The 144,179-nt window shown below is 39.5% G+C and overlaps 4 protein-coding genes and 1 long non-coding RNA gene across 8 annotated transcripts in view; 2 read left to right on the plus strand and 3 right to left on the minus strand.

Moving 5' to 3' along the window:
- Positions 1–25,340: 25,340 nt before the first annotated feature.
- On the minus strand, positions 25,341–63,872 carry LOC135195707 (solute carrier family 28 member 3-like). Its single transcript, XM_064222109.1, has 14 exons — positions 63,791–63,872; positions 43,368–43,474; positions 35,802–35,990; positions 34,690–34,794; positions 32,087–32,167; positions 31,561–31,646; positions 30,097–30,250; positions 29,419–29,616; positions 28,895–29,056; positions 28,441–28,694; positions 27,931–28,105; positions 27,230–27,388; positions 26,761–26,941; positions 25,341–26,271 (listed from the first exon to the last, which is right to left on the minus strand). Exons 2-14 carry the CDS (start codon positions 43,455–43,457, stop codon positions 26,204–26,206), a joined length of 1,902 nt encoding a protein of 633 aa, XP_064078179.1. The 5' UTR covers positions 43,458–43,474; positions 63,791–63,872; the 3' UTR covers positions 25,341–26,203.
- A 7,705-nt stretch (positions 63,873–71,577) lies between these two features.
- On the plus strand, positions 71,578–81,444 carry LOC135195709 (uncharacterized). Its single transcript, XR_010310221.1, has 2 exons — positions 71,578–71,740; positions 78,376–81,444. It is a non-coding gene; the product is annotated as an uncharacterized LOC135195709 (long non-coding RNA).
- Positions 78,148–92,985, minus strand: LOC135195708 (protein N-lysine methyltransferase METTL21D-like). Its single transcript, XM_064222110.1, has 4 exons — positions 92,720–92,985; positions 89,326–89,413; positions 81,167–81,356; positions 78,148–78,474 (listed from the first exon to the last, which is right to left on the minus strand). Exons 1-4 carry the CDS (start codon positions 92,853–92,855, stop codon positions 78,253–78,255), a joined length of 636 nt encoding a protein of 211 aa, XP_064078180.1. The 5' UTR covers positions 92,856–92,985; the 3' UTR covers positions 78,148–78,252.
- A 16,358-nt stretch (positions 92,986–109,343) lies between these two features.
- LOC135195711 (uncharacterized) lies at positions 109,344–142,447 on the plus strand. Of its 2 annotated transcripts, XM_064222116.1 has the most exons (8): positions 109,352–109,489; positions 119,285–119,334; positions 128,647–128,776; positions 135,743–135,890; positions 136,021–136,167; positions 136,367–136,588; positions 137,648–137,839; positions 138,895–142,447. In XM_064222116.1, exons 2-8 carry the CDS (start codon positions 119,324–119,326, stop codon positions 139,089–139,091), a joined length of 1,047 nt encoding a protein of 348 aa, XP_064078186.1. In that variant the 5' UTR covers positions 109,352–109,489; positions 119,285–119,323; the 3' UTR covers positions 139,092–142,447. The 2 variants fall into 2 exon arrangements, with proteins under 2 accessions (XP_064078185.1, XP_064078186.1); XM_064222115.1 differs by lacking the exon at positions 119,285–119,334 and having other exon boundaries at positions 109,344–109,489.
- An 865-nt stretch (positions 142,448–143,312) lies between these two features.
- The window catches only part of LOC135195710 (uncharacterized protein C8orf76 homolog), a 2,335-nt gene continuing 1,468 nt past the window's right edge, over positions 143,313–144,179 (minus strand). For all 3 annotated transcript variants that reach the window (XM_064222112.1, XM_064222114.1, XM_064222113.1), the window contains exon 2: positions 143,313–144,179. This exon is cut by the window's right edge and continues 540 nt beyond it. In XM_064222112.1, coding sequence (XP_064078182.1) covers positions 143,501–144,179 — 679 coding nt within the window. In that variant the 3' untranslated portion in view covers positions 143,313–143,500.

Below are 144,179 nucleotides of genomic sequence, written 5' to 3' on the forward strand. Positions count from 1 at the left end.
TCTACTGCTGATGCTGGCATTACGTTAGACTTCAGTTCAGCAGACTGTCTGTCTTCGAAACCTGAATCAATGACAGAAACTTCCAACACTGCTGCCTCAGAATCCCTATAATCGTCTTTCATTAACTGATCTTCCACATTTTTTGGCATTGTAAAGTTCTCATCAAATGGTTGTGACTGTATTTCATCTTTCAACATCTCAGGAACCTCTGCAGGCCCTCCTGTTTCATCTGCAGATATTTTTGTCTTCATATTCTCACTATTTGCTGAGGTATTCTTTGCTGTGAATTCACTTAATTTTTTCACCTCACATGTATCAAGTCTTGCAGACACTGATCTTGCAGGACTAATATTCCTAACTTTTTCCTTATTCAGCTCTTTTACCAGTCTGGTAAAGCTAGATGCGATTCTCCTTACATAACCAATTCCTTCAGACTGAGATTCTGACTTCAACGTGCCTTTGGCATCAGGTGCATGACTGTGAGATTCTGATTTTCTTATTTCATCTTTCATCGAAGTGTCTTCTTTTCTCGTTAATGCTGTGCTCTCTTTTGGCTGGACATTGTCAGAAATAACTTGTGGTTCCGACTTATCAGTCACTGAATCAGCTGCTTCTTTACCAGCATCACTTGAATCAACAGAATTTGCCTGATCTGGACCCACTTCAGATTGCTCAGACACATTCACCTCAGCGTTGGGTAACTTCTGCATTTCTGAATCCAATTTAAATGATCCACCAGCCTGTAATTCATTAGACATTGATGTAAGGCTCACTGAACTTGTTCCTTCTCTATCCTCAGATGTAACTGCAACCTTCTCTAAATCTGTATTGTGGATTTCAGACCATTGCAGGCTATGTTCTGAGTCCATTGGAGCTGGAATACCAAGAGAAAAAATAGTATGAGAGCCATCACTAGATTTCAATTCTAAATCAGAATTTACGATATCTGGAATCTCTGGTTCAGGCATTATTTTCTTAGTGCCCTCTGATATGAGAGCATTCATTTCACTATAACCTTGTTTTGAAACTGATATATTTTCTACTGGGTGAATCTCATCTGCAACATCAGCAACACTGCCATTTCCAGTTGACGATTCCATCTCAAAAATGTCTGCATCATCCAAATCATTATTTGGTGGTTTTTGATCATCAGACACCTCTATTGTGGAAGAACCAGTGTCCTGTTCTTTTGAGCCTGAAAGAAAATTTTCACTGAATTCATCTTTAACAGATATCGCTCTCTCATGCTCTGCCAAATCTTTCTCAGTCAATACTGCCAGTTTGGAAGAAATTTCATTTACAGATCTTATAACTGGGACAGGAATGTCCCCTGAATTTATATCTTCTGATCCTTGCAAATATTTGTCACTCAAATTTTTCGGCGGTGAAGATTTTTTGCTGTCAGTTTCAGTCACTACCATTCCCACATCAAAATCATTCACTTCAGAAGGACCTATGATAGCTTCTAACCCAAGGAAATGATTGCCATCAACAGTAAGTCCTCCTGTAAGGATTTCATCAGTTACTATTTCAGACGAGCTGATTTCGTCAGATTCTTTTACTATTGGTTCCTGTAATAGTGTATCTTGATGAACCTGAGTTGTCTGGTCAATGGATTCTCCATCATCAGATTTTTCAGGCCAGTCCTCTTCCTCAGAGACCTTTGTGTCTTGATAAGTTACATGACTGACATTCAAGTTTTGCTTATGTTCATCAACTGGTTTTGCCTCTGCATTTGTCCCGTCTGAATTTGCCCTTAGTGAGTCTTCTGTATCTGAGTCTTGTAACTCAGAACTGGAATTTATTGTTGACCCAAAATCTGAATCAATCTCACTTGGTTCGTCCTCTTCAATGTAGGGCTTATCATGATTGTCACTGCCCTCTAGATCCAGTTCAGAAAGCGCCATCCCAGTAGGCTCAATATCTTGTAAATGTGTTTCAAGCATTTCAGTGGACTTTGTGGATTTAGAAGCACTTTCTAGGTCAGACTTTTGTATTACTATATCAGTTACCTGTGATTCAGTAACAAGAGAATCTACCTGGACTTTATGGACGAGTATATCTTCAGGATTTGAATCTGTTTTTTCCAAAGCAAGCTTTATTTCTGCATCTGGTTCTGACACATTATGTTTACTTAATGTGTTTGACTCAGAATATATTTCATTTGAGTTTAACTGATCTGTTACACCTGATTCAAGAAAATGTACATCGCCCTCTGCCTTAGTTAAATTTTGTTCATAGAGAATTTTGGAACGTACAATTGACTCCTCAGGGGATTCTGTCAACAGCATATCCCGAGTACCTGGCATCTCTGTCTCCAGGGTAGCCGAAACATCGTTCAACAATGCAATGGACTGAGCTGGATAGGTCTCCTCCTGTTTTAACGCGTGTAAATCTTTGTCATCAGACAAGTCCATTTCAGATGATGTTGTCTCAGCTGGTGAATCATGTAAAACAACTGATTCAAAATTAAAAGCTTTGTCTGTGCCTGAGTGGTCTTGGTCTTCTTCATCTGAAAACTGCGACTCCAAGGAATCTGCGTTGCTAGGTTTCAGTCCTGGAATTTCTTGCACATCTAAAAGGTTTTGTTCAGACAGTCCCGAAGTAGATACAGACTCAAGTAAAACCTGACCATCTGATATTTGTACTCCAGAGTCATGTCCTTTGTTCAATAAGGTTTTCTCAGTTGAAACATTAAACCCGTCTTTATCCTTACCTATTTTCTCAAGCCATAAAGATCCCTCACCAGGCTTTTCTAATTCAGAGGGCCCTGAAATGGGCAACTCTGAATTACCGGTACCTTCAAATTCAGACTCACTCATTATGAAAACATCACCTTCTCCAGACACAAGGTCATTCTTCTCTTCGTTAACTTTGGCTTCTACTTTTAACTTAGACTGACATTCTTCGTCACATCCTGATTCTTTCAAGTCTTGTCCGTTTACAGCATCAGTTTCAGAATCCATGACTGTATCATATTCTTTGCACACATCACTTGACATTTGTATTTCAGGATCAGCAGTTTCATCAGTTTGCTCAGTAGAAGCTGGGTTAAGTGATTTGTCTAGATTTGATACATTAGTTAAATACTGATCATGTGCTACTGCTGAATCAGAAGAGTCTTGATTCATCAAAGCCTGTTCTTTTGACATTATAGATTCATCTAATTTTACCTCGCCAATTCCAAGACCTGGTAAATCTCGGTCACTTACCTCATGGCTCTCTTTTTGATCAGGTGCAGATCTTTGCGTATGGGAAATGACTGGTGGAAGTTTTTTGGAAACTATTTTACCACTGTCCAACTGCAATAAGGTGTACAAGTCTTTTTCATAAACTTCTTTTGAATCAAGCAAGTCCAGTTTAAACACAACTTGATTTTGCGAAGCTGCTACCACATACGAACTTAGTTCACTGGGTACTGGCACAGACAAATTTTGGGCATCCCTAAACCCTTGTTTGGAAAATTCTGAATCACTGAGATCTGATTTAGCTATGTGTTCACCTGAAGCTTCTCTGTATGATGAGTCAGTTCCTGATGCTGATGTCTCCATTTCTCTTTCCTCTCTCAATTTTTCTATTTTTTCTTTTAGAGACGCAGGATCCAAAGAATTCAGTGGATGAGACACTTCAAATTCTGATACTGACTTTGGAAGTTCTAGAGCCGATTTTGGCTGTTCCACAAAATATTCGTCTGAAGTTTCCTGTTCAAGTGGGCCTGACACCCCAAGAGTGTCTGTTCCATTTACTTCCTGATCTCCTAAATCTTTTTCAAAAGAACCCACTTTTCGCTCAACTTCATCGTAAGAAGCCATTATCTCATGAGAACTTTGTTCTTTTGATATTGACAAAGGCATATCATGGTACTTGGAAAAACCCTCCTTTGGAAAATCTATTTGGTTAGATTCTGTTTCTTCTTTGTATTGTTTACCTAATTCCTCCTCACTGTCTGACGTTGATATTTGGTCCTCTGTTTCATCACTTGCTTCCTCCTCTGTGTCAGAATCAGAGGGTTCCAGCTCAGGTTGAACTTGGTCAGAAGAACTTTGTGAATCAGAAAATCCAGACTCAGACTCTGACTTTGTCTCTTCTAGCACAGAATATGGTTTCTCTTTGTGCAAATGCAACTCATCAGGAACTGAATGTGGCGGTGTTTCATCCAAAGGAAGTTCTAACACTGACTCACTTGCCTCTGGCTTTTCCAGTTCGTTTTCACTAGGCACTGAAGTTGGTAAATCTTGATCTTCAGACACCAGTTGAGAAATATCTAAATTGTCAAATTCAGATTCTTCTAATTCTGATGCCCCATAACCGTGTAATGCTTCCATGTCTAAATCTGGTGTTCCCTCTTCTTCTTTCCTCACAGCATTCTCTTCTAAAGATTCCGAGCTATCAGACTCCAGTTCAAGTTGATCTTGGTAAGACGAACTTGTTGACTGAGAAAGTCCCAATTCAGCCTCTGTTTTTAAATGTTCTGTTGGAGATTTGTCTTTCTGTGTAAGGTCTTCATCTGAGGCGCTTGTTCCTAATTCCTCTTCCTCATTTAAAGAACTTATCTCGCTGGATACTGAATGTTCCAAAGTACTTTCATACAACACTTCCAGATCAAAAGAAATCGGTTTTGAAACATCATTGTTCAAAGTCAGTGTCTCATGAGTAGTGGCTTGACTGAATTCTAAAATGCTAGACTCTTGACCATCAGATACTTCCTCATTGGTAAACTCCAAATCACTATTATCAGATTCTCCTGTGTCCTCCATATCCCATAGCTCTTCACTGGATAACAAAGTAATGACAGACTCTGATTTTTTCACTATTCCTTCATTATCCTTTCCATGTTGGACAAGGTCTGGAGAATCTGGAAATTGAAGAGAATTAGGTTCAGATTCCTGTACGTTGCTGTCATCCAAAGTTTCGTTTTCCGACAGTCTTATCTCGCCATCTCCCGAACGCAGCCCAGTTTGGTCATCTGAAAGATATGTCTCTGAAGCACCTGATGCACTTGATTCTGACTTTTCAGACTCATTGAGGACAGTTTTATGTGATGTTGTAGGTTCAGAGGAATCTAGCTCTGTCACAGCTTCACCTTGTCGAATTTCAACTTTGTACGGACTCTGCCCACTTGGTAGTTGCTTGGACAGATCTGGGTGTTCGTTCATATCACTTACGAGAGAATCAAAACTAGCAAAATTCGATATCTCTTCAAACGCTTGTTCCAATGGCTCCGTGCTGGCTGATACAGTGATAGCAGGTACTGCATTTTCATCTTGATTCTCATCAACTAGTTTTATGTCAAATGATTCAACATCACCAGATTCCAGTTCTGTTCGAGTTTCCTCAGAAGCTCGTAAATGGGAAGGTTTACCTTCCTCTGATGGTAGTTCTTGTACGGATTCATTATTGCGCACAAGCTGAAACTCTGATGATTCATTCTCATTGGAGCTTAAATTCTGAAATGATTCTGGAACACTTGTGTTATCAACACCATCTAACTTTTGAGTATCATCCACCATACTTGATTTTTGCTTCTCCAAATTTGTTTCGAGTAAATGTTTTGGGTCAGCTGAATGCATATTGGACACAGCTTCAGTATGTGAAGCCATTGCTTCATATTCACTGGCTTCAGCAGGTCCTGAAAAAGTATGATCTTGGTATCTGGGCATCTCCTCTTCAGACACATCAGAATCACTGAATTCTGATTCCTCTGTGTTTTGTTCATCTGATGATTCTTCTTGGGATATAAATGTAATTACTGAATCTAACATTTTTAATTCTCCCTCTTTTTCTTCCGATAACGAAAGATCACCAATATCTACTCCTTGTTGAGCCTGGTCATTATTTTCATGATGAAAAGGTTCACCTCCAGGATTTGGCCTTACTGATTCTTCATTTGAACTTCTCTCTCCATAAGGATGTAATTCATCAACATCTGGCTTTACTAAGGCTTGATCCGTAAACTCTACATCACTGCACTCTTGCTTTTCCAACAGATTTTCATTTAATGTTCTTGAGTCAGATAATGTGGTTTCTATCACAGAATCAGTCTCTGCAGTGTTAACATCATAAGTTGATTCACTTGGCACTGACAAAGATAACTTTTCCAGCACTTCTGAATTATCAGTTTCTGAGTCACCAGTGTACTGCTTCTCTGTTGCTGCTGTGGTTAACACTTCATTTTCTGGCTCCAAGTTGTTATCAGTTTTCTCATCTTCAATAGAATCAGTCTCTGCAGTGTTAACATCATAAGTTGATTCACTTGGCATTGACACAGATAACTTTTCCAGCACTACTGAATTATCAGTTTCCGAGTCACCAGTGTACTGCTTCTCTGGTGCTGCTGTGGTTAACACTTCATTTTCTGCCTCCAAGTTGTCATTATTTTTCTCATCTTCAATAGAATCAGTCTCTGCAGTGTTAACATCATAAGTTGATTCACTTGGCACTAACAAAAATACCTTTTCCAGCACTTCTGGATGTCAGTTTCTGAGTCACCAGTGTACTGCCTTCTCTGGTGATGCTGTGGTTAACACTTCCATTTTCTGCCTCCAAGTTGTCATTATTTTTCTCATCTTCAATAGAATCAGTCTCTGCAGTGTTAACATCATAAGTTGATTCACTTGGCACTAACAAAAATACCTTTTCCAGCACTTCTGGATTGTCAGTTTCTGAGTCACCAGTGTACTGCTTCTCTGGTGCTGCTGTGGTTAACACTTGATTTTCAGCCTCCAAGTTGTTATCAGTTTCCTCATCTTCAATAGAATCAGTCTCTGCAGTGTTAACATCATAAGTTGATTCACTTGGCATTGACACAGATAACTTTTCCAACACTTCTGAATTATCAGTTTCCGAGTCACCAGTATACAGATTCTCTGGTGCTGCTGTGGTTAACACTTCATTTTCTGCCTCCAAGTTGTCATTATTTTTCTCATCTTCAATAGAATCAGTCTCTGCAGTGTTAACATCATAAGTTGATTCACCTGGCACTGATAAAGATACCTTTTCCAGCACTCCTGGATTATCAGTTTCTGAGTCACCAGTGTAGTGCTTCTCTGGTGCTGCTGTGGTTAACACTTCATTTTCTGGCTCCGAATTGTCATCGGTTTTCTCATCCTCAATTTCAGAAGACCTAAAATCCTCCTGTTCCTTTTCTGGTTTACCTTGGTCAGAAGATTCATTGTAAGATAGATCCTCTGGCTCTGTCAGTACTTTCTCAACCATTGTTTCAATCTCTGAAGAACCTTGTTTATTAGGTTCGGTCTCTGACAGATACAAGTTCTCCTTCCCACTTGACTGTAAATCCTCTCCACCTGATCTTAATCCTGACAAGCCTTGCAAATGAACTGTTTCATTAAGTTCTGTCTCTGGCAGATACATGATCTCATTCCCACTTGATCTTAATTCTGACAAGCCTTGCAAATGAACTGTTTCTGTTTTAAGAGAACTTACTTCAGAGTTGTCTGATGCTGAAGTCTTTTGGTCTGTAGAGAGCATTTGAGAAATTACTTCAACATCTGAATTGAACATCTGAAAATGATTATCACTGGGTTCTGATTCTGAAAGATGATTATCATCAAAAGATTCTACAACAGTATAAGATTTAATGTAAGATAGATCCTCTGACTCTGGCAGTACTTTCTTGACCAATGTTTCCATCTTTGATGAACCTTGTTCATTAGGTTCTATCTCTGACAGATACATGTTCTCCTTCCCACTTGATTGAAAATCCTCTTCACTTAATCTTAATTCTGAAAATCCTTTCAAATGTACTGTTTCTGTTTTAGGAGAACTTACTTCAGAGTTGTCTGTTGCTGAAGTCTTTTGATCTGTAGAGAGCATTTGAGGAATTACTCCAATATCTGAATTGAGCATCTGAAAATCATTATCACTGGGTTCTGATTCTGAAAGATGATTCTCATCAAATGATTCTATAACAGTATTTTCTTTGTGAACAGAATCAAGTCTGAAGGAAGTGGTATCTTCTGTACTTGATTTGTGAAAATCCTGGCTATCCTGTCCCAGTCCTGCAAGACCTTCAATTACTAGCTGATGCTCATTGATATTTTCATCAAGACGATCTGGTGAGGTTAAACTTTCCTCTACAAACTCTAAAGGAATTAGCTGTGATTTACTTGAATCTTTCTCCACCAGGACTTGATTGCCTGTTTGGTGATCAGGAGAAGCAGACTCTACAGGTTCACTACTACCAATATTAAGATCAATTTCCTTCCAGTTGCTAGTGGCATAATCATCAGCTGCAGGTTGCTCCATGTGTCTAGACTCATGCTCATTATAATAAACTTCGTGCTTTGAATCACTTGGAACAGGAAGTATAACTGATTTTTCTGTGACGCTGTCAGAAGTGTTGGCATCTAACTCAGCTGATCCGTAACTGACATCTACTGCATTAGGTTCATCCCTTTCTAGACTATCGTGAGAAAGACTGACACCGGAAGTAGTTACCTCGGAACTTTCTTTGACATTTATCTCACATTCATCAGAGATACTCAGTCTTCCTTCCCTCCCCAAAAATTCTGATGAGTAAGCATCTAACTTCGCCACTCCATAATCTATATCTTTGATTTCACTTTTTTGAACACTTTCCAAAGTATCGCGAGAGAGGTTGGCACGGGATGTGACTATCTCAAAAGTAACCTCATCTGCTTCCGTTTTATGTTCAACAGTACTTACTCTTTCTCCACCGTCTGTAGCCTTGACAGCTCTGTCTGTGTAGGCTTCGAAAGTTTCCACCACATCGGTCCTTCCTGGAAGGTTGGATGGTCATTAGATAATCAACGACATACAAAGAGGTCCCAAATTATACAAGTAAAAGGTAGAGTAGTCAAGAGAAAATGACACCTAGGGTTAATGCCCAATTTACTCCAATATTTAGTTAAGCCACCTTCTTTGCAGAGCTCTTCGGCACAGCATAGACTTATAACCTTACATCTAAACTGAAATACTATTAACCCTCTTATGCCGGAGCGGTAAATAAAAAATTCTCCCCCGTATGCCAGAGGGGTTTCGGAGTGAGCGCGGAAGCGGAAAAAATATTTTTTTCAAAAAGTCACAGCACGCTTAGTTTTCAAGATTAAGAGTTCATTTTTGGCTCCTTTTTTTGTCATTGCCTGAAGTTTAGTATGGCAACCATCAGAAATGGAAAAAATAGTAATATTATCATTAATCATATATAAATAATGCGATATATGATAGCACAAAAACGAAATTTCATATATAATTGTATTCAAATCGCGCTGTGCGCAAAACGGTTAAAGGTAACAAGTTACTTTTTTTTCGTTGTAATGTACACTATATTGCAATCATTTTGGTATATAACACATTGTAAAACGATAAAAGCAACACAGAGAAAATATTATCACAAAATAAAGCATGAATTCGTAATGCGCGGACGTAAACAAATATTTTTTTCAAAAATTCACCATAAATCTAAATATTGTCCTAGAGACTTCCAATTTCTTTCAAAATGAAGACAAATGATTGAATATTACTATACTGTAAGAGTATAAGCTTACAATTGCAGTTTTCGACCATATCTGACGAGTTAAAGTTGACCGAATGTCGAATTTTTTTATATATATATATATTTTATATGCAATTATTTCAGAAATAAGAAAAGCTACAACCTTCAAATATTTTTCGTTTTATTCTACATGAAATTGCGCACATTTTCATATATAAAACTCTATGAAATGCCTAATATGAAACGGAGCAAATATTCCGAGAATGGGACGTACGTATTTCGGAGATTTGTAGCGGAGAATCCGCGCGCGGAGGGAAGGAAAGATTTATTTTTAAATTCACCATAAATCTAAATATTTTGCTAGAGACTTCGAATTTGTTTCAAGATGAAGATAAATGACTGAATATTACTAGACTGTAAGAGTTTTAGCTTACAATTGCGTTTTTCGACCATTTCGGTAGAGTCAAAGTTGACCGAATGTGGTTTTTTTTTCTATTTATCATGATTTATATGCAAATATTTCAAAAATGAGAAAAGCTACAACCTTCAATTATTTTTTGTTGTATTCTACATGAAATTGCGCACATTTCCATATATAAAACTTTATGTAACGGCTAATTTAAAATGGTGCAAACATTACCACAATCGCACATATGATTTTTTCGGAAGAGTTACCGCGCGGACGTAAAGAAAATGTTATTTTTTTCATAAATTCACCATAAATCGGCAAAATGAAGGTAAATGCTTGAATATTACTAGAATATAAGCGTTTTAGCTTACATTTGCGTTTTTCGACCATTTCGGTAGAGTCAAAGTTGACCAAAGGTTGAAATTTTGGCAATTATCGTTATTTATATGAAAATATCTCAAAACTGATAAAAGCTACAACCATGGGTTGTTTTTAGTTGTATTGTGCATGAAATTGCGCACATTTCCATATATAAAACTTTATATAACGGCTAATTTTAAAATGGTGCAAACATTACCACAATCGCATGTATGATTTTTTTCGGAAGAGTTACCACGCGGACGTAAGGAAAAAGTTTTTTCATAAATTCACCATAAATCGAAATATTGTGCTAGAGACTTCCAATTAGTTGCAAAATTAAGGTAAATGATTGAATATTACTAGAATATAAGCGTTTTAGCTTACAATTGCGTTTTTCGACCATTTCGGTAGAGTCAAAGTTGACCGAAGGTTGAAATTTGGCAATTATCGTTATTTATATGAAAATATCTCAAAACTGATAAAAGCTACAATCATGAGTATTTTATTGTTGTATTCTACATAAAAATGCGCACATTTTCATATATAATACTTCATTTTAACGGCTAATTTACAATGGTACAAAAATTATGTCAAAGTGACGAAATAATTTCCGAGATGTGTCACAGATACTTTTTAGTGCGGCAAGAAAGAAATTCGCGCTTGCGCGCCTGCGTAACGATTGTAAACAAAACAACACCTTGATCCGTGAACTCCCAGGATCCCCCAAGGCGCGTGATTCAAAAGTTTTAGGCTGGTAGGCCTATAAGTATTTTTCTGCGAATTTTAAAAAAAACTTTTGTAAGTCGACGTAAAATACGTCCAGTCGGCACACGGGAGACAAAAAATGTCGACGTAAAATACGTCCAGTCGGCGTAAGAGGGTTAAATCAAGAATCCAATACATTACTGAATACAGGAAAAACATGATTCACACTCATTATAAAATAAATTTACAGGTAATCCTTACCTGACAGATCTTTCTGCCTCATCTGTCTGTGAATCAGGCAGCTATTGTTCCTGTGGCCTAATCAAAAAGAGAAAAAGTAATTATGACTTCAGCCTTGCTTCCTTATCTTAAAAGGTTTACAGAACCAAAAACGTTGAAATTTATGAATTTATCATAACCCAGAGATCAATCAACTAACTTTGTATACATGATAAAACCACTTCTTGGCAAACAACTAGATAGTTGTGTCACTACTAAAAGGAAGCATGAAGCATCGAGACTGCAAAATCTTGGTAATCGAACTTAGCAAATATAAAAAGACCTTGCTTTTGATGATTATTGTTTAGCCATCACAAGCAAGGTCTTTTTATCAGACGGTTAAAGGGCCCTAAATGATAATTGAGTCCACTTTGAGTAAGGGTCACGAAATCATGAGACTATTTGTGGAAACAATATAGGAAATGCAGTTGTTTTACTAGACACGATCTCTCCATTCTTGCAGAACAGCTTTTGCCCTTTTATCTGTGCCTATTTTTCACTTGAAAATAATGAAAAATGCCATACATCCCCAATCCCTAACTTCTATTAGTTGCTAAAACCATGATAACCTACTACGTATACCTAAGTCTCTTCCTTCTTTACTCTAATGTTGACAGAATAAATCGCTTGAGGAATCAGAGAAAATATCAAATTATCTGTCATTGCTCCATTGAATGTTACCCTGGGTATACTCAGGGACTATCGATAATTGCATATGCTTGGTCACAAACATCTCACCTACCAGAAGTTGGGCTGTATAGATGTGACCATAGAATAAAGTGAAACATGATCAACTATTAACACCTCGAACCGTTCCCTCGATTCTTAACTTTCAGCAAATGAATAATCTGCTTATCAACTACAAGCCATGTGATGAGGAGGGATGAGACATACATAGGGAAGAAGGTGATGCAAATGGAGGTGTCTAGTGGGAGAGCGAGAGGAAGATCGATGTTGCTAAAGAAGATCTGAGAGACAAGCAATTGTCAGATGACGACGTTCATGACCGATGCAGAGAAGAAGAAGAAACTACAAGCAAAGTGTAAGGGTTAATCTTGAAAGATCTTACCCAGCAGAAGTTGAGCTGTGGAGATGTATCCATTGGCCAGTGCAAGGTCTGCAGCAGTTAGGTCTGAAAGTAACCACAGGTAAAGACAAAGTTTTTTTTCAGAATAGCTCCAATGTTGTGTGATGTACACTTCAAGATATCTCAAAGTGCTTTGTTTTCAAAAGGTTCAGTGCTAGATGCTTGAATATCTCCTGGAATTTTAGATAATGCATTTGGTTTTCTAAAACTTAATTGCAAGGTATTTGAATATTTCTTGGGATTTTAAATACTGTACCTGGTTTTCTCAAACGTAATTGCAAAATATTCAAATACAGTACAAAATATTAGAATATGTACATACTCAGCTGGATTACAAACTGACAATGCATAGGTTTACAGTTTAAAGAGAAAATTTGGGATTATAAATTGACAATGCATTGGGTTTTCTACAGTTTAGTTACAATATATTTGAATAAATTGTATTACGTTGTCTAAAATTCAGTTACAAAACATTTGAATAAACACACTAATTATTTCCTTACCCTCTACATCCTTTCCTATCTCAACCTAACCTAACCTAGTGAAGGTATCAGACCTAGCCACGAGCTTCACATCGGATACAGCCCCACCTGCTCACATTACTATGTAGCCAAAATCATTGCCACAGAATACATTTTAAGGCAAAGCAACACATGAAAAATAAAGTTCTTACTCATTTCGTGTTCTCTGATGGTGAGGTTCGGACAATACGGAAGAACGATTTCAAGTCCAGCTTCGTCTTTGGCTTTGGCCATGTAGTGCGTGACAGTATAACCTGACAATATAAGCGAATAAGTTAGATATATAAGCAAATACAGGTATATTTCAAAGTCTGTATGTATCATTAGCATGCTACTTAGTAAAACATTGCTGATGGCTACTGCAGTCCTCTTCTTGTTTTTTGAGCCGACGATAAATATCCATAGCTGATATCTTACAAGGTGATCATGAGTGTAAGCTGTTAATGCTAACCATTTCCCAAGAGGTTTCAAGTCAAATACATCCCCCTGGTCAGGAGCAAGGCAACGTCTTAAGTGGCACCAGTCGTGGATTTCTACCATCAACAACAGAAACCAATATATAATTCTAATTTTGCATCTTTTTCTAACACTTCTTTTTAAGGGATGTACTTACCATATGCATCTTGTAAGTCTAAATTGGCTCCTGCCTGAGTCAGAGTTGAAACAATCTCCAGTTCATTCACCCCCTGAGCTTTCATTATGGGAGTAGATCCTGAGGGGGAGCAGACATTTAAATGTTAATTAAGAAGGAAATCTCTCTCTCTCTCTCTCTCTCTCTCTCTCTCTCTCTCTCTCTCTCTCTCTCTCTCTCTCTCTCTCTCTCTCAATTGCTTGTTTGGTACACAACGAACAAGGAGAAATTTAGATTATTTTGCTCAATATATAAAAGACTCCTTTACATCGAATGCTTGCTTTAGCCAACTTTGATTCCAAATTAACATGAATTCTGCATCAATCATGCACTCTACTAACCTACTACAGTACTATACTTCAAACCTAGCCTATTATTGTACCATACTTCAGACCTAAAGTTGCATACTAATCTTGTGGCAACGTTGAAAAGAAAGGAACCGACTGCAAGAAAATCAGAATATCCAAAGTTTTTAAAGCAGTTATACAAAGAAGAAGAAGAAGAAGAAGAAGAGGCTGTTGTAAACAAACCTGAATATCTCATGTGCCTCTGGATGTTAAGATCTGCCCCAGCATCAATCAGTAACTTAACCACGTCAGCATGGCCATACCAGCTCGCCAGGGCTAATGCTGTTTGACCTAAGAGAGAGGCCGTGGAATAGAACATTAGACGGAGAGGACAAAATATAATGAGCTATAAACACATACAAACAAAATCAGAAGCATTATCTTGGCCAAAAGAAGGCGCTGGAAATGCACCAGGTAGTCGAACAGCAAACGATTTATTAAACAAAGAAACAAAGATGAAACTCCAAGATCTGGCAGCGTCTGGACACTGGTCTCATACACGGATCGTTGGATGCGCATTATGAGAGAACTTAATTGCTACCTCGGTTCAGTCACGTGGTCGTTGGTTGTTTGATAAACGGGCTAAGTGCTATGGAAACAAATGGACAACTTCTTTCTCTATGCTATGAAAGCCATCAGTACTCCATCAGCATATGAATGAGTATTAAAATGTACACCAACTAATGTATATGCCAGTCAAAGCCTTACTTTAACTGACAGACGATTTTTGTTCATCTGATTTGGCATCTACATGATATTTCTTTTAGCTTTAGGACTATGGTAACGGATGGAAAAAACATTAAAGACTAGAGCCAAAGAATTGCTATAGAAGTATAGGCCTTTTCAGGATTAAAAACTTGAATCATTATATATTCACTTGCACTGTAAAATCATGATGTCATTTCATTCTTAAAAACCGGATAGGTTGTAATTCTGCAATGCCAAATACTCCATCATGTAGCACTAAACTAGCGATGTAAATCATTTTCCAAAACGTCAAGTAACATATAAAACTGTACCTTTTGTGTCCTGTAAATCCATCTTAGCCCTGGAATCCAAGAGAATCTTCACGACCTCTTTGTGCCCATTAACAGCAGCGAACATCAGAGCAGTACTAGCTGTAAATATGTTTCACCACATTGAACCAAGAATCTAAAAGTTACCTGTTATTACATCATTATCCAATCTGAGACTTTCTGAGTAAGCCTGGGAAGAGTCGCATATTCACCATGACTAAAGGTCTGTCCACATGGTCGAACAATGTCCGACGGGCAAACATTGTTACCAGTTAACAATTGTCTGCAGGTCTTTGCCTTGTGAGCATAGTAAAAACAGTGATATACAACCTCATCTGGTACCACTGTTTGTTGCCAGGTCTACTTCCATAGTTTCAACGCTTATGACGTCATCCTGCTTCACCTATGATATGGTAACGATGTTTGACTGTTGGGCATTGTTTGATCGTGTGGACGGACCTTTCGACATCTTGCAGCTGTATTCTCTTCTGTACTTTGCAGAAAGTGAGATGTTAACAATGATTTTGAATCTACGCAATAATACAATGTAGTCTTTAATGCAGATCAAGAGCAGATGAAAGCAAAAGCATCTGAGAAAGAAAGGTATTTACCCATGCTGCCTTGTATGTCCACCTCAGCTCCTGCAGACAGGAGGAGCTTGACCATCTCTTCATGGCCCCAGCTAGCCGCGTAGATCAGCGGGGTATTCATGGGTCGACCATCTTGAAACCAAGGAGGTATTCTTCAATACTACTGTTTATGCATTAACTTGTTTACAGGCAATAAAAGCCAAAATGCAATTAAACTATTGAAGCAGTAATTTAGATGTCGCTACAAAATGGGGTTACCTAGCTTAACCTTACCTAGCGGCAAACTTTGCTTTAGAACATGCTGCCATATTTACCTCCCAAGGAGCAGTCAACAGTTTAAATATCTATTGTTCACAGTTAGTTTACAGCAATGCAGATGGCATTTTCTTATCACAGGGCTCAGGAAAGATGAAAGCTCATTACAATATTTTGTCTGTCCTGCTTGGTCATGTAAGCAGTAGTTCTAGAAAATCTATACCGAACTCACGGACGAATGTTGTTCAGAAACTCACAGAAGTTGCTCCTTTGATTCACGTCGGCCCCGCACCTGAGGAGGAACTCCGCGACAGAGAGCCTGTTGTAGGCAGCGGCATACATCAGCAAACTCTTCCCACCTGGCAATAAGTTAAAATTCCATAGCTGAGAACTTAATGTGATGTGAAGCTAACCAACAAGTCATCAGTGCCATAACAATCACTTTAGGCTCTCATTTGACTACTTACCGAGAGGATCATCATCCACGAAAGCTATCATCTTCTCTGGCGACCTCCCGATGGACTCGATGACGTCATCTTCCCGGCAGGCTTCTCTGATGGCCTTCAGGATTTCGGTAACTGAGGGAATCGGGAATTGGAATATGAGATTGAGGCCTAGGGCCAAGGTCTGGAACCTATGATGAAAGGGAAACTGAGAGTAAAGGAGGTTTGACGGGTGTAACAGGAGGAAAAGCTCAAAGCAGTTGCACTGTGGACCAATTGTTAGGAGAGGTTGGAGGAAAGTAAGATGGAAGAAGGAGAATATGAACGGAGGCACAGTAAAATGAATGATAGGAGTTGAAGAAGCTAGGGGCCGAAGGAAAGGACGCTACGAAGATCAGGAATTGGGAAAAACATCTGTGACACTGTTTGGAAAACAATGATTATGAAGTTGCATGAATAAAATGTTTTTCTAATTAATGGCTGCAACGACATCTTAGCGCCTGTATTTTGTGATATTTTTCAATACAGTTTCGTCTGAAAGCCTTGGAATCCGAGAAGAAATGAGTGAAGAAATTCTCTTTCGCAAACTAGATTTGAACTTACGTTGGTCAGAGCACTATTGGAATATGAAATTTAGACCAAAGGCAAAGCGCTGGAACCTTTGACATTATTCAGCACTTCAAATAATGCTGAAACAATTGTTAGGAAAGATAATATAAACGGAGGTATGGTAAAAAAAAAAAAAAGAAGTGAGCTTAGTGCTTCATCCACTGCACCATTGATGAGTTCAGCAACAACCTTAGCCTCCTAAAACAGCATGGGTTCGAACTCCAGGAGTAGAAGGCTCATTTTTTCCATTTATTTTCTCTCGAACTTCAAGGATTTCAGTGAAAAGCTCATTGAAATAATAATAAAGATGATAAGAAGTTTTCAATATTTATGATGAATGAAATTAGCATCTTGTAAGAATAAAAAAATGTGTTTGAATCTAACTTACTCGTTAAGTTCTTACAAGCAGACATCACGGCAAGAGCAAGTAAAAACAGCGACCAACGAACACCCGAACATATCATACTCCTCTGTCGATACCTGGAAGAAGAAGAAGAAAAATAAGAAGAGGAAGAAGAATGAAGGAATGGATACCTGATGATTGATGGATGCAGGCAGGTTACAAAAACACATACAAACACACACACATATATTCCTCACACAGCAGGACACTGGACCACCCTCCCTACTGAAGATATGCAATTGGAACTTTAGAAATTCAAGCCAAGATGCAATTACTTTAATGCAAATCTCCTTGTATTTTGATAAATTACTTACATTTTTTCTGTTTACTTTTTTAATAAGTGATCTCTCCTTTCTGTATTTCCCATTACATCGTTACTTCTTTCTCATAAACACCATATTCTTTGGAAGCTTGAAGAATTTCAAGCCAGTGGGGTCCCTTTGGTGGGCTTGCTCCATATGAATAGGGTTCATCTTGAGGCATTAAAATGTGTTCAGTGTTTAGGGTTCATCTTAAGGCATTCAAATGTGTTCAGTGTTTAGGGTTCATCTCAAGGCATTCAAATGTGTTTAGGGTTCATCTTAAGGCATTAAAATGTGTTCAGTGTTTACAAGTATAAGAAAAACAACTTCTAACAGTAAGAAATACTTCATTCTCAGCATCAGCTCGGCATCCGATACCCGGCTGGTGATCAGGTGACAAAGACAGGCATTATAGGCGACAATTTAGTGTGGTTTCTCATATTTCTCCTACCCTCCACCCACCCCGTCCGTGGGAGGGTCGTGCATTGCCCCTTCCTTAGGCCCCCTAGCTGCTACAACCCCTCTCATTCCTTTTACTGTGCTTCCATTCATATTCTCTACTTTCTATCTTACTTCCCACCCTCTAACAATTGTTTCACAGTGTAACTGCAAATGATTTTCCTCCTGTTACACCATTCAAACCTTTTTTTTTTTTACTTACAGTTTCCGTTTCAGAGCTGAATGACCTCATAGATACCAGCGCTTGGCCTTTGACCTAAATTCCGTATTCCTAAATTCTATATTCCAGTTCCATTTCTCCCATCTCCATGGAATGCACCGATGAGAAACAGCGCTTGTGACGAATATTCGCATGCAGCGCTTTCTTCTTTCAAATACCACCTGAATTCCAGAATTACTCATCACTATGGAATAGGATAGACTAGAATACAGAATTTAGGCTAAAGGCCAAGCCCCGGGATCTATGAGGTCATTCAGTGCTGAAAAGGACGTTGGCAGTAAAAAGGTTTGAAAGGTGTAACAGGAGGAAAACCTCAAAGCAGTTGCAATATGAACCAATTGCTAGGATAGGGTTGAGGACAGTAAGATGAAAGGAGAATATGAACGGAGATACAGTAAAATGAATGAAAGGAGTGGCAGAAGCTAGAGAGATGCTGCAAAGAGCATCAAGTAATGCCTACAGAGCACCACTTGAGGTGCACTGACGGCACTACCCCGCCCCCTACAGGGATGTTCTCTTTCAAAATTATGACAAAAATCTGTCCATTTATAGCAGTATTTATCCCAAATTGAGATTGCCAACTCTTCCAGCGAACTTGGAAAGAGGATAATTACCATCCTCAACCCAGCACTCAGAAAAAAAATGACTTTCTGAAAGCCAAAGACTGGTTCATTCAACAAGCAAAGGTCTCCTATGGAACAGGTAACTATTGGAGTTAAGTAAAGTTGAAGAAGTCGAACAGCCCAGTAGGAAGAGAAAAGGGGTAGTACCATCTACATTGTGCTACACGAAGTACACTGGAATACCCTACCTGATAAGTGGCTCAACTATCGCTCTGCCTCTTTGGGATAGCTGATAAGACCATACCTGGCATATCAGGTACTATCAACCAAATTCAACTAACTCACTATTAGTTTCTCTTTATCCTTGGTAATATCACTATCAAATCACAGTCATTTAACTCAACACTGCACTGACGAGCCAAGGCGCAGGAGAGAATAAAAATCCCTTTGGGTATTTTTTTTATGAAGAAAATTGGGTACCGTTCGCCTTTTCAGTCACTCAAAACATTCTCTGAAAGTAATTAGTCTGTGGAAAACCTCTAACATAACGTTAAGAAGGTGAATGGGACATATTATTATTATTATTATTATTATTATTATTATTATTATTATTATTATTATTATTATTCAGAAGATGAAACCTATAAGCATACGGAACAAGCCCAGCACAGGGGCCACTGACTTGAATTCCAAGTTTCCAAATAATATGGCGCTCATGAGGAAGCAAGAGAAGGTATAATTAATACAGAGAAAAGATCTCATTTATTAAAAGGAAAAAAATATGTTAATAAATTAATAACTAGATACAAATGTCTCAAAAATGCAAGGAGTTCCAAATGCACAGTCCGACGGTGTGAGGGCTAACTTTTTGAAAACGCTTACATAGAACCTAACACGTAACAGCTATCCCATTTAACGGATAACAGTGAGAAACTATACTAAAATACCACCAGGAAATCGGGGAAAAGAAGCAATACTCGAATGTCGTCACACACACACACACCAAGCAGGACAATACCGAGATACCGCAGGGCGATTTGATACGACCCGATGCCTCTGGATACCTGACCCTTTCGTCGTACCCAGAAAAATGATGCTTGTGTGGGGGGGAGGGGGGGGGGGGGGGTGAAATCAACAGTTCCTTGTTTTATCAAGCTTCGGAATAGAAAGAGGTTTTCCTTTATTAAGCTCCACAATAAAACAGCTTCCGGCATCTGTATCTCTCTTTGCTTTATCACTTTTCTGTCGACACGAAACGACCCACATGAATAGGTTGTAATATTTCGGCAGATGAATAGGCCTACTGCTTCAGCAGACGAATAAGCCTACGTCTTCAGCAGACGAACAGGACTAATAGCCTACTTCAGCAGATGAATAGGCCTACTACTTCAGCAGACGAACAGGACTAATAGCCTACTTCAGCAGATGAATATGCCAACTACTTCAGCAGATGAATAGGTCTATTACTTCGACATGGCTCACTAAGTAGCCAATGAGTCATTTGCGTAGTCATGTCTCTTGTTAGGTTCGATGAATGTAGTTATTCATCAAACCCAACAAGAGATAGTGGATTTTAAAGAAAATCTGACCGAAAATGGGTAAAATCGTTAGCAACAGTTGCGTCCTGGACAATGGACTTTCAACACTGTTGATCTTGGTATAAAATGCCGTCAGAATTTTCGAATGAATGCCATAATATTTTTTGGAATCTTGAATATCGTGTCAGTGTCCCCTGTGGTGGGCTTGTGATGTATGGATAGGGTTCATCTTCTGCATAATAAAAAAAAAATATAAAAAAAAATATCAATAATAATATATTCTTTGGAAGCTTGAATTTCAAGTCAATGGCGTCAGTGGTGGGCTGGTTCTTTATGAATAGGATTCATATTCTGCATCATCATCATCATCATCATCATCATCATCATCATCATCATCATCATAATTATTATTATTATTATTATTATTATTTATTATTATTGTAATTTTATTATTATTATTATTATTATGGCGTCAGTGGTGGGCTGGTTCTTTATGAATAGGATTCATATTCTGCATCATCATCATCATCATCAGCATCTCATCATCATTATTATTATTATCTATTATTATTATTATTATTATTATTATTATTAGTTATTTTGTTGTTGTAATATTGATTATTATTATTATTATGGCGGTCATTGGTGGGCTGGTTCTTTATGAATAGGATTAATATTCTGCTTCCATCCATCATCATCATCATCATCATCCATCATCATTATTATTATTATTATTAATATTATTATTATTATTATTATTATTATTATTGTTGTTGTAATTTTATTAATAATAATAATAATTTTGAAGCAAGAGCACAGAATAAGATATGAAAACCAGATTTAGAGGCAAAGAAAAATAAAGATGAATAAGAGGATATAATAAAAAAAAATGCAGAATTATCAGCACCAACTAACATTGACAAGATGTATGACAAGGCGTGATCTGATCTCCAGCTTACTTGCGGGGGCGAGTGCTAAAATCTATGGTCAAAATAACGTGTTGTTTCACCAGCGAAAATTAATATAAATAGGCAATATTTTATTCGAAATCATTGTTCTTTACTGTACATGCACAATATTTATTTTTTACATATTCATTCTCATGAATAAATCGTAAATTTCCTATTCTAAAATTCCTGTATCTTTAACTCAACGCGAAACACCTTTTTCAGACCTTTTTTAGGCTCTTCCATAAGGTTCTCCTAGTCCCCCAACAAGAGCAACAGCAAGAACAACAACAACAATGTAGTTTGTGGGCTTACTCCCCGGGTAAGCGACAACCGAACATATCAGATGACTAGAATATCTAGGGGACTTACCTTTGAAACATTCGCGACCAGATGACTTAATTACAGGTGGCTCCACGACCTCGTGAATCAAAAACCACTTTGAGAAATGTATAAACAATAAACATCGACGTACCCAGGTTTACAGTAGAGGGAGTGAGGGTGGGGGGTGGGGCCCCCCAAAAAAAAGCTTTCACTCAACTCTTGAATTGATGATTTTTAGAAAGCTTTGTTGATATTGTACTTTTTTATTGGTTTTTACCCATTGCATTTTGTTACTTCTTTCTAATAGCGTTCGTTTTCTGGATAATAATAATAATAATAATAATAATAATATAATAATAATATAATAATAATAATATAATAATAATAATAATAAAAACATGTCACTCACTCATGACGCTATACCATGGGACACCAGAGTAGAAGAGAAAGAAATAAAAATCGATATGTATCAAGACCTGAAAACAGAAATAAGAAGGATATGGGATATGCCAGTGGAAATTGTACCCATAATCATAGGAACACAAGGCACGATCCTAAGATCCCTGAAAAGGAACCTGGAAAAACAAGAGGCAGAAGTAGCGGTTCCAGGACTCGTGCGGAAGAGTGTGCTCCTAGAAACAGCGCACATAGTGAGAAAAGTGATGGACTCCTAAGGAGGCAGGATGCAACCCGGAACCCCACACTATAAATACCCCCCAGTCGAATTGGAGGACTGTGATAGAGTAAAAAAATTAAATAATAATAATCATCATCATCATCATCTTTGGATGCTTGAATTTCAAGTCAGTGGCCTCTTTGGTGGGCTTGTTCCATATGAATAGGGTTCATTTGCTGGATAATAATAATAATAATAATAATAATAATAATAATAATAATAATAATACTGTTCTGTATCTGTTTCGAAGATCGCAGTCGCCCTTATATCAATAGAAATGTGCTAAATTCCCTCTTCTTGACGATATTCGTACCCTAACCTACACCACATTAAATCTTTTCTTTAAGAGTTTCACAGATTCTCGTAATCTGACAAAAATCCAGTCCGCCAAAATTCAAAAAGTAGCGAGGACTCCGAAGGACACCTCACTCGCTTTACTACTGGGCTTCCAGTAGTAGTAGTAATAGCAGTAGTAGTAGTAGTAGGCGGGATTCGCCTTTGAAACGGCACAACCCTGGCAAGGCAAGCCCACATGAAACTTTTTACAGACGTCGTTGTTACTTTTACAAACCTCCCCGTATCTCCATCGTGCGACCTCGTCACTGAACTTACAGGTAAACAATGCAAGCTTCTTCTTCTTCTTCTTTTCTTCTTACCGCTCAAGCTCCGGATGTCTTTGTGGTCGTGGAGCGACTGAAAGCGCTTTACCGCAGGCATCGGACACTGGGGTTGGTGGTGGTGGAGGGGAGAAGGTATGTTGGGGAGTGGGATGTCTATAAGCAAATGAGGAAAAACGTAGAGAACTTGTTCTCCGATGTTTATTGACTCGGGACTGAAAGGATGAGTAAACATTTATAAATATGGATATTTTGGGACGTCATTGTTGGGGGGTCTAAAAACAAATGTGTAAAAACGTAGAGAACTTGCTTTTAGATGTTCATTGACTCGGGACTGAACTGCAAGATGACAAAATATGTATATACCTAGATATTGTTGATTGCTGGGTTCCAAAAACTGCAGATTGCATCAAAGAACTAAAATCTGATTGTATATTTGCACGATGACATTTTCCGCAGTTCCCAGTGCCTATTCAAGGCGAGGTAATGATGACGAAACTTTAGCCTAAGAGTTGTCAATAGACCATGAGTTAATCTCTTCATCTGGAAACTTATACGAGACAAAAAAAAAAAAAAAAAAAAAAACAGCCAAGTTGACTCACTGCTGGCCAAGTTCCTCGTCTCACCATGAGGGTTTTTTTTTATTTAAAAAAATATTATTAATAATTTTTCCCAAAGTGCTTCGGTAGAGATTAGAATTCTCCTAATGAGAAACCATAAAAAATTGGCAATTTCGCTATGCTGAAGGAGGAATGGGCCCTTATCAGATGGTTAAACCACAATTCTCTTTGTTGAATTGATTAAACTGAATGTAAAACTTAGGCCATAGGCCAAGCACTGGGACCAATGAGGTCATTCAGCACCAAGACGGTAAATCGTTTGTTTTGTTTGTATGGTATTTTTACGTTGCATGGAACCAGTGGTTATTCAGCAACGGGACCAACTGCTATAAGTGACTTCCGAACCACGTCGAGAGTGAACTTTTGTCACCAGAAACACGCATCTCTCACTCCTCAATGAAACGCCCAAGAATCAAACTTGCGGCCACCGGAAATTGACAGTAAAACTTTGAAAGGTGCAACAGCAAGACAACCTCGCAGTTGCACTATGAATCAATTGTTAGGAAAGAGTGGAAAATAGGATGGAAGAAAGCAAATATGAAAGGAGGTACAGTAAAAGGAACGAGAGGGGTTGCAGCTAAGGGCCGAAGGGACGCTACAAAGAACCTTAAGTAATGCCCACAGTGCACTGTATGAGGTGCACTTATGGCACGACTGCCCTGCAGGGACAATTCTCTTTGTTTCTCTGTGAATATATCGAGTTCTTAAAGATTGTAATCTTGGGGTAAACTCAGTTCGAAATATTAACAATTATACAATTCTTTCACTCAAAGAAATTCCATCGTTAATTCATTGACCTACGTAATCACGAATCACTTATTTTTTTATATTAATGCTGCATTAGCTGCTCATATTCCTTCAACCTATGAACTATAACATTGTTCACAAAATTAATTCCAGTTTTACGTAATTTGTTCAGTTTAATTAGCCATTTTTCTTTCAGCTCATCCACACACGAACTGCATAGAGTACAGTATAAATCACAGAATGTATACTACATACTCCCCCTACTTCTTAATCATCTGAAAATGAAATAGCAATGTGTGCAGACGATACAACTCTTGTACTACCTTACAGCAACGTGTACTACACACGATAAAACTCTTGTACTACCTTACAGCAACGTGTACTACAGACGATACAACTCTTGTACTACCTTACAGCAACGTGTACTACAGACGATGCAACTCTTGTACTACCTTACAGCAACGTGTACTACAGACGATACAACTCTTGTACTAACTTACAGCGTGTACTACAGACGATACAACTCTCGTACTAACTTACAGCAATGTGTGCAGATGATACAACTCTCGTACTAATTCACAGCAACGTGTACTACAGATACAACTCTGATACTAACTTACAGCAACATGTACTACAGATACAACTCTCGTACTAACTTACATCAACGTGTACTACAGACGACACAACTCTTGTACTAACTTACAGCAACGTGTGCAGACGATACAATATAACTCTTGCACTAACTTACAGCAATGTGTGTGGAGACAATAGAACTCTTATATTACCTTACAGAAATGTGTGCAGATGATACAAATGTTGTCAGTGGTCCCCCTGTATTCATGGGGGATGAGTACCAGACACACAATAGCTAGATCCCACAAATAGTTGGAACCCTTATAAAAATGCTTAAAATGGCATATTTTGTTGGTTAAAACTCAAGAAAAAACCAATAGGAACTTGTGGATATTTTTCATAGAAGAATACCGCGAATATGCGAATTTCCCGCAAATAATGGGTGGATATATTCCAGAGAGAAATCCGTGAATGCGTGAGTCCTCGAATCCAGAGAATGCGAATACAGGTGGCCCACTGTACTAACTTACAGAAATGTATGCAGATAATACAGCAAACAATTGTTAGATAATACAGCAAACAAAAGTAAAACAACATACGTACACAAACTAGTCAACTTACTAAGACAAACGGAAGGCTTTCATGGAATGTTTATTCATAAATACAATTATCACATGGAATCATGGAAAAATATCCATATATAAAATACAATATATCATATATTTCATAAATAAAATATATTTCAATCTCTTTCTTATCAATAAGACATTCTGTTTAAAATGAAATTGAACACTAATATGTAAACAGTCTTTGCCAGAAATATTTTAGGCATTCATACAATATAAAAGAAATAACTATTTACCAACTAGGTTTATATACACACTTCACATTAATTAAAAGCTGATAGAGGGAATTACGGATCTATTTACTATTTACAAGTGAAAAGTTATGAAAGGACTTCGTTGTGAAATTATAAAGTGTATCACAGTGGTTGCCATTCATCAGAAAATTTATCAGTTTCTTTTTTTTTAATTTTACAATCATTGATCCAGCCTCATTTCATGAAACTCCTCAATTCGTTTAAAAACAACTGCCTTGATAGTACAATTAAAACCTATCTGAAAAGTGAATATTACAAACCTTTGCACGGCACAACAATCATTTAAGTACTATGACACAGAGATCAAAATTAAAACTATAATCACAAAATAAAATCTAAGACGTGAACTGCTACTACGCTACAGTCTGTCCATTTGGACCTGACAATAAATTTCCACTGAAGTTCCCAATTGTCTTCTGATTGGCTAAATCCTCTGGTGGCTGGTGGGCAAAGCGAGTGTCCACCAATCACAATTAATTCTAATGATATCGGCCAGGGGTATTCACTGTCAACTCCAAAACACAAAGATGAAACTATCTAAATATACTATGTATCTACAAAAGACGACGAAAAACCTTGATGGCAGAATAAAAGTGTAAACGATGATTTAGGTGAGGGTGAAGTTTGCTGTACTGTTGCCAGAAGTCCCTGCGGGCCCTTCGCTCAGTAGCGTACCTGTGGACAGAAGGCAAGAGTGAATATTTTTAGAGGCCTTTGGCAACCTAGTGCCTAATAGTGTATCTGAAAATGAAACGCAAGAATAAGTGTTAAAGGTTTACTTGTATAAATTCATTTTTAATATTTTTAGTATTATTATACAGAAGATGAACCCTATTTATATGGAACAAGCCCACCACAGTGGCCACTGACTTGAAATTCAAGCTTCCAAAGAATATGGTGCTCATCAGGAAGTATGAGAAAGTAAAGGGAAATGTAGAAAGAGATCTCACTTATCAAAAAGAAAAAAATATTATTAATAAATAGGTAAAAACTTCTTTTAGGGTACCTTGAATGGCAATTTTCTGAGAAATCTGAGACAACAGGAGGCTCAAAATGAAACAAAATAGGGGCTAATAAATGACATTAGAGGCAACTTCCTTGATCAACATTGAGTGAAGGAAGGAAAAAGATGGCAAATGGACACAGGACGATGAGGTTTCTTACCAGCGATACACGCAGTGAGGAAGCAGGCGCAGCTGCCCGAGATCATAGCCCTGACGACGACACTGGCCAGGTCAGCTTTCCGGGATGGTGCCATGGCACCGAAGCCTCCAAGATTGATGCCGATAGCACTGATGTTGCTGAAGCCGCAGAGGGCGTAAGTGGCGATGATTTCAGCTCGCTTCTGGGGAACAGAAACAAAATATTCCAAGTCACAAAACTGTTCTGTCTGAAAGATAATTCTAGTCCAGGTGTCTGGTAAAGTGAAGCCAATGTATGGACAAAGGCTGGTTATATACACTCTCTTGATATGATTAGTGGAGCCTATGCAGTTCTGAAGAAAAACTGAAGGTTTAAACCAAGGCTGCTTGACAAATAATGCCACCTCTTAGCCCCACCTACAACATATAAAACATGGCTCAGTAAACTTAAAAATAAAACCAATTGAATACTCCAGAACCACACTACTCACTGATAGTTCATTTCTTTTCTTCATATTTGCCAGCTCAGAATAAGCGACGAATTCATTGACGATCGTCTTGATGCCAACAAGCTGGCCCACTTTGTCACATTCTGACCATTCCACACCCATGACCCATGCCAGGGGCATGAAGATCCACCCAAACAAATTCTGTAAAAGATAAAAGTTTTTAAATTAATCACTCCAGGTAATACATCCAAGTCAATGAGGAAAGTGATCTAAGCAAGCCTCTATTTATGCATTTCTCCTCCAACATTTTTTGGGTTTCTGCATTGTACAGATACAGTCACACGTTTCATTCTTAGTACTCAACCATTATTGCAGACATGGGTTAAATTCAGGATGCCATCATTGTAAAACCATGATACTGAACACAAATTTGTTGTTTCTTTGTAAAACCATGGTGATGTATTAAGCTAAGTGTATATAATTCAGTTATATTTGTAGCTAATAACAACTGGTTCTTACCATGTGAGCAATCAGCTTCTATCTTTCTTAATGGCTGAGTGGATTAAGTTACTGAAACCCATGCTCTGACCCAAAATGGCATAGGTTCTAATCCTGATCATAGCACATGTTCATATTCCATTTGACTCCCTTCTCTTTGAACGTAGGTTATTGCCAAGGTATAGTGAATTTGATAGATCGAGTATTCATGGTAAAACGTCAAAAGACACAATTTTCCGCTTTACCTGCAGACTGCAGACCCCAGCCTCAGCACCTGCAAGAGTACAGGTCCAGTCCATGAGGCTGCTACAGAGGGAGATGAAGGCGTAGAAAGCGATCAGATTTGCAGCGATGTTCGCCACCAAGGGAATGGCGTTTGTGACTCCCACCATCGCAGCATGCAGCCAGTTGGTCTCCTCACTGATTCAAAAGAAAGTTAGAAATGCATGATGAAAATATCCAAATAAATAAGTCTGTCTGACCATGAGCTTTCTCATAAGAGGAAACTAGCTGTATTAATTTTACTTTCTTACTTTTACTTCCAACCAACTCCCTTCTGATACTTACATATTGCTCCAATTTGACCATCCATTTGCAAATGAACCCTTTGGGAACACCCAGTGAAATTCTAGTAGCTTCAATTTAAAAATAAATCCTACAGGAACAACCCCAGTGAGTGTCTATTAACTTCCATCTACATCCAGCATCACAGGGAAGGGTGGCATACCCTCAAAACTCACTAGAAAGAGGCTTACCCCTTCGTGATTCTGATGTCGTTGACGCCCGTCTTCGAGACTTTGGTTTCAGGGTAGAAGAGCTTTGCAAAGGCGAGAGCTGCAGGAGCGCTCATGACAGAAGCTGAGAGAAGGTGGGTTGGGTCTACGCCGAAGGAGATGTAGGCTGCCAGGACGGACCCGGCTATGGTGGCAAATCCTCCAGTCATGACAGCGTGCAGCTCTGATTTGGTCATGAGCGGTATGTAGGGCTTGATCAGAAGAGGGGCCTCAGTCTACAAATAGAAATAAGTAGAGACTGAGAGTTCGATGCTATGGTTCCATACCTGGGAATCTCTCGGTATTAACCTACAGCACAAATAGCTACACAAAATTCTAAAAATTATGCATAATAATTCACTGGGACCTTCACCAATGAAATGTTAAAACTGCTGCATTCTAAAGGTGAACTCTGAGTATTTTATGAGTAACTTACTTGTCCTAAGAATATATTAGCAGCAGCATTCACGCTCTCACAAGCGGTGGTGCCAACAGTCACCTGCAAGAACCAGCCAAGCTTGATGACCACCCACTGCATAGCGCCCCAGTAATACAGAATCTGAATGCAAAAACTGAAGAAGAGGATGACGGATAGCACCTGGAAAGAAATAAGGAAGAGATGAATGATGTTGAACTAGTGTTAATCAATAAAACTGTAGGGTAACACCCGCGACAATTTTGTAGCGACAAGCAATATATTAAAAGATGGACACAGCAGTACGGTAACTAGTAGCTAAGAAAAGACGACTGTGTAGGGTATACAGTACGTAACAGTATGATAGTTTGGAAAAGTTAGGTTAGGTTATGACAGATAACATCCATACTTAGCAAACCTCTTGAGATGCTTTAGTTCCAGTATCTTATTCAAATCAATAAGGTTTAAAGCACTTGAACTGCCATAACTTAGAGCTGTGGCAAGTATATATTCCCCAACGACCGGATTTTACAAATCATCCTCACCTTGAACGCAAACACAAAATTATCCTTGATCAGCAGGTCACTGAAGACAAAGCGCGAGCCGTCGTCCGTAAATTCCAAGAACCTGCTGACTCTGTCACCAGCGCATTTGAACACACCTTTTCCCACTTCCCAGCGGAGGATGAAGAGACCCAGGCAGAACTGGAGACCCATTCCCCAGGCAACATGGCGCCAACGGACCTGCAGGGGTTAATATTTGCTTCAATCACATACAGCCACAGAAAGAGAATGTGTGCATTGATTTCTATAACACATCTGTCCCTCACTTAAAATTATAATTGGATATGAATTTACATCAAAACAAGCAAGTCTGGAAAGGAAGGTATAACAATAAGATTCTAGAAGGCATGAAAATTTAGCTGGGGGTAAACAATGAAGTGGAAGGGGCTTAAGACTAGCATGAAAGTTCAAGAATGGAGTCACTGAGTCATCATGAGAAAGAATAAAGGCAGTATGTGATAGGGCTATGACACTGGAGATCTTATAGACGGTTTAATGAGCTCCAACTTTCTCCAAACTGGTCCCTCTTTCAAACGTGCCATTACAATTTTTATCACCACTATTTCTGTGCTCGCATCCTTAACCAAGGGACGTTAAGTGAAGAAGCGTATCTTCAAGCTATAAGTAGTCTTTCCCAAAGAGTTCACCAGGCTCACTAACCTTTCTGGGAGCCGTGGAGAAGATGAATCCGAAGAGAAGCAACACAAAAACTCCGAAGAGAGAAACAAGACGATTGGGGTCGTCCTTGGTGTCAAAATACAGGAAAACGCCCACAGCCGCTAGGAGGCCAATGTATACGAAGAACTGGACTAATCTGTGAACGGAATGACAGTAAGTCTTACGTGAATGTCATAGAGACGTTTCTTCATAAAATATACAGAAATGTTATGGCATATTGTAAATGAATAGACGATTAAGTGGCCCTTGTTTATCTGTAATATGACAATCAATTATCCACAAAACAATAAGATATGAATAATTCAGGAATAACTCAAAGGCAATGAAAACTCTAAAGCTTTCAATACGCATACTTTTTTTTGTTGTAAATTGCTACTGACAGTGTCATTCATTTGAGGGGCTTTCTAGAACTCTACACTTCCTTGATATGACATTTTTCATTGAGGGAACAAATTACTTTTCTTTTCAACTTGTGAATATCAAATGTTTAATCATATCAGCTTTACGACCAGTAGAACTTTATACTGTCCAATAAAATGAAAACTGGGCTCATGAAACACTAATACACAAGTTTCTGCAGTTTCAGAATGATTCTTCAATGCTTTCCATGAGTATTCAGGGGGGTCCCATTTGCAGTATCTGCAAAACCCCTAGTAAGGCAAGGGAAAACTGCACCATTTTTCTCAGTTTTATATTTCTGCACATACTGCAATCTTCCATTTTAGGGCAGTGTAGACAGAGACAAAGTAAGATTAATTGTGTACTTTAAAAATCTGAGTGCTTTCCGAGTTAATGACTGCATGAATCATATTATGCCCTGAAGGAGTTTTTTTATTAGCTTAATAATACAGAAGAAAAAATATAATTAAACTTTATTCTGTATTTTGAAGTCTTGCTCAGCAACAAAGAATACTTTAATCATATCTTTGGCTGATAATTCAAGAACATTATATTATTTACGACTAAAAATCAATTACTAGACAGTTTCTAAATAAAGCTTAGGAGACTATTAAGAACAGAACATGACAAGATTCTAAGAATTGTCCCAAAAATGCCTATATTATTCTTACGAAAGTCTTTTCGGACAGAATATTACAAAAGTATGATCATGCTTTTGAAAGTTTACTGAAAACAAAATTTTACTAAAATATATAATATACATTCTAATACAATTTTATCTATTGATTAGTTTATCCATTTATTTTCTTAACCTCCTCTTACTTCTTCCTAATTACAAGCTTGAATTTCAAGTTAGTGAATTAATAATAATAACAATACTTACACAAGTTTTTACGATAATATTACAAAAGTATAACCAAGTGAAAATACCAAACCCTAAATCATTCATGGAGAAGTTTAGCAGAAAACAGAGACATTATCAAAAAAAAAGTTAAAATACAAACTAATTGAACTCCTAAAAACATAAATAAATAAATAAACACTTACTTGAACTGCCACAATTTGCCACAGCCATTCACTACGTGCCTGATGACTCTTTCATATAGGAAGAGGCTAAAATATGGTTTGATGATCTGCAAACAAGAAAAATAAATGATGATATTATTATTCAAAAGAAACTCATTCAAGGTCAGATACACATGAGTACATAGATTTTTTTTTTTTTTTTTTTGACAGGAAATTATTAGTTTTTACGATTCAAAGGTTATATTCCAAGTTGAAAGTTAAACAGAAAAGAATACAGTATAGATTTCATGCCATAGTTCAAGCGCTGGAACCAAGAGGTCATCCAGCTCAAAGCAGCTGCACTATGAATCAACTGTCAGGAGAGGGTTGAGGAAAGTCAATTGGAAGAAAGAGAATACGAACGGAGGTACAGTAAAAGGAATGAAAAGAGTTGCAGCTAAGGGCCCCAGGATGAGACACTGCTAATAACCTCTAGAGCACCTCGTGCGGTGCACTGTAGGCACTAACCCCCCTACAGGTAAGTGGGAGTAATCAAGACATGTCTTACCTGGAAATAGAAGAGCCCAGTGACTGCAAAGAAAGTGATTACAATCAGAAGTCCGTCTCCCTCACACCAGTAGTCGTTTTCCTGTGAAGAAAGAATAGAGAAGTTAAATTAATATTATATTATTATTATTATTATTATTATTATTATTATTATTATTATTATTATTATTATTATTATTATTATTATTATTATTATTATTGGGTAGAAATCTCAATTACGAGGGCACAAGTAATGTTCTTTAAGGTCCACAAAAATATTTTAAAAATGCTTTTATTCCAGCACAGTTAAAGTCAGCTTGATTGTGACATCAACAGGACAATGAAGATGAGCTTAAGCGAGGTCATGACAGGAAATTCCTCCTGCAATCTGAAGGTCATCCAGGAAATACCAATATGAGTCATCCTGAGGGATTTCCTCACCCTATAAGTTTAACCTTTGGGCATCCTCACCTGAGGACGAAGGTGGGTATCGATAGATTCTTGGGGTGAATGAGAGAATGCAGGAAACTGGGTAAAGAATGAGAGTGTAGAAATGAAACGCCTCTAGTGATTCTATACCCTTACAAGATGAAGCAATATGCAATGACATTCTTCGAAGGAGTGAAGAAGTACAATTATTATTATTATTATTATTATTATTATTATTATTATTATTATTATTATTATTATTATTATTATTATTATTATTATTATTATTATTATTATTATTATTATTATTATTATTACAATTTCCACTGGCATATCTCATATCCTTCTTATTTCTATTTGCAGGTCTTGATACTCATTAATTTTTTCCCTTTCTTTCTTTCTCTTCTTTATTTCTCTTCTTTCTTTCTCTGGTGTCCCATGGTATTGCTACATCAATGAGTGATACTTTCTTCTTGATTTTGTCAATCAATGTCACGTCTGGCCTATTATTATTATTATTATTATTATCATTAATGTCACGTCTGGTCTATTATTATTATTATTATTATTATTATTATTATTATTATTATTATTATTATTATTATTATTATTATTATTATTATTATTATTATTATTATTATTATTCTGGCAAGACCCTCTTTTGGGCAAATACTGTTAAAGGAAAGGGCAGAATTAGGTGAGTTTATTTTTCTTAATATCTGTTTCCCTGACTCAGCGATGTTTCTGAGTAACTGGCCAATATTCGTATTGGGAATTTCTAAGAATTGTGAAAATGCGGAAGGTGGTGTTTTATTATATTATAAAACAGGATTCTGCTATACTGGCATTAACAGCATAGGATCTCGGGTCCAGGTCAAGCAGGGATCGTAATCTTAATTCTGCCATTGTCTTTATTATTATTATTATTATTATTATTATTATTATTATTATTATTAGGTTATGGCGGTCCCCGGGTTACGACGGGGGTTCCGTTCTTGAGACGCGTTGTAAGCCGAAATTCGTCGTAAGCCGAAACATCATAAAAAATCCTAAGAAAACCTTACTTTTAATGCTTTGGGTGCATTGAAAACTGTAAACTGCATTCTTATGGCATTTTTCATCAAAAAAACCTTCATGTATTGATTATTTTGCATTTTTGGTGTCATATTTCATCTCCCGGATGAGCGTTGTAGGCGTTGTAACCCTGGAACATGCGTCGTAACCCTGGAAATAACGTCTATTGACAAGCGTCGTAACCTCGGAACGTTGTAAGCCGACACCGTCGTAACCCGGGGACTGCCTGTATTATTATTATTGGAACTAGTCCACATAAGGGGCCATTGACAGCAAATTCTTTGAGCTTCCAAAGAATATTATGGTGTTCATTTGATAGAGGTAACAGAAGGTAATGGGAAATACAGAAAGAGGAGACTAGCTATCAGAAAAACAGATAAACTAACGGATAAAGAAATAAATATGTAAAATATTAATATACAAGTGGAACTAAGAGTAAAAAGGCCTGAAATGTGTAACAGGAGGAAAACTTCAAAGCAGCTGCACTATGAAACACTTGTTAGGTGAGGTTTGGGGAAAGTAAAACGGAAGAAAGAGAATATGAACGGAGATACAGTGAAAAGAAATGAAAGGAGTTGCAGCTAGGGGCTGAAAGGATGCTGCAAAGAACCTTGAGCAGTGCTGTGAAAAATGAAACAGCACAGATGAATATCTACCTTATAGTTGCAAGAGATTGCAAGCTACTGCTCAGTAAACCATCTTATCTTTGTGTCTTTGAAGGGAATACTTGAAACTGGCGTGAATTGAGGGCAAATGTGGACCAATCTACATATATAGATAAATAGATTTCACAGACTCTGGTGTGAATTAGGGGCAAATGTGGACCAATCTACCTATAGCTATCTACCTAGATAGACAGATAGATTTCCCAGACTCTGGTGTGAATTAGGGGCAAATGTGGACCAATCTACCTATAGCTATCTACCTAGATAGATAGATAGAATTCCCAGACTCTGATGTGAATTAGGGGCAAATGTGGACCAATCTACCTATAGCTATCTACCTAGAGAGATACATAGATTTCCCAGACTCTAGAGTGAATTAGGGGCAAATGTGGACTAATCTACCTATAGCTATCTGCCTAGATAGATAGATAGATAGATAGATCTCCCAAACTCTCACCTCTGCTTTCGTGGGTACCCGAATTACGTAGATGAAGTACACTGCGTAGAGTACGGCCAGCACACTCAAGAACACTCTCTTCAGCCAGGTCTTGACCTTCTTACTCTGGAAAAAAAATAAGAAGAAAGAAGTGATTGTTATCAATCTTACATGCAGGATATGAAGTTTGTGCTGAGGCATATTGCATCATTGTTTCATGTCAAAAACATATGTTAGGAGATGGATACATGGCTGAGCGTGTCACAAACATACGTTACGAGATGGAAACATGGCAGGGCATGTCACAAACATACGTTACGAGATGGAAACATGGCAGGGAGTGTCAAAAACATACGTTACGAGATGGAAACATGGCAGAGAGTGTCACAAACATACATTACGAGATGGAAACATGGCAGGGAGTGTCAAAAACATACATTACAAGATGGAAACATGGCAGGGCGTGTCACAAACATACATTACGAGATGGAAACATGGCAAAGTGTGTCACAAACATACGTTACGAGATGGAAACATGGCAGAGTGTGTCACAAACATACATTAGGAGATGGAAACATGGCAGAGCATGTCACAAACATACATTAGGAGATGGAAACATGGCAGAGTGTGTCACAAACATACATTGCAAGATGGAAAAATGGAATAGCGTGTCACAAACATACATTACAAGATGGACATACACACACACACGTACACACAAGTCAATAGGTAACTTTTGGTGTGTGTATGTAGAGTAGATACACCTCTGGTAAACCTGTGTAGGTGTATCAAGAGGCACGTGGTGTGAACATATTCAACACAGCAACTCTACATTACAAACACGCGCACGCACACACAAGTTAGAAGGTAATTCTTGCAGTATATGTGTAGGGAGTGTAGATACACCTCTAGTAAACCTTTTGTGTATGTAGGTGTACGAGGGGACCCACTGTATCGAAACGTATGTGTGTTTGGACCTACAAATTGAAAAGTACTCTTGTAGCATATATATATATGTAGGGAGTGTAGATACACCTCTGGTAAACCTTCTGTGTAGGTATTCATTCACAAATCAGCTAGTATGTGCATATGTGTGTAAATCTGTGCGCACACCCTAGAAAATTCAAACGTACCTCAGACAAGGATTTGTAACCAGGTATCAGAGAACAGATGCTGTAATCCTCCTCCCCTTCTTCTCCCTCACAGTCAACGCCTCCCTCTCCTTCCTCCACATCCTTGCCAGGAGTCCTGTGAGGATTCTTGGCTGTCCCATTGCCATTCTGCTGCGAATAGGGTGGCTTCTCCTCATATCCTACCTGGTACTGCAATGAAAAGTAGGATGTTAGTTATGTTGTTTATCTCAGTGTGTGTTTTTTTTTTTTTTTGGTCAGTTTTGAATGATATGGCATTTATATATGTCTGGTCTTATGTATATGTATATTATATATATATATATATATATATATATATATATATATATATATATGTATATGTATATATATATATATGAATAACTTGATCATGAAGTATATAAAACGTGATGCTATGTATAAATAAAGGTTTTGCCCCGGAGGAAAATGACAGGCGAGAGAGACAAGAACTTTCGGTCTAACACGACTCTTTACTTAGGCACAAGTAAAGGGTCCTGTTAGACCGAAAGTTCTTAGCTCTCTCGCCTTTCATTTTCCTCTGTGACAAAACTTTTATTATATTATATACTATATATTATATACTATATTATATATAGATATATATATATATATATATAGATATGTATATATATATATATATATATATATATTATATATATCTATATATATATATATATATATATATATATATATATATATCCCGTTTACCAGCAGCATTGGTTAACAGCTGATATCCAGTTAATGGCACTGATTCTCTGCTTAACAGCGAAGTTAAGTGGAAAGCGCCATTAAGTGGGATATTAGTGTTGTTATCGCCGATTTATGGCTAGTGGTGCTCGGCCGGGATGGAACCCCCACTGATAACTGGGGACTATCTGTGCATATATACATATATATATAATATAATTACTTATTTTATACCAGAGTGGTATCCAAAAATAAGTTTAAAATAATTATATACAGTGGGGCCTCCCTTAGTCGCAGATCAGCAATCACGGTATCAGTTAATCACGGGTTTTTCCTTGGACCACTTCTCAAGTCTATATCACGGGTATGAATCGCAGCATCGCAGGCTAGGCTAGAGTCAAAATATACAGGGTCTGCTCACGAGGCGGTACTAAAACCTATCCCCGCCCCTTGTGAAACGTCATCAGTTACAAAAGGACCATATCTTTATGAAACTATATTTACGATAACATTTTCATATAACTATTTTTGCGATGGCGTTTTTTTATATAAATTTTCCTTATATTGCATATTGCCGTATATTACGTTAAAGTACAAAGAATGCTCTTTCAAATGATGTATAGCACATTACAATTACGATTACTTTTAAGCCCACAAGCGCGCACAGAACAAATTATCTACGCACACAAAAATGTGCAATTACTTCATCCGTCAACCTACATACATTCACGTTTCGTAGCGTATCTGACTAAGGGATGATGATAGAAAGAAACTGAAAAATGGATTAGAAAGCTGATAAAATTTACTACATAATGCATAAATAAAATTGATAGGTGTTCTCAGAAATTTTCGAGGAATTCTAGGTCAAAGACGGACCAAAATGTTTTAATTTTATGTAAATATTTACCACATTTTTCTTACATAATTTTTCATCTTATTACGTTTTGCCATATACCATGTAAAAGTACAAACAATACACTTTCAATTGGTATATGACACATTACAATTACAATTATTTTCAAACCCATAATCGCGCACAGAAAATATTATCTACGCACGCAAAAATTATAAAAAAATTAAGCGTTCGTGGGAGATCTGAAATCTAGCCCCGCCCCTTGTGAAACGTCATCAGATACATCCAGCCAGACTGACGAATGACTTTTTGTACTTTTTTCGAAAATATTATAATCGTTTGAGGCATGCATAATTGATACCTTTATGTATACAGTTTGTGTTATATGTAAACTTATGTGTTCGGAAGTATATTTGTGTGATATGAAGTGCTAATGAGAAATTTGCTGGAAATGTGTTCCCTCTATCATTTTCTTCATCATTTATTCCTTTGATACCTTATATCGTATATGATGTAATTCTTATACTTTTGATATTGTTTTCTTTTTTGTGGCCAAGTCGTGGAAATGCAACTGCCATTTTCTACACTGCCTGTACCACATTTTCTGTGTATTTATTGCATAACAATAAGTATTCACAATAAGATTTGGAAAATATAATTAATCTATCATTCTAACCTTTATCATAAAAAAGTTGCTTTTCAAAGTGAGGTATGAACACAGTGGCAGAACTAAATACATCTCTTAAGAATTATTTAAAATCTTGATAATATTACTACCTGAAAGAAAGAGAGAGAGAGAGAGAGAGAGAGAGTTGTCATGTTAAAAGAAATGGACTTGAAGAGAATACAGCAAACCAGTATATAGGTAAGTAAATAAATAAGTAAAGAATAAACATATGAAGAAAGCTGGAGTAGCTGTGTGTTCAAACTGGTATATTTTGTGCAATAAAACAAGATTTGGTGACTAAATGAGAGAATGGGTATTAAAAAAATCAAACATGTGACCTCTACAGATTTTATCAAGATTTTATGAAAAACACTACGCGACATGGATTATATGTATGAAAACTAAGGGTTCTTCAAGTAATTCAGTGGAGAAACACTGGAGTGTTACTCTTGTGAGGTCACAGTATTAGCTCCGCCCCCACTGCCGAGTTGAGCAGACCTTATATACTTTGAATGGTTATTAATAAACATCAAGCATGTTACCTCTTTACAGGTTTTATCAGATTTTATCAAAAAAAGCCATGCGATATGGATTAATTGTATAAAAACTAGAGATTCTTTAAGTAATTCAATGGAGAAGCACGAGTAGTGTTACTCTTCTGACGTCACAGTATTAGCTCCGCCCCCACTGCCGAGTTGAGCAAACCCTATTACTTTGACTCTGGGCTAGGCCTCGTCCGGGTCCGATAACCAGCAAATGTATGAACAGATTCACATTATGATATTCACTGACAATAAAGGTGATAAAACCATTCTCACCTAATATATTATTGACATATCTTCATAATATATAGCATATTAATGGAATAATTCCACATCATTGACATCAACTTGTAGTTGAGTGGCCAGCAGACATGTAAACATTGAGTTACATAGCTGCACAGCGACCGTTGTCATTCGTCAATCTTTTAGAAATGTTAATAGTAGCAGCGTAATTAATAAAGTAGTAATAACATTTAGAAAAACATTAATTTTCAATTCGAACTTCATTATTGTTTTGGTAGAACGTAATTAACTTCTCTGAACACTGCAGTCATACAAACGATACTTGTCATACATTATCGTATTGTTGTTTTACCTTATATATTATTGTCATATATTCATAATACAACGCATATCTTATATATTGATGGCATATCTTTATAAGAAAAAGCCTCTTCAAGGAATAATTTCTTGTGGAAAGCATTTTTCAAAAGACAAAAATACACTTTACAAGTATCCATTGATTACTTTATTTTGATGTGATTACATTAATATTACAGCATGGTACTATAATCAGTACAGTAACTATTTCTGATCATAAATGTATATTCATTCACGAAAAAAATATGCATGATCACCGTGACGTCACCAAACCTGCAGTCTCGTTCGTACATACTATTTTTACATAATGTGATAGTGGTTACACTGTTCTACAAACTACCGACGTATTTTACATAAGTATCCTCTAAAATCTATATTAAATCACTTTACTTACTTTTTTTGTGCAGCCCAAATACTATATCCTGGTAAATTAACGAAATCGCGAATTTTATCATAAGGCAAGATTCTCTAATTACTGAGTTTTCATCTTCTTTTCATGACTACGTGAATACATTTTTAGGATAAAAATCATTTACAAATTTTCAAATACTATAATGAATGTAAATGCAAAAAATCTCTCTCTCTCTCTCTCTCTCTCTCTCTCTCTCTCTCTCTCTCTCTCTCTCTCTCTCTCTCTCTCTCTCACTTACAGAAAAAAAACTATAATACTGCCCTATTATCATTGTAATAAAAGAACAAGATGGTCCCGACATTTGTAGGTACACGTGGTGCCATATTTTTTATTCTTTCTGTGATTTACTAAACTGTGCTGCAATACAACTTTTATAGTTGACTCAATGATTATCACATTTTATAACAGTACTATACAAGAGAATATCTTATCACTATCGATGTTTCATTTCTTATCACCATAAAAATATTTAATACAAATTTCATTATGTTGTTATTCTCGAGCTAAGCTAGTCAACAGTTATTCTCATCCTAAGCTGCTCTCTCAAGCTAGTCAACTTTCTCTCTCTCTCTCTCTCTCTCTCTCTCTCTCTCTCTCTCTCTCTCTCTCTCTCTCTCTCTCTCTCTCTCTCTCTCTCTATGAAATATGAACTACTGTATCATAAACTTTTATTAACAAAGTTAAAAATAATAATAATTCCAACAATAAATTCGTTTCTTTTAGCAACTAAATTTTTCCAAAATAATTCTTTCAGTAATAAACGTCCATCAGCTGATTCTAAAGCTAAACAAAAGACAAAAATAGATTTTTATTGCTGTATTTTGCTGTTTATACATTAATATTGTAGCTGGGTGCTGTAATCATTACAGTAAATCATGATTTTTTTAATCATAAATATGTTCACTCACGAAATAAATAGATATACTATGTAGCCTACTTTTAGTTTCTTGCAGCAGCCAAATCATGAAGATAGAAAGGAATTGTAAGTTAATATACTTTTCTTTGCTGATCTGATGAAGGGGAAATTGAAGATAGGAAAGAATCTATAAAAGATTTGTGACATTATAGACATATATAACTTAAACACACACACACACAAACAAAGGAGGCATAAAGTAAGCAAGGGAGCCGTTTTAATGACAACACCCTTCTACTACTACTAATATGAGCAGTCATTGTTAGTTATAAAATTTTAAGTTGCAATAAGTACATGTGTATCTTCAACCTAGTAGGATAGCATGGACCAATCAATAGTGAGTACCCATATGACAGTTTAAGGTATATTAAGGGTTTAAATTAGTATTAAAATAGGCAGTTAGCCTATAGGAGTTTTTATAGGTAGCACATCTTTGGTGTTTTAACTATTGAAGTTAAGCAGTTAGGGTGGGTATAGCCTAAGGTTTTTTGAGGTGTGATAACACGGATAATTGCTTATCGGGGTGGTTGTGGCGCCACCCCCCACCCCCGCGATTATCGTGGCCCCACTGTACCAGTTTTTATTATCCATAAATGCTTGCTAAATCCACTGTGTCACTTTTATCATACAGGAAAAATAGTTGTAAGTCTTCAGTATCCAGTCATACTTTCACTTCTTTCGTCAATCAGCAAACGGGAAGTAACAGAATGAATAATAATAATAATAATAACAGATGGATTTTAATAATATTAACAGCCTTTCAACCAATCAGGAAACTGAAGCCAGCTCAAACCAGCCACCACTGCTCCTCTCTCTCTCTCTCTTCTCTCTCTCTCTCTCTCTCTCTCTCGATCTCTCTCTCTCTCTCTCTCTCTCTCTCTCTCTCTCTCTCTCTCTCTCTCTCTCTCTCTCATGTACATTACCTGCATAAACTTCTATCTAAAATGTGCTTTAAAATATCTATAAAGATACTGGGAACTTACAAAGTTATCTCTCTCTCTCTCCTCTCTCTCTCTCTCTCTCTCTCTCTCTCTCTCTTACACACATGTGCATTGCCTGCATAAACTCCTTTCTAAATTATGTTTAATAATACCTATGAAGAGAATGTGAAGTCTACAGAGGAACCTCTCTCTCTCTCTCTCTCTCTCTCTCTCTCTCTCTCTCTCTCTCTCTCTCTCTCTCTCTTCAAAGCCACCTGCTGTCTCGGCCTTCAGAGGCCAATTATTCACTGCTAGCTGCGGGCGTCTCACTTCAGAAACAGTGCACAGACCCACTGCTTAATTAATTCCAGCAGGTACATTTGTTTAATTCTGGAATGGTGGCTGGGCTAAGCCTTTGTTCAAAGCCAGTGCATAAAACTCTTCTAGGCGGTTAGCCAGCCCATGCAACCAAACCTGATCATTCTTAGAAGTTGTGGTATTATCCAGTGTGGCAAAATTTAGGAAGGTACCTTCAAAGGACCTGGATTTTTTAGGCAGTGAGATCAGGCTACTATATCTGATCATTCTTTGACGTGTTGGTATATTATCCAGTGTGTCAAATTCTCTGTTGATGAAGATTAAGTTGGCCTTATGCCAGCACGGGTTCTTGCTCACAGAGCAGACAGCAGGCAAATTCTCTGATGGAGTCTTACAAGGATCACTGTATACAGGTAACGTTTTAGTCAGTTATTAGACATTTTTCAATATATTATTACTACTATTATTATTATTTCAGTAGATGAAACCTATTCACATGGAACAAGCCCACCAAAGGGGCCACTGATTTGAAATTGAAGCTTCCAATGAATGTCGGATTCAACCTCCCACTGCAGACTCTGCAGTGCAGCAGTAAGTGACCATGATGCAGCGCTAGTGATTTTTTATCAGTGTGGGGGAGATGTGAACCCGCACCCATGATATCTGAGTGGCATGCTGCAACACTAACCACTGTACCAGCGGACCACAAGCAATGGTTGAAATGGTGAGGATTTTGAATCGATAATAATAATAATAATAATGATAATAGTAAAAATTATAGTAATATACTTAATAATTATAATAAATTTAATAATAAAATTAATATAGTAATAATAATAATAATAATAATAATAATAATAATAATAATAATAATAATAATAATAATAATAATAATAATAAAGATCCTCTGGGACTATGGTATCAGAACGGATAGGGTGATACGTGCAAACAGACCAGACGTGACGTTGATTGACAAAGTCAAGAAGAAAGTATCACTTATTGATGTCGCAATACCATGGGACACCAGAGTTGAAGAGAAAGAGAGGGAAAAATTGGATAAGTATCAAGATCTGAAAATAGAAATAAGAAGGATATGGGATATGCCAGTGGAAATTGTACCCATAATCATAGGAGCACTAGGCACGATCCCAAGATCCCTGAAAAGGAACCTAGAAAAACTAGAGGCTGAAGTAGCTCCAGGACTCATGCAGAAGAGTGTGAATCCTAGAAACGGCACACATAGTAAGAAGAGTGATGGACTCCTAAGGAGCAGGATGCAACCCGGAACCAACCCCACACTATAAATACCACCCAGTCGAATTGGAGGACTGTGATAGAGCAAAAAAAAAAAAAAAAAAAAAAAAAAAAAAAATAATAATAATAATAATAAATAAATAAATATAGTAATAAACCAAAAATAAAAAAATAAAATAAAGAATATAATAAAAATAAAAGAAATAATAATAGTAGTAATCAAAAATCAATAATCATAAAAATAATAAAAAAAATAAATAATACTAATAATATAATAGTAATAAAAATTATAAAAAAATAAAATAATAAAATAATAATAATAATAATAATAATAATAATAATAATAATAATAATAATAATAATAATAATATTCCCATACCTCCAGATTAGGCTTGATCGACTTCAAGGTCACGCCGATGGCGCCATCTGTCGCGTCCTCCTGGAAATTGGGGTTGTCGCGACCGGACATGACTCTGGGTCTTGGACCTGGAAGACAGTGGGAGGTTTAATTATGAAGACTCTCTCTCTCTCTCTCTCTCTCTCTCTCTCTCTCTCTCTCTCTCTCTGTTGTATTGCCTCGTTTAAACTCCTATTTCAATTAAATATTTAATAAAATTAAGATAATGGGAGGTTTCTTAAGGAAATCCTCTCTCTCTCTCTCTCTCTCTCTCTCTCTCTCCAGTGGTATTGCCTCGTTTAAACTCCTGTTTCAATTATGCTTAATAATATTTAATAAACAAAAAAGATAATGGGAGGTTTCTTAAGGAAATCCTCTCTCTCTCTCTCTTTCTGTCATTGCCTGTGTTAACAAATATCTAAATTATGGTTAATACCACTTATAAGGACAATGGGAGGTTTAATCGGGGGAAGTCCTCTCTCTCTCTCTCTCTCTCTCTCTCTCTCTCTCTCTCTCTCTCTCTCTCTCTCTCTCTCTCTTTCGTTACCTGTGTTAATTCACGTCTAAATTATGCTTAACAATATTCGTAAAATAAAGATTATGCAAGATTTACAAAGACCTCTCTCTCTCTCTCTCTCTCTCTCTCTCTCTCTCTCTCTCTCTCTCTCTCTCTCTCTCCAAATTATCCTCAATAGCATCTTTTAAAGTCACATACATAATCGAATAAATAACAAAGATCAACAGGTATGATTATTAAATATTCACTATTTCCTAACATCTTAAGACATAGAGGTTTTCACTGCAAACATTGAAAACCAGAGGAAGAAATATAGGTGAAATTCACTTGAAAATGTCAAAGTGGATTAATGTAGTGGTTACATTCAATTCTGAAGGGTGCAACTTTGAAACCGAACGCCCCCCCTCCCCCCTCCCCCCCCCCCCCCCACCCCCCCCCCCCCCCCCCCCATACCACCACCCACGGGAGTTCGAAAGCCAGCTGTGTGATCATGGGAATTTTTCGATTCCATTTCCCCCTTCGGTTTTTTCGAGGGATTCCAGTCGGAATTGCCTTCGGGAATGATTGAAACATTTCCCCAACCCCCCTTCGATATGTTCAGTAATTGATGCATTGCCCCTTCAGTAAATTTAATCAATAAGTCATTGCCCACTTCAATAAATTCAAGCAATGGAAAGTTAGCCATTTCAGTGTTTTCAATTTTTCAATAAATGAAAAATGACCCATTTCAATATATTCAATAAATGAAAAGTGAACCATTCCAATAAAATCAATATATGAAAAATTACCCATTTCAATAAATTCGATAAATGAAAAATTACCCATTTCAGTATTTTCAATAAAAGAAATAATACCCCTTCAATAAATTTAACAGGAGCAATATTACCTCTTTCAATAAAGTAAACAGACGAGATAACGCCCCTTCAATAAATTCAACAAAAAATATATTACCTCCTTCAATAAATTCCATAAAATAAATTGTACCCCTTCAATTAAAAAATCACCCCTTCCAATACATTTAATCAAAAAAACATACCCCCTTTCAATAGAGTAAATACGGGAAATATTATCCACTTCAATAAATCAATCAGCAAACCATTACCCATTCCAATAATCTTAACTAACAAAACATTACTCCTCCAGTAACGAACATAATCGTGTCACGATTTGCAGGAAAACAAGGCGTGATCCGACCTCCAGCTTACTAGGGACGTTTGCAAGAGTTTCCCCTAACGCAAACATTATGTTCTTAACTACACGTAAATTAAAACGTGCTAAAATCTACGGTCAAATGGAGCGCTGTTTAACCAACGGAAATTAAAATGAATAGGCTATATTTCACTAGAAACAATTGTTCTGCACTGTTTAACATGCGCATTATTTATATTTGACATTTTAATTCTAATAAATAAATCATAAACATCCAACTCTAAAATTCCTGTATCTTTAAACTCAATGCGAAACACCTTTTTAGGCTCTTCATAGACCTTTCCTAACCCCCAACAAGAACAACAACAAACAAAGTAGTTTGTGAGAAAAAAAAAAACTAATTTATTTTACGCAACGACACAACTATCAAGTGGACGTGATAGAATGACAAATATTAGTCTCTCTTTAACATACAATGGAGGGCCACTGAAGGTCTTTGGAATCCCAAAATATACTTCTTAGTGGCTGCCAGTCTCACCTGGGATCAATTAAACAGTAATGACTTGATACGTGGATGGTGAATTGATGCAGTTAGCACTGATAAGTGACGTGAAATCCAGAAAGTGTTGATAATTGTGGGATGAAATAAAATTTTTATATAATAATATAATAATTGACTGATATACAATCCGAAAGGTGTTGATAATTGTGGAATGAAATAAAATTTTTATACAATAATAAGGGATATAAAATCGATGAAACGTTGATAGTTGAAATCAAATTGTTATACAGTGATGACTGATATAAAATCCGAAATGTGTTGATAATTATGGAATGAAATAAAACTGTTATACAATAATGACTGATATACAATCTGACAGGTGTTGATAATTGTGGAATGAAATAAAATTGTTATACAATAATTAGGGATATAAAATCAATGACGCATTGATAATTGTGGCATGAAATAACATTCTTATACAATGATGACTGATATAAAATCGATGAGGTGTTGATAATTGTGCAATAAAATAAAATAGTTATACACGAATGAGTAATATTAAAATCCGTAAGACGCTGGTAGTTGAGCAATTAAATAAAATTTTTATATAATAATGTCTGATATAAAATCGATGAGTCGTTGAGGTGAAATAAAATTGTTATAAAATAATGAGTGATATAAAATCCGTGTCACATAATTGCGCGATGAAATAAAAATTTTATACAATAATAAATTATATAAAATCTGTAAGGCATTGATAATTGTGCAACGAAATAAAAAAAATTTAAAATAATTAGGGATATAAACCCCAATAGTTGTTGATAATTGTGCAAAGAAATAATTTATACATAAAATAATTTAGATATAAAATTTTCATGAAATAATGAGTGATATAAAATTCATTAGGTAAGTGAGCCAAGAAATCATTTATGCATAAAATAGATAGAAAATCCATAAGGCGTTGATAAATGCGCAATGAAATAAAATTGTTATAAAATAATGAGTGATTTAAAATCTATAAGGTATTAATACAGAGACAATAAGATGAAATAGTTTAAAAAATTAGTAATATTAAAATCCATAAGGTTTTGATAAATGTGTAATGAAATTATTTCAATATAGGTGATATTAAATTGCTACAATGTTAAAAAAAAAAGTTATTGCCCAATAATCGATTTTAATTTGTTAAGTCAAATCCCAATTTAACCTGCGGTCTTAACCTGCTGTTGTCTCTACATTACAAAAAAAAAAAAAAAAGACCATCAAACACGACCTTGCGGGACAACTTTAAGAAAAGCCACTATACTCTGTTTTTTTTTCATCTGTCCACCCGCCCTTGGTGTTTGCGTATAGTAACACTGCGTCCCGGGCTTTAGAGAGTTACATTCAGCTTACATTCAACAATAATAACAATATCCTATTTCGAATATCAACGGTGTAATTCGCATACAGTAAATTATTAAAACACTTTTCAGTTGCAAATGTACACCCAGATATCCTATTATTTACATAAAACTTACACATAGCGTAACTATCTAAAGCCTGGGACGCAGTGTTACCATACGCAAACACCACAGGCGACTGGACAGATGGAAAAAAACAGAGTATAGTTAACCCCAAGGACTGTTTTGCCTTTTCTAGCTGACACAAATCAGTTTCATAACCTTCAAGATCTGCCTGTTTTAGCCGACCTCCTTAATATACCTGCAAAGTGTCGCACACTACTGACGAAACACAACCGAAAACCCTCTATAAAAAAAAAAAAAATCAAGAACAACCAAAAGAAAAAAATGGAAGAAATGTTGCAAAAGTCAGGGAAAACGGAGGAACAAAATGATATATCCAAATACCAGCAGTGGAGAGGAAGAGAAGAGACAGTTGCTGAGCCGTGTACTCCACAGGAGAATACCAGTTTCCGCGTGGCGATGTTTTCAAAATACGACTCAAGACTGATACAACCATTTGTCATGCACGAAGGCCGAGTTTTTTTTCCCTTGGGACTTCCTCACACGAAGTTTAAAAAATTAAAAAACTCCCTTTCGTAAGGGTATCAATAACCTACTAGATGTTGTGACGCCAGCTTTGGTCGCAATAAATCAATCAATCTTCCTTTCGTAAGCTCTCGAGTCGTGCACGAAACCCCTGTCAATTTTTTCCGAACTCTGTCTGTTCGAATTTCCTCCTTCCATGTGTGTATAACTCTCCCTGCCAAATGAACCTTCATTTTTCACATTTCTGGCAGAATGCTGATGAACACATTCGTTTTCCAATATAACACACACACAAATGCACAGAGACAACGAGCTGATGACCACGAGAAAAAGGTATATACACTGAAATTCACCTGGCGTCGTAGTCTAGCACAGGGTAAAACCTAGAGGGTCCCCAAGAAAGTTGGGCAAAACATTCACGGAGGCGTGAGGTCCCCTTGCGGTATCTCACAACATCATTTGTGACGACGACCTCTCCCTTCGTATCCTCGGCCCTATCACATGGCTGAACACGCAGTATGATTCAAATGAAGTGTTTACCTATTGTTCAGAGCTACTCATACTATACTGGTTGCCGTGAACTGAATAGGAGGAGGTTATTTGGACACAGGCTTCAAGAGGGACTTAGAGATCTTATGTTTGGTGATTATGAAGTGAGTTTAAGTGATTTTACAAGATGAAAACCAATTGAGCGGGCCATTTAGTTTAGTGGCAGAGTGATGGGATTGCATTTGCAACTTGCAAGGTCCTTAGGGCCGATCCAGGGCTGGAGTCCAACAGTACATGGGGTTGGCACACACACACACACACACACACACACATATATATATATATATATATATATATATATATATATATATATAAGGCAAAAGCCACGAAGGAAAGTGAAACAATGGAGTACCGCTGCAAGGTCTTTCGACTCTCGTCCTTTGTCAAACGCATTCATTATCCCCACTGAAATTCTAACGAAGCCAGACCCCACTTGAGACGCCAAGTACACCTAATCAACGGGATAATTCGTTGTATAAGTGTGTCCTCCACCTTTACACTTATTCCTGTTTTATTCTCCTATCACTCTCACTTCCCGTTCAATTTGAATGTACGCCGTCAACTAGAGCTCTCTAGTTATGCAAACACCGTCCGCAGTTCACCTTGAATTTTAACAATTCATTTACGTATATCTGTATTTACTTTGTTTTTTTCTGGTAACTGAATTCTCCCTTCTGTGTTCCCTATCATGGTTTGTAATTTTTCAAATGGACACTATTACACGTTTTGGAAGCTTGAATTTCAAGTCAGTGGCCCCTATGGCCTTCATCCATACGACTAAGGGGTTTACCTTCTGAACAATAATAATAATAATAATAATATATAATAATAATAATAATAATTAATAATATAATAATAATAATAATAATATGTTTTGTTAAAAATAACTGCTGCTTCAGCACTATTAATCTTATAAAGAGTCTTCTCTATCTTTCTGATGACGGCTTTCTCGTTGTTGCTTAGACTGGCGAGCAACGCACCAAAGGCATGGTAAGATTCGGTTGAGTCATTTGATTTATTATGCTTATACAATTCTCTCTCTCTCTCTCTCTCTCTCTCTCTCTCTCTCTCTCTCTAACGCGACGTTTCCTCTGATCGACAGGACATTATCAAGCGATAACTGCTGAGGGACTGAATTCCAGTGTTGTTGTTTAAGATTAAGCTGGCCTTGTGCCAGCACGGGCTCTTGCTCACAGAGCAGCCCGTAAAATTCCAGTGGCGAGTCCTTCTCCTTTTATCGTCGTGTTGCGAGCTCTCCAGTACGGTCAGAGCACTTCTCCGGTAGGTCGAGTTTTTATTGGTTCCCGGGAAGGTGACTCATACGGCGGGCGTTGACTAGTCTTGCAGACCTTCTCAGGTGGGGGGTATCACCGGGAGCCTCTTGATTGGCTTCTACCTGCGTGACGTCACCCCTGGTATTATTCTCATGTCCGGTGTTCGTTCCATGCGCGACTGGTACTTTCGTTAGGGGAGAGGGGTGTGGTCCTCCTCACACGTCGGTATCAGGAACGCTTCTTGGGTGGTATTGAGGGAGGCTTTTCTTCGAGGATGAGCAGCGCTTCTAGGAGACGCAGACGTCGTGGTCAGGTGCTCTCCCGATTGATCTTAGTATTCCTGACGATGTCGTCTCTCGTGATGTTTCTGCGGTGTACTGCAAGGGCGTGCTGCCTAATGGCGCCCTCCTGGGCGTGTGGCAGGAAATCCTTTTCGACAGGCGCATCGTCGTCTGCCGATGTAAATCCCAGGGCATCCTTGGGCGGGGCATACGTATCGTAGAACGACGTTGGACTGCTTCAGGGGTCTCCTGCCGGTGGGGAGGGGTTGTTCTTCATCAGGAGGTCTTTCGTACGCCGATTCTTGTAGTAAATAATGAGGGACACTCTCTTTCCTTCCTCCATGGGGCGGACGTGTTCCTCTATTATTTTCTTCATGGCTGCTTCTTCTTCCTTGTATTGGTGGTGCATGAAGGCTTTATAGAAAAGTTTGATATCCTCCGGGGCGGAATGTTCCTTCTCTCTTCCTCCGTCATGTACCACTTGTCAAGGGCGGCTCGAGTTTCTCGGTTTAACGAGTTTGTTCGAGTACCCATTGTTAATTAGCATCTGGGATGCTCGGTCGAGTTCGAGGTGTGTGTCCTGCCACGTCGAACAGTGCGAGAGGGCCCTCCTGACGAAGGCCCTGACGGTGGTGGTCTTGAACCGCGCAGGACACTCGCTATCACCATTCAGACAAAGTCCGAGGTTCGTAGCTTTGGTGTAAACGGTCGTCGCCAACTTCTGATTCGTCTTCGTGACAAGGACGTCGAGGAAGGGGAGCCGATCGTTGCTGCTGTACTCGACAGTGAAGTTGAGTGCGCTGTTCTGCAGAAACTGCTGCCGAAGGGCTTCTACCTCATCTCGCAGTTGGCTTGCACGAAGATGTCATCGATGTAGCGTGCGTATGTGCGGGACATCTGTGTTGCGAGAAGACCCTTTTTTTTCTTCTTCCACTTCTCCCATGTAGAAGTTAGCGAAGAGGACTCCTAAGGGGACCCCATCGCTACGCCGTCCTTCTGGCGTAGCGATGGGGTCCCCCTTAGGAGTCCTCTTCGCTAACTTCTACATGGGAGAAGTGGAAGAAAGGGTCTTCTCGCAACACAGATGTCCCCGCACATACGCACGCTACATCGATGACATCTTCGTGCAAGCCAACTGCGAGGATGAGGTAGAAGCCCTTCGGTAGCAGTTTCTGCAGAACAGCGCACTCAACTTCACTGTCGAGTACAGCAGCAACGATCGGCTCCCCTTCCTCGACGTCCTTGTCACGAAGACGAATCAGAAGTTGGCGACGACCGTTTCACCAAAGCTACGAACCTCGGACTTTGTCTGAATGGTGATAGCGAGTGTCCTGCGCGGTTCAAGACCACCACCGTCAGGGCCTTCGTCAGGAGGGCCCTCTCGCACTGTTCGACGTGGCAGGACACACACCTCGAACTCGACCGAGCATCCCAGATGCTAATTAACAATGGGTACTCGAACAAACTCGTAAACCGAGAAACTCGAGCCGCCCTTGACAAGTGGTACATGACGGAGGAAGAGAGAGGGAGAGCCGAACTACTAAGTATAGAGGACTGCGTCAACATTGAAAACAGAGCACTGGGGCAATATCTGAAAACCAGTGAAGACGAGTGGCTAAAGAGTGCATGGGAAGAAGGACTAATAAAAGTAGACGAAGACCCAGAAATATCGAGACAGGAGAGACAGAGAGAACAGAGGACGGCACAACAAACCAATGCACGGACAATACATGAGACAGACTAAAGAACTAGCCAGCGATGACAATTGGCAATGGCTACAGAAGGGGAGAGCAGCCATGAAGAAAATAATAGAGGAACACGTCCGCCCCATGGAGGAAGGAAAGAGAGTGTCCCTCATTATTTACTACAAGAATCGGCGTACGAAAGACCTCCTGATGAAGAACAACCCCTCCCCACCGGCAGGAGACCCCCTGAAGCAGTCCACGTCGTCTACCGATACGTATGCCCCGCACCAAGGATGCCCTGCCCTGGGATTTACATCGGCATGACGACGATGCGCCTGTCGAAAAGGATTTCCTGCCACGCCCAGGAGGGCGCCATTAGGCAGCACGCCCTTGCAGTACACCGCAGAAACATCACGAGAGACGACATCGTCAGGAATACTAAGATCATCGGGAGAGCACCTGACCCACGACGTCTGCGTCTCCTAGAAGCGCTGCTCATCCTCGAAGAAAAGCCTCCCCTCAATACCACCCAAGAAGCGTTCCTGATACCGACGTGTGTGAGGAGGAACACCCCTCTCCCCTAACGAAAGTACCAGCGCGCATGGAACGAACACCGGACATGAGAATAATACCAGGGGTGACGTCACGCAGGTAGAAGCCAATCAAGAGGCTCCCGGTGATTACCCCCCACCTGAGAAGGTCTTTGCAAGACTAGTCAACGCCCGCCGTATGAGTTCAACCATTCCCGAGAACCGAATAAAAACTCGACCTACCGGAGAAGTGCTCTGACCGTACTGGAGAGCTCGCAACACGACGATAAAAGGAGAAGGACTCGCCACTGGAATTTACGGGCTGCTCTGTGAGCAAGAGCCCGTGCTGACACAAGGTCAGCTAAATCAAAAAAAACAACAACAAACAACCACTGGAATTTTCAGTCCTCAGCAGTTATCGCTTGATAATGTCCTGTCGATCAGATGAGAAAGAGGAAAAACGTTCGCGTTAGAGAGAGAGAGAGAGGAGAGAGAGAGAGAGAATTGTATAAGCAATAATAAATCAAATGACTCAACCGAATCTTACCATGCCCTTTGGTGCGTTGCTCGCCCAGTCTAAGCAACAACGAGAAAGCCGTCATCAGAAAGATAGAGAAGACTCTTTATAAGATTAATAGTGCTTGAAGCAGCAGTTATTTTTAACAAACATGTCTACGAGAGGGTCTCCTTCCGAAATAATAATAATAATAATAATCAAGAAGAAAGTATCACTCATTGATGTCGCAATACCATGGGACACCAGAGCAGATGAGAAAGAAAGAGAGAAAAAATTTATCAGTATCAAGACTTGAAAATAGAAATGAGAATGATATGGGATATGCCAGTGGAAGCTGTACCCATAATCACAGGGGACACTAGGCACGACTCCAAGATCCCGAAAAAGGAACCTGGAAAAACTAGAGGCTGAAGTAGCTCCAGGATTCATGCAGTGTACTCCTGGAAACAGAACACACAGTGAGAAAAGTGATGGACTCCTAAGGAGGCAGGATGCAACCCGGAATCCCACACTATAGAAACCACCCAGTCGAATAGGATGACTATGAGAAAATTGCAGCTTGAAGGGGAACTCGAATTGATAATAATTCATTCTGAAGGCAATTATAACAACCTCCGGATGACACCAGCCAGTTTCCCAAGAGACAAAGGGAAAATCCGAGGCCTTAGGAAAGCAAGACCCCTGACCTACAAGATCTAGTAAATGATTGGAATTCTCAAGTCAATTTCTTTGTATCATCGCAGTTATTGTTATTCAAGAGAAGAACCCTATTCATCTGCAACAAGCCCACCACAGGGGTCACTGGTGTGCGTGTGTGTGTGTGTGTGAGTGTGTGTGTGTGTATAACTGCCAAATACATTCATGCTAGCATACTTTACAGAACCGAAAGTAGGTACAACTTTGCGTGGCACATCTGAACTGGAAATGCAAAAAAATCGCGAACGGGATGAACAAGATTAGGCACCCTTGATAAAAAGTATCAAAAACTTCGTCAGTCTGACTGAAAACTCATAAACTTCTAAAAAAAAAGGGATACAACTTCGCCACTCTGACTGGGAAACTAAAATTAATTCTAAAACAAGGGATACAACTTCATCAACATGGATACAGTTTCGTCACTCTCTCTAACTGGAAAACTCAAAAAGTTCTAAAAAAAAATGGGATACAGCTTCCTCACTCTGACTGGAAAACTCAAAAACTTCTTTAAAAAATGGGATACAACTTCGACACTCTGACTGGAAAACTCAAAAACTTCTAAAAAAAATTCTATACAACTTCGTCACTCTGTCTGAAAACTCAAAAACTTATCAAGAAAATGGGATACAACTTAGTCACACTGACTGAAAACCTCAAAAACTTCTTCAAAAAATGAGATACAACTTTGTCGCTCTGACTGGAAAACTCAAAAACTTCTTTAAAAAATGAGAGACAACTTCGACGCTCTGACTGGAAAACTCAAAAACTTCTCTGACAAAACTGGGTAAAACTTCGTAACTCTAAGTGGATAACTCAAAAACTTCTTTTAACAAATGGGATACAACTTCGTCGCTCTGACTGGAAAACTCAAAAATTCTCTAAACAAATTGGATAAAACTTCGTAACTTTGACTGGAAAACTTAAAAACTTCTTTAAAAAATGGGATACAACTTCGTCACTCTGACTGGAAACTAAAAAAAAAAAATATAAAATTGGGATACAACTTCGACACACTGACTGGAAAACTAAAAAAACTTCTAAAAAATTAGGTACAACCCCGTCACTCGGACTGGAAAACTCAAAAACTTTTTAAAAGATAGGATAAAAGTTCGTCACAAACTGGAAAACTCAACATCCAAAAAAAGGGGGGGGGGATAAAAATTCGTCAATCTGACCGGAAAACTCCAAAAACTTCTTTAAAAAAAGGGATACAAATTCATCACTGTTAAATTAAAAAAAAAAAAAAAAAAAAAAAAAAAAAAAAAAAAAAAAAGGGCTAAGCCCAGTTTATCAAACCAAGCAAGAATTTGTCAACAGGACGCAGGACGTTCTGGTCTAGTAAGGCTGATAATGATGTTCAACAAAAAGAAATGATATCCAACTCGTCCTGAAAACTGACGAGGAACAACTATCCCGGGATTCCTTTACAGATTCCCCGCTTCCAGAAAGCTTTTAATTTCCTATTGATCCGAAGCCAAGGTCTTCAACTTACACCTGATAACGTTTTGAATTGAATATAGAATGTAGACCAAGGCAAGCAACGGAAACTGACAGTAAAAAGGTTTGAAAGTCGTAACAGGAGGAAAACCTCAAAATAGTTGCACTATGAATAGCTAGGAGAGAGTTGAGGAAAGTCAGATGGAAGAAAGAGAATATGAAAGGATGTACAGTAAAATAACCGAAAGGGGTTGCAGCTAGGGGCCGAAGGCACGCTGCAAAGAACCTTAGGTAATGCCTGCAGTGCACCACATGAGGTGTGCTGGGATTTAGGACTTCCTTCACTGGAGCACAAATTCGACGTGATTTCCTCGATTAAGTTCTTGTTGTTCTTTTCCTAGACTTTAGTTTTTTAACACATGAATGTTGTCATGTTATTGTCTACTGTATTTTAGTTACGTTAAGTTATTCGTTCTGTACTGCTATTCATGATAATACCCTTGATAATAATTGTAGGGCACTGAAGTTCCATGTATTCGGTGAAAATATTACATATTTCATCAGGAATAATAACTCTCTCTCTCTCTCTCTCTCTCTCTCTCTCTCTCTCTCTCTCTCTCTCTCTCTCTCTCTCTCTCTCTCTCTCATTTTCTACGCATGACGACGTCATCGATTACCCCCCAAATAGATCAATCATCATATAAAGAAAGAAGAGGTCTAACGTGGACCCCTGGACTGAATAGGAAGACACTTCCCCTCAGATAAATGATTTGATTACAAAATCAATCGATTAACACCATCATACATGACAAAATATTAACTCGTTTAACTACCACAGAGAGAGAGAGAGAGAGAGAGAGAGAGAGAGAGAGAGAGAGAGAGCTTAACATTTTAAAAACAATATCCTTCAATATTTCATAAAATTCACCAGAAAAAAAATTCACCAAGACATTTAAATTTCCCCGTTACAGCAACCCACACAGTTTTCCTGGAGAGGTATGCCGTGACGTCACACGTCAGTGACGTCACACATGTGGGCAGAGCCTCTACCGCCGACCGGCAGTGGCCTTAAACGATGATGTCATCAAAACTGGCCAGCCACGCTTTCACAACAACCTGAACCCTACCAAGAAGAAAGTTTTGTTTTTCGCTGAGGATACTGCCCGTGAGAAAGGGCACTGTCACCATATAAAACTGACAACAACAAAAAAAATAATGAAAGAAAAAAACTGGTTTTGAACGGAAATGGCCCATCTTACCTTGAGTGAGTTTGGTAATCTTGACTCATTTTTTTCCAGTTAAGAAAAACATTTACTTACAAGTTTTATTGTCGATGACTCTCAGATATTACCATCTAACTATGTTTACCGGCATAATTCCATTATTATTATTATTATTATTATTATTATTATTATTATTATTATTATTATTATTATTATTATTATTAATTATAATGAAGATGAACCCTACTCATATAGAACAAGCCCACGGGGCCATTGGCTTCTGTCAGTCCTTTCAAATGAACACCATAATATTCTTTGGAAGCTGGAATTCCAAGTCAATGGTCCCTTTTGTGGGCTTGTTCCATATGAAGAGGTTCATCTTCTGAATAATAACAATAATAATGATAATAATATTCTTTGGAAACTTGAATTCCAAGTCAATAGCATCTGTGGGTTCATCTTCTGAATAATAATAATAATAATAATAATAATAATAATAATAATAATAATAATAATAATTATTATTATTATTATTATTATTATTATTTGTGTGTGTGTGTGTGTGTGTGTGCTCTATCACAGTCCTCCAATTCGACTAGGTGGTATTTATAGTGTGGGGTTCCGGGTTGCATCCTGCCTCCTTAGGAGTCCATCACTTTTCTTACTGTGTGTGCCGTTTCTAGGATCACACTCTTCTGCATGAGGCCCGGAGCTACTTCAGCCTCTAGTTTTTCTAGATTCCTTTTCAGGGATCTTGGGACCGTGCCTAGTGCTCCTATGATTATGGGTACGATTTCCACTGGCATATCCCATATCCTTCTTATTTCCTATTTTCAGATCTTGATACTTATCCATTTTTTCCCTCTCTTTCTCTTCAACTCTGGTGTCCCATGGTATTGCGACATCAATGAGTGATACTTTCTTCTTGACTTTGTCAATCAACGTAACGTCTGGTCTGTTTGCACGTATCACCCTATCCGTCCTGATACCATAGTCCCAGAGGATCTTTGCCTGATCGTTTTCTATCACTCCCTCAGGTTGGTGCTCGTACCACTTATTACTGCAAGGTAGCTGATGTTTCTTGCACAGGCTCCAGTGGAGGGCTTTTGCCACTGAATCATGCCTCTTTTTGTACTGGTTCTGTGCAAGTGCCGGGCATTCGCTTGCTATGTGGTTTATGGTTTCATTTTTCGTATTGCACTTCCTACATATGGGAGAGATGTTATTTCCGTCTATCGTTCTTTGAACATATCTGGTTCTTAGGGCCTGATCTTGTGCCGCTGTTTATCATTCCTTCAGTTTCCTTCTTTAGCTCTCCCCTCTGTAGCCATTGCCATGTGTCATCGCTGGCTAGTTCTTTAGTCTGTCTCATGTATTGTCCGTGCATTGGTTTGTTGTGCCAGTCCTCTGTTCTGTCTGTCATTCTCCTGTCTCTGTGTATATTTCTGGGTCTTCGTCTACTTTTGTTAGTCCTTCTTGCCACGCAGCTCTTTTAGCCACTCGTCTTCACTGGTTTTCAGATATTGCCCCAGTGCTCTATTCTCGGTGTTGACGCAGTCCTCTATACTTAGTAGTCCTCTCCCTCCTTCCTTTCGTGTTATGTATAGTCTGTCCGTATTTGCTCTTGGGTGTAGTGCTTTGTGTATTGTCATATGTTTCCTGGTTTTCTGATCTATGCTGCGGAGTTCTGCCTTCGTCCATTCCACTATTCCTGCGCTGTATCTGATTACTGGCACTGCCCATGTGTTTATGGCTTTTATCATATTTCCGCCGTTGAGTTTTGACTTGAGTATCGCCTTGAGTCTCTGCATATATTCTTTCCTGATCGTGTCCTTCATCTCTTGGTGTTTTATATCCCCTCCTTCCATTATTCCCAGGTATTTGTATCCTGTTTTCATCTATGTGTTTGATGTTGCTCCCATCTTGGTAGCTTTCATCCCTTCAGTTCTCGTTACTTTGCCTTTTGTATGTTGACTAAGGCGCATTTTTCTATTCCAAACTCCATCCTGATGTCCCCAGATACAATCCTTACAGTCTGGATTAGGGTATCTATTTCCTTGATGCTCTTACCATACAGCTTGATGTCGTCCATGAACATCAGATGGTTGATTTTGTTGCCTCTTTTGTTGAGTTGGTACCCGGCATCCATCTCCTGTAGTACTTTTGTCAAGGGAATCATGGCTACTACGAAGAGTAGTGGGGACAGTGAGTCGCCCTGGAAGATCCCTCTCCTGATATTAACCTATTGCTAGTCTTATTCCAGAGCTTGTAAGTATTGTATTCCAGTTGTGCATTGTATTTTTGAGGAAGCTGATGGTGTTTTCCTCTGCCCCATATATTTTCAGGCATTCTATTAGCCATGTGTGTGGTATCATGTCGAAGGCTTTCTTATAGTCTATCCATGCCATGCTTAGGTTGGTTTTCCTTCTACTGTTCTTCATTACCATTTTGTCTATCAGGAGCTGGTCTTTTGTGCCCCTACACTTCCTTCTGCAGCCTTTCTGTTGGTGGGGGATGGTGTTTGTCTTCTCTAGGTAATTGTATAGCCTTTCACTGATGATACCTGTTAGTAACTTCCACATTATTGGTAGGCAGGTGATAGGCCTGTAGTTACTGGCTATATTTCCCTTACTCTTGTCTTTTTGTACTAAGGATACAATGCTGGAGTTGTTCTGCTATTCGTGGGTGTAGGGCCTTGAAGTTTTTGAGCCAGTATCCATGGACTTCATCGGGACCTGGGGCTTTCCAGTTTGGCATTTTCTTTAGTTGGTGTCTGACTGTGTCTGTCGTGATCTCTGTGAATCTTTGTTTTATTCTCCGTTTCTTCTTCCTTGACTTCCTGGAGCCATGTTGCATGTTTGTTGTGTGATACCGGATTACTCCATATGTTTTCCCAGACTCTCTTACTTGGTTCGGCTTCAGGAATTTCTGGGTGGTTGTCTTCCCCTCTTAGTTGGCTGTATAGTCTTTTCTGGTTGGTTCCGAATAGTTTGTTCTGTTGGTATCCCTTATTCCTGTTCATGTACCGTTGGATCTTATGTGCTTTGGCCTTAAGCCTCTGTTTTACATCTTCTATTGTGTTGTTTAGTCCCCTCTCTTGTACTTTGTATTTCTCGTTAAGTTCCTCCCTTGTTTTCTTGCTTCTTAGCCTTTTTTCTGCCATCTCTTTCAGTTTACTCAAGTCAGATCTCATCACCATGATTTGCTTTTCCAGGCGCCTTTTCCAAGGAGGTTGCTGTTTTGGTTTCTGTTGGGTTGGTTGTGCTGGTGGTGTTGATGTTCGGATCCCCATCAGTTCTGCTACTAATCTTGCTCCTGCATATACCAAGTTATTTGTTTCTGTGATACTGGTGGTGTGTATTATGCCCATTATTTCATTGACCTCACTTGTTTTCTCCCTTAATTTCTTGGTGTTGTAGGCTTTCATGGAGGGGATCTTTGTTCTCTCTGTATCTGGCTCCATCCACTGTCTAATTTTTTCTACCCATTCCGTCCTCTCTGTTACTTCGTCGGTGTTTCTTCGTGTGTCGTTGTTTGATACCTCATCCTCCCTGTCGTCTTCTGTGGCATCGTCTCTCAGTTCGTCTTCGTGTAATTCATTGTCGTGTGACATTTCCCTTTCCAGTTCTTCTCTTTCTGTTGGGGAGAGCCAGTTGTTTTTCTTTATGTTCCTTACTTGGTCTGCCAGCCTCTGCTCTGTTTGGGGGGTGTTATTCCTCTCATTCCAGATGTTGACCAATCTTCTTCTATATCCTCTCTCCGTCGGGTTGCTTCTGATGTAGCATCTCCATATTTCTTTATTTTCTTCTCTTGTCCATTTCTTCCTTTTTGCTTCTGTAGCTCCAATCTGTTGATTACTGTCGTTGTGGTGATCAGCTGCTGGATGACGACCTCCAAGTACCTGACCGTCTTCCCCTTCAATTGGGTTGAATACCTGGTTGCCGGACAAAGCTCCTCTGTTGCCAGAGGTTCCATTTACGTCGTTGTCGTTTATTCCTTCATTTCTTTCCATCATTGCTGAGTTTTGCTATTTAACCCATAGCTGGACCCTACCCCATCAGGGATAGGTACTCATTTACAGCTGAGTAGACTGAGGAAATTATGGTAAAGATCCTTTCCCAAGGAATCAACGCCGAGGAGAGTGGTCACCCATCCAACAACTGACCAGCCCCAATGTTGCTTAACTTGACTTAAGTCCATTGACGACCTAACCCACTCCTCCACGGCGCCACATATTATTATTATTATTATTATTATTATTATTATTATTATTATTATTATTATTATTATTATTATATTATTATTATTATTATTATTATTATTATTATTATTATTATTATTATTATTATTATTATTATTATTATTATTATTATTCCTACCATCCAACCTGGGCAGTTCGTAGGCCAACAGCCAATCAGAGCAAATGTAAGCAGAGGCAGGCAGATTCTGCCACCCGGGGTACAGACGCCACAGCCCCAATACAACCAATAACGTATGGGTAATCAACCCTTTCACGTCCGGCGCCTAGGGAGCGTGACTTCGCTCACAAAAGATGGCAGCACGGTAGCGTGAACCACGGAAGTATATGTTTATCACAAGTTATGTTTGTATCTGGGCTTCATGGGTTATTGAGATCGGTTAATGACCTGTGTCTGATCTACTCTGCACAGTGGTGACTGGCTTTTGTTCGCTGACAAATTCGACCGTGAGGTGGGGGGGAAAAGTACACCAAAAGTCAAAATACATTTCTGTATCATATCTAAATACAACTCTACGCATTTTCCACTGCAGAAAGACAAGGGAATTCAAAGATACATTTAAGTAACTGATCCGAATGCAATTGTGTATTTTCCATTGTAGAAGTAACACAGAAAGTCTAACCTGCTTTTGTGTACCATTTCTTACAGCAACTGTGTACTTTCCATTGTAGAAATAACACAGAAAGTCTAACCTGCTTTTGTGTACCATTTCTTAGAGCGACTGTGTACTTTCCACAGTAGAAATAACACAGAAAGTCTAACCTGCTTTTGTGTACCATTTCTTAGAGAGACAGTGTACTTTCCACAGTAGAAATAACACAGAAAGTCTAACCTGCTTTTGTGTACCATTTCTTACAGCAACTGTATATTTTCCAATGTAGAAATAACACAGAAAGTCTAAACTGCTTTTACGTCCCATTTCTTACAGCAACAATGAAAGGATGACAAGAACAAAAATCGAATAGCAAATGAAGACAGACACTTGCAAACAAACAAGAAAATTATTATAATAAAACTTAAATAAAAAAATATCAGAGCAGTTAAAGAACCGGTATACAGAACAGACCAAGGTGATTAAGAAGGGTAGAGGACTGGACATTCCCTCAATACACGAGAATTTCCTCTTACCTCAAGTTCCCAAGATTCACGAAAAAATAAATATGGAAGACTGTATCAGCATCCTCTGATAATCAACCAAGTAGGGGACGCAGCAGTGTAGGCTTTGCTTCAAGGTTCTTTGCAGCGTCCCTAAGGACCCAAGCTGCAACCCCTTTCATTCATTGTACACTCAACTACCTCCTTTCACATTGTCTTGATTCCGTCTTACTTTAATCAGCCTTCTCCTAACCACTGTTTCACAGAGCAACTGCAAAAAAGGTTTTCCTCCTGTTACACCTTTCAGACCTTTTATTCTGAATTTTCCTTTCAGCTCCTCCAACTGACCTCACCGTGTGACCCAGCGCGCAAGTTTCGTTCCAGGAAAACATGGTCGCCAAGACGGCGTGAAGACGCCGGGGGGGTGGGGGGCGTATGGGGGTGGGGGAAGTTAGGGAGGCCCCGCTCCCCTGCCGAGGACGAGGAGGAGTCCCTCAAGGTTGCAGGGAGGAACCACAAGTATTTATGGGGAATTTGGGGTGTATTCAGGTGTGGTGAGAGCGTTCCTTAGACTTCCCGTGTATTTCTACAGCGGAAAATACACAGTTATATTAAGAAAGAAATGAAATACAAATGGATCTTAGACTTCCCGTGTATTTCTACAGTGGAAAATACACAGTTATATTAAGAAACAAATGAAATACAAATGGATCTTAGACTTCCCGTGTATTTCTACAGCGGAAAATACACAGTTACATTAAGAAACAAATGAAATACAAATGGATCTTAGACTTCCCGTGTATTTCTACAGCGGAAAAATACACAGTTACATTAAGAAACAAATGAAACAAATACAAATGGATCTTAGACTTCCCGTGTATTTCTACAGCGGAAAATACACAGTTACATTAAGAAACAAATGAAATACAAATGGATCTTAGACTTCCCGTGTATTTCTACAGCGGAAAATACACAGTTACATTAAGAAACAAATGAAATACAAATGGATCTTAGACTTCCCGTGTATTTCTACAGTGGAAAATACACAGTTATATTAAGAAACAAATGAAATACAAATGGATCTTAGACTTCCCGTGTATTTCTACAGCGGAAAATACAGTTACATTAACAAAGAAATGAAATACAAATGGATCTTAGACTTCCCGTGTATTTCTACAGTGGAAAATACACAGTTACATTAAGAAACAAATGAAATACAAATGGATCTTAGACTTCCCGTGTATTTCTACAGCGGAAAAATACACAGTTACATTAAGAAAGAAATGAAATACAATGGATCTTTAGACTTCCCGTGTATTTCTACAGCAGAAAATACAGTACATTAACAAAGAAATGAAATACAAATGGATCTTAGACTTCCCGTGTATTTCTACAGTGGAAAATACACAGTTATATTAAGAAAGAAATGAAAACAAATGGATCTTAGACTTCCCGTGTGTTTCTACAGCGGAAAATAAACAGTTACATTAAGCAAAGAAATGAAATACAAATGGATCTTAGACTTCCCGTGTATTTCTACAGCGGAAAATACACAGTTACATTAACAAAGAAATGAAATACAAATGTATGTTAGACTTACCGTGCATTCCTACAGTGGAAAATGAACACAGTTGCATTTAGAAATGATACACAAATGTATGTTTAAATTCCGGTGTATTTATACAGGGCAAAATACACACAGTTGCATTCACACCTGAGACAAACTCACGTATAAATTCAGTTTTATTTCTAAAGTGGGAATTAAACATTGCATTTAAATATGGTTCACAAGTGCATGGCCAATATATCAACATTTTTCTAACATACAATGGACTGACGTATTCAGTACATCCACAACTGTATGTTAACCTCCTCACGCATGTGTATACTTTAGAAAATATATAATTCTGATATGTATATTATACATATATACAAAACCTTTTCAACCATCCAGACTAAACCTTAAAATATCATCCATTTTTTAAAATAAATTGAAATCTACTTTTACTGTCATTCACATTCCATTTATATGATTACATCTTTGCTGCTGTTGTTGTTTGAGATTAAGCTGGCCTTATGCCAGCGCGTGCTCTTGTTCCTAAGAGCAGCCCGTAGGTCATATTGAATGATGAGAATATGTGAGATGTCTAGGATATGAAACTTTATGAGTGGTACATGAACATGACGTGGTGAAGGTGATTACATTATATCTCATTACCTCGCAAATAAGAGTCTTCTTAATGCCTAAGCAATTTATATTGTTTCACACGCTCTCAAGTAAATAGAATTGCACTTTTTAAATGTGTGAAGTAACTATATAAATCTATAAATATATATTTACACATATATATACATATATATATTTACATATATATATATATTTATATATATATATATATATATATATATATATATATATATTTACACACACACACACACACACACACACATATATATATATATATATATATATATATATATATATATAGATATAATTATATATATATATATATATATATATATATATGTATTACGTACTGGCTAATTTCATCGGCCTTGCGAAACACCACTAATTACGACCTCACCATTTTTGAGTAAAGCACTTCTTCAAGCATATATATGCTTTGAAATGTCGAAAAAGTAGTTTGAGAATATTTATTTATTTACAATAAAAAAGAAAAACATTGATGTCCGTCTTACCAAAAATCACTTCAGAGGAAATCTGCGTCTCAGAAGAAAATAGGAAAAAAATATCTGGTGTCCACAGTCGTCTCGAGATGATTTAATCCCTTTCACCAGAAACTGCAACGACCTATTCCTCATAAATCCAGCGTCGCAAATAAACAATTGAAATCCACGAGGTGACGTCTCACATCATTGTTTATAAAGAGCACACACAATTAGCGTAAGGAGACAAGCCGAGAGCGTGGGACGTACATCCAACCTCGGCGACTTCAACACACACACTGACAGGTATTGTGGCTTTGTGGGGTTACCGAGTCTTGTTGCTTTTGTAGGCTTATTACCGAGTCCAGGTAGACGCCTTCGGGACTGGGCTATTTGCCGTCTTTACGATGCCAATCTTAGCCACGTAGATCTTTAATACGTAATTTTTATCTTTTTAATTCAGGTGCAGTATTTTCTTTCTTTTTTTTCTGGAAAATGTGGTTTATAAACATATAAAAACCATCCTACGTATTCTGGTAACTCCAGCCAGGTAGAGTTGCCAACGATGCTTTTTGTTGAGTAATACGTAATTTTTAGTCTTGAATTCACAGTATTTCCCTTTCTGTTTCTTTGTATTTTTGGGAAATGAAGAGAGTTTATATTATAATATATATATAAAAAAAAGCCTTCGTTTCCTGGTAACTCCAGCCAGGGAGAGTTGCCAACGATGCTTTTTTTTTTTGACAGGAATCCAAGGTGTGCTGTCTTGAGCCTGTTCTATTTTCAACTTCATTCACACGAATTTCAATTCTCCGAAATGTTACGTCTACAGAGCTTGCCTACTCATGATAAAATGACAGTATCCTTTTGGTCTTCCAATTCTCTGAACTTTTGCGTCCACCAAGTCGCCTTCTAATAGAATAAATGGTGTTACTTTGACTGGTTTTACTCCGAGTCTAGTACTATAAAGATGGCGGAAGCTCCTCCTCGGGACGCAGCGTTTAGTACTAGTTCCCTCGGGAATCAAAGTATTATGCACACCCATTTCGATATCATGCAGTCGACAAATTATAATAATAAACGATATCTTCGAGCGAGCCGGCTGCTTAATACATTTACCGTTCGGCGTCTAGTACCAGCATTATCCTGTTTAGTACTAGCGCCTTCGGGGTAGGTGACGCGTTGATGACGAGCCAATTAGAGGCGATCAAAATAACCAGATAAATTGACTTCCTGAAGAAGTAGGCGTTGCTTCTTTGGTGACCTTTCCACCGAAATGTCAGGCGGCGATATAAAACAGCGCAACGGGGTGTGCAACCTGCTACCCTTCTCTTGCCCAGAGGCGAAGGAGAGTTGAATATATGGATTAAATTTTCTGAAAGTTAGGGCTGACAAACCGAGCACTGGGGAGCTGCTATTAGCCAATTAACTCAAGACTAAAGGTGGAACTAAGTAGTAATAGTTGGTGTTGGACAGCAAGATTGAAGAAAGGAAACAGGAGTGGAGGTACTATACAGTAAAAGGCTAAAATAAGGATGCTAAATTGGAATATAAGACTTATATAGGCCTATAGCCAAGCACCGGGACCTATCGTGGCAAAGCTGTAGTAACAGGAAAGGACGCTGCCAAGACCCTGTTAAGTAATGCCTACAGTGCACCACGTCGTGAGGCTTTCCAATGGACCCTTATCCGGTCCACTAGGTGGGTCCACTTTTATTCGGTCTTTCAAAATCAACCTTCGTCGTCGTCCCTGACCTGTTCCTTAAGCTTTTTTATTCCTCTCTTGTAGGTACAGATTTCTGTAGTTACAGATTTCTTAAGTTACAGATTTCTTAAGTTGCAGATTTCTTGAGTCATATATTTCATACTTTATACTTTATATCAACGCTGAGTACATTTTGAAAACACGTCTTAATCAATTGAAGACACAATACATTACTACCCTACAATTCTTGTATGTTTTGTCTCTTCATTCATTCTTTTGATAACTTAATCTTTATCTCTATTAAGTGACCTTTTCTTTCTGCATTTCCTTTCACCTTCTGTAACCTCTTTCAAATGAACACCATAATTGTCATCAGTACTTATATAATTAATAGATGCAATGCTGCTTCCAAACTATAGACTGAATCTCCTTTTAGAACAAGTATCAACCATGTAAAAGTATGGGCAATTTAACCAATAAACTTTCTATTATTATTATTATTATTATTATTATTATTATTATTATTATTATTATTATTATTATAGTTGCCAGATACAGAGAGTTGGACCCTTGGACAATCAGAAACTAAGAGGTCGTTCAAATCAGCCTCGATTTTGACAGAAAACTGCACATTCAGCAATAAGTAGTAGTAATACAAGAGATCTGTCTTTGCAACGGCTCCACAGTAAGTACCATTAGTAGTACTATGGTAGCAGAAGGGACTTGCCCTTAGAATGCCTCCATAGTAAGTAACATTAGTAGTAGTACTAAGTAGTAACAGAGAGAAGTGCCTCTGGAACGGCTCCAGAAATGCACGTAAGGTAGAACAACAACGCCTTGAGCCTCGGGGTACGACGATGCCCAGGTAGTGTTTTTGTCGAGTCGACTTGGGGAAAGTACGACATGCGTTTGGAATCTATTATGAACGTAGGTTCAGAGGTTTTTTTTTATTATTATATTGCACAACATCCTCTGGGAGACTGATCCACAGTCCAGTGATGTGAGAGGAGGAGGAGTAAAGGACATCTGGAACTAAAAAGTTCGACAGTGAGGAATATAGACAGTCCAATAACACCCAAATAAGTCTCATTAGAGACAGGTAAACCAACATTGACAAGTTCCCCAGGTATTGTCACTAACTTCCTTTCAACTTGTTGCCAAAAAAAAGGTGACAAAGAATGCACAGAACTCTATTGAACATAGTGATATTTTTATATTGTCTCTTTTTTTCCCCCACAGTGAAAGTGACTTACATTCTGTACTTTTTCCCTGATACTCTGTGACTTTCTCTCTCTGTTATTTTCAGCAACAAGAGAAAGTCAATCCTATTTGTAAAAAGTTCAGACGCAGAGGAAAACATTACTCAAGAGGTCACTCACCTAGCAAACTTGAGTCGAGCCCTGCACCACTCAAGTAAAGGCAGAAATCACTTTATAATAAGTGATCAGAAGACAATAACTTCATACACCGATAAACCACAGAAGAAGCCAATAACTACAGAAGACAATAACTACAAAAGACAAAAACTACAAAAGATAACAACTAAAGAAACAATCACTACAGAAGACAATAAATACAGAAGCCAATAACTAAAAAAGCCAATAACTACATAGACCAATAACTACAGAAACCAGTAGCCACAGAAACCAATAACCACAGAAGTAGCTACAGAAACCAAAAACTACAAAAACCAATAACTACAGAAGTAAGTAGCTACAGAAACCAATAACTACAGAAGCCAGTAACCACAGAAGTATGAAGCTACAGAAACCAACAACTAAAAAAAGCAAGTAACTACAGAAGCCAATAACTACAGAAGCAAGTAACCACAGAGAGTATGAGCTACAGAAACCTAAACGAACTTAAAAAAAGGGGGCCAGTAACTATAGAAGCCAATAACTACAGAAGACCACACGCAGACACACAGACTTCCTGTATCTATGGGGACAAAAAAAAAAAGTTTCTAAAGATCTCGATGGGGTCGAAAATGTCAAGACAAGAGGACCCAGGGTCGACTACACCTGTTGCGAAATGGTTCTGGAACTGACCTGACCACCATCCTATTCTCCTCCTCTTCTTCTTCTCTTTCTCTTCTTCTTCTTCTTCTTCTTCTTCTTCTTCTTCTTCTTCTTCTTATTCTTCCTGCACAGAGTGTAGGATTCCATTGCACAATCATGAGAAAAAAAAAATCTTACAGAATATAAATGAATGGTTCCTCCCAAGAGGGAGCTAGAGATTACCTCCTCGAGGCCAGCCTGTTTGAATGAAGATATGATAAGACCAGGAACCATTAGATAGGACTATATTTATATATTTTTTTCCCTCACCCGATTCGGGGATCATCGCAGTTCTGCTGAGAGAGAGAGAGAGAGAGAGAGAGAGAGAGAGAGAGAGAGAGAGAGAGAGAGAGAGAGAGAGAGAGAGCAGGGGTATGAGAGCATACATAGGAATTCCCGAAATTCCTAGGTATATATATATATATATATGTGTGTGTGTGTGTGTGTATATATATATATATATACATATATATGTACATATATATATATATATATATATATATCTATATATATAATATATATATCTATATGTAGTATTTTAAAAAAAAGTTGCCCATTTACGACTTAGTTCTTAATAAATACCAGAATATCCACTTGAATATTTAATCAAATATCGAAATATCTAACTGCGAAATAATAAAGCTTGAATAATAATAATAATAATAAATTTAAAAATAAAATAATAATAAATAATAATAATCAATAATAATAATAATACAATAATAATAACAATAATAATAATAAATATCAAACAGAACAGACACGTAGGCTGTAGTAACCTCAGTTAAGACTGACCTTCCAAATAAATAAATAAATAAATAAAGCCTTGACCGTCGCAAAAACAAAGGTCAGGCCGAAATGTGAGATGTGACGGAATAGACAAACAAAAGAATATCAAGAATTACAAGAGAGAGAGAGAGAGAGAGAGAGAACACGCACCTTTTTCTAATCATATTCATAAGATGCGAAATAAAATGTCAGTTTTGTTTAAAAAATAGTAAAAAAAAAAATACGTAAATGTATAGAAATATCTAATAAAAGGAGCCCATAAAAACACCAAAATATAGAGAAAAGTACTATATTTCAGAGACTGCTGTCTCCTCTTCAGGTAGATGAATGAGAAAAGTTTACAGAAAAGGTGGTATTTATACCAAGAGGTCCATCCACAGGCAAGCCAATTTTGGTCACCCCCGTTGATAACCTTCCTTTAATCTTCTTTAATCTTAAGGAAGATTATCAGCGGGGGTGACCTAAATTGGCTTGCCTGAGGATGGACCTCTTGGTATAATACCACCTTTTCTGTAAACTTTTCTCATTCATCTTCCTGAAGAGGGAGACAGCAGTCTCTGAAATGTAGTACTTTTCTCTCTATATTTTGGTGTTTTTATGGGCTCCTTTTATTAGATGGAATTCTGTTGTAACAGAACATTTTTACCAGTATTGAAATATATATAAATGGCAAAATAAATATAAGATGTATATATACACATACATATATAATATATATAATGCATATGTATAAATTAAATATAATAATAAATAAATAAATAGTCACCACAGGCCTGTGGTTTCCATACCACTCAAACCCGTTTACCTGAACCCGTCACACCAACACCCTCCCCCTCCCACCCCCCGCACCCCACGAGATGCTGGAAGGTCTGGTAAATTCCCTAAGAGGAGATGTTCCTACTTTCTCTCTTATCTGGTATCTTTAGCCCCCTTTCCTAGCCCAGGTCTGAAGAAGAAGACGAGAAAGGGGGAAGAATAAAAACAGCGGTTAAGACACAGACGACAAGAAAAGGGAAAGAATAAAATGAAAAAAAAACTTAAATACAGTAGACGTCATAGCGCTTCCCACCTCGATAAGAAAGTGAGATGGAAATGAAAGGGTGAATATAGTTCTCAAGCCTTGAGTAGAAGGGAAAGCGTTGACGAAACGATGTATTATAACAACTTCCTTAACTTCTTAAAGGTTTCGTTCGGGACGAGTGTTGAATCGAGGGACAAAGTCCAAACATGGTCTAGGCCATGTGGACAAATGGATGTGATTCACCTTCCGCTTGTCCGTGCGCAGAGAGAGAGAGAGAGAGAGAGAGAGAGAGAGAGAGAGAGAGAGAGAGAGAGAGAGAGAGAGAGAGAGAGAGAGAGAGAGAGAGAGATTCGTAAGCAACCCGAGAACTACTTTCTTATCGCGGACATCTAACGAGCATAACCTTGGAACATCAGGGCGATTTCCGGTATTCTTCCGCCCACTGGAACACCCCAACTGCATAGTCTCAAGTCTTCCAGGGATGTTTATCGCGTGACCGGAAATACAATTCCCCAAAAACTTGTTAAATATTATCTTAAATATATCAAATCCAAGCTTGCATGTTAACGTTTTGTATTTTCTTTTGCTTTGAAGATTTATCCTAATTAAAACTCTAGACCTATGGTACTGTATGCCCGCTGAATGACAAAAAGAAAAAAAAAAGGTAGTACTATCTGGAGGTCTTATGTCAGAACGGGGAAGTGAGCACAATATCTCTCCTTTACAAATTAATTCCATGCCTGCTTGCCTTTTATATATATATATATATTATATATATCTATATATATATATATATATATATATGAATATATATATAGGACTATAAAAAAGGTAGCCCTATAGTACTACTATATGCCAGTCGTATAGTCTATATGGCCGCTGAATGACTAAAAAAAATCGGTATACGTATCTTCGAACAGGCGAGACACCTCCACACATACATATTGGGTTCATCCAATGGAATTCCTGTCTTCCGGCTATATGACGATATATTCATAATACATCCATACAATAGGCAGGGGCGCTTTTAGATTTTCGAATTACACTTCCATCTGACTCACTTAGTAAATACATTAATCAGGGAATATGAAACATTAATATAGTCTCTTGTAGGTATCCTGTAGTCTCATTTAAATGTACATGGTATCGAAATAAGTATATAATTCGTCATAGTATACTATTATAGAGACCCATTTATTCACCCTAGTACGAGTTGCACTGAAAACTTAACATTTCAGAATACAATTTCAGTATATCCTATCGTCTCGAATATGATACATAATAGAAGCCTCTCTCTCTCTCTCTCTCTCTCTCTCTCTCTTCTCGTCTCGTCTCTCTCTCTCCTCTCTCATCTTCGTCTCGCTCTCTCTCTCTTCTCGCGTCTCTCACATCTCTCTCTTATACGTTTAGCAAACTTCCAGGATCCGCGGGACTATAATTTTCTGATGACAACCACGCAATCACTTCTCATTAGTAGTCGTATTTATTCGCGTACTGAGAAAATTCGTGATTTATTTTTCATTCAATCTAAAAAAAAAAAAAAAAGAAGAAAGTCAGTTTGTGATTTAGTTCCACCGTTTAACTCTTAATTAAAAAAAAAAAATAGCTCAGTCGTGTCCACTCATTGCTCGTGCTTCCCTACCAAAGTAATGTTTGAACTTGAATCCCGAGTTTCGTAAATGGTTGACGTAATTTCTCGGGTCCCTTCAGTTCAGAATAAATCCCGCAGGGGAAACATAGGTGCTGGGTTAACTAAGAGTCATAGCACTCTTATACTATAGGCAAGTGAGAGAGCAATTATAATTTTGTGACCTTGAGCTAGTGTGTGCGGGTGTTTAGTCAAGATGGGGAGGGGGGTTATGGCTAAGAGCCGTTACAAAGTCTATGCGTTGCTGCTATTACTATAAAAGAGTGGGGGGGGGGGTTGTATTCATAGCCTTCATGTCTAGGATGTTACAGAAGGTTCTTACCTACTGCTAATGATAAATTCCATGAGCCGTTACATAGAGAAATCCTTCTTAGAATTACTACTAGTATAACAAGAAAGCATAGAGGAATTGATTGCTAACATCCTTCTACCAAGGAGATCTATCAGAAATAAATTGAAAATAGGCAGGAATTCATATAAGAAAATATAAGAATTACAGATCTAATAAACTTAAACACGAGTAAATAAGCAATGGAGCAAGCAAGGGAGCCGTTTCAACGCTATATCCCACCTATGTACTACTACTAGCGATCTCTCAATCATAATCCTACAAAATACTTATCAGAAGTGACTAGATTTGGTTACGCATTACGAAATCGTGTCCATTGTATGAATGAAATTACTCTTCCTTTTAAAAAACACTCATTTATTCATAAAAGAATCGGATTTACCCACGATGAAGTAAACACAGGATGACATTCAGGTATGTACATCCTTGACCGGAAATCCTTTTATTTTTTCATGCATTACTCAAGTCATGTCCGTTAATTTGGGCAATAAACCATTGTGTTTATTACTTGCTCTGCATTACCTAACATCTGAAAAAGAATGACCTAACTGCTTTTCTCTGAAAACTGAGTCATAAGTTTAAGGTTAGTGGGTATTGCTAGACTGACTGATATACTAGGTATGACCAAAACTCTGGACTTATCAATAAAAGAAGTAGCAGAAGACAAGCTAGTGAGAACATATAGGAGAAAGATGCTAGTAGAGGAGAAAGTAGAAGAGCATCCCTGGTTCAGTGAAGAAATAAGAAAAGGTATCAAGGAAAGGAAGGAGCTGAATAGGAAGAAAAGGAATGAGAGAGATAACGTCGCAAAGGAAAATCTAGAGAAGAAATATATGCAAAAGAAAAAAGAAGTGCAGCTATTAATAAGAGAAGAGATAACAATTTATGAAAAGAAAATAACAGAAGAAATAAGAAGAAACAAAAACAAAGAGCTCTGGGAAAATATTGGTAAGTTAAGAAATAAACAAAGAGCAAAACAGAAACTATACACTTATATAATGAACAGGGAAGCAAGCTAAATGAGGCTGAAACAAAGGATGAATTAGTGAATTATTGGAGAACCATTTACAGCAAACACGAAAATAAAATAAAGGAAATCTGGAATGAAGAGAAAAGGATGGAATATGAAAATGAATTGGCAGAAGTAGATGATATCATAAGAATTGGAGACTATAGATTCCCAAAAGTACTAAGAGAACACATGGACCTATTGATGGAATGCAAAAGGAAGATAATTCCTATGCAGGAACCTCTGATAACCAAGGAAAAAGTCATAGCTTGTCTAAGTAAGCTCAAAGCTAAAAAAGCTGCAGGCCCAGATGGAATCAAACCAGAGCTTTACAAAGCATTAATGAAGAGCAAAACCTGTATAGAAGTATTAGTTAGATGTTACAACAAAGAGCTAGAAATCAAAGAAAAGCCTGAATCTCTGAAGAAATCGAGAACGAAAATGATAGAAAAGAAAAGGAAACCAAGGGCTAAGGATTTAAGGCCTATAGCTTTATTAAATATATCATACAAAGTATTCATGATGCTGATAAAAGACAAAATAAAAGCACACCACAGACTGAATGAACAAGATCACGAATGCCAAGCAGGATTCACAGGAGGGAGCAGGATTGAAGGAAATATCCTTACACTACAATATTGTGTAGAAGAGAGCTACAGGAATAGAAAACCATTAATAGTAATAGCTATTGATTACAGTAAAGTCTTTGACTCAGTAAAACGAGAAGCTATGATCGAAGTCATGAAACAGTTCAAAATACATCCAAAAATCATAGAAGCAGTAGCTAATATATATGAAGGGGATAGCACACTAATAGACCTAGGGGAGGGAGTTGAACAGGAAATGGGAATTACTAGTGGAATTAGGCAAGGTTGCACAGATTCTACTTCACTTTTCAAACTGATGACGTATTTAATCATTAAGAAAATGGAGGAGGAAGGGACAGGATTTAAAAATGAATTAGTAAAGATAGAGACACTTTTCTTTGCTGACAATGGGTTAGTTTTAGCAAGTAATATAGAAGATGCAAGAATAAATATAAAGATTTTAATAGATATAGGAAATAAATGTGGGCTAGAAATAAATAAAGAGAAAAGCAGCATCATTATTTTCAATATGAAGGATAAACCAGAAGAGATAGAGAATATAAAAGTGAGATAGAACAAAACATATTTAGGAATAAAGATAAATGATTCTAGAAATCTGTTTAAGCTACAGAAAAAGGAAACATTGGATAAAGCACAGAAGTTAGCCAACCTAACCTATTCCGTGATAGAAAAAAGCTGCAACAAAGTTCTAATAGGTAAAACATTCTGGAAAAATATAGCTCTACCATCAGTCTTATCTGGAACCAATGTGGTTAATCTAACAGACACAGAAATAGAAAAATTACAAAGAATAGAGAATGGGGTATATAGGAAAATATTAGGAGCATGTAGAAGTACAGTAGTAGCCACATTAAGGGGGGAGATAGGAGCATCTTCCATGAAAAGCAGAATTATGAGTGGGAAGATAAGCCATGTAAATAATACTTTAAATGGACGGAAAGAGATACTGAAGAAAATAATTACAGATATGCAAGAAAAGGAAAGAAAATGGTGGAAAACAGTGGAAAAGTACATGCATGAAGTTGAAATCAATTTAAGAAAATTTGAAGGAATGTCCAAAACAGAAATAAAGGACAAAGCCAGAATCTGGGACACAGCGAGGTGGAAAGAAGACTTGGAAAATAAAGTGACTGTGAATATATATAAAATGTGGAAAAGAGAAATAAAAGATGAAGAAATTTATGATAATTCTACTGGTTCAATACTTCTCTTCAAAGCCAGAACCAACTCTCTTAATTTAAATATAGCAAAAAGGCACCAGAATGAGAACACCTGTTGTCCTTTTTGCCATAATACAGTAGAAGGCATATTTCATTTCCTCTTATATTGTTGTACTTATAGAGAAGAACGTGTTAAAGCAATAAGGCTACAGCAACCCTATGAAGAGAAGGAAAGTGACATAGTTGGAAAATTTCTATTTACAGGTAACAACGAAATAAGAAAAGAAACCATTTACTTAATGTGGAAAAAAAAGAGAGAAAAAAAGGAAAGAGCTCAACAAATAAACAAAAAACTCAAGATTAAGAGGCGCCGTTGCAAAGGCATTGCCTCGACCCATAACTATTACTACTACTTTGGTCTCATTTCTAATTTATTTAATTTGCTTTATATAGTCTAAGGTTAACCTTCCCCTCAGTTTTCATATTCATTCTGTTATTTCCTTATTAAGCAATGCTTTCACTTTCCTTGTAAAAGCGTTGTTCTCACATGCAATGGGACAATTTGGCATTTTAATATTTCTAAAAAATCCCTCAAAAAAAGAAAAAACCTAATACCTATTCTCTGATATATCTTGGATGCTTCTTACAATCTTTCTTTGTCCATGAAATAGTCCTAAAGAAGCAAACTGCATTCAAACAGCCATCTCTCTCTCAATCATATTAATGCTCCCTTTATGGTATGTCGTTGAGTTACCCATATTGAGTACATTGTGCAGCCTTTTGGGCTACCAAGACAGTAAATGGACAGAACCTTGACTGCTTCTCTAGGGGTTAGGATCTCCTCATGGAGTACTCTCACACAAGAGTCACCAGGCTACTCTTCAACCAGCTTCCACCGAATGAAGAAGTGCTCCCCTTCCAGTGCTTGGAAGCTATGTTACAGAAAGATCACATGAACCATTAAGTTACATCTCCAATTTAGGGCATTGGATACAGTCAGATTCTGTATGGATGGAGATCCACGACATGAAAAGGCAAAATCATTTGAAAACATCTATAATGATGTCTCATCCTTTTTCTATGCAACTTAGAATGGAAAAAACCAACTTGATTCTTAGACCGGTGTGGCAACCATGGCTAGTTGTTTGGAAACAACCTTCTTATACTGTACAAGATATCAATGCCTCCTAACAATGGTACACTTAGCAACAACAATTAAATTTATCTGAATCAATTAAATAATCAGTCAAACTAACTCGAAGATCTGAAACTAAGTTGGAAAATAATGACTTTAAGATATCACATAAAATCTTAGGGTTGAGGAGCAGCATTAAAGAACCACCAACAAAAATATTGCTCAGAATAAAAGACCATTAAATGGAATGTAATATACGTAGGCCTAAGGCTAAGTACTGGGACCTATAAGATCAGTCAGCGCTGATAGGGAAATTGAGAGAAGAAGGGTTTTGAAGGTGTAACAGGAGGAAAATCCCATGGTTGCACTTTATGGCAATTGTTAGAGAAGGGTGGAAAGCAAAATGGGAGAAAGAGAATATGAATGGTGGTAGAGTAAAACGAATGAGAGGATTGCAGCTGAGGCTGAAGGGATGTTGCAGGGAACCCTAAGGGTAAGGCCACACCAGAAGCGGGAGGCGTTGAGGTGCAGGCACCACTTGGGTGGGAGAGCAGCGTCAAAACGACACATGGCCACACCAGAAACGCCACCCTCCCTCCCACGCGTCACTCTCAGCGGTCAAAAATATGCTCGTACTACATCTTTGCAAATAAGTCATTGTCACGTTTGGATAGGAAATTACCTTTAATAGAAAACCTGTGTTAAACTTGACGATAGACTACTTATGACAGAACGGTCTTTTGAATCTTTGCTTGCAGTAGTAGAAGTCAGTCTCACAAAACAAACAACAACCCATCTCTCCCGAAGTATCTTTCAGGAAGTAGTAACCTTATTGGCAGTAAATTTTGCGATAATAAAAGATTAAAATCCATATTTTCTTTTTACTTCCCTTACACTTATTACTTTAAGGGAAGTGAAAAGTAAATGTGGATTTTAACTTTTTATTATTGCAGAACTAACAGCATATAGGGTTACTTCCTTAAAGAGACTTAGAAAAACAAAGGAACCAGAATTAATTGCAAATAATATAAAACTAAATTAATAATTGGCTGCATTATGTTGAAATAAAACGATTTACTGGTATTTAAAGAAAGTAGTACAATGGTAAACTTTACATAAAAGAAAGTAACACAAGGAAAAATCAGTTATGCTTGTACATTCACTGTTAACATTAATGAAGAAAGTACAAATTACCACGAATATTTCATAAATCAGTGATGCTGCTGCACTGAGAATTCGTATAGTTATCAAGTCTATGCAGCTGGACAAGGCTTATTTGAGTGGCTGACTGCATAATACGTTCTATTCTACTTCTTCCATTTCTTTAAAAAAAATGAAATTTTATGGAGTGGATCACGGGGATCCCACAAAGCTCTCCTCCGAAACACCTCCTCAATTAATTGATTCTTAGTAGCCACTACCGCCAGACATGACAGACTGAACAGGCGGCACTTTGGTAACTGATTGTCTGTTCATCTGTATGTTAGTGACCATGTCAAGTTAGAGGTCTATTTATGTATTGTGGTCCTTTCAAAATATTCACTTTAAATTCAGTAATGAACTCATCCCCATGGAAAGCATTTAGACCATACAAGAACTCGGTCTATTTGCTTCACTATTGGGAACAACAGTGAACACAGTCTGAAAGTACACACGAGAGGTGTTGAAATAACTGCTAATGTAAGTATGCATTACAGATATGGCATAATTTACTCGATATTGTTACTGAATAGATAATAAATATAGTTGCTTAATACATAAAAGTTTCTATGTTACAATCAGTTACTGAACAATGATGATATGCTTTAAACAATTTCTAGGTTACAAATGAAAGTTCTTGAATAAGGGAACTAACTTTACAACATTGTTATCAATATAATCAATAAAAGGAAGTAACCTTTCAAGTAACATTGCCCATAATCATATAGAAAATGGGGTTGTTTTCGGAGAAGACGCTGGGAACCGCCGCAGTATTTTAAAACATGTTACATCGCCTGGCGGCAACTGCAGAGGGTTGAGCCGTCCCGCTAGTCTTGTGTGGCCACCCGCATAAGATACCCAATGATTCAAACTGCCGAGGGAACCTCTTCCCTCCAACCTCCACACTCACCGCGTCTGGTGTGGCCTCACCCTAAGTAATGTGTACGATACACTGTTTGAAGTACAATGATGGAACTAACCCCCACAAAATTTCAAGAGTTAAAACACTTGATCCTGCACTAGAATAAATCAATCCTAGAACTCAAGGATGGTGACCTTTCAGCCTTCAAACCAGAACACACTGTGAACTGTGGCTTATCTTTTTGTCCCTCTTTCCTCCTCGTGTAAAACTTAATGTAGTCAGAAGACTTGATTTCTCATATGAACAGTGTGGCCTAATTATGACTAAGAATTGCTGTGGAAAAGGCTGACAGGAAACAGCAACTCCACATAAAAATGGGCAAAGCCAAAGACAAAGAAGTTGGAGCTGAATCTGACGACTACTTTTGACAATAATTTTATCACCTGTTTTTCGCCATCAAAATCAGGATATAAGTGATAGCCATCTGACACACATGAAGGTCTTGCAGGGCAAGGGTATTCACACCATTACGTACCACCTAAATGAACTTAAAATCCTCTGAATGAGCTTTGCTCAGTTCACCAAAATTCTTCTCGACCTAATGCGGTATCACACAAAGTGAAACCTATAATCTTGCAATGAAGCATAAACTGCTGCATAATTTTAGGTATATTTAGAATTTTAAACCCATTCTTCATTGGCTCTTCCGGCTTCATTGTGTCCTACTGTAGATAATAAAGCTCCCATTAATGTGTTTACTTTACCATTCTATGCATGATTCTTAGAAGGCTGTAATTATGGGCCTCATATTCTAACTAATTCCATGCCTCTGGCAATCAAACACAACTACAATAAAATAGTTTTATTCGGAAGATGCTCCGCAGACGCAAGATAACAACCATAAAAAAGTAAACAATTAAAAGAGGTAGTTCAAGCCTAAAGAATGCAACCATTATTTCAGGCAAAATTTATACAGATGAATTTCATCACTGCTATAAACTTCGTGATGGTCTTCGATAGGTATTTTTGTTTTTGTGAAAAATTGGTCCATTAATTCGAAAAACTTTTTCTGCAGGTGCAGTTTGTTTCCCGAGGTCCGTTCCTCATAACTCAGCAGGATGGTCGTGTGAGAGCCGGATATACTCCTCAGCGTTGAAATGAGGGGTTCCAGCGACTGAAATTAGAGTAGACGATTACCAAAACTTAAATATTATAATGCATGATTATAATAAATATTTGTAAAGTCCATCAAAGAAACCTTAACAAAATGATGATGATATAAATACAGGATCCATAACATCTTCACTGCAACATTTATGCTTACTGTCACATAGTTTTCCCAGCGTAATAAGGAGACCGAAGTTTAGAAGTACATGTGGAAAATTTCTTGTTATATTACCAATAAACAAGATTGAGAAGGTTGCACAAAGAGAATAGCAAGAAAATTAGTTGCTATAGCTTGGTATAAAGTGGAGACTCAAAATATCGACAAATATGAAAAGCTCATTAGTTCTCATAATCCCTACTTTATTCTAGAGGGTACCATCAACACGATTAATGTCTGGTTGATCACTGGCATATGAATCTTGAGGGTGGTTCCTAACATGATCATAATGGCTGCTTTATTCTAAAGGGTATCGTCAACACAGTTTCTGTCTGACTTGATCACAGCCACTGGAATCTTGAAACTGGTACCTATCGCTGAATACCCAAACACCTCCAGGTTTCTTGGCTGTCTTCAAATGTCTGTCCTGGCTAGTAACACAAAATAACGATAACATGTAAAAAAAAAAACTGCAGACTCCAAAGTGCATCTAGTCACCAATAAGTCATACTACCTCTCCTGATCTCCTGAGGTCTTCATGACTCATCCAATGGAAAAGGGTAATTTTAACTTGAAAAGTTCTGAGAGCTGAAACACATAAACTTATCTCTCTCATCCCTTGCCACGCTCTGGTTTAGACATAGTAACTGGTTGCTAAGTGAAGTATATGTTCATTTGTAGCTTCATCAGCTCATGTTCACATATCAAGGATTTTACTGGAACTCTGTGATATCTGATAATGGTGCAGTTCATTTATTCAGCGTCTCCTTAAATGTATCAGCAGCTATACCAAACGTTCAAATTTGGTGAAGTTCAACATGCTGTAAAGCAAATTGAGAATGACCATCTGGAACTACCCAACAACTGGATTTCATAGGAGAGTAACACCTACAGCGTACCTTATGCATTTTACTGCAGACAATGCTTAGGTTCTTTTTAATGTTTCTGTAGCTGTCAAAGCTTTCAGCTTGTCTTTCATGTGGTATTCAGTCTCATTATCTTCATTATATCAAGGTGTCCTGCTACCAACCATTCATTTCTTGTGGTCTTTACATCTTTGGAGCATTGAAATTACATTAGCCCCACTAACCAAGTCCGCATCCGCTGATAACCAGGGACTGCCTGTGCTACTTGATACACCAAGCAGTCCCACCCACTATCTCTTCTCAGTCAGTCCTGTGTGTCTTTCAGGATTCACATCCGCAGTAAGTGACCCTTGTTACGCCGCCATGACTGTTGTCCTCTTTAGCTACAACAAAAAAGGGAAGCCCTAGCTCCTTCAGAAACACAACCCAAAAGAAAACAGAACATGAGTCTTAAAACAGTTACCTAACTCCTGGGAGACACAAGAACCATATGATACAGAACAGAAGGCTCTGTCCATGATTCGTCTGACACGGGATGAAATCAAACAAACCCATACACAAAATTCTCTTTTACTCCTTCCCCAACCAACTGAGCCACGGAAGTGTGGGAATGCTCAAGAATATGCCATATTCTTTCATTGGTTACCCAGAATAAAAACTAACCCGACTCAAATATTTTTACATTATATAACATGCTCCCTGAATGGAGTATGCAATAACATTCTGAAGAAGGCAGCACTCCTTCCAAATAGTATTTAAAACCGTACCTCTTTATATTTTACTGTCTTATTTAGCATAAAGGGCAATGAGGATTGGTAGCCAACACTTTAAGCATATATACCACTGACTTTGCACATTAACCACTATATAACTTTATCATGTGGATAAACATAAAAAAGAAAGGGTAAAAAAGATCAGATTTCATGTCTTTTGCACAGCACACATCAGCCAAACTATGCTGATGCTGTGTATGTAATTATGAGTAAGAGGATACTCTATGTTGAGTAATAATCACCTATCACTCATGACTCCCTTTAGCTAACTCAACTTTTTTGTTGGATACCACAGCACAATGCTAGGGAAGTATGCAAGTAAAATAAGTCTGAACATTGTACAGTAGTATAGGTAATTTCTTTTAATCAACCCAGAAAACAAGAAAGTAAAATAAGTTTGAACTTATACAATAAGTATACAATAAGTAAAATAAGTTTAAACGATGTACAGTATTGGTAATTTCTTTTAGTCAACCCAGACAACAAGAAAGTGCAAAGTTATTGATATCCCATAAAAAAAAAAAAACTTACAGTATGAGGAGACATGAAACAGACAAAGGAAATGCAACAAGTATAGTAAGATGACTGGTGTATCCATCTTAAGAACCAAACATGCCGAGATTGGAATCAGTTTGTGCTAAAGGATAGGCATTTTCATTGTCGTGCTAAATGATGCCACTCCGCAATAACCTCAATCAAAAGCAGTTTTGGTCTGAAACCCACCACAAATGGCAATGAAGACTTCTGTTAAATCAGAGGTTTGTAAATACTTAATAGACACAATCATTTCTGATAATTATTCTTTAAAGTAAACCTGAAAATTTCATTAATAATGACACTAGTTACGAGTCATACAAAAATTCTACAAAAATACATCAATGAAAACTTGGTGAGTGTTCTTACCTGTTCATAGTAAATACAATCTGCAACGAGAATGACTTTGGGTTTATCGATGGCATCCATGTGTTCTTTGTTGCCCCATTCCAAAACCTTAGCTTTCACCTGGTCTTGTATTATGTGGCGATTCTCCTTGATATTTTTCTCCATCAAGTGGACAAATTCTGGAAGATCAGTAATGGTTACCTGTGAAGCCCTAGAAAAAAAAAACAATAAAAATCAATTCTACATAATAACTGTTCAAACAATACTGTATTCCCTAAAATATATATACAGCAATCTTAAATATGATATTGTTAAACTACAATAAAGTTTTGTACATACTTACCTGGCAGATATATACTTAGCTATAGTCTCCGACGTTCCGACAGAATTTCAAATCTCGCGGCACACGCGACAGGTAGGTCAGGTGGTCTACCTTACCCGCCGCTGGGTGGCGGGCGTATGAACCAATCTATCTCTCCAGCCAGATTTTTTTCTTTCACCTGTCTCCTGAGGGGAGGCTGGGTGGGCCATTAGACGTATATATCTGCCAGGTAAGTATGTACAAAACTTTATTGTAGTTTAACAATATCATTTTTGTACATGAACTTCCCTGCCAGATATATACTTAGCTGATTGGCACCCTTGGTGGAGGGTAAGAGACAGCTAAAGTAATAAGGAGAGATAAGAAACAACTGATGTTGTAGGATATAAATAACCTTGGTTCTTACCTGTTCAGGCAGAAGACTTCATTGATATTGTCTCTGAGTCTGCGTTGCCTGGAGAGCTACAGCTAGGACGTGACCTGATGCTGAAAGACTCTCGGATCTACCACTGGATATGTGATCCCTTTGTGTGGTAGAATCCAAGTCGGATCCTGTTAAAGGGAGTTCGTCCCTATCTTAACAGGTCCTAACCACTACTACTGCAAGGAGCCACACTCATCAGACCACCTAACCAAACTACTAAAGATAGTATTACGACCTAAAGAGATGCCTTCATGCATCCTCTTTAAGGCAACCAACAACAACAAATACAAGGGGGAAAAATTTATACTACTAAACAGGATGAGTTCCAGCTCCCTGCCCCAGCCACTGAATCCGCAGATACGTACGGGCCCAAGGCGAAGCATTTTTCGTAAGTGATTCTCACATCACGTAAGTAGTGGTTCGCGAACACTGACTGACATCTCCAGAATGTTGTCTCCATCAGATTTCGCACGGACATATTCTTGTTGAAAGCAAGAGAAGTTGCTATGGCTCTTACTTCGTGTGCTTTCACTTTAAGAAGCCTAAGATGTTTTCTTCTCTGCAGGATCCGTGTGCTTCTTTGATGAGGCTTCTCAAGAAGAAGGACAATGCGTTCTCGACAATGGCGACGAGTAGGCTCTTTTACTGAACACCACAGGACCTCTCGGTTGGCTTTCAGTTGCTCTTTTCTTCTAAGGTAGTATTTCACCATTATCCACTGGGCAAAGAGTTCTCTCGGTTCTTCTCCTACCAAAGAAGATAGCCCACGAAATCTCGAAGTTCTTGGGCCATGGACTTGATGGGTTCTCATTCTTTGCAAGAAAACCAGGAAGGAAAGAGCAAATGAGAGAGTCCTCCTTAAAACCCCATTACCATCAATCGCCTGAAGCTCACTCACTTCTGGCGGAAGCTAGAGCCATCAAAAACAGAGTCTTCTGGTAAGGTCTCTGAATGAGGCTGAATTAGGGGTTCAAACCTAGAGGACCCAAGGAATTGAAGGACTTACATCCAAATTCCAGCTAGGTGTCTTAGGAGACTGCATTTTCGTTGTATCAAAAGACCTAATAAGGTCCTGTAGGTCCTTATCTTCCGATAAGTTGAGGCCCCGTGTGCCTGAAGACATTCGCCAACATACTACATAGCCTTTAATCGTCGAAACGCTAAGCCACATTCTTGTCTTAAGAATAAAAAGAAGTCTGCAATTTGATTCACAGAGGTACTGGAAGAGGAAACGTTATTCCTCTTGCACCATCTTCTGAAGACATCCCACTTCGACTGGTACACTCGTAAGGTGGAAGACCTCTCGCTCTAGCGATTGCCTTAGCAGCTGCTGACGAAAAGCCTTTCGCTCTGACCAGTTTCTGGACAGTCTGAAGCCAGTCAGACTGAGAGCGGGGAGGTTTTTTGTGGTACCTGTCGAAGTGGGGCTGTCTGATAGATCGCTCCTTAGAGGAAGCGATCTTGGAAAATCCACTAGCCATTCCAGCACTCTGTGAACCAATCTTGTGCTGGCCAAAAGGGAGCTATCAAAGTCATCCTCGCGGAATCTGACTCTGCGAACTTTTTTGTAAAGTCAACCCCAGAATCTTGAAGGGGGGAAACGCGTATACATCGAGTCCTTTCCAATCGAGTAGGAGAGCGTCTATCCCTATTGCTCCTGGATCCGAGATGGGCGAGCAATACAGATCCAGTCTTTTGTTCTTTGAAGTTGCAAAACAGGTTCTAAGAGAGGCCTGCCCACAACTTCCAAACGGCTCTGGCAAACATCTTGGTGCAGAGTCCACTCTGTGGGAAGAACCTGATCTTTCCTGCTGAGGAGATCTGCCCTTACATTCCTTTCTCCCTGTACGAATCTGGTGAGGAGTTTTATCCCCCTTTCTTCTGTCCACAGAAGAAGATCTCTTGCTGTTTCGTACAGGAGAGAAGGAATGCGTCCCCCCCTGTTTCCTGATGTATGCCAGAGCCGTGGTGTTGTCCGAGTTTATTTGCACAACTGCTCCTGTCACATCTGACTCGAACTCCTTCAGAGCAAGCCACACGGCTATTAGTTCTTTCCTGTTGATGTGCCAGGAAGACTGGTCCCCCACCCAGGTTCCTGACACCTCCTTGGTTCCCAGAGTCGCCCCCCCCAACCTGTTTCCGACGCATCGGAGAACAACACCAGGCTGGGGTTCTGGGATTGAAGCGGCAGTCCCTGTGAGAACTTGTCGGGATCCGCCCACCATGCTAACTCCTTCTTGATTTGAAGAGAAATTGACAGGGAGAACTTCAAATCCTGAGAAGGACGACTCCCAATTTCCGATGAAGAAAGAATTGGAACGGTCTCAGGTGCAACCTTCCTAGGGAAACAAATTGCTCCAGTGAGGAGAGCGTCCCCAGCAGACTCATCCACTCCCTCACTGTGCATACTTCTTTCCTAAGAAGGTTGTTACTTTTCGAGTCCCCGGGAGGGCTATCCTCTCCTGTGACGGAAAAGCCCGAAACTCAGAGAGTTCATCTGGATCCCCAGATAAACGCACTCTTGAGCGGGAATCAGACTTGACTTCTGCAGATTGACCAGAAGTCCTAAGAATAAGTCAAATCCAGGGTTTTCTTCAAGTCCTTCAGACAACGATCTCTGGAATTGGCCCTTATAAGCCAATCGTCGAGATAGAGTGAAATCCTCACCCCTTCTAGGTGAAGCCATTGTGCCACATTCCTCATGATGGCCGTAAAGACTTGGGGGGCCGTGGAGAGGCCAAAACACAGGGCCCTGAATTGGAAGATTCTTCCCCCCATCATGAATCTTAGAAACTTCCTCGAGGAAGGATGGATTGGTACGTGGAAGTAAGCGTCCTGTAAGTCAAGGACACATCCAGTCCCCTGGACGGAGTGCTGCTAACACCGAGGCAGTGGTCTCCATCGTGAACTTCTTCTTTTCGACGAAGAAGTTCAGGGCGCTTACATCCAACACCGGTCTCCATCCCCCTGAGGATTTCGGAACTAGGAACAGGCGGTTGTAAAAGCCTGCCGAAAGATGATCTGCCACTAGTTCGATCGCTCCTTTTCAGCATCTGATCTACGCTAGTCGGAGGGCTTGATTCATGATGGGGTCCTGTATCTGGCCGTCAACTCCCTCGGGGTATTCGTCAGGGAGGCCTCACGAAGAGAACGGGATTAGATAGCCCTTCCCTCAAAATTGACAGGGTCCAGGCATCTGCGTCTTTCTGGGCCCAGACTTCTGCAAACTGTAAAAGCCTGGCGCCTACAGTTGTCTGAAGGACTTGAGTCTTACTTGGGAGGTTTGATTGACTTCGTAAAAGTCCTCCCTCTTCTATTTGGTTTCCGACCTCTGAACGAAGAGGATCTAGAGGTAGAAGCCCCTCGAAAGGGTTCCTGAGAGGTCGGCTTAGCTTTTTCTTCGTCTTAGTCTGAAGGTAGGGCGCGGCTTCCTTGCCGACTGCGCTAGAAGGTCCTGCGTAGCTTTGGCAGAGAGAGCCTTCGAAATGTCTTGAACAGGTGTTTAGGAAACAGCTGCGTAGAGAGAGGGCAAAAAAGCAAAGACGATCTCTGAGCATGTGAGACAGGACTTTGTTAAAAATGAGCAAAATACTGATCTTTCTTCAAGACCCCTGCTCCAAACAGTGAAGCTATTTCGCTGGCCCCATCCCTCACCGATTTATCCATACAGGATAAGACACAATTCAAATCCTCCGAGAAAACGTGTCCGGTCCTTGAGTTTTCTTGGCTAGGACTCCGAGGGGGACCAATCGAGAAAGTTGAAAACTTCCAAGACTCTAAAAATGCCTTTTAGAATGTGATCTATTTCATTCATTGCCCACGTAGTTTTGGCCGAATTCAAAGCTGATCTTCTAGTGGCGTCCACTAGTGCCGAAAAAATCTGCGTCAGCTGAAGACGGAAGGCCCAGTCCCAAGGGTTCTCCTGTCTCATACCAAAATCCTGTCCGTCCGTGAAAGCTTCGATGGAGGGAAGGCAACATAGTTTTCCCCGCTTCTTCTTAGTACGCATCCATGAACCGAAACTCTTGAGCGCTTTCTTCATAGAAAGAGTCGGTTTCATTCTCACACACGAAGATCCTTTCGTTGCTTTCGCTGTGGAGAACAACGAGTGTGGAGAAGGAGGAGCAGTAGGGCTCAAAGACTCTCCGAACTCCTGAAGGAGAAGCTCTGTGAGCTTCTTGTACGAAGAAACTGCTGCCGATGTATTAGTTTCTTCCTCAGAGGCTTCCTGGTCTTCTTGAAGAGGAGAACGAGGATGAGGATCCTTATGAGAATCCTTAGATGATTTCCTAGCTGGGGTACAGTGAGATGAAGGAGACAAACGTCTTGAATGAGGAGAAGATTCCAAAGTAGAGAGGCGTACAGGAGAACGACGAGTTGTAAAAGACGGACGCTTATCCGAAAATTCTTGTCTAAACTCTCATTCCTTCCTAAGTGGCAGACAAACTCTTAACAGCAAAAGAGGAAGGACTCCTTTCTCTAGAAAGACCACGTCTATCCCTAGGGAAACTACGAGAGGGAGAGCGCCTGCTAAGATCGTGAGGAGAGCGGCTACTAGGCGCCGAGCGCCTATCTGTCCCAGGGCGCTTAGTGGAATCCTGGCGCCTACCAAGCGGCGAAAACGTTGCTAAAAATAGGGCGCCTTTCAGAAGCAGGGCGCTTGAGAGGCTCTTGATGCCTACGAAGCGGAGAGCGGCTGCTACACTCCGAGCGCTTAAACGGAACAGGGCGTTCGGCGAGATCTTGGTCCTTACCAAGGGCGGGGAGAACGTCTGTAAGGCTCCGAGCGCCTAACAGAAGCAGGCGCTTGAGGCGTTCTTGACTTCTAGCAAGAGGAGACCGATCAGGAGTAGGGAGTCTCGAGAACGAAGAGCGCCTACTAGGAGAACGAAGCAAACGAGGATCAAGGTGTCTTTCTCCAGGAGAACAGCTACTAAAGAAAAGAATGACGCTTACCAGGAGCAGGGCTCCTACTAGACTCTTGATGTCTTACAGGGGAGGAGCGAACTCCATGCGATGAGCGCCTACCAGTCACGTTATCCGACGCCCGACTACAGTAGTCGGAAGGAGAAGTGCGCCTACTTTCAGAAGGGCATTCCCTAGGTTCTCTGAGAAGACGAGGAGAAGAAAGATGAGACGGAGACGACGAAAATAGTCTTCTATGACCTGAGCGACTCTCTCTTCTTGCACGAACTCTAGAAGAAGGAGAAACAGAAGGGGCCTGAGCGTCTACCCGAGGCAGGAATCCGATTGGGGGAAATATCTTCATAGTCCAAGGAGCGCCTATCCGTCGAATGCGTCTCGACACCTCCGAGCGGGAGTGGTGTTCCTCTCGTGAAATGTTACGATGTGTAGAAGTATCCTCAAAAGAAGGAGATCGCCGATTACAAGGAGAGCGCTCTTCCGACGAAACGCTGCCTCGATCTCTTGATAGGGAGAGACAAATCCTTCCTTCTACGCGATCCGAGCGATTGCCAGTCCGCCAAGGCTGTGATCTGAGCTTGTAGGCCCGCTAGCACTCGAGAAGGAGAGTCCCCAGGATCTTCTTCCGAAGCAAGCTCAGCGCGAGGAAGCGGGGAAAGGGAGGGGAGGGCGATCACCGGATCTCCTAGGCTTCTTTGCTTGCAAGGAAGCTACATCAGAAAAGTCTTCTGGGCTGGACGCTAACGTACTGAAGGGAGCCTCCGCAGCCCTCTTCAACGGGCGTGATTGGCGCCTCCTTAGAGCTCCAACCACGCTTCGGCGAAGGAGAAGAGGATGACGAAAAACACTGACGAAGAATATTCTTCTTCTTACGATCCAAGGCAGCCTGGGAGCGAACTTCAGGATCTGCCGAGGGGACGCCTGACCGGTGGGGGCTCTCCCTAGCCCTCCTGCGGTTTCGACTTTCCTCCTCCACTGGAACTGGAGTCTGGAAGAGGTCTAGGCCTGGAGGGCACTAAGGCAGACCGGTCAGACGCACCCCTCCACATCACTGGGTACACTGCACTTATCATCACTGACACTCTTACCTTGATCAGTACGAAGATTCCTTGTCTTCCTTAGAACACAAGGAAGCTTTTGAGGCCGCCGCCTCCGAAGACGAAATCTACGGCTTCGGTGCTGGGAGCAGGAGCTGAGACCTGGGAGAAGGTTCGAAAACTAAAACTACATTAATGTTTAGTTTCATTCTCACAAAAAATGCATTCTCGACCTGCTCGAACTCCTTGAAGAAGCTTTACGTACCCTATCCCTTTCAAGTTCCTAATATAAGAAGAAAGAGCCTTATATTCAACTTCGTTCAAAACCTCACACTCTTGACACGGGTTACTAAACGAACATTCATTCCCCCACATTTACACAGAAGTGTGAGGGTCAACCGCAGCTTTCGGTAACCTCACCTTACATCCATCGGTCAAACATACTCTAAACAAAACCGGAGTTTTGGAAACAGAATCAAAATCAGACATTCTACAGGAAAATCCAGCGCAAAGTCAATAACGGTCCACAATCAGCGATGCCAAGCCAACATAGAGCGAATACGGTCACAAAATGTCCCAAATCACTCTCCAGGCAAGCGAGAAATGAAGAATATATCGGAATGAAACGACAACAGTTGTTATCGCTTCAGCGACAGAAAAAAATCTGGCTGGAGAGATAGATTGGTTCATACGCCCGCCACCCAGCGGCAGGTAAGGTAGACCACCTGACCTACCTGTCGCGTGTGCCGCGAGATTTGAAATTCTGTCGGAACGTCGGAGACTATAGCTAAGTATATATCTGGCAGGGAAGTTCATGTACAAAAATGCTTTAATTACATGTCCTGGTTTTTGGTACACAAATTAAATTTGCTTTCCTAGGGGATTGGATCCAGGTACATTTATTAACTTTACAGATCTACCAGTAAATATAAGTGAAGTAGTATAACAAACACTAATAACTAATTGAACATCTTTTATCATTAACATTAAATTACCTCATTGATAATCATCCCTGTTTATGTTGCATCATGCACCACGACAGTAAAATGAAAAGCTTCTAGTTAAGGGTTTCTCTGCCTCCGAAACAATGATATAAATGAACTTGGATCCATCAATACAAAAGCAACCTAACATACTGCAATGCATGAGAAAAGTACAGCTAATGTAGGATATGAAATATCTGAAACATAGTTATAAGCATTGGATCTCAGTTTGCTGAAGCAAATTAAACTTAAAACCCCAAAATCTTGAGAATAACACAATTTTGGTACTGAATATCCCATTTGCAATTGTGACTTTGTAAACTGCAAGCTTTCTTATGAATTTATACTCATATTAAAAATAAGGACATATCAGAAATTCATTTTACGAAGACCTATCCAGACGGCAACAGGCCACAATACAAACTACTATACAGTACTTAAAATTATAGCATAAGATCAAAAGTAAACATATTTTCTAAAAAGTAAATTACCCTAAAAGAGCTGCAGCTAATCCAAGGAATCCAGTTCCAGCACCAAGTTCCACAACGCTGCAACCGGCCACTACATTTTTCTCTGGCTCTGAAAAGTTTTAGTAGTTTTAGCACATTAAACACCATAACACAATCAAGTATTGTTTATGTACTAATCGTGACAGCAACACAGTACACAACTATATACAGAAGTTATATATCTTTATATGCTACATGGTTATTCCTTAATTCACAGTTGACACAAGCCTACTTTCACAAATACCAACAATAGAATAAGATAAATTTGCTAGTACTGTAAAAAAAAATTACACAAAATTAATTAAAACAAAATTAGCAAATAAGAAAATCTATGCTTGTCCAAAGCTTTCAAAACAATTATAGCAATTCAATATTAAAACAAAAGGATAGAGGTCAAGGATACAACATTTCAATGCTTAACATGTTTGCAATATGGAGGCAAATAGTAGTGATAGAAATTATTAAGAAAGCAAACATGTACTTGAAAATAACTAAATAACCGAAAGTTAATGGCAGTAAAGAAAAAATGTTACAAGAATAGATTACTGATATTTCAATTACCGGTTCAATAAAAACTTATAGAAATCAAAATATTTTTTTATTTATACTTTGTATACAGTGGATGTGGTCTCCAAAATTGTAGTGCACATATGAGGGTGGGGTCCCCTTTTCCTAAAAGTACTCATTTGCTAATGAAACGAATATTAACCATGTTCAAAGCACACATTAAAACATGAGAATTATATATTCAAGTCCAAAATGCGATAACGATTTAAGGTAAAATAATACCTAAAATATAAAGAAGGAGGCCACTTGAGAAAAACAGACAATTTTCACATACAAAAAATAACATAACCTTTCATAGCATGACGAGTTCTCACCTAACCACTTTACTTTCCTAATCTGATATGGGGCACCCTGCCCTGACCTGGCTAGAGGGGCTTCACTTCCCCTGGATGCCCCCTTCCCCAGTAACACTAAACATTGTAGTGTAAAAGTCTGCTCCCCATGTTCTGCAAACTACCCTAAAGAAGCAAACATTACAGACTGCTACAGAGTCAGTCTACACCTACACCAAATTGGTAGTCTACTGTAGTGATAATCACCCAGCATAGCCTATAGTATCAGTAAGTAGTAAAATGCAGTGTTTCCAAAATCTAACTACCATAGACTCTCCACAGACTCCTGATTGCTGGGAAAAAATGCTGATGCCACATAAAAAAGAAAGCATACATGAAAGGTTGTTAGAGTCAATCTAGGGTTGCACAATTGAGCCAATAGCCTACCAGGTAACTACAGTATGCTACTTTATGTCAAGAATCTAGCCGGGTATAACTGAAGGCTAGCCTACGTGTGGCCAACCTCTGGTTTGATTACTATCAACTTACGTTAATAGGTGTAAAATGGGTGCTGTGTTTAGTAGCCAACAGCCTTGAGGATAAATGTCGGAACATAGACAAAAGATTGTAAATATTGTAAACACAAACAAAACACATAAAAATAAACAAAAACATGAGCAAAAATAATAAAAAAGACTGCAAATATTACGGTCACCGACCAGCCAAGTGGGAACAAGGCTGCATGAAGGAATCGTTTATCATGCAATATACCTAGAAAAGGGTACATATAGGTTATACATAGGCCTGTAATACAGTACATGTGAGCTAATTTGAAAAATTTACAATAACCACAAAGTTAGTCTTTGCTTTATGTTTTTACTTTAATCTGCGAGATCCTGGAACTGAACATGGCGGAAGCTCTGCTTTGAACCATACAGGTAAAAAGTGACATTAAATTGTTAATAAGCAACCAAAATACTATAGGAAACTGCAATTTCCAAAGAAATACCCAAACAGCAACTGTTCTCTAGATAAACTTTTATACACCATTTACGGTAATTCTAGGCAATAACTCCACACGGACTGCAAGGAACGCTCCCGCAAATACGACAGCCACTAGGGATTGGGATGTCAAATGTATTTTGCCATGTTAAATACTAGCCTCTGGGGATTAATTACATTCGACCCCCAAAAAATAACGATAAATTCTTAATAAAAAACCCAAATATAGGTAATTCTAGGTAATAACTCCGCAGAGTGCAAGGAACTTTCCCGCAAATATGACAGCCATAAGGGATTGGGCCGTCAAATGTATTTTGCCATGTTTATTACTTACCCCAGGGGGTTTAATTACAGTCAACCCCCCTACAATGATGGTAAATTCTTAATAAGCAAACATAATGCTAGAGGAAAAAACAAATTCCAAAGAAATACCCGCCGGGGAGTTATTAGCTGGATTTACCCCATTTACTAAATCCTCCAGTCTAGAAATGATGGAAGGCTAATACTCAATACCTTCATGCAGCCCTCCTTTAGGTACATTATTTACCCGCTGTGGTAGGCTTCAGTTTTACCACTAGAATAATTACCATAACCCCTGGAGTCCCCTGAAATAAAGCACCTGGGAAAAATAGGCACTGACACCATTAACGCAAATTAATAAGTTAATAAAGAAAATTAATATAGTAATACTAGGGGAAACAACTGACTGAACTAGCTAATCCAGTTTTCACCGCGTGTGGATCCACCCTCCGAAAAAGTACTTTAACACGCCTGACACCAGAGATGGGCACCAGTCACAAGTCATCGGTGGTGAGAGCAACAGCTTGAGACCTCTACTATCCTTTCGAAGTAAGTGAGGTTAATGAAAGTCTAGCCATGCGCAGTGCAAACATACCTCCATGACGCTTTCGAAATGTTTACTTATAACACCAAAAATGTAAAAGATTGACGCCATCTCGATGTTTGAGGAGTTGCTTGTGTCAGTAAACTTTCCATTCCTTGTGCGAAATCTGCATACCACTTGTACCCATAGACACTGGGCCACTTTCCTCACAACAATCGTCAACAATGACGACGCCCATGAGGGACCCAAGGAAACTGACACTTTTTCAGTAGAAAAAAGAAGAAGCGTGCACTAGATAATTATTTAAATATATAGTTAAACAGCAGTATGAGGTCATGAATTGCATAAATTTGTTACATATTCATGATTATCAATTTGAAAATATTAGGTATGTTGACGAAACTTCAATCTTTTGAATGGTATGCTTAAAGATGTAATTGTATTCTTGTTTCACCAATTAAATATCGAGTGAATAAGGCTGATCCACCCGATGACGACAGATCCACTGAGGTGTTTCCCCCTATACGTACCTACGGTGGTAGGCTTCAGTTTTACCTCTAGCCTAATTACCGTAGCCCCTGGAGTCTCCTGGAATAAAACAGCTGGGGAAAAAATGGCACGGACGCCATTAACGCAGTTCAATAAGTTAATAGAGAGAATGAATATAGCTAGGTAGTAATAGCCTACTAACTTTCCCGATGCCTCTCCAGGTACTTGGCAGCGACAAGGGCCGCGTCCCACACGACGCATCCAACGTCTCCCTCATTTTCCTGATAGATGCTGAGGGTCTTGTTAATGTCCTCGAATTCCACCTCCCGGACAAACATTATTCACAAAAATTACGTCCTGGCTGCTATAATGACGACGTTGTGCGTATGAATGACGGCATTACAAGTAAATTGCCTGGGGAAGTCAACTGTCAAACTGTAGCAAGGGTTGGGCTTTAGATTCGTATTGGGATCTGGTGTTATATTTTATATTATTTACTCCTTTTCTTTAGGTATTGTTAATTATTTGAAAATTTAAAAAATATATTATTATTGTATTATTTTGATAATATGATACTTATTGTATTTTATTATTCATTATATCTAGAATTATTATTATATAATCCGGTTATAAAATTGTTTGTTTACGCTCCGGATTCATCATCATCTTCTTCTTCTTTCCGGTTGCGTTGAAGAAGTTGGACTTTTGCCACCAAAATATCCTGTCCGTAAAATTCAATTAACCTAAAGACAGTGGTTGTAAAACTGGGGATAATTACCCCCGTGGGTAATGAAGGCGCTTCTGGGGAAGGGGGTTAACTAGGCAATTTCTAAACGTAATACTTTTCTGGAGTAAAATTCAGCAAATTTATAGATAATAAATACATTAATAAATACTTTCTAAACGTAATAGTTCTTTATTGGGGTAGAATTCAGTAAATTTATAAATAATAATAATAAATAGGAGAATCAATTAACTTATTAACTACAGAAGTAAATAGAATCTATTTACTTCAGCAAATTTACAGATAATGAATACATTAATATATACTTTCTAAGCGTAATAGTTCTTTGGAGTAGAATTCAGTAAATTTATAAATAATAATAATAAACAGGAGAATCAATTAACTAATTAACTACAGAAGTAAATAGAATCTATTTACTTCTGTATTAATCATTCCAGTATTTTTCTTGCTATGTTGTAACTTCACATAACTGAACAGGAACGGGATAGACGGCGCCAAAAATTGTGAGAATTACTAAGCCAAAAAAGTGCAATAGACTTGATGAGTTTTTGTGGTACTAATTTGTAATTCAAAAATAGAAATTCAAAATTCTATAAGTCAATTATGCTTTTCTGATAAGTGATGCAAGATAGACTTTAACTCAGCTTTGCTTCCTTGTTTTAATAACGCATAAAAAATAACAGAAATCTAATTGCATATTTGATTTGAGTCATCTTTAGGTTTCATTCTTATAAAATAATATATGAGTCATAGCAATGTTATTTTTAAGCCAATCTAGATGACGAAATTAATTTTCTAACACAAAACTTTGGTACATGCAAACCTACCCCATCGTCAAACATTAGATAAACGAACACGAATTTCGTCTTCAACTGAAAGGAGATTCTCCTGGCTCAAAAAATATATGCATTTGTTTACGATTAATCTATTTATCAGAATATCTCGCGGCACACTAGGATTCTATGGAATCCCAGTTGGATTAGATATAGGTAGGTCTAGCGTCCATATACTATTATAGGGGGCTTTATTCTCTCGTACATATAGTGGTTCAGATACGAAGACACTTTTTATACTTATTTTGGAACAATCCAGCACTTCATCTGAATGTTCCTGTCTCAAAATGCTCTTTATAGATTTCCTTTTGTCCATTACTGGAAACTTTTCTTCACGAAAGTGCCTGTTAGGACCGAATTAGGACAGCTATAGGAGAGCCTCCTCACAGTAAACCTTGAAAAGGAAGATGACACTGAAGATGGAAGGGGTAGGGTGACGTCGACGATGTAATTAAACTTTGAAACAGATTATAGAAACAGCCTGATTATTTTTTTAACGATATGACCAGGGAACACAGCACGTGCAGCCAGTGGTTTTGCTACGGTGTAAAACAATGCAGTAAAACAATGCTGTAGTAATAGTTGCTCAGATAAGTATAATGATGTTCCGGTTCAGCAGGAAGTGGATAGAGAAGAAGAGAGGCGGAGAGGGGTACTATGCAAGACACCTGCTGACAGGTGCGACGTATATTCACATGTAAGGACTGAAGCCATTCGCCATGAAGAGGAAATGATAATTACATTTTTATGTGGTTCTTTTGTACTTTTGGGTCAATTGAAAACTACTATACGGACTATGTTACCACACAGGTGAACATACCTTATGAGCTACCTAGAATACCAGACTTCACGGAGAATGATGTACTAAAATGAAGAATTATTTAGACCATTTCTTCGACGGCAAGAGTTAAGACTAATAGTTACGACTAAGGTTTATATAAGACCAAGAATTACTACTGAATTTTAAAGGTTTGTGAGTTTACGTCTAGTGTTGTTTCTGGATAAGAATCTTAGGACTACTTTCTAGATCTGTATTTGTATCCGTTTCTGAGATATATTTAACGTCAGATTTACATAAATACATCACTGGTACTCGGTCTGTTTTTAGAGTAGAATCATAGTCGTAACTTCTAGATCTTTATCTTATGTTTTCTGAGAAATTACCGGAGTTTTGCAATATATTTAACGTTAGATTTACACGAATACATCACTGGTATTCTGTCTGTTTCTAGAGTAGAATCATAGCCTAACTTCTAAATCGTTATTTTATGTTTTCTGAGAAATTAACAGAGTTTTGCGATATATTTAACGTCAGATTTACATAAGTACATCACTGGTATTCGGTCTGTTTCTAGAGTAGAATCTTAGGCCTAACTTCTAAATCTTTATTTTATGTTTTCTGATATATTACAGGGATTCTGCGATTCTGGTATAAGGCCTGTTTCTAGAGCAGAATCATAGGCCTAACTTCTAAATCTTTATTTTATGTTTTCTGAGAAATTACCGGAGATCTGCGATATGTTTAACGTCAGATTTACATGCATACATCTCTGGTATTCGGCCAATATAGACAGTCACCAGATCTAGCGAAAGCGTAGTATGCAATGCATGACAAAAATAACGCAGTGTCATTGTAATTGCCAATATTCGTACGTAACTTTCCAGTGGTAGATTTTCCACGTGGCTTGGCCTAGTTTCACAGCGTCACGATGGGAAGGGCTTTAGGCTAATATATAATGACGCTTTTTAGTGCGGTGGTATATACCATTTTCTACGTTAGTTAACCAAGTCAATGAATATATATATATATATATATATATATATATATATATATATATATATATATATATATATATATATATATATATATTTGGTTGGTAGCCATGTTTAGTAAAGATATCACTACAAAAATGCGAAAGATAAAGTTTCGCTGATTGCATGCGACTAACTGCGCGCCAACAACGCTGATCACGATACAAAATGGTTAACAAAAAGCAACCCCGAATTCGAAGCAAAGCCGAGAACGACAAACCGTTTGTATATACGACAGCGAGAAAACGAAAACTATTATGGTTTTCTATTTATCTAAGAACGAATACGCATTTTCTCTCTTTGCTATCTGAAAGGGTAGAGAACAATAACTTTGCGTGCTACCATTTATTTCAATTCAAGGTCGCGCTTGAAAACGGTGGTTTGATTCACAAGCGGAGTTGCGAACTACGACTAAAATAGAACCAACTTTCTCTCTCTCTCTCTCTCTCTCTCTCTCTCTCTCTCTCTCTCTCTCTCTCTCTCTCTCTCTCTCTCTCTCTTCTTCTTCTTCTTCTCTTCTTCTTCTTCTTCTTCTTCTTCTTCTTCTTCGCATGCGGGTAATTGCCACAACGAATATAACTTTGAAAACTGGAATAAAGCAACGGTAATAGTACTAGTTCAGCGTTGTCATTTTCCTCTGAATACGCCACCCTCGCTAGACCTATATTTCTGTGCGTGTTTGTGTGTGTGTGCGTGCGTGAGTGTGTGTGCGTGCGTGAGTGATTGTGTGTGTGTGTGTGTGTGCGCGCGCGCGCGTGAGTAAGTGAATGAGACCCAAATCTACCGCCACTGGCCGTGACAGACACTACTTTCTCTCGCACGCACGCACAATCAATCTTGCAAAAATCTTGCAACAATATCATGACACATTTGACCAGCGTTCTCTCACCTCTTGTTCAGATCGTGGAAATTATTGTTGGTCTGTTTCTGCGTCTATTGCACATTTAGTATATATATATATATATATATATATATCTATATATAGAGATATATATAATATATATTATATATATATATTATATCTATACTATATAATATTATATATATATACGAATTGGAATATAGGTTAAATAGTGGCTCTGTGTAGTCTACTGTATATTGTCTTGATACACTCTGATTTAGAGAAAGAATTATCGTCACGTGAGAGAATTTCATATATTCTTAAATTATCAAAAGAGAGAGAGAGAGAGAGAGAGAGATGAGAGGAGAGAGAGACGAGAGAGAGAGAGAGGAGAGAGAGAGAGAAGAGAGAGAGAGAGAGAGAGAGAGAGAGCAGATAAAACTTACTGATAATGGCTTTGAGACTACTTCAGTTCGTATACCTACCATTACTAAAATGTGTGTGTGTGTGTGTGTTCTCGGCTTCCGTTCACCGACCCCCACCCTCCACAAGCCCAACCCCACGCTCATATCCAATGGCATTGGCGTTTGTCGAGAACCATGATTGTGACTCGCAGTCTTTTTCGGTTAGTGGAACTTAGTTTGTCAAAACCCCCTCACCCATCGGCCACCAGCTCTCTCTCTCTCTCTCTCTCTCACTAATATCCACATAACTTAGTCTATAAAGATGACTGTATATACATATATATATGTGTGTGTGTGCGCGCGCGTGTGCGTGCGTACGTGTGTCTAAGGTCTGCTACAGGATTATTTACACCAACAAAAGACAAACCTCATCACGAGTTTCAAATCCTCTTCAACTTCTCTCTGAACACGCTCTTCTTATTATAAATAATAATGATTATTATATTAATAATAGTGATTATAAAAATGATCTTCACTTGTACGTGCGAGGATTCTTATGGGACGTGTTCAATACGAGTAGTACTATTCAGTCAACTCTGTTGGAAATGTATAATTATATACTTTTGTGTCTTTTATGAAGAGTTTGTTACTTTCGTTTGATTTCAAACCTCACGTACTTACCCTCAAATCAATCACCTTTTTCTAAATGCACGCTAAAGTATATTTTCACTGTATATTCATATTAATATTGCATACGATGTGCAAATATAATTTTATAAACGGCAGAAAGTTTCTATTTAATAAAAATCTAGTTTCATTTAGAAATATAATTGAAAAATGGTTCTCCTTTTCTCATACGACAAAACATAACTTTTGAATTGATGTACGATATTATATAATATAGTATATTATATTATATATATATATATCTATATATTATATATATATATAAAGGTTTTTTGCCACGAAGAAAAAAATGAAAAAGCGAGATAGCCGAGTACTTTCGGTCCTGTTCGGACCCTCTACTGAAGGCAAACTGATTTTACAGAGGACAACATAGTCAAAAGAAGGCTTAATATCCAAACTGACACTACAAGATAAGCAATAAGGGCGATTTTCACTCTACAGAAAGGAGGAACCGCCTGAGGGTAGCCACACCTTGAAGGATACACGCAGTAAACAAGTTATTCTTCCAGAAAACACAGTAAACAGTTATTCTTCCAGAAAACAGTACATTTTGAAAAAACACGGAAGCATATACAATTTAATATCATGAATTTTACACAAATTTTTCCAAAAAAATATTATTAATGAAAAGACGAAAGAAAATATAAATATGTATATCGAGCAAGAGAAAGAGGGAGAGAGAATATCGAACCAGAGAGAGAGAGAGAGAGAGAGAGAGAGAGAGAGACAGAGACAGAGACAGAGACAGAGAGAAAGAAAGAAATAATAACTATATACATGTGGGACTAATTTATTAGTTGTTCATTTATTTTAAGGTCCTTCATAAACATCTTACAAATATATGGGTCCAAATGGTACATTCCCAGACTAAGATTTAGGTTGTTTTTATTAGTGATTTGTATAATTGCCAATTCCAGTAAATTTCTTGAAACATAATCATTAGATCTAGCAATTACCGAGGTAATTGTCCCCTTAAAATGGTACCGATATGTCGATGATATCTTAGTAGTCTTACCTGTTGGTATCGATGTAAATGATTTACTGTCTAAATTGAATAATTTAGTGCCATCCATAAAATTCACTGTTGAAATCGCAAATAACAATGCCATCCCTTTCCTAGATGTATTAATACATAGAGAATCTTTCCAATTGCGCAAATTCATATTTTCATAAGAAAACCCACTAAATCTTTTAACAATATGATCATTTTTATTCTGGCCACCATCTAATAAATAACAATGTCATCCCTTTCCTAGATGTATTAATACATAGAGAATCTTTCCAATGCAAATTCAGTATTTATAGAAAACCCACAAAAACTTGAATTTAAACATATGTACATTTTTATTCTGGCCACCATCTTAATATTAAAATTTCAATATTTTCTTCTATGTTCCTACGCGCTTTGCGTATCACGAGTCCACAATATCTTGACCAAGAAATAGAATACATAAAAAAGATAGGAAACGATCTCTGCTACCCACCTCATTTAATTGATTTATGTTATCAAAAAGCTCACAAAAAGTTTTATAGTGTTGCTATTAATGAAAAAGAAATGCCTAAAAATGTACTTAGCTTACCTTATTTTCGTGGATTTGAAACCATAAAATCAATATTTAAATCGTTTAATGTTAATGTAGTGTTCTCTTATAACAATACCATTAAAGATATGCTAATTAAGAATAGTCCCGTAACAAATAACAACATCATTTACAAAATTCCTTGTAAGGATTGCCCATCGTTTTACGTTGGTCAGTCAAGTAAAAATTTAAGTGTACGTATTAAGCAGCATATGTATTCAGTTAGAACAGCCCAGACTTCAAATGCACTCTTTATCCATCTGAGTGAAAAATCTCATTGTATTAATTAGGGTGATACCTCGGTAATTGCTAGATCTAATGATTATGTTTCAAGAAATTTACTGGGATCGGCAATTATACAAATCACTAATAAAAACAACCTAAATCTTAGTCTGGGAATGTACCATTTGGACCCATATATTTGTAAGATGTTTATGAAGGACCTTAAAATAAATGAACAACTAATAAATTAGTCCCACATGTATATAGTGATTATTTCTTTCTTTCTCTCTGTCTCTGTCTCTGTCTCTCTGTCTCTGTCTCTGTCTCTCTCTCTCTCTCTCTCTCTCTCTCTCTCTCTCTCTCTCGTTCGATATTCTCTCTCCCTCTTTCTCTTGCTCGATATATATATTTATATTTTCTTTCGTCTTTTCATTAATAATATTTTTTGGAATTTTTTTTGTAAAATTCATGATATTAAATTGTATATGCTTCCGTGTTTTTTTCAAAATGTACTGTTTTCTGGAAGAATATCTTATTTACTGCGTGTATCCTTCAAGGTGTGGCTACCCTCAGGCGGTTCTTCCTTTCTGTTGAGTGAAATCGCCCTTATTGCTAATCTTGTAGTGTCAGTTTGGATATTAAGCCTTCTTTTGACTATGTTGTCCTCTGTAAAATCAGTTTGCCTTCAGTAAAGGGTCCGAACAGGACCGCAAGTACTCGGCTATCTCGCTTTTTCATTTTTTCCTTCTTGGCAAAAAACCTTTATTTATACATAGCATCACGTTTTATATACTTCGTGATCAAGTTATTCATATATATATATATATATATATATATATATATATATATATATATATATATATATAAAATAAAACGCTGATATGCAGGTCAAAATTTCTCTACCATTGTCATCAAATTAGACTCGGAACTTACACAAGAACGTCACATAGACCATCAGCCGTTACTGTGAACAGCGTTTGTCGAAACATATGTTCTCATTTTTTAACCTTTTACGACTGGCGCAGATGTGTGAGGGTGTTAATCAGTGTTGCCAAAGCGCGGAGAAATGACCAAAAATGCAGAGAGGATTCGAGGGGGAGGAGGCATTGAATGCAGAGCTGAGGTCTTTGCACTCTCGTATGCGGCGCTGTAGGTCCGCATAGTATATATGCTTTTAAAACTTTTTTTCATTAATAAAAAATTATTGAAATTATATAATATTTTTGGAAACACTAATATTTTTTTAAAAATTAGCCATTTTCACTAGTCTCGAGTGTTCGTGAGCCAATATCAGATACGATCATATACGATTTTCAATTAAGAACCGATTTTGTCAACAGTAGATGACGTAACCCAATACCATTCATTCTTTAGGTCCAGCAATCATCAATTTGCCTTTGTAATTATATATATAGGTTAGTAAAATTTGGTTAATTTGTGAAATCTTAGGGTGAGGACTGACTTAAATTAATGTAAACTTAGTCATGTGTAACGAGTTTTTATTTATTTTTTTGAGAAAACAACTGCAAATATGTATTAGGCAATTTCATTAGTTGAAGTGATTCAACTGATTATAACCGAATAAGTTTCGATATCAGTATGCTAGAAAGTGGTGTTATAATCGTTGATTTTCTTTATATTAATGTAGCTTATTGATAAAAAGGGACCAATTATGATGTGCTCTTTTTTGAAACTCATAGCCCTTAATAGGGCATTCGTTTGGCTTAGAATTGGCACATGTATACCATAAGTCATGCATAATATGCTGTCCATTCTCTTGGGGAAATATCTCATTTCAAAATATCCGGATCATAAAAGGTGGCATATAGACCTATATGTTTCATATCGTTTTTGTCAGTTTACAATGTTTATGGCATTGATTTTAAGCCTAGACCTATGTTATATATTAGGTTGTTTATTAACATTAATACTTCAGCAAACGTTTGATTTAACATACAGCATATTACCTAAAGTGACAAATGTGGCTTAAAAAAGAAATGAAAGAATAAACTACTTATGAATATCGAAGGATTTATGGAGCTTGTCAACTTACTCTGTGGGGAACGCAAACAAATGAATGCAAAACCAACCGTTTTTAGTAAAGAAATACATTTTAGTGCAGTTTTTTGTAACTTCTCACTTTTTGCTGAAAACTTTATGAATACATTTACTTACCCTTGTTCACTTTGTGGGCTAATTTACGCATCAAATCAAATACAACAATCATAAATATAAAACACACACATTATATATATATATATATATTATATATATATATATATATATATATATATATATATATATATATATATAATATATATATATATCGAATGTAATAAATCAGCTTCAAGACTGAACATTGTCCGCGTATCTCGTTCGATTCTAAATTTTACTATCATTAAAGTTACGTAATGTTTCAAAATATATGAAGCACCTGAATTTCGGAAAGGGGAAAATCTAACTAAAAAGGTTTAATTAGTAAACCAAACTCATATACTGGAAAAGATACGGTTAATGTAATATAACCAGGATGACTATTTCGTCTAGTTAGTGTAGCAAAATAACATTGCTTGGCAATTAACACTACACCTCCCGGTGCGGAGCTAGTTTCTCGGTGACGTGCGGACTTCGCGTTCGCGTTCGCGGCAACCCTGGTGTTAGTATACGTCACACGTGTACAACACATATGCACATGGCGGGAATGACGAGAGCACCTTTTTTTTTTAACGAGTAGCTACAGAATGCATGTCCTTCGAATAGACGGTCTCTTTGTAGTCCGTTCAAAGGCAACCGTTTCACCATTATGGGACTCCAGCAGTCGAATTGGAATGTTATAAGATTTATAAGATTTTTTGGGCGTTTGGGAAATTGAGAGTGTAAAGGAGGGTTTGAAAATGTTTAACGGGAAGGAAATGCTTTTTGCAATTGCGCCAAGAAACAATTGCTGATGCTACTTTGGCTTACGCGCGTCACGACCGAGTGCTAGTACTAAACATACCGGAATTTCAATGGGACGCCTTGTTTAGTACTAATAATCCCTCGGGGATCAAAGATACCTTTTTTATTAACATAATTTGTCGAGCGAACAGTATAGGAATGGGTGTATAATAATATTATGATACTTTAATCCTCGAGGAGATAGGACTGAGCAAGGCGTCCTGCCGAGCTTCCGCCATGTTTAGTACTAGCACCTCGGAGCCGGAGGTGACGCGTAGATAACAAGGCAAAGTAGCACCAACGATTATTAGGAGAAGAGGGTTGAGGTCAGATGGAAGAATGAGAATAAGAACGGAGGTACAGTAAGAGGAATGAAAGAGGTTGCAGCTAAGGGCGCGACTCCACACTGCAGTGAAACATGGCAGAATTTCAGAACCACTCGTCTGATAGGCCTAATTGAAAACATGCATAGGAGAAACAGGTTAAAAAACGAGATAGTTCCAGTAACTGCCATAGGTTCGTTCTACTCCACCTACGGTCATCAGCTCATTTTCATTCCGTCTATGATACGTAATCGATAAATTGCACAGGTGTGCTAACGGAATGTTCGTAACTGTAGTGTGGCTGACGCACCTGTCTATATAGTACTAGGGTTAAACGAACGATTACACCTGAGCAGGAATTAGTTATGCTGAAAACGACGACAAGGTGGCCTTTACTTGAAATTGCTGCCAGAAAACACGAATAAAATGTCATCTCCTAATAAATATCTACTTTAGAAAGTGACAAACGGACCCATACATAAAAATTGCTTTCAGAAAATTTCAACACACTGTCATGTCCTAACAAAATGCTACTTTAGAAAGTGACAAACTGATCCCTATTTGAAATTACTTTCAGAAAAATTTAACAAATTGTCATGTCCTGACAAAATGCTACTTTAGAAAGTGACAAAATGACCCCTATCTGTAATTGCTGTCAGAAAACGTGAACAAATGCCACTCTTCCTCAAAAACAGACAGAAAACTTAAACAGACGTCCCTGTGCTATACTAACCTATTAATTTCTGATTTGTTGAACAGAACAGAGAGTATAGTGTCTATAGGAATCTGTCATAGGACTATAGCATAGGAATCTAACCTATTAATTTCTGATTTGTTGAACAGAGGGTATAGTGTCTATAGGAATCTGTCATAGGACTATATCATAGGAATCTAACCCAATAATTTCTGATTTTTTTATCACAACAGAGAGTGTAGTGTCTATAGGAATCTATCATAGGACTCTATCATAGGAATCTGACCCATTAATTTCCGATTTTGGTCCACCGTTCCATTTAGGATACCGCCGTCACTGATATCAACTAAGTCAAGTCCAGCAAATAAATAAATTTTATTTATTTTTTAATAATTACCATTTGATCTTTCAAGCAATAACGCCAAGTCACAAGTGGCCTTCAAACATTTAAATAAATGAAAACTGAAAATATTTTTTGACACGTGGTTAAGGTGTACATGTTTAAGATGATTTTATTACCAGTTATAGCAGCTTTGAATCTTTGAAATATACATAAACATAGCTTTTTGGAGCTGTGGGAGCACATGTGTGAAGCACAGGACCTTATCACGTGGTTAAAATGATATAATTGAAAAGCGAAAGGGTGGTCTCGGTAAAGCGCTGCATGAGTCGCTGCCCATGTAACTTTAACCGCGCCCCAGTGGTGGTCTGGCCTATTATATCGTTGCCAGAGGCACGATCATGGCTGCACTTTAACCTTGAATAAAAATAAGAAAACTACCGAGGCTAGAGGGCTGCAATTTGGTACGTTTGATGATCGCAGGGTGGATGATCAACATAGCAATTTGCAGCACTTTAGTCTCAATAGTTTTCAAGATCTGAGGGCGGACAGAAAAAAAAGCGCCGGTGGACAGACAATAGTTTTCTCTTCACAAAAAAGAAAAAAATCAATTCAACAGTCTTGTGCAGTTCATGACAAACCGACGCTGGCTTAATCCGCTGAGCTGATCTTGGACAGCTGGACCAAAGTCACGGAGCCGAGTCAACAGCACCCGTGATGCCCTTCGCTCGTCTTTTGTTTGGTATTTCAATACCCTTTCTTTTGATTCGCTGGCTTGCAAGACAATGTACGTGTTTGAAATTAATTTCTCTTTTAGTTTTGATAATAATATTGATTATGATTCTTATCGAAAACAAAGGAAGCAGTAGGTACTACCACCATGTATGGACATTTGTCTCGTCGATGTTTGAATAATCTTAAAGCCATCATTTATCAACATTAACGCAATTGTATTACGGTTATGATAACAAAAGTCTACAACCTACAGCAATAATATTAACTCCACGAGGTTTATATTCCGTGCTTAGAAGTAGAAAAAAAAAACTAAGCACTCGAAACACTGAGAATTCCAAGTTAGTACTACTTTGGAGCTAAGTGGTTTTACGATTCGGTTTCATGGCGATAAATGATATTTTTTGGCTGTTAAGCCATAAACTGGCTAACGCAAATCTCCAGACAGTTAACCACTCTTAGAATGAGATATTTTAAAAGGGTTGGAATGAGATGTGCACTTTTTCTAAGCTTTCTAAACAATCTATTCCTCGACGTCAGGTTGCTGTCATATATAATTCTGCTCGTGTTCATTAGAAATGTCCTAAATTGTTCTCGAGTCTGGTAATCTTGCTGTTGATTCAGAAGAAGAAGAAGAAGAAATGTCTCGTGGAAGACCATATTGCATAGGCCTAGACTTAGAGCCTAGACTAATTGCATAGGTCTAGAGTCTGGATTAGTACAATCACCATCTGCTAAAACTCTGTTAAAACGGCTATCAATGACATCAGTCGTTCTAGAATTGACCGAGTCTGTTATCAAAACCACGACACAAACCTTCGATGCATTATGTTCGTGTGTCTAAAGTTGCATATAGCTCTCGTGCATTTCGACCATAAAACAAAAACTGTATGAATACGAAAGCCGTTTTATATTTGGCCTTGAAGCTATAAATGCGCCTGCACGAGTCTTTGTCGTAGTTATTTCAAACAAACGAAAATAGATTAGCTATATCAATCTGGTTCCACGCCATTCTCTCCTGCAATAAAATCTATAATGTAACTGGATTCGTGATTGTCGATAGGAATACTACAATTTCGCTTTGATATGTGCAAAAATAGAAAGTCTGTCAGTCAATCTTGAAATAGATAGAAAAAAATACACAGCTCGTGATTTGTATATATAGTCTAGTGTTTATTCAAATGCACGTTACGTAAACCGTCATGTGCCAAGCTCGATCGGTCTTTGGTGCTAACGAGGTCACACGCTAAACACCGAACCACAAGATGTGATTAATTTACTTCCATGCAACGCTCTCTCTCTCTCTCTCTCTCTCTCTCTCTCTCTCTCTCTCTCTCTCCTCTTGTCAAATAATCTGCAATACGTATTATTTATTTCGACGATACACAACAGATTTCTAAAAAGCAATCGGCGCCTTATTCGTGAACTTTGGAGAGAGAGAGAGAGAGAGAGAGAGAGAGAGAGAGAGAGAGAGAGAGAGAGAGAGAGAGAGGTGGGGCTTATCATCAGCTTATAGAAGCTTCAGTCATATCGATCTCTCACGCTTTTAGGAAAGATGTAATTATCTTAACACATGTCCCCTTCACATAATTCTTTTCTACGTTATTCGCACGGATGATTATTTGTTTGTTAACCATTTTTTCTAACCAAAAAGTAAATAGATAAATAAATAAGTAAAAGTTACCGAAAGGTTTTAAAGCGTATATACCAAGTGCTAACGATATCAACCTAAAGTGGTTAAGATAATGATCAAGTGCTCAAGATATTTACTAAAGTGTTAAGATTGTTATATAACACATATTCAGCAGCTCAGTGTAGGCGGAAATGACTCTCGTAACACCCCGTGGACCTCCACTTCACACATCTGTGAATACAAACTTCGAGAGAACAAGATAATATATTTCCCCACGAGGAACGGATTATAGACTCACGCAACTCCACAGTAGTTGCGCGGGGAATTCTGTCCAATTCCAAAATGCTGACAGATTTGAGACGTTCACAGGAATGAGAGACATAGATATAAGAAGAATTGAGACTATTTCATTCATATAAAGTATTAAAATGAATTGAGGTCTTATAGTCCATTCACCCGGTGTGATAAGAATAAAATTATTTGCGCGCGAATATATATAAGTCTAGGACTCTTGAAAGTTTGGGTTGATTCTATATTCTTTGCAATGGTCTGGAGGTAAAGACATGAACATCTCTGTATTTCTTCTGACCTGTTTCTTTGAGGTTTTCAGTGGAAAATATTTCCGAAATATTTGGGAACTGGGAAATTTAAAAAGAGTTCTATATATATAGGCGTATATGGCTGGTGTGGTTCATGGAAATGGTGTGTGTGTGTGTGTAAAGATAACGTATCACGCCCAACTAACCTAGGTAGAAAAAGGACGAAGGACGGACTATGAAATATCACAGCTGCTAGAAACCTTTCAAACTTTGATTACATGTAGAAGGCAGCAAAAAAAGGAAAATAAACACTCCGCTAAATGTTATTTGAATATGAACACCTGTGAACGTATTTCTCCGTAATATATTCTCTTCACTAGCTAACTGAAACTGAATTTTAGAAACATCAACTTTTAATCTCTAAACATATTACGTACATTAATATACGAAAAAGGGTTAACTTTAGTCTATTGCTCCTCAGTAACAGACAAATCAACATTTATTATTATCATTATTATTATTGCTGAACGTAAAACTCAATTATAAATCATACATCCTTTTGGAGGGATGTAGGCCTATATAAAACCAAAGTAAACAAATTCAAGCTTCCACTGACTATGTTGCTATATATATATATATATATATATATATATATATATATATTTGGTTATATATATATACATATATATATATATATATATATACTATATATAGATATATATATATATATATAGTAGAGAGAGAGAGAGAGAGAGAGAGAGAAGGAGAGAGAGACCTATAGTTGGTTCACCTAATGGTAGAATTTCTTGGTGGAGCCCTATGCCTGCGAGAAGTTTGTTTGGCGGCCTCTGATTGGCTGGGAGCTGCCTATCTCACGGTACCAGCCAATCAGCGGTCGCCAAACAAACGTCTTGTAAGCATAGGGCTCATCTAAGAATCTACCTTAAGTGAACAGCTATAGTAACTGAACCTCGATGAAATCCTTAGTAAACGATATACTAGATCTATATATTGTGATTTATATACAATATATGTATATATATATATTATATATATATATATATATATATATATATATATATATATATATATAGATCTAATATATCGTTTACAAAGGATTTCATCGAGGAACAGTTACTAGGACCTCTCTCTCTCTCTCTCTCTCTCGCTCTCTCTGCTCTCTCTCTCTTCTCTCTCTCTCTCTCTCTCTATATATAGTATATATAGATATATATATATATATTTATCGAGATCACGATATATATGAGCAACAAAGTCTGTGGAAGCTTGAATTTGTTTACTTTGGTTTTATATAGGCCTACACCCCTCCACAGGGATGTATAAGTTATAATTCAATTTAGTGTTCAGTAATAATAATAATGATAATGATGAATGCTCAATTGTCTGTTACTGAGGAGCAATAGACTAAAGTTAACCCTTTATAAATATATATATATATTATATATATAATATATATATATATATATATAATATATAATATATATATATGTCTAGTAACTGAGCCTCGATGAAATCCTTGGTACACGATATACTAATACTAGACCTAGCAAACTTTATACCGAGAATACTCGCCAAATATTGACAAACAAACAAAAAGCGTTTACGAAAAACGGAGGTTTTTCAAGCAATGTCTGCGAGTCGGCTAATGACCTCAGTAATCTGAAATGGCAAAGTTTATCGCATGAGGAAAAATATAGGCAAACGGCAGTGGTAGTCCTATTTGTGCCACGTCTCGCAACTTTCTTGGAACGACAAGGAAAACATCCTCTATTATTCCTAGAAAATATCTCTTACGAGTTATTAAATCAAGCTAAGTCTGAATTGATATATAAAAGCGAGGCAATTCCTGTCAGTGGCTATAAAATATCGCGTTCCCAAACATATTATTTACCGTCCCATTAATAACCTGACAGCCAATGAAGAGTTATTGTTTGCGCTATATTTTACTTTGTTTCCTTGTTTGGTTTTATGTACAGCCCTCCACAGGGATATATATACACTTACTCTTCCCGCTGACGTCAGCTTGCAAAGAAAAACAACATTGGCATTACTTAAAGAACATATAGCCCCCAAAAAGTCCAGAGCGATATATATATATATATATATATATATATATCCCCAAAAAGAAGTATGATTCAAGAACGAAGCGAAATATATCCCCAAAAAGAAGCATATTTCCCGAACGAGGAGAAATAAATCCTCAAAAAATACATCCCCAAAAAGAATTATTTCCTGAACGAGGAAAAACAAAATCCTCAAAAATCAGCATATTTCGCGAACGATGAGAAATGAATCCTCGGAAATCAGTATATCTCCCGATCGAAGATAAATAAATCCTCAAAAAGAAACATATCTTAAGAACGAGGAGAAATAAATCCTCAAAAAAGAAGTTTCTTTTATTTTTCCGAAACGAGGAGAAATAGAGAAATCGTCTGCTCATGACGTCACGACCTCAAGGCAGAAAGAGAGAGAGAGAGAGAGAAGGAAGAAGAAGAACGTGCCAGATCTCTATTGGACCTTTGAGTGAGCAGACGTGTGATGATGGCGCTCGACTCCTCTGCCTGAACTGACATGAACCGAAGTGGTTTATTCCGCCGCGGGATTTAACGATGGCTCGTCTGAAGATGAGGTGAGACTTCCTACAACTCCTCTAATATGTTTTCACGTTTTTAATTGACGTTTTAACCCGACGGGAAACGAGTAATGAAGGAAAGAGACAAGAGAACCTTCTCCGGAGGAGGAGGTCGAGCTGTCAAGTTCACGTCTACGTCCTCTCTCCGGGCGAAGCTGTGATGGAGATGATCTTGACGTGGATTTGTTGGATTCCGTCGAATATCCGGGAATGAGAACCGAGTCTGGCTGATCTTTTGTTCCATTTTTATGTCGACAATGCTATAGATATCCTATTCGGACGCGAGATCCAGCGTAAGGGAACATATGGAGTAGGTAATATTTGGTGAGGGCCAACGTACGGTTGTGATATTCTTGAATCCCAAACATGCCATTTTTGCATACTACATACATATTATATTATAATTTCGCACTCATTTACACTTTCCATAATCATTTATATTATTTTTGGCCATTTCTTTACCGTATGTTACATTTCAAACATAAAAGATGTAAAATATATGATCATTTTTTCCTTATGAGGCTAGTTGCTGAAATGACATTTATTTTCTTTCTTGATCAATTACTTGCAATGATTTCGACATGGACAGAAAATGTTTAAAATTTCACCTAAACATGGTAAATGTTGTATTGGCGCTAGGCTATGTAGCCTAATTTGGCCTATGAGGTTGAAGATGACATTCCGTTTCTTCTTTTCATCGTGATGCGTCTGTTGGAACCGTGGAGATGTATATGTTACCATACTCAGTTTATATAATACTTAGCTCTTCTGTCTTTTGTGTTGTCTGTCATTTTCATAAGTACACAGTTTCTGTAATTAAATGTTGAATTCTTTTATATATTGTATTGCTTAATAAAAAAAATAATCCTGCTAGCGTCTCAGTTCATGTTCGCCAATCTTTCAGTTCAGTTTTGGGCATGCCCCTGGTCTGGTAGGTTGCTGTAGCCTAGGTTAGGTTAAGTTAGGTGTTAGCTCACCAGGGGTTCGGTCGCCTCAAATGTGGCATAGACCCTCTAGGTTAGAGAAGGTTTAGGAAGGCTGTATCTCTGTAGAGTTTCCAAAATACATTTAGCAGTAGAAACCGCTTTCAGAATCATTCACATCTCACTAGAAATCGTTGCTAAAAGTCCATTTCTTCTTAGAATCATACACGGTACCAGGAGTTATTATTAAATAACTTTTTCTGCAGCTTGTAGAAAAAACTCAAGTGTTCAGTTTCCTTATTTTCAATTGAATTCATCTTCATATATTTATTATTTGCTGTTATTAACTACAACCACATGAGTATTACTGAGAAAGTACCTCCTGGTCAAATAATAGGAACTGCAGGAAAGACATTTTGCAGTACATCAGATGTATACATTTCTCTGTTACATTATACCGTACTGAATGTGATTTCTTAAATAAATAAAAGCCAGTTTTTATGAGAGCATCATTCTCTACCAATATCTCAAATTGGCATATCTGTTTCCTGCACAAGTGATGTGATACAGCTGTGCAGTAAACTAGACAAAGAGACACAACTGCACAGAAATAGCATAAGTGATAATGAGCTACATAAATTCTTCAATCAAATGTGTAAGTGTGACCATAGTGAAAAACTGGGGCTTCTGGGAGGGTAAAAGACTGTAGAGTTAGCACCAACCGGTATGGTGAAATGTACACAGAACACAAAAGAGCAGCTGGAAAAATATATGGTTCATGCTTTTAATCACTTGAAATCATAGGAAAAACAAAATTATAAACCAAGTTTTTATTTTGTACTGTGAATGCTAGATTTGTATGAAATTCATTAAAGTAAATCTCCTCTAAAAAGTTCTCTTAAATACTGTCATTAAAACACCAAATGTGTGGACTTTTTGGCTTCTTAAGCACTAACTTCGAATAGTGAGCCTGCATCTGCAGATTCCCTTAAGGCCATAAATGCTTGAATTTGACCCAGTCAGGCATTCTATTGCCAAAGGGTTATGGTTACTCGGTTATATTTTAAATATATATTGTGTGACATCTACTTTTGCGACGCTGAATCTGTCACCATCATTTAACAAATATTGCCATTTTTATTGGTTGTGAGAAGTTTTGTGACTAACACTATTATAATTGATGTCGTGACCAACATAACATATTCAGTGTAATAGCAAATGAAATCAAGATAGATTGTGGCACATAGCTTCCGATTATGGGAGAATGTGAGTGTGTACTATATGTAAACTGAATGCAAATACTGTATGATGAATGGCTCTTTGAATGCTATTTTATTGAGTTTTTCCTCTGTTTGGATCCATATTTTCTCTGTTGTTTCTCCATTTAGAAAGTAAGTGTGGTAAGTACTGCACTCCTAAGTGATTTAGCATTGTATTTTTTCTTTATAAAACTATGCTAGGGTCATAGACTTTAGGATTTTATGTTGTTTCTACTACTTCATTCAATTTAAACCTTACCTGTGTCGTATATGGTGCCTTTAAGTGTGTAATGCAACTTCAAATTTCATTACATCAGTATGGATCGACTTGTCAAACATATGACTAACCTGTAGGAAATACAACTTTTTCATAAATGTTATAATATAGTTTGGAAGATGGCCTGTTTATACATATGTATGCACAACTTACATTAACATTGGTTGTGGATTCACTTTCTGGGCCAGGCAACTGAACTTTCTTACTGAACTTGAACTCTCCACAAATAACATTGCATGTATGGCTCTTTGAATGCTATTTTATTGAGAGTTTCCTCTGTTTGGATCCATATTTTCTCTGTTGTTTCTCCATTTAGAAAGTAAGTGTGGTAAGTACTGCACTCCTAAGTGATTTAGCATTGTATTTTCATACAATCAACTTACCTGTCAGATATATACATAGCTCAAGACTCCGTCGTCCCCGCAGAAATTCAAATTTCGCGCCACTCGCTACAGGTAGGTCGGTGATCTACGGCCTGCCCTGGGTGGCAGGACTAGGAACCATCCCCGTTTTCTATCATATTTTCTCTGTCGCCGGTGGTATCAACATTGTTGTTATTACCTCCTGACTTGGATTCTTTTTTCAACATTTGATCAACGTTTTTCGACTTTTGGTGACGTATTTGGATCGTGTTTTTGGCATTCGCTACTGTGGACTGTTTTTGGAATAACTCTTTTGGATTTTTCTCAGGATGTCTGATTCTAATGTGAGTGTGAGAATGTGTGAATGTAGGCTGCAGGGTGAGGATACCGAAAGCTTCGGTTGATCCTCACACTGTATGCCGTAAATGTAGGGGGTGCAGTGTTCTGCTATTAACACTTGTAAGGAATGCGAGAGTTTGAATGCAGAAGAATGGAAGACTTTGACTTCTTATTTGAAGAAGTTAGAGAGGGATAGAGTTAGAAGACTGAAAGGTGTGAATTCAAGGCCTATTGAGCCTTTCAATGATAATTCTAACCCTACTTCTGGAGATTCTCCCTATAAATCTCATTCTCAGAGTGTCTTTTCGGATTCGGCATCGGAAATCGCCAATCTGAAAGCGACGATTCGAGACATGAAGTCCAAGATGGCGGACTCGAAAGGTAAGGCTAGTGATAGTGAAAATTTTAGTGAAGTGAGCCCTATCAGTGTTGTGGAGGGGGGGGGGCTTTGATCGTCCCTGCGGCGCTCCCAGGCCTAGACCTCTTCCAAGCTCACATGCCCAGAGGAGAAGGAAAGTCGAAAGCCTTAAGGAGGTCGTGGGGAATCCCAACGGTCAGACGTCCCTTCAGCTAGCTTTGCTTCAATGGCAGCCAGCTCAAGGGCGCTACAGGAAAAGCGTCCTTCGCGAGTTTCTCGTCCTCTCCCTCTCCCTCACCTAAACGAGGGTGGAAGGAGTCGAACTTATCGAGACCGCTGAAGCGTCATATGAAGCAAGACATTGATTCTAGCCCGGAGCGCTTCTCGGATGACGCCCCGTCTGCTATTAAGAAGGCGAAGGTGGCGTCAACGTCACCTGACGCTTATGAGGAAGTACCCCATCATGCTTCTTCCCCGAGTGATGACGAAGGGCGTCAGGCACTAGACGTAGGAGAAGCGTCAAGGAAGATCATTATGGCGGTGCAAGAACAACTGTCATCTCTTGTGGGAGTTTTAGCGCCCCGTCGGAAGGACGTGACGCTTCCTATTAAGAAGTCTCGTCCTCTCGCACCTGCTCGGAAGACGTCTTTTAGAAGTGAAGCGTCAAATCAAGAGGATCTTAGACGTGACGCTCCGTCCAAGATTGTGACGCCGAGTAGGAAGCCCTTAGAAAGCGAAGCGTCTTCCAGACGCGAAGCGTCATCTAAACGTCAACAAGAGACGTCATACATGACGCTCGGAGAGCGAGGGAAGCGTCTACATGACGTCTTCTAAAGCGCGAGAGAAGCCGCAGGTTGTGACGCCTTCCAAGTCGATCAGAACGGGAAAAAGGAAAGACTTTCATTCCTTAGCCCCTCTCCGATCAGGAGTTTGTCTCCCCCAGAAGAGGAAAGTTCTGAAAGGAAAGGAAACAGAAACTCAGATTATCACGAGTTCGAACGAAACTCGGAGGATGACGATCTTGAAGAGAGGGGCTTGTCCAACTATAAGGTGTTGACAACCATGCTTCTGGAGGAATACGGAGACGAGTTGACTCCGGCTGCTCCTCCTTCTCCGCGCTCGCTCTTTTCGAGTGCGAAGGCGAAGAAGACTTCGTCTTTTCTGAAGATGAAGCCCACCATCTCGATGAAGCGGGCTTTACACGCCTTAGACGCCTGGATGAAGTCGAAGAAAGAACTTAACCAGGACAGTATTTTGCATGCCTCCAGCAAGGTTAGCTGGGAAAAGAGGCATATGGTACAAGACGGGGGAGGATATGGTATCGCTCTCCCCTTCTACTACAGAGGCAGACTTTTCGACGTTAGTTGACGCTTCAAGGCGTCCTAGTCTTAATTCTGCCCGCATTACTTGGAGTATTTCGGAACTGGATCATCTCCTCAAGGACTTTTCCATGTATTGGAAGTATTCAACTTCTTAGATTGGTCCCTTGGGGTGATGTCCAAGAAAGCTCACGATTCGCAGGGAATCGAACCTGAAGCCCTGTTATGCATTTTGTCGTGCATCGACAAAGCAGTACAGGATGGATCTTTGGAAGTCTCTGCATTATTTTGGAGCAGGTCTTTTGAAGAAAAGGACAGTGTAGGCGCCTTCTTAACAAAGGCAGTCTCGTATGCGCAGAGGGCAGCTCTGCTATATGCACCTCTTTCGGACTATTTGTTTCCTTCTAAGTTAGTGAAGGACGTAGCTCACTCTTTAAACTGAGAAGGCGACACAGGATCTTCTGACGCAGTCAGCTAGGAAGAAGAAACCTGCTTTAGTGTCGGACAAGAAAGAACCTAGCACTTCTAGGCAGCCCTTTCGAGGTGGTCCGATCTCCAGACCTCCCGCAAGAAGGAAGGGCTCCAGGAGAGAAGAGGTAGGTCCGCCTTTCGTCCCTTTAAAAAGGGCAAATGAAACATTTCTCCTCCAAACACCAGTAGGTGCCAGGCTCCTGGAATTCGTGGAAGCCTGGACACTGATAGACGCAGACGTCTTCACTAAAGATCATAAGGAAGGGATATCGTATCCCTTTCCTGAATACTCCGCCCCTAACGTCAATACCAAGGGAACTATCAGCCAAGTACAAGGATCCTGTGCTGAGGGTACTCTTCGATCGATGGTGGAACAAATGTGGGACAAGAGTGCAGTAGAACTAGTACTGGATCAAAACTCCCCACCCGGGTTTTACAATCGCCTTTTTCTAGTGGCGAAAGCCTCGGGAGGCTGGAGACCAGTACTAGACGTTCAGCGCTCTGAACAAATTTGTTCAGAAGGAGAAGTTCTCCATGGAGACTTCTGCTTCAGTCCTAGCGTCATTACGACAAGGAGATTGGATGGTGCTCTAGATCTCCAAGACGCCTACTTTCACGTCCCGATCCACCCTTCATCGAAGAAGTACCTCCGTTTCATGACGGGGGGAAGGATCTTTCAGTTCAGAGCCTTGTGTTTCGGCCTGTCCACAGCTCCTCAGGTCTTCACAAGCCTGATGAGGAATGTGGCGAGATTTCTTCATCTCAAAGGAGTGAATGTCTCGATGTACCTAGACGACTGGCTCATCAGGCCAGATCGGAGAGACAGTGTTTGGAGGACCTAAAGTTAACTCTGGATTTGAACCAAGGCGTTGGGATTGCTTGTGAACCTCGAGAAGTCTCAGATGACCCCCAGCCCCACAAGACCTAGTCTATCTGGGGATTCGGATGGATTCTCGGGGTTTTCGAGTTTTTTCCCTTCGCAAGAGAGAACCGCAAAAGGTTTGAGGATAATCTCTCTCTTCTTAGAGAAACAGCAAACGTCAGCGAGGGAATGGTTTGAGCCTTCTGGGACGCTTTCCTCGCTGGAACAATTCTTCCCTCTCGAAGACTTCATATCCGCCACTTCAATTCTTCCTCAAGAAGTCTTGGAGCTGGAAAAACGGACAACTGTCGGACGTTCCCATTCCAGTGGAAGTAAGGCACACCTACAGTGGTGGTTGCTGCCTCTGGAAGAGAACAAAGGGATCTCTCTAAGATCACAGAACCCAGACCTAGTGTTGTTTCTCTCCGAAGCGTCGGAGACGGGTTGGGGAGCGACATTAGGCTCGGAGAAGTGTCAGGCACCTGGGAACCAGCACAGGTGTCCTGGCACATAAATTGCAAAGAGCTCTTCGCCGTACACTGGCTTTGAAGAGCCTAGAACCTCTGGTGAGAGACAAGGTAGTACAAGTAAACGTGGACAACACCACCCACACTTTCCTACATTCGGAAACAGGGAGGGACACACTCCTCGTTCCTTTACGAACTCACGAGGGACCTATTACTGTGGACGTCTCACAGGACATCTCCCTGCTGACAAGGTTCGTACAGGGAGTAAGGAATGTGAGGGCGGTACAGGCTCAGCAGGAGGAACCAGGTCCTTCATACAGAATGGACTCTGCACGAGGAAGTATGTCGCGATCTCTGGTCTCTGTGGGGAACTCCTCATGTGGATCTATTCGCAACATACATTTCCAAAAAGGCTCCCAGTGTTTTTGCTCGGGTCGTGGAAGACCCAAGAGCAATTATGGTAGACGCCTTCCTGCTAAACTGGTCTCGAGTGGACGTGTACGCTTTTCCCCCATTCAAAATCTGGGGTTAGTATTGAAAAAGTTTGTGGCGTCAAAGAGACGAGGATGACTTTAATAGCCCCCCCCCCTTTTGGCCGCCCAGGAATGGTTCACGGAGTGTAGAGTGGATCGTAGACTTTCCAAGATCCCTACCAGGAAGGCGACGGATCTTCCTCAAACAACCACACTTCAAGAGGTACCATCAAAACCTCCCCGCTCTCGCTCTGACTGCCTTTCGACTATCGAAAGACTTGTCAGAGCGAGAGGCTTTTCTCGCGAAGTGGCAAGCGCGATCGCGAGAGCTCGCAGAACCTCCACTTCGAAAGTATACCAGTCGAAGTGGGAGTCTTTAGAAGGTGGTGTAGAGCCAAGAAGTTGTCCTCCTCCTCTACCTCTATAGCGGAAATTGCTGATTTCTTGCTATTCCTGAGAGTAAAATCGCATCTAGCCGTATCCACAATAAAGGGATACAGGAGTATCTCTCGGCTGTATTCAGGAACAGAGGTTTAGATCTGGCAAATAACAAAGATCTCCACGATCTCATAAGATCTTTTGAGACGTCAAAGTCTAAGGAAAGGCCAGTACCTCCGAACTGGAACTTGGACGTAGTCCTCAAATATCTGTCTTCGGATAGATTTGAGCCTCCACATCAGGCCTCATTTAGAGACGTAACTAGGAAATGCCTATTTCTTTTATCGTTAGCGACGGCAAAAAAGAATTAGTGAGTTACAAGCTCTGCAGGATAAAGTAGGATTCAAGGGAGACTCGGCGATTTGCTCGTTTAAGACTCTGTTTTTAGCGAAAAAAAAACGATGAATCCCACGAATCCCTGGCCTAGGTCATTCGAAATCAAAGGAATGTCTAGTCTAGTAGGCAGAGAAGCAGAGAGGTCTCTATGCCCTGTTAGAGCTCTGAAGTTCTATCTTCAGAGGAAGCGTCAGTTGGGAGGCTCTAGACAAGGTCTTTGGTGCGCGGTAAAAGACCCCACAAGACTGATGTCAAAGAACGCTCTAGCGTTCTTTGTAAGGAACGTCATTACGGACGCTCACAAGGTCTGTCCGGACGAACAATTACAACTTCTGAGGGTAAAAGCTCATGAAGTACGAGCGGTTGCGACGTCTCTCTCGTTTTATAAGAATAGGTCGCTTAAAACATATAGATACGACATATTGGAGATGCAACTCGGTATTTGCATCTCATTACTTGAAAGACGTGCGTGTGACGTATGAGAAGTGCTTTTCTCTAGGTCCTATCGTATCGGCAGATACGATTCTGGGTACGGGAGTCGACACCAATCCTTAAAATGTATATACTGTTCTTCTGTTTGGATATGGTCGAGAATCTCTTCGAACATGGAGGATTCGGCTCGCACGGGCGGCCGTCTATGTTGTTCATAAGAGAATTCTCGTCATATCCAATTAGTTGAGTATAATTTTTTTTGAAAAATTATGTATGCGTGCGTAGTTGGTTTTGAGTTACGGTTGTTGTGACGAGTTCGGGGGATAACTCGTAACAATCCTTAGTTCTAACACATGGTTAGGATCAGGTGGTCGGGATTGGTTGTGTGCTCTTCATAGGTTGTATTGTCATATAAGTGGATCAGCACCATTGACAAAGTCCTTTTAGGCTCTGCTGAGTAAGTGGGTAAGACCCCATCGGCAGACCCACAAGAACTCTTGGCCATAGATCCACATATCTCGCTAAAGTTTCTTGAGGTGATGCAGACTACTGGGCAAAAACACCCACCAAGTCTACCACCTATCAGGTAGGAACCAATGGTTTTTATTTATACCTACAACATATGTTGTTTACCTGTCTATTCCATATAGTAGCTGTCTCTTACCCTCCACCGAAGGGTGCCAATCAGCTATGTATATCTGACAGGTAAGTTGATTGTATGAAATGATATTGTTATGTTACAATAAAGTTTCATACATACTTACCTGGCAGATATATACAATTAAAGGCCCACCCAGCCTCCCGCAGGAGACAGGTGGAAGAGAGAAAATATGATAGAAAACGGGGATGGTTCCTAGTCCTGCCACCCAGGGCAGGCCGGTAGATCACCTGACCTACCTGTTAGCGAGTGGCGCGAAATTTGAATTTCTGTCGGGGACGACGGAGTCTTAGCTATGTATATATCTGCCAGGTAAGTATGTATGAAACTTTATTTGAACATAACAATATCATTTTTTCTTTATAAAACTATGCTAGGTCATAGACTTTAGGATTTTATGTTGTTTCTACTACTTCATTCAATTTAAACCTTACCTGTGTCGTATATGGTGCCTTTAAGTGTGTAATGCAACTTCAAATTTCATTACATCAGTATGGATCGACTTGTCAAACATATGACTAACCTGTAGGAAATACAACTTTTTCATAAATGTTATAATATAGTTTGGAAGATGGCCTGTTTATACATATGTATGCACAACTTACATTAACATTGGTTGTGGATTCACTTTCTGTGCCAGGCAACTGAACTTTCTTACTGAACTTGAACTCTCCACAAATAACATTGCATGTATTTTGCTAGTGGTAACATGTAGTGCAGGGTAATCGTTACTTCTGGTGCATTTTTATTTTTCTGCGACGAAAGTTAGCTTCGCGAACCGCACAATACAAATTGATGATGTTAATGTTTCATTCCAGGATTCATTTCAAGTAGTCTGTGTGTGCACACCTTCAGTTATGGCCCTGATGTGAGTATAGAAAGGCAGGACTATACGAACACTGTTCACTAATTTTCCTATGTTTTGCAGAATTTATTTTTATGCAAATCCTGCTTGCTTGTAATTCAGTTTTTTGTGTAGTCACCGAGTAGTTAGAAGGAGTGATTCACTGTGATGTTCGGGATGGAGATATTTCTTTTGTGCCTTATGACACAGGAGGGAATTTCTTTCCTTAAAAAGGTATTGTCCAGTCAGCTTTTGTGATCAAATTGCTGTAAGTCTTTGCTCAGTTAGAGGCCATGTAACATTTCAGATGGATTAATTTGCCTTACAGTATTGAAGAGTCCTTCCTAGGAGAAATAATTAGTACATAATTTATTACATGTGAATGATTTTGGGTAGCATGATTGCATCAACTGTTTCAGGGTCATCCTATTGGTGGTGTCAATAGTAAGGATGCTGTCAAAAAAATCTCCATCAGTTTTGGTCATATCCAGGAATATTTTTCAGAATGCATTAGTATTTTGGGCAAATCATCACTTTTTTATCAGAATCCGTATGTCAGGAGTTTAATCAAAGTATATGGGACCTCTCTTCAGGGGCATCAAATAACCTAAATTTATGGCCATTATTTTATTCAGGATTATGAGTGTGGGGCACTGACCATTTGAAACCATGTGAGGCAGGTTGAATGCTTCAGAAGAGCCTCTTGTGTTGGGGACTTGATTATAGAATGAAAGCACAACATTTGTCATTATAACATGTTCTTGGTCATAAGTTGGCACAGCTGTATGAGAGTGGGGGCCCATTAGTCATTATAGACCATCACTTAGCAAGTTGATTGAATTGAATTGGATGTATTCATGGTATGTCAGCAAGTTCACTATTCATACATGAGTGTGTTCTCCTGGCATCTTGCTTGCTTCTTTGTAATGTTCAGTCTTCACCTTCCTCTGCATTCGGTAATGGTGTGGTCTGGCTATGCAGCTAAACATAGCATTACTAACCCACCTCCTGACCCCATTTTGTCGAGTTGGAGCATATGAGCCAGGAGGCATTATAGAAAAGGCCAGAGTGCACTGGTGAGAGCCGGTTTCCCCATTCATGGATCACTCAGAGCGAAGGTAATCACAGGGGACTTCTTCATTGAAGGAAAAGCTTCACTTGCTGCTTGTGATTTCAGAAACAGGCATTTATTGAGAATGATTTCCTTTGTGATGATTAATACTTTCAACCTTTTAATGAATTTAAATCATTTCAACAAGCAATTTATGTATTATTTATTTGGTATGGTACAATTTTGTCTTGTTAAAGATGGATTTTGCCATACTATAAGTGGTCTTGTTTGATTAAAACCATCTTGGAAAGAGTATGGAATGGACCGTTCTTCCATTGTTGTTTCCATTTTGTTTTTTGTTGACAAATTAGCTGTGAAACCTGCACCTTTAAGTAGTTGAATATCATCACTTCGTAGTTTCTTGTAGTTGCACGGCATGTAGCATTGTTTCTTAAATTTATATTTGTTCCGATACGTAATACAAACCCTCGGTCCTTTAACAATAGGAAGGTAACTAGCGGCAGCTGGGACGGTCGTAAGCTTCGAACAAAAGGGGATGAACGTAGTTTTAACTGCTTGTCCGGTCGTGCGCGCGCCGCGCGCTCCGAAAGGGCGGTGAAGAATCACTTTTGCTTTCGGCCGTGGTGTGACAGGACGTGTTCGTCATCGCTCTGCCGCTATTTTCGTCGTGTGCTTTGGATGTTACAATTTCTTCTGACTGGTTTGTGTGTGGTCTTGAATGAAATTGTAAGTACTCTTTTTTCATTTTTTTTCATTTTTCATTGAAGTGAAGATTAATTAACATGGATCAAGAAGAGCTTTCGCCGCGCCACCAACTGCCCGTAGAGTGTGTCCCGGGTTGGAGGGGCGTAAATGCGGCGGATTCCGCTCTTACCCAGATATGGATCCTCATTGAGTTTTGTGTTTTCGGTGTCGGGGGCGAGAATGCTCCCGAACCGACCATGTGATGTATGTGTAAATTGGTCCGAGGCGCAGTGGGTGCTGTACGAGGGTAGGAAGAGGCGTAGGTTGACCAAGGAGTCGTCGGAAAGCTCTCCAGCGACTCCTTTGGTTTACGGATACCTCGTCATCCTTCCTGCCTCCAGCTCAGCCCCCACGATTTGCGCCTTCCCCTGCGGGGGGGGTGGGGGGGGTTTCGGAGTCCTTCTCCTCACTCGATCCGTCGAGTGTGGAGGAGGGTGCCCGATACCCGATGTACAATTGTATTCGGGGTCTTCCGTCCGCTCTGGGTGGGGTTCGTCCTCCCCCAGGCGTGAGGGTGCCCCTCTACTGACCCGACTGTTCCTCCCTCAGGTGTGCCTTCTGTGAGTGACGACCTTGGACAGGTGTGGGCGCGTTGGACTGCAGGGCGCCCCCAGTATCAGGGCTCTTGATTCAACTGGCTAGCCGGGCGTCGGCAGTGGTAACTCATGGTGTGGTTACAACTACGACCAATACAGTTGTCAACACCAGCGTACGCCGCCCCTCCTCATGTTGTGTATACGCAACACATGCGTCAGTGACTCCAACGGCGTCAATTCAGAGATGCGATCGCTGCCGTGCCTAAGAGGGGCGTGCCGCCGCCACCTGGGTTTTTATGTGCTGCCGACGCCCGACTTTCGCTGCCCCAAAAGTTCGACCCCTGGATCTACCGCCCGTCCCAATGATGAGTTTGGCTGAGATGGAAGAGGTCTGTGACGCCGGACTATGCTGCCGTACCTGCCGTACCTGCAGCGAGTGTTGCTGCCCAGCCCCTCGCGCCGCTCCTACGAAGCGCGCGGTGCGGAACTCTAATGTTGATGTTGCTGCTGGTGCTGGTCCCTGCTGGTGCTGGTCCTATTGGTGCTGGTCCTGCTGCTGCTGGTACTGCTGGTGCTGGTCCTGCTGGTGCTGGTCCTGATGGTGCTGGTCCTGCTGCTGATGTTCCTGCCGCTCCTTGCCGTGCCTTGCCCCTCGCCCACGTCGCGTCTCGTCATGGAGGTGCTGCACCCGGTCTCAGGTCTTTCCGGACAGGATCAGTCGGGGCGTGTTGCTTCGGCAATTGGGCCCGACTTTTCCGTGGATGGGGAAAGACCTGACGTCCGTCCTGAGAGAGCTGACGAAGAAGAGGAGGAAGAAGAGGAAGATGTCGTCGTCGTCTTCATCGTCTTCTTCGTCGTCTGTTGCCGCCTCTTCCCCTTCGACTTCTAAGGCTTCCCAAGCCGAAGAAGAAGAAGGCTGCCTCCTCCCCCCCTAAGAAGGCTCCTACGGGACCTTCGAAGGGCCCGTCTCGCTCTGGCGTGACGGGGGGTGCTTCTGCTGGTCCTCCTGTTCCCTCGGGAACAGGGCCCGTCTCCTCTTCTGAGAAGAAGAAGAAGACGGGGACCAAGGATGTGCTGGCTACGGCTGGTACATCCGCGCCTGGTCTTAGTAGCACTGCTGCTAAGTCAGGTACCGGCTCGACTTCTCGTTCGCGAGAAGGTACGAGTTGTACGGTCTCCTTGGGCGACCGTGCAGCCAACGTCAAGAAGACGCCTGAGCTTGCTCACCGTCGCGACAGAGGCACGGAGCAGAAGACTGTCGAGAGTCGCGCAAGTGACGCTCGCCAGGCCAGCGGCCGCTCTCGTAGCGACCAGCCGGTACCTCGGGTTGACGTGACGGTCTCTGACCGGCCACGGGTTGAGGCTGAGAAGTGGTCCCCTCACGACCAACGGCACCAGCTTCGGCTGGTACCAGCGGTTTGACGTGCCGTGAGGACGCTCACCGGTCTCACCGCGAAAGCGAGCTCTGCAGATCACCTGACCGCCGCTCCCACAGGGACCGGGCGGAGACGGTGGCCAGCAGCAGCTCGTCTGACGCACGAGATCGGGGGGGGTGGGGTCGACGTGCTCAGTCGAGCGCTCGCCACAGGTGAGCGGCACGACCAGCCTGCAGTACGATCCCCACCGCGTTGGTGATCGGCTACAGCCCCCCACGTACGCTGGTCCTGCCAGCGAACGTGGGGGGGGAGCGTCAGGTCTGTCTCTCCTATATCCTTCAACTTCCTCGGGCTACACCGGAAGAGCGAGGTACTAGGAGTGATCGTGAGAGGTGCGCCGACTCACGATCCCGCCACGACGCCGCACGAACCAGACATGGTCTTAGGACCAGCCAGGTCGTACGCGCAAGTGGTTGGAGGCGACCGTCAGGGGTCTGTTGCTGTTCCTCCTTCTGAAGGAGGAGGGTCTCGAGAGCTGCTCCTGTTGGAGGACTGGACGGTCCTACTCCTCAGGACGCTGTGACTCCTGAGATCCAGAGGAACTTTGCCCAGGTTATTGCGCTGATTCGTCAGCACAACGACCTGGGGGAAGGATCGCCGCTACCACCATCTGAGCCCACGTCCCGGCTCGAGTCATTTTGGGGCCCGAACCCAGAGGGAACCCAAATTGACGGTGGGACTGCCGCGATCGGAGCTTGCAGACTCAGTCCTTGACCAGGTGGAGAATTTCGTCTCAGGACGAGAGGACTCACTTAAGTCAGGACGGTCTTCCAAGCTACTTCCTCCTCCTCTGCAGCGACAGAGAAGGAAGTTCTACGTGCCATCAGTGGATCCAATACCGCCCAAACAGGTTACCCGGAGCTAGCTAGGCTAACTCCAGGTGTGTCCCTGCAGCAGCTCCTGTCGGAGAAACCTGTGGTTCTCGCAGCAGGAGGCACTGGGCCTGGAAGCTACCGCTATGGCGGCTTTTCCAGGCAGTCTCTTGGTTGGATCTGTGGTCCCTCACAGTATCCAAGGTCGCGGCCGACGCCGGGGGCGCTGCCCTCGAAGACGACCCCGACTTCAGGAGACTGTGCCAGTCTGGAGGTAGGGCCATCTCCTACCTCGCCCATCAGACGGCAAACCTGTGGGCCAACTTGGTTCTCTCGCTCGTCGTAGGGACGCTGTCCTTACACGAGTAGCCAAGGGGGCCGGGCGTGAGGCGTAAATGGACTCCGTAACGGACCAATGAAGAGTTCCTCCGCTCTCTTTCCTGAAGAGATGGTGGACGCTTGCGGTGGAAAGGACGGCGCACTGATGACAGTGACCGTCTGGTTCACCAGGCAGTTACGAAGGTTTCTGGGCAACCTCGTACAACTGCGGCTAAGCCTAAGAGTTTAGCTAGCGCTTCCTCGGCTTGCTAAGACGGCTGCTCCATCGAGCCCCGAGGAAGACTTCTTCCTGCTTCAACTTCTGGTAAAGGAGGCCGTAACCAGCCCTCCTCCCAGCCCTCCTTTCCCCCGCCCGAGGAGGTGCTGGGAAGAAGTCGAAGCGAGGTGGGAAACGCTAGGGACGGCGTTCCCCCTCACCAGCTGCCGGAAGTGTGGGGGCCTGGCCTGGAGCCATTGGGCAACTTGGCAGCGCTACGTGCCGAGACCTGGATAGTAGACGTCCTTCGGGAGGGATATCTACTACACCCTTCGAATCTCGGCCCCCCACCCCACACCTCCAACCCGGTCCATCTGCAGACATATGTTCTGGGATCCTCAAAGGACGACGCTCTTCGGCAGGAGATCAAGACCATGCTGACCAAAACGAGCTGTAGAAGTCGTAGTGGATCGTCACCGGGCTTTTACAGCCGCCTTCCTAGTGGAAAAGGCATCGGGGGGCTGGCGCCCGCGGGTGATAGATCTCTCTCCCTGAACCGATTTGTTCGCCAGACTCGGTTCAAGATGGAGACGGCACGTTCCGTGCTGGACTCCATCAGGGAGAACGACTTCATGCTTTCGGTGGACCTGAAGGATGCGTATTTCCAAATACCCATCCATCAGTCCTCCAGAAAGTACCTCCGCTTCATCTTCGACGGGACGGTGTACCAATTCAGGCACTTTTGCTTCGGTCTCTCAACCGCCCCACAGGTGTTCACGAGAGCGTTTCACGCAGGTGTCTGCTGGGCCCATTCGCACGGGATACGTCTTCTGAGGTATCTCGACGATTGGCTGGTCCTGGCGAGCTCCCGCTCGCAGTTGCTGCAGGACAGGGATCGACTTCTAAAGTTTTGTCGCGATCTGGGGATCGTGATAAACTACGAGAAGTCCGATCTCGAACCCAAGCAGAAGATGAAGTACCTGGGTATGCTGAGCGATACGGTAGCAGCTCAAGTCCGCCCCGCAGACTTGAGGATCAGCAAATTCAGGGAGGCAGCCGGCCGGTTCCTGTCTCGGCAGGAACAGGCAGCGCAGCAATGGCAAGTCGTGATCGGCCACCTGTCGTCACTCGAGAAGTTAGTTCCTCACGGACGTCTTCACCTGCGGTCTCTCCAGTGGAGACTAAGGGGAGAGTTGGTCACAGGTAAAGGATCCACCTTTACTTCCCCGTGTCCATCACGGAGAAGGTGAGGCAGGACCTAGCCTGGTGGCTCGACGACAGGAACCTCTTAAGAGGAGTGCCCCTACGCACTCCCCCCCGGAGATGCTGCTGTTCTCAGACGCATCGACCGAGGGATGGGGCGCACACCTGGAGGAGTTGCTGGCTGCAGGTGTGTGGGACCATCACGACAAGCACCTTCACATCAATGTCCTGGAACTCAAGGCGGCGTTTTACGCTCTCCAAGAGTTCCAAGACCGCTTGATGGGACACTCGGTGGTGTTGATGTGCGACAACACCACAGTAGTGGCATACGTCAACAAGCAGGGGGGCCTAGTGTCTCTCCCGCTACACCAGTTGACGGTGCAGGTGCACGAGTGGGCCACGGCTCACTCGATAGAGCTGTCAGCACGCTACATTCCAGGCAAGAGGAATGTAGTAGCGGACAAGCTCAGCCGTCGGGATCAGGTAATAGGGACCGAGTGGTCCCTACACCCAGAAGTGGCGGAAAGGCTCTTCAACCTATGGGGGCGTCCAGTCATAGACCTGTTCGCCACCGGCACAACAAAAAACTTCAAGTTTTTTTGCTCAGCCGTGCCGGACCCATGGGCAGCTGCAGAGGACGCTCTTCAACACCCCTGGGACAACCTCTTCGTCTACGCCTTTCCTCCCTTTTGTCTGATTCGGAAAGTGATCAGCCGAGCGCTGGTCATCCCAATCTCAGGATGATCCTGGTGGCTCCCAAACGACCTCAAGCCGTTTGGTATCCGGACCTGCTGGCTCTTCTTGCAGAAGAACCGAGAGAGATGCCCCACTGGCACAACCTTCTAGCCCAGCCACACGTAGAGCGGTACCACCGAGCAGTCCAGTCCCTCAACTTCACGGCTGGCTGTTATCCACCATCTCTTGCGAACGAGAGGCTTTCTCGCAGCGCAGCAACAGAGATGGCTGGACACGTCAGACAGTCCTCTGCAGCTGTGTACCAGGGGAAGTGGGCCGTCTTCTGTGGTTGGTGTCGTAGACGGGGTCTATCTCCTCTCAGAGCCACTCTTCAGCAGGTAGCGGATTTCCTCGTTTTTCTTCTTTCCGCCGAGAGAAGCTCCTCTCAGTACCCACAGTTAAAGGATATAGAGCTGCACTGGCACTCGTCCTAAAACTAAGGGGACTGGACATCTCGAACTCGTTCGAGATCTCCTTGCTAATGAGGAGCTTCGAAAGGTCTTGCCCACCCAGGGAACTCAGGCCCCCTGAGTGGGATGTGACTCTCGTCCTTAGGAGTTTGACTCGAAGACCATTCGAGCCACTCCGAGAGTCGTCAGACAGGATCTGACCCTCAAGACCCTCTTCTTGCTGCCCTGGCATCGGCGAAGAGAGTAGGGGAACTTCATGGTCTGTCCTTCAATGTTAAACATTCCAGGGGCTGGGGATCTGTGACGCTCGATTTCGTCCCGAATTTCGTAGCTAAGACTCAGAATCCGTCGATCCCTGACGACAGGTTCGAGTCTTTCACGATCCCCTCCCTAATGGATTTCACCGACAACGATACGGATGAGATGCTGCTTTGTCCTGTGAGGGCGCTACGGCGCTATCTGAAGAAAACTCGACACCTCAGGCCTGAGTGTCGACGCCTCTTCGTTAGCACTGGGGTTACCAAGAAAGAAGTATCCAAGAACACGCTTTCTTTCTGGCTGCGTGAGGTGATCAGGAGAGCGTACGAGGCTGATGGTAGTGACGACATCCGTACGCTCCGACCGAGAGCCCACGAAGTCAGAGGTATTGGACCCTCTTTGGCGTTCCGCAAGAACTTCTCCGTGGCGCAGGTCCTGAAGGCAGGTGTCTGGGCCAACCAGACTATTCCTTCAAAATGTCCTTCTACTTCGGGATATTGCCCACAAGTCCTTGGATACTTTTTCCCTTGGGACCTGTGGTGGCTGCTCAACACGTTGTGTAAGCTTACCAGCACCCAGAGCAGGCAGAACAGCATCGATTCCTGGTGTGACTGTAGGAATGAATGGTTGAATGAGAGTGCGACTGGCTTCTCTTCTCCATCTTTCTCTCTCTCTACCTTGTGGCAGAGGGTCACGGTCGTCACCATACTGGAAGGAATCCGATGCAGGTAAGCTACTCAAGCCGAGCCCCAATCTATCCCTTTAGTTAGGGATAGAAGCAAATATCCTCCACTCCCTCCAACAAGGGGGAAGGAGTGGATGCCTACTTGAGACAAACCCATAACTTTATGTTGGCTCCTGTACAGGAACAAGTTCTTGCAATGCTGGTACGAAGAGATACGCTTACCTCTCTCTTAGTACTTGGCTCAGAGGTCTGACCATTGATCCTGCGGTGCACACCCCGATCAATCGGACACAGAGGTTTGGACCCCTCCCTTGCTCTTACGACCAGGGAGGCATTCCAAGGTTGGACGAAACACCAGTCCCCTGTTCACCAAAAAGACTCAGATTCCACCACAAGAAGTGAGTCTTCCTATTGTTAAAGGACGAGGGTTTGTATTACGTATCGAACAAATGACAATTTGTCGAAAATTGCATTTTTCCTAACTATACAAACCTGAGGTCCTTTACATATAGTCCCACCTCATACCACCCCTCACTCTGCAACTTTTTGCATGGGCCTAAGCAAAAGTGATTCTTCACCGCCCGGGCGCGCGGCGCGCGCACGACCGGACAAGCAGTTAACTAACGTTCTCCCCTTGTTCGAAGCTTACGACCGTCCCAGCTGCCGCTAGTTACCTTCATATTGTTAAAGGACCTCAGGTTTGTATAGTTAGGAAAAATGCAATTTTCGACAAATTGTCATTTCATCTTGTTAGATGCTTCTTATACCCTGTGACTCATCCTGAGAATGCAGTATTGGACTGCACAGTAGTAGTATACTGTATTTTGTAGATGAGTGAAGTAGTAATCAGTAGTGAATGACTTCGACGGATTTGAACTTGTAATGGTGATGACCAAAATTTATTTTTCAGGGGACCGGAGAGCCATGGATTTGCAGCAGCAGTCTTCTATGGAATCTGCTCAGCATCCATGGCCTTTCTAAATAAGGCTGTTATTAATACCTATGAATTTCCCTTTCCGTTCTTCATCATGGCATGTCAGGTAAGACTCGCAGTGACCCTTTGTTTATTTCTAGTTTTCATATTTATTATTATCTAGGTATTTTGGGAGATGAGGCACTATATATATATTTTGTGTTTAGCATGGCACACTGTGGATATTATTTTTACATTTTAGTTTTCCTCTGTTTCATTTGTTCTTCCCTTACTTGATGATAGCTGCAATATCTTTATTAAGAATAAATTCACCGGGTCTGTCCTGAGAGTTAAGAATATCGAAAGTGGTGTGGGTAAATTTTTAACCCTTGCAGATACGTTATCGGTAGAAAAATGTTAAATTTGTTTAAAATGTTTTGTTTGTAGGATCCTGTGTATAAGCTATATACAGCCTGAGTGGGGAAGGCACAACCAAAATAAATCTAGTTTTAAAAAATCACAGATACATTTGGATACTCAATAGGGCTCTCTCAAAACAAAGGTGGAAAATGGAGGGGAAATCTTTAAGAATGCACTCCTCTGGAGAAGGGCTCAAGTACTGTACACATACATCGCCCTTTGCAGAGCGCAATGTAAGTGGAACATGACCTTCTGAAGGTGACCCATAACTGAAAGTTATTCTACTTTTTTTAGAGTAGGCAGTTTAGTAAAGGAAAATTCCAAAGAATTCCTACTGTTAAAATTGCAATTGTAGCTGTTAATTTTTGGAAAGTGTTTTACTGTCCAGAATGTTTTAACAAAGCTGCTTTCATAGCATAAGGATCTTCCTTAAAGTAGTTACCCAGCTGAAAGGAAGATCTGAGGTGTGAATTAGCTGGTTTGAACATTGTAGGTAGTAATTGGTGTTTTGTTCATGAAACTTACCTGACAGATATATATATAGCTGTATTCTCCGAAGTCCGACAGAATTTAAAAATTCGCGGCACACGCAGTGGGCGGCCAGGTGGTAGTACCCATTCCCGCCGCTGGGAGGCGGATATCAGGAACTATTCCCATTTTCTATTCATATTTTTTCTGTCGCCGGTCGGTAAACAACTGTTTACAGACCTCCGCCTAGGATTTTGAAACTTAATTAGCCGCTTAAGTATCCTAATTATTCTTTCGATTATTGACTGGGATTTGTGGCTAGGCATACGCTATCGTAAATTTTTTCATTGCATTTGATGTCTGAAGCTAGTTAGCCTAGTTTCAGACTTTGTTGTCTGCATGGGGTAAGGTAAGGCTACCGGAACTTTCGGTAGACACTCGCTTAGTAATAGGATTGACGTTTTACATTTTTTCTTTTTTGCATAAGTTCAATGTAATTAGTGTAATGTGTGACTGATTACGGAAGAAGTAGGATTCATGTACGCATTTTAGAGCGGGTTAGAATCAGGAGTTTTCCTCCACAGTAAACAGAAGTTAGAAATAATGAACCTTCTAACCTCCTGTAGATTTTATTTTGCCTAACCCTGTGGTATGGCTTACGGGGTCCTAGAAGAAGTGTCTGCTAGAGGATTACATCAAGTAATCTAGACTAAAGTGCTCGCTCTCCAATCAGTGTTGTGAAGTGTAGTGCCCCTTGTGTTGTGGAGGGGGCGTCAGATCGGCCCCATAATGCCTCTAGGCCTGGACCTCTGTCGGACTCCCAGGACTCAGGGAGAGGGCATGTCGAAAGCCGCAAGAGGGTTACGGGGGCGCCCCACCGATCTGGGCGTCCCTTCGGCAGAACCTGTTGACGCTTCCCAGGCTGCTAAAAGATTGTGCACGTGCACGAATCTTGAAGGATTGCTTCTCGTCCTCCGAGGCGTCCTCCCGCGCAAGGGTTGGAGCTCTCGGAAGGACTCGCGCCCTCTAAGAAGCTTTAGAGAAGAGGACGCTTCACGTCCTCTCTCTCGTCAGGAGGGAACGTCAGATCGGCCCCATAACGCCTCTAGGCCTAGACCTCTGTCGGACTCCCAGGAAACCAGGGAGAGGGCATGTCAAAAGCCTAAGGAGGGTTACGGGTTTTTCATGCTGATCTGGCTTCCTTTCGGCAGGTCCTGTTGTTGCTTCCCAGGCTGCCGAAGATCGAGCACGTGCACGAATCTTAAAGGATTGCTTCTCGTCCTCCGAGGCGTCCTCCCCACACAGGGGTTGGAGCTCTCGGAAGGACTCGCGCCTCCTAAAGAAAGCTTTAGAGAAGAGGAAAGCTTCACGTCCTCTCTCTCGTCACGAGAGGATGAAACAGTAAAGAGACCACATTTACCCTTTTCGAAGAATGCACAGGCTCTTTTCCTAAGGGACATATTAAGGAGGCTCATTCATCTTGCCAGAAGAGTGATTTGAGCCTCCTGCGAGTGAACGCTCGTTTATACATTATTAAGGAGGCTCATTCATCTTGCCAGAAGAGTGATTTGAGCCTCCTGCGTGTGAACGCTCGTTTATACATTATTAAGGAGGCTCATTCATCTTGCCAGAAGAGTGATTTGAGCCTCCTGCGAGTGAACGCTCATGAAGTTAGAGCTGTTTCAACCTCGCTAGCATTCCAAAAGAATTTGGTAATCAAGGACATTCTAGATTCCACCTTTTGGAGGAGCAACTCAGTATTCGTCTCCTCTCCTCGTGGCGCTCCGTATACGTTATGTAACGTTCGCTTTACTTCGAAAAAGCAAGCTGTTAAGTTTGACGTCCGGCAAGCTGCTTTGCACAGTCAAACAACTTATGTCTCTGGTTCGGCATAAGAAGGGCAATTTAGAAGTGAGGAAGCTTTTGGAGGTGCTCGACGTTCTATAAGTAGAGACATTCTCCAGGACGCTCGGCAAGCACCTTGCGAGGGTGTCTTTCGGACGCTCGGCGTTCCTTTGCTGAGTGCGTTTCTGGAGATGTTCTTTTGCATTACTAAGACGCAAGTTGTCGCACAGGCGGCCACTGTCTTTGTAAGAAGCGCTCGGCAGGAGAAGGTCTTTAAGGCCCGTCTTGAAGACGAAAGCCATAAGGACGTCCCTTGAAAATATTCAACGTCATATGCAAAACGCGGTTCGTCATAACATTGAGATGTTGGCAAGGTCGCTCGCCAGGACGCCTCTTGGCGGGCCTTGCATGCATCAGGGCGCTCAACGAGTTCCTCTCTGAAACGTCGTTCAGAAGACTTGGTGTTCTCTGCTCAGACACGCTCGTAGCTAAGCAGGACGTTTTTTGAGGACGCTAAGCAGGACGCTTTTGAGGACGCTCGGCAGGACGCTTTTGTGGACATTCGCCAGGACGCTTCGGTGGAAGCTAGGCAGAACGCTTTGCGAGAGAAAAGACTTGTAGAAGGCGTCTTATTTGCTGTTCAGGACGTTTCTTAGGACGCTTGACGCTTTCTAAACGCTCGTCAAGAGGAGGTTTTTTCAGGACTCTCCACAGGACATTCCTTTACAGAAATTTTTAAAAAGGATTCGGAGTTAGCGGAGAGACATACCCGAATTTTTTTCTTCGATCCCATCTTTTTCCTCTTCATCGTTTCTCTGAGAATCGGGAAGATTATATACTCGGATTCCTGGGTGACTTTCGGTCATGTTAAAGGGTTTTCCCATATTAGCAAAGTGCTAATAGTTTTGTCAAGTAAGGACGTTTTCCCCATTGTCAAGATACTAAACGTTTTGTCATTTAAGTGGGGGACCCCTCATAAATGGGGTAGTTCTCATTGACATAGATTTTAACGTTTTTATCGTTTAAGCGGATAAACTCATTAACAAATTTCGGAAGAGCTCTCATTCATTTTCAGAGGCTCATCCGGGTAGGAGTAAGAAAAAGGACTTGTAGACTAGATCCAGGAAGTCTTATGTCCAATATCATAAGAACATTGAACGGTCCTTTTCGATCCTCGGTTCTCTCTTGATGATCTCTATTCGAATATTACTACCCTTTTTCTTGGCAAAGAGTCTTGGCAAAGAGTCAAGGAGTTCTTTTAAAAAGTTTCATTCATTAGAACGTGGACAGTCGTTTTCCTTTCTTTCTCTCTTCCTCGTCGAGGAAAGATGTAGTAGAGAATTCGATGTTCAAATTACTACAATACTTACGTAGTTTATCTTTGCGTCATTTTGCTAACGCATGGGTCAAGTCATATACGCATATCGTATTACCTCTGCGGTATAGAAAGCCGAAAGAACTGTTGTTCTAATGTATTTAATTGACACTCCCTTCAACCTTCCAAGAGTTTTCGGAGTAAGAACAACTCTTCAGGTATTGTTACGACAACACCAACTCAGCTTCTGTATTTAGCGAATTTTGTTTCGTTTAAAATAAATATGCCTGCTTGAGAGTTTCCTTTTGCTCGATAATTTCATACCTATCCCTTCGTAAAGGAGTAGCTGGCAACTCAGGCAGATAGTGCGAGACGATGAACAAGGCTGCTGTTACTGTGATCTACGCAGTACCGGCTAGCTCGGTGACATGCGCGGTGGTTACGTCTTGTTTACCTTGGCGGGAATGGTTGAATAAGCCGTCTCTCTGCCCTACAATCATGGATTTTAGAGCCTCGGGTTGAGGAAATTTCTAGTAATCATGAATGAACATGCCTTCTGTTTACTTAGAAAATTTCAACAAGATATCTCTTATACTTGTTCGGTGCGGGTTTACCGCACGGTAACAGAATTCCTGTACGAATCTACCGCGGCATAGCACTATAATAATGCTCTCCTGCTTATGCAAAGCGCAGCCATATTTAGGGAAGGAAGCAGGCTGAGTGAGGGAATGGATGAGTTTGCTGGGGACCATTTCCTCGCTGGAGAAGCTTGTTTTCCCTGAATAAACAGCAATTCAGACCTCTACAATTTTTCCTCACGAAGAAATTGGAATAGCATCAAAGATCTAGTAATAATTCTAATTTTCTCTCAACGGCTTGAGGATCACCTCGGGTGATAGCGAGAGGATGCCAGACATCCGAACAGAGGAACAGATGTTCTGGCACATTGTCTGAAAGAATTGGAAGCCAAATTGGTCGGCTCTCCAGTTCCTCGAAGGGTGAGTTTGGATCGAGTGGCCCAAATCATCTCGGATAATTTCTCAGCTCTCTCATAGCTCAAGAAGAGAGAGTTGGTTATGGGCTGGGGCACGGAACGTAACGATCCTCAAGAGGTTCGTTAAACTAGTGCACGTCCGTGCGGGTCTTCTCGATCGAAGGCAACAACTACTGACGTCTTGGAGTAATCCTCACTTAGAAGTATGTCGAAAGTTGAGGAGAGACTGAGGGCGTCCTTTCGTTAAGTTTTTTTTCGTAATATTGAAGACGAAGGAGCTTCCTCTTAAGTTGTTCCCTTATTCATGATCCTAGAGGATTAGCTTTAGTCGCCACATGTTGGCCTCTAAGAGGTTGGATTCACAGAGGTCATGTAATTCAGAGAATTGTCCAAAGACCCTTCCCGAGAGAATCGGTGTAATCTAACATCGTCACTTAGTGAAGTATCTGATATCTCTCCTCTGAGTCTAAAGGCGTTTCAGACTATCGAGAAGCGATAAGATCTTCAAGATTAATGGCAGTCTCTTGGCCAAGGCAAAGCAGTGCTGCCTATTTTCAGTGTTCAATCGGAGGGGGCCGTTTCTGGAGATAGTGAAGGGAAATGACTGTTCCTCCACCTCGACCTCTGTGAATTTCTTTATGGTTCTATCTTTCCGTATGAAGTATGAGATAAGCTAGAAGTCCTAACTATTGTAGAATATGCAAATATGTTGTTGACGGCCTCTAGGCTCAGAGATTCGGTTCTGTCAAACAACAAAGCTTCACGATCTTTGAGGTCTGGGGAGATCTTGAAATTCTCTGGATCGCAGGTTCCGGCATGGAACTTAGACGTAGTCTGAGTTTCTGATGCCAAAAGCATTTCGAACCTATCCTTTCTGCGAACTTAATACACGTGACCAGAAAGGCTAACATTCTAACCGCTCTAGCCACGGCAAAGAGGGTTAGTTAGGTTTTAGCCATCATCAGAGGTTTTAGCTTTAAAGGACATATGCGGTCTGTCCTCTAAGCCTTCCGTTCTTGATAAGAACGAAAACCAAAACCTGTCTAACCCTTGACCCGAAGGCTTGGAGACCAAGGGTATGGCACAAATTATTGGGCAAGGCATTAGAGAGTCCTGTGCCCTGTCGGGTCTCTCAAGTTTTATCTTGATAAAACTATAGAAAGTCGAGGTCAACGGACAATCTGCGGTGTTCCGTGAAAAGACCAGACTGGTTTCATGTCCAAGAACACCCTGGCATTATAGTCAAGGAGTTCTTTTAAGAAGTCTCATTCATTATGTTTGCATAAAGATTTGAGATTTTTTCTTAATATGAAGGCGCGTTCCTTTTCTTTAGCCTAGAAGTTATGGAACTAACTTTGATAGGTTAGGTCAGGTGGTGGTTTTAGCTTCGTTGCCCTCAGAAGTATGGTCATATGGTCTAGTCACATTGTGGTCACGCCCCCGTTGACAGATCATCTAGAGCGCACCAGCATTACAGGTTCTCTCCTCGCTGGCAAAGAACTCTAGTACGCAGAAGCAGACTTCTTTGGTGACAGTAATCACGAAGTCGGCTATGCTAACAGGTGAGGAACCAAGATGTATATCATCTACTAATTTAGTTTCCCAAAAAATCCTATTCTGTCTCTTCCCACCATCCGAAGGTGGGATTCAGCTATATATATATCTGTCAGGTAAGTTTCATGAACAAAATGTTATTGTTATAATACAATTAAGTTTGTTCATACTTACCTGGCAGATATATATAATTAAAGTGCCCACCCACCTCCCCTCAGGAGACAGTGGCACTGATAAAATATGAATAGAAAATGGGAATAGTTCCTGATATCCGCCTCCCAGCGGCGGGAATGGGTACTACCACCTGGCCGCCCACTGCGTGTGCCGCGAATTTTGAAATTCTGTCGGACTTCGGAGAATACAGCTATATATATATCTGCCAGGTAAGTATGAACAAACTTAATTGTATTATAACAATAACATTTTTATTTGTTTAGGTTTTATCTGTCATTCGGTTATTTTAAACTGGTTACTTCAGTCGTTCCTGGAAATTTCAGATGATGATAACCGTAATGTTTTTGGAGGTGCTGGCTAGCTCTGGAAAAATATCCCTTCCGCCTTACACTTGGAAGGCAGCTCGTATGTTCCTCGCGCCATCACTGGGCTATGCTTTCCATGCCACGCTGTCTCTGATGGCTCTACAAGGTGAGTGATACTAACTTTATTTTTTGTGATTGTGTATCGTCATTGACTTGAAGATCTCCCTAGTGCAGTTTAAGTTATTTAGCTGAGTAATGTAGTGTAACATTACTCTAAACTTTTGTTGAACTTCCAGGCATGAACATCCCGATGTATGGTGCCGTAAAACGCTGCACTCCTCTCGTCAATTTGATTTTATCAGTTGTCATACTTCATCGGCCAATGCCATCATTGATGTTGGTGTCCTCCATACTTATTATAACTACAGGGTGCTTTGTTGCAGGTTGGTCCTTTTTGTTCCTTTGACATATTGTTACAGATTTTGAATATATTACTTGAGCCAGTCATATTCAACTCTGCTAGAACATGCGTAGTATGCATATGAAGAATTGGTATTAATGCATATAATAATAATAATGCTTTTAACAACTTGGCAAATGTATGCTGGATTAGAGTTGCTTTATAGCTTCTTCTCTTCACAGTTTTGGGAGACCTAACATTTGATGCATTTGCGTATACCATGGGTGGCTTTAGTGTGCTAGCCCAGGGTCTCTACCTGACGCTTGTGCAGCAGTGTGCGGAGAACAAGCTGTCAACCTTAGAAATCTTACAGCTAAATAGCTATAATACATTGGCTCCCTTCATCATAGTGTCTGTGCTAATGGGGGAACCACAAAATATTGTACAAAGTCGTTATGTAATGGGTAAGTATATTATCGGGTATTTATTTATTGATAATACATGTCGTATTTTCATATGCATACTTGACTGTGCATTATCACACTTTCAACTGCTTCTGTCATTCAGAAGTGTACTACAAATTTATCAATGAGTATTGGAGGGCCTATTTCAGTTGTGTTCATACTTTCTAAAAAACTTCTTTGTTTAACCCCATGTTGAAAAGGGAACCTTTGCTGTTTAACCATTTTATATGATCAAAGCATTTGTGAGATAACATCTGTAGAAGTTTCTGGTTTGCCTGCATCCTCTTTTTCACAATATGTTTGGTTCAGTAGAACTTTTGGGGCACTCTTAACATGGATATTTTCAAATATTTCTTTGGTGTATGACCAATTTCTCCTTATATCCAACTCTCCCCATTGTTTTGCATGGTTTTAAGTCTTGGGGACATTCTTGAATTCAACAAGTTCATGACTGGCAACAGTGACTCGTGATAAAGAGCTTTTAGTAACAAATAAGTAGAAAGCCAGTATCAAAAGTGCTAAGACAAGTACAGTATGAAAGAGCCTCTTTCTCTGCTCCAAAGTAAGAGGCTCAATCCAAATGCTTAAAAAAATTAATGTTATAAGGAACTTGTTTGGTGGGCCAAAACTTGCCAGGATCATCCCTATCATTTGATACCTTCAGCAGACCACCAAGTTCATATTCTGCCAAGTGCTTTGGTTAAGCATTTCAGGCCAGCCTTGTGAGCGTCAAGGATTTGAACCCAGTGGTTTGGTTAACAGAATTCAGCTAAGCTGATTCCAGTCAGCAAGATTGCGTACAACTCGGACATTGTCAAAGAAGCGGGGGCATACAACGGGAAAATTTTCGTATTTAAAGATAAATCTGCACAGATAGCTTTTGGGAATCTGTACAGCTTTATCTTTAAGTATATGCACATATACATAACTGTTGATTTGTCTCCATTTTGAGACTCGTGCTACTATGAGTCTTTTTTTTTTTTAATTTCATAGATAGATGGTTCAAACCAGCTGCCAAATTTCCTGAAAAATTATAGTAAAATATTGTGTTTCCTACAGATGTTGGGTTCCAGTTAACGTTCTGGACGCTCATATGCTTAGGGGCGGTTCTGAACTACTCCCTTTTCCTCTGTACCGCCTTAAACAGTGCATTGACGACGTCACTCGTGTCGGTTGCTAAGTCAGTGATCCAGACTCTGGTTGGCTTTTTTGTCTTTGGTGGTGTTAAATATCATCCCTTGAATATTACAGGTAAGTTTTTCTAATGCTTGGAAGTCACTACACTACTCGGTGATTAATAAAAAAATCAAGCTTTTGTAAGAAGAAAATTGATTAAAACTTTTAGTAATGCTTAGAGATCACTGCTCAGTGATTAGTCAAGAAATCAAGCTTTTTTAAGATTGGTGAGCTCTTCTCCCAACTAAGTAGGCCATCATAAAATGAAACGTCCATTCGTAGCATAATCAAGAGGTTTTGCTAATTCAGTTCACTGTGTTAGATATTAGTGAATATACTGTACTCCTGACATTTCCTGTTGCTACCCTTAGGACAGTTCAGTTTAATGCAACCTTCCCGTCTGTTACGGTGTATCAGTCCTTAGAGTTTAGAAGTGTGTGTAGTAATATACTTTGGTCATTTATTCAGTAAACTTCCCATTGATACATTAGCCAATCACAAGACCATTTTGACTTCAACTCACACAATGGTATCCTTTTCCTCTCAATACCGATAGTTTGTGATTTTTGTCTGTTTTAAACTGTTTAAAATGCAAATTTGTGTAATATCAACATGTCTTCCAAACACCCAAGTGAGTCCTCTGGTGGTGTGGTGAAAACGAGGCATTCCATCATTTTATAGCACAAAATAAAAAAGAATTAACAGTACATTACAATATATGTATAGATTACACTGTACAGTGTAGGCTAGGCTGCCTCTTGAGTTATGAAATCTTCAAGTAAGGATGGGGTTATTGTAATTAATGTGTCCCCATCGTAACGAGGACTGACTACCTGTGTGTGTGTGTATATTATATTATATATATATATATATATATATATATATATATATATATATATATATATATATAATATATATATATATATATATATATATATATATATTATATATATATATATATATATTTTTTTTTTTTTTTTTTTTTTTTTTTTTTTTTTTTTAAGGAAAATCTAGATTTAGTCTAACCTATTGGTTTAAAGTTCTGACATGGATTTTTCATCAACTTGGAGCAGCCCTGAAATATTCAGCACAGTTTTTATATCCTTGTGTTATTAAAATGATTTTTGCAGGTATTGTTATGAATACAACTGGAGGAGTTTTATACACTTATACAAAATATAAAGAAGGCAAGAAGAAATCCTTCCAGGACGAGAACTGCAATAAAGTCGTCGTTAACGGCGGACCAAACGCCGTTGAAAGAAGCGCATCGTTACCCAACAGCATAAAAAGGGATGAACATAGTCTAAGAGAGATCAAAGTTAGTTAATGTACATATAGATAGGCTCTATTTTATGTTGAGAATGTCCATAGCTATTTATTGCATAATTTTAGTTTGGCATTTTAAAGTTAGATATTCTGAGCATATCGGAATTCGGTCTTGTATGTATTGTACTGGGTACACTACTGAAGTGGATTTATTTTTAATACTGTTTTGTAGTGTAAATGCAAGTTCCAATTTCCCATTTTTGTGATGTACATTAGTTGCTGAACCATTTATTATATGCTTCAAGGAAGACAGTAAAATTTAAGCATGATGGAGCTGGTCACAAATTTGGTTTTATTGTCTGAAATGATTTATATGAAAGAAAACAGATGTGTTCTGAATATTATTAACATGTTTTAATAGGATGTTTTATTTTTCTCTTTTTATAGATATTTATTGTGGACACGCTACAGTATTTCTTGTTAGGTTATACTCACAGGAGTATACCTGGCATGTCAATTTATCCTGAAATATTTTGAGTTTCAGCCCATGTGCTGGCTTTTAGACTGGGGCACTGAATTCATTTTTATATGCACTGGTATCGTTAGATTTGTGTTTACAGCACAAGATTTATTTTAATATGACACTTGCTTGTAAGTTATTTATGAATTGTGTAAGTAGAATTAGTATTGCATATCACTGAGTGGATTACTCTTTTATTTTGTTGCTTCTTATAAATATGCTTTAATATGTATCAGTCTCGCCAATGTTATGTAATTTGTTCACATATTTATTATTTAAGGGCATTTCTCTGTTAAATAAGTCCATTTTCTCAGATTCAGAAAGGTGCTGTCACAGTATTATTGTTATATATAATGTATGACATCTCGTATTAAGTGGTCAGGTCTTTCTTTTCATGTCTGAATACATTATCAGATTACACGTGAAGGCAGAAGTACATGACCTTCATTTTTGCAGATAAGCACAAGAAAACAGAATGCACCAATTCCAAATGTACCTTTTTATAGACCAAGCTGCAAGAAGGCTGTTTATTCATAAATAACACACAACAATTTCTGCCTTCAAGTGAGGAAGTTTTTACAGTCCTCAATTTGTGCATAGAAGGTCTTGGAATGTGCAAGTTTGAATTTCTAGATTTTACACTTAATGAAGGATTATTTTTTACATTTAATTGAGAACAAAGCTCAAAATTCCAGCATGTCCGCCACAAGTATTTTTGTTCATCAAGTTGGTAAGCACAGAGGTTGTGGATTTTGCAGTGTACCAGACGTTGTCAGTATGTAACTGGAATTCTTTTTTCATGCTTCATTTAGTACATTTTATGTCTATTAAAGATAATTAGTTCTTATTTTCGGTATTGCAAAAGAAAAGAAGTTCCACAGCTAAATTATATTAATAAACCCTATGGTGAGGAAGATTTTATAATTAATAGAGGAGCCTTACAGTATACAGAAGTTGTCAAGACCTGGGCCTATTGCTTTAGGTCTATAAAGCATGCTGATTTATATTAATGGCCCAACCACTCATAAGTGAAATACTATATCCTTTTATACAGTACATTAGTCTTTTGTTTGCAGTTTTCACTTTGTTTGTACACACTTCATTTAATGTTTAAATTTTTGTTTTCCACAAACCTGCAAAACTGAAGCCTATGATTTGACAGAACTCATATTGTTAGTGACACTAATGGAATTTAGGTGACAATCTCAACTCTTGGTGACATAAACACTGCCACAACTAAACCCAGGGTTCTGTTCATAGGCAGTATATCTTTGGGGTTGTAGTGGTGTTCAGTGATTCTGATCTTTCCTAGTAGTCTTCTGCCAATAACATTTATACAAATTGAATTATTTATACTACATTTTCAACTACAGTATTGAAGGGACTGGCTTATTTATTAAGTCAAACTATGTATTTTTCTAATAATGTCAAGGAAACAAAAAGTTGTGAAAAGAATGAAAGATACAAAGCTGTGAAACTATGCTAAAGTTTTTTAATGGTTTTAAATTGTGAATGCTTAGTCCGATGATCAGGCACTGGAACAGTTGTTATTCATCATCGTTGCCACATGACAGGAAGGGACTCTAAAGTTCTGCCACTCGTGTCTTTACTGCGTTTCCACAAATCTCCAGCCTCCCATCTCATACTGCTTGCAAGTAGGTCTGGGTCTGTCAACACATCTGTTGCCCACAGGAACCAAGGTACATTCTCTCGATGTCGTCATTGTCATGCATACGGAACAATTATTCATTACACTTTTCCAATATTTCGTTAAGGATTTAAATAATCTTTCCTCATTTTTAGTTTGCCCTGGTAAAGAAGTAATAGTGTTGATGATTACATTGATTGAAGAAACAACCCAGTTGCATAGCTAGGGTCGGCTGTTTACATGTGGTAATGTAAATTAAAGTTTTCAAATCTTATTATAGTATATTTAAGTAAAAATGAGCAACTTAAACTGTAATTATAAATCATTTGTATTTTTTATTCATCAAGAAACATTGATATTTTCTCTGAAGTTTTAATTATTGTATAAATTCAAAATCAAGTACAACATACTTATATATACGTATGGGGAGCCACACTGTTCTGGAACATATGTACCAGTACATATACTATTTATACGTAGTTGGAATGTGAAGTCACGTTCATATTTTCTTGGATATTTCTAGGGTTATGTGGCCTTTCCCTTTACAGGCTGCCTAAGGAATGCATCTCTTTCAAGTGAATCATTTTTCATCAGAAATGTTAATGAAAACATGACATATTTCACTTGTGACTATTTTCTTTTTGTTGTGGAATTTTATTGCTATGATGTCATTATCAAGTCCAGCTTCATTGTGTGGTACTGTTAATTTGTAATTGCTTGCACAAGCAGAAAAATTGGCTGTGTGATTCTTACTTTTGTTATAAAGTGAAGTTTTTCATCTGAAATGTCATAACAACAAAATTATTAATATACTTCTAAATATGTTTTGTTCAAAGAACTGCAATTTATGAGGGGAAATTTAAATTTTATTAACAATAGTCAAACCTTTTTGGGCCATGCCAAAATTGAGTTTGAAATGAATTTTTTTTCCACTGAGTACGGAGTCTGGTTAAACTTTCTAAGAATTTTTTTTTTCTCTCTCTCCAAATCCAGCTGCATTGTATGGTCCTGTTATTTTGTGATCCCTCTTATGAATGGAAAGATTTGCTGCTTGATTCTCGTATTTGTTATTACCACAAGAGCTTTTTATGACCTGTGGTCAGTTCCTATTGATTAGGGATGGCCACTTATTAAGTATTTATTTTTTGACTATTTTTATACAGTTTCCCATTGCACCATATGTAATTAGCATACATTTTTTCATTAAGAATAAATTGAAGCTGATCATATTATTATAGAAAGAAAATAATCGGACTTTCATTTACATACTTGTCACCCTGGGTAAAAGACTAATGAAATTATAAAAGAGGCAGAACGATAACTCAAGACATTACAAAATGTCAACAGAAAATATATACCTCCAGTACCTGTACATAAATTAGTGGAATGTTGAATAACTGAAACCTTTATGCATCCTGGATAAGTCCACTAACTTGAGGTACAATGACCAATGGGCTCATAAACTAATAACTCTTCCATTAAATTAGGACTAGCACTTTTACTATCATTATATTAATTCATCATTAAAGCACATTTGCATTAATTCCACCATCATGCATTACTAGCGCCTCAGTGGCGTTATCGGTATGGTCTTGACCTGCCACCTCGGGCATTCCATTGAGGTGTTAGAGATGCGCGTTTCTGGTGATAGTAGTTCATTTTCGACGTGGTTCAGAAGTCACGTAGAGCCGTTTGTCCCGTTGCTGAATAACCATACTGGTTCCATGCAACATAAAAACACCATACAAACAAACCATGTATTCTTGGTGTGATTGATTGTCTGGGTTTTAAGTGGGGGATCAATACTCTTCATTTTAGTAAAGGTCATGCCAGTCTTCTTTCATTCTGAAATGAGTGGATCATTGAAGGATGCTCTGAAAAATCTCTTAAATGAAGGCTTCAAATTGGAGTAAGGCAGAGAGAGAGGTTGGACTGTTAGATGTTACGAGGAATTGGGGAGCAAACATTGCATAATGCAACTGAAGGAATTATGCAGAAAAGCCTTACTGCTGCACAACAACCATAAATAAAAGCATAGATATTCCAATCAGTTGAGTGAGACTTGAGGCAAAGGAACATAGAGGCAAGCAACGACCCATAAAAAAAAAACACTATTATTTGCCAAGTACTATATTCAGTCCTAATTGCATAACCTTCCTATTGCTGTATCATACACTTATTTTTTTTTTCCCAACCTGAATAATAGTAATCCAGTTACACAGAAGTGGGTTCACATGATGAAAGGTATAACATTTTATTTTGACTAGGATCATAACATTAACTGAAAACATCATTCTTTGATTTATTTTATCCACTTAAACCACTGTTTCTCAAAAGAATTTAGAGAACTCTCCAAAACATTTATTTCTGATTCTTCACTTTTAAACTTGGAGCTTCCTCTGTCTACAAATTCCGAGGAACACTCTTTGAGGGGAGAATGACTAGAGTATATATTATCACTCGTCTGTACTACATATACAACAAAATTCAGGGACTGTTCATCTAAAACAGCTCTCATGTCTCTCCACAGTTTTTTCTGCCAAGCTAAACTGGAGTCTAAAGCAAAACCAGATGAGGTTCCCTCAGTACGTTTCAACATTGTAAAGCTGCGGTAAAGGCAACCACAGACAAACTGGGCTCCTTTCTCCTTTTCAGTAAATTCCTTTTGGTTATGGAGCACTTCCTTCCAAAAATCAGTCACGTTATCACAAGTGGTATTGTCTTCAACTTTCACTTTTATAGAATCTAATGAGCATTGTGGCTTTGCCATCTCTGATTCTGAATCAAGAAAAAGAAACATTTCATATTTTTTACACTTTGAACAATCAGTATCTGACACTTCATTTTCTTTGCACTTAGAGTTGAGAGTACTACAAGATGATTCGTTTGTACTTGTGGAAGAGTCTGCATCAGTTCTTTTAGTTTCCTGACTTTTTAAACCAAATGATGTCTTTGCACTGTCAGTGGCAAAATGTTCTTTC

Source organism: Macrobrachium nipponense, chromosome 16 (genome assembly GCF_015104395.2).
Source record: "Macrobrachium nipponense isolate FS-2020 chromosome 16, ASM1510439v2, whole genome shotgun sequence".
Taxonomy (NCBI): domain Eukaryota; kingdom Metazoa; phylum Arthropoda; class Malacostraca; order Decapoda; family Palaemonidae; genus Macrobrachium; species Macrobrachium nipponense.

Bases quoted from the DNA above. Each gene is read 5' to 3' on its own strand.
- LOC135195708 (XM_064222110.1), bottom strand. From the start codon at position 92,855: ATGTTTGTCCGGGAGGTGGAATTCGAGGACATTAACAAGACCCTCAGC. The intron at 89,414-92,719 runs GTTAGTAGGCTA...AAAACTTTTCAG, and splicing joins CCTGGAGAGGCATCGGGAAA to AGCCAGAGAAAAATGTAGTG. The intron at 81,357-89,325 runs GTAATTTACTTT...TTTTTTTTCTAG, and splicing joins TTAGCTGCAGCTCTTTTAGG to GGCTTCACAGGTAACCATTA.
- LOC135195711 (XM_064222115.1), top strand. From the start codon at position 109,470: ATGGCTCGTCTGAAGATGAG. The intron at 136,168-136,366 runs GTTGGTCCTTTT...TTCTCTTCACAG, and splicing joins TACAGGGTGCTTTGTTGCAG to TTTTGGGAGACCTAACATTT. The intron at 136,589-137,647 runs GTAAGTATATTA...TGTTTCCTACAG, and splicing joins ACAAAGTCGTTATGTAATGG to ATGTTGGGTTCCAGTTAACG.
- LOC135195707 (XM_064222109.1), bottom strand. From the start codon at position 43,457: ATGTCCGGTCGCGACAACCCCAATTTCCAGGAGGACGCGACAGATGGC. The intron at 35,991-43,367 runs GTATGGGAATAT...TTTTCATTGCAG, and splicing joins CGATCAAGCCTAATCTGGAG to TACCAGGTAGGATATGAGGA. The intron at 31,647-32,086 runs GTAAGACATGTC...TCTTGTTTGCAG, and splicing joins CTGGGCTCTTCTATTTCCAG to ATCATCAAACCATATTTTAG.